At 38.5% G+C, this 116,472-nt stretch overlaps 2 protein-coding genes across 6 annotated transcripts; both read left to right on the plus strand.

Annotated features, from left to right (window-relative positions):
• Positions 1 to 26,156: 26,156 nt before the first annotated feature.
• Positions 26,157 to 65,728, plus strand: LOC116765001 (desmocollin-1-like). Its single transcript, XM_032654042.1, is given in 12 exon segments — positions 26,157 to 26,219; positions 29,179 to 29,263; positions 30,810 to 31,012; positions 36,547 to 36,691; positions 38,075 to 38,235; positions 39,583 to 39,775; positions 39,778 to 39,843; positions 40,495 to 40,639; positions 47,530 to 47,572; positions 47,574 to 47,739; positions 48,027 to 48,269; positions 65,448 to 65,728. Coding segments are annotated over 12 exon segments (1,794 nt in total).
• LOC116739155 (desmocollin-2-like) lies at positions 65,471 to 98,274 on the plus strand. 5 transcript variants are annotated; one of them, XM_032603306.1, is made up of 17 exons: positions 65,614 to 66,061; positions 72,513 to 72,597; positions 73,491 to 73,690; positions 74,806 to 74,925; positions 76,198 to 76,353; positions 77,611 to 77,755; positions 78,745 to 78,911; positions 83,056 to 83,190; positions 83,442 to 83,627; positions 85,280 to 85,530; positions 85,659 to 85,801; positions 90,511 to 90,738; positions 93,046 to 93,276; positions 93,655 to 93,779; positions 95,039 to 95,326; positions 95,884 to 95,927; positions 96,012 to 96,150. In XM_032603306.1, the coding sequence occupies exons 1-16, from the start codon at positions 65,993 to 65,995 to the stop codon at positions 95,908 to 95,910; spliced, it is 2,556 nt and encodes an 851-aa protein (XP_032459197.1). In that variant the 5' UTR covers positions 65,614 to 65,992; the 3' UTR covers positions 95,911 to 95,927; positions 96,012 to 96,150. The 5 variants fall into 5 exon arrangements, with proteins under 5 accessions (XP_032459195.1, XP_032459199.1, XP_032459197.1 ...); XM_032603304.1 differs by lacking the exon at positions 95,884 to 95,927 and having other exon boundaries at positions 65,471 to 66,061; positions 96,012 to 98,274; XM_032603308.1 differs by lacking the exon at positions 95,884 to 95,927 and having other exon boundaries at positions 65,524 to 66,061; positions 95,039 to 95,295; positions 96,012 to 98,274.
• The last annotated feature ends 18,198 nt before the right edge of the window (positions 98,275 to 116,472 follow it).

Here is a 116,472-nt window from a genome sequence, read left to right on the forward strand (position 1 = left end):
GCACTGGCTCTGTTTTGTGGGATTTCCCCTGTCTTGCCGTACTTGGGCAGGTATACAGTGTTAAAGACAACAAATGATCCCATCTGCTGTTCATGTCCATGCTTTGTGTGCCAAGTTTTAATAAGGAAGTCTTACCTAGGTAGCCACAATGACCAGCGTGTAGTATTCATACCCCTCTGAGATCACAGACCAAATCTAGTTTCCAATTTGCTAGATTCTACTGGAAGTGAGTTATCTGAGTCAATGAGTTTTAATACTTTGGGTTTATCAAATGAATTGAAGTCAGTTATTTTAGAAGTCAACTCAGTCCATAGTCGTACTGGCTAAGGACAGTGAGAAAATCACAGTGAGGAAAACTTTGAGTGCTTTTCAAAATGCATTACTTACAGAGCCTCACACTTAGAGACAGCTGAAATATAAATGATATATATGTACATTATTGTCCACTGCCCCCCCCAGCAGACACCAGCATGTCTACAGAGACTTTATGAAGACCCTAGAGGTTTTAGGGCTGTGGTTCTATATCCTTCGTGTTTGCCAAAAACCTGCATCTGTAAAACACTCCAGAGTTGATTCAGGTAGTCATGGCCTCCTTTCAAGAAAGTCTGTTGATTTCTATTTGGAGAAAAAGGAGAAATTAAAAACAAAACCAACAAACAAGGACATCTTAGGGGATTTAACTCTTTATTCCTTTCCACTGTGGTCCTGTCTACATAGCAGTTATTACTGCTAGGAGTCATCTATTTTTTTACGTGTTTATTCCCACCTATTCACCCATCATATATATTCCACGAGAGGAGAAACATTCTTTTACTTTGCACTAAATAAACATTGTTGAGTGAATAAAAAACAACTTCAGAGAATATCTTTATCCACCCTACTCTGTATGTATTAAAACACTGAGACCCAGTACATTTAAGTGATTTAAGAATTTTCAAAATTAGCAATGAATGAATCTGGAAAAAAACCTGGGTCTTCTTACATATCTTCTTTTCTGTGTGTTGGTTACTTTCAAAAGGTCACCTACTCAAGTACATTCAGCCGAAGAGTATTAGTTGTCACTGTATCAGGCACCTTATACAGAAAGTGCAGTAACACTGTTCTTGCCTCAAGGAGTTTATTATCTTGCAAGAACAATAAAATATATCTACTGAAACTACTTCCCTCAACGGATTGCTCCTCCAATGTGAATAAAACCACTGAATCTTTGGCAAATCCATCAGTGACACAGCAACCTGGCTCGACACACTTTGGTAAAAAGTCAATTATATTACACAGTGTATAAATACCTTTTACCAAATTCATCTACCTGCATGTCTATCGTGTAAGATATTGTTTCAGGCCCTATGGACACATGGTTAGTCTATGGCTCTTTGCATGGAATTATTGGATGGAACTTCTTGTACATTCTGACACTGTACCATCTTTTGTCACACAATTCATTGCTCTCCTAATGGCCACCTTGAGGAAGCGGTGAGAGGGGGGACTGGAATGAACTGTGACTTAAGTTTTCTTTTCTAGGCCCTTAACTAAGGCCTGAATTTGTCTGTCTAATTATCTGAAGAATATACTTGTTAACACAGGGCAGGCAAAAATTCCACGTTGTCAGCAAAACTTTGATGGTATCAAAATAAATGTCATGTAATCTGAGCTTTTGAAGGTGGGGTTTGAGAAACCAGAAAGAAGTCTTTTCTGATAGGTAAGGGGTGAGATGTTAAGGCCTGGTGGGACTGAGTGAGGGATTCCCTCCCCACCACACAGAGTAATTGCTCAGACCACCACCAGGCTGCCTAAGTCTGGTGCATGAAAGCAAAGGAAGAATTTCCTTTTCCTGGTCAATATTTAGATGAACCATGAAACAAACACCTCTGTTGTGAATCCTGCAGTCTCACACAGATCAAAGATTACAAGAGGAGGTGTTGAATCCACCCAGAAAATTTGCTAAGCTGGTTTGCTGGTTGTTCGGTGGAGACTTTTTTTTTTTTTTGCTAATTCATTTCCCTGTTTTTATTTTTTTAACATCTTTATTAGAGTATAATTGCTTTACAATGATGTCAGTTTCTGCTTTATAACAAAGTGAATCGGTTATACATAAACATATGTCCCCATATCTCTTCCCTCTTGCATCTCCCTCCCTCCCACCCTCCGTATCCCACCCCTCTAGGTGGTCACAAAACACCAAGCTGATCTCCCTGTGCTATGCAACTGCTTCCCACTAGCTATCTATTTTACATTTGGTAGTGTATATATGTCCATGCCACTCTCTCACTTCGCCCCACCTTACCCTTCCCCCTCTCCGTGTCCTCAAGTCCATTCTCTACGTCTGCGTCTTCATTCCTGTCCTGCCCCTAGGTTCATCAGGAATGTCCTGATGTACTGCCTGCACCTAGGTTTTTGGTTTTTTTATTTAGATTCCATATATATGTGTTAGGATACGGTATTTGTTTTTCCCTTTCTGACTTACTTCACTCTGTATGACAGACTCTAGGTCCATCCACCTCACTACGAATAACTCAATTTCATTTCTATTTATGGCTGAGCAATATCCCATTGTATACATGTATCACATCTTCTTTATCCATTCATCTGTTGATGGACACTTAGGATGCCTCCATGTCCTGGCTATTGTAAATAGTGCTACAGTGAATATTGTGGTACATGACTCTCTTTGAATTATGGTTTTTCAGGATATATGCCCAGTAGTGTCATTGCTAGATCATATGGTACTTCTTTTGTTTGTTTGTTTGTTTTGTTTTAGAATCATGGAATTTATTTTTCTCAAACAGGCCTGTAAAGAGAAAGTGAAGACAAAGGGTTTTGTTGCTCTGAAAAGCAAGTGAATTGATGCCACTTATAAAGTGATAGAGTTACAAAATGAAGTTAATGAGGTCAAAGATGGTGAATTTATACACACAGGCACTGTAATGAGTATTATAACCTGGATGATAGACCCAGTTTCTTAAAACAAACATTCTAACAAATGCAGTTTTCTATAACAAACGTAGTAAATTCAGTTTCTCACAGCAAACATGAAAAATAGGCTTTGTAATAATCCTGTTTGAGGTTAAGTATTATATTCTTTTAGGATATTTCCACTTAAAAAGCAAATTATCACAGCAAACAGACCTGTCAGAAACTCAATTTCAGGGAGGTAGTTCTTTTTTAGTTTTTAAGGAACCTCCATACTGTTCTCCATAGTGGCTGTATCAATTTACATTCCCACCCACAAGGCAAGAGGGTTCCCTTTTCTCCACAACCTCTCCAAAATTTACTGCTTGTAGATTTTTTTATGATGGTCATTCTGACCAGAGTGAGGTGATACCTCATTGTAGTTTTGATTTGCATTTCTCCAATGATTAGTGATGTTGAGCATCCTTTGTTGGCAATCTGTATATCTTCTTTGGAAAAATGTCTATTAGATCTTCTGCACATTTTTGGATTGGGTTGTTTGTTTTCTTAATACTGACCTGCATGACCTGCTTGTATATTTTGGAGATTAGTCCTTTGCCAGTTGCTTGATTGCAAATATTTTCTCCCATTCTGAGGGTTGTCTTTCATCTTTTTTATGGTTTCCTTTGCTGTGCAAAAGCTTTTAAGTTTCATTACATCCTATTTGTTTATTTTTGTTTTTATTTCCATTTCTCTAGGATGTGGAACAAAAAGGATCTTGCTGTGATTTATGTCAAAGAGTGTTCTTCCTATGTTTTCCTCTGAGAGTATTATAGTGTCTGGCCTTACATTTAGGTCTTTAATCCATTTTGAGTTTATTTTTGTGTATGGTGTTAGGGAGTGTTCTAATTTCATTCTTTTATATGTAGCTGTCTAGTTTTCCCAGCACCACTTATTGAAGAGGCTGTCTTTTCTCCATTGTATATTCTTGCCTCCTTTACCAAAGATAAGGTAACCATATGCACGTGGGTTTATCTCTGAGCTTTCTGTCCTGTTCCATTGATCTATATTTCTGTTTTTGTTCCAGTACCATACTGTCTTGATTGCTGTAGCTTTGTAGTATGGTCTGAAAACAGGGAGCCTGATTCCTCCAACTCTGTTTTTCTTTCTCAAGATTGCTTTAGCTATTCGGAGTTTTTTGTGTTTCCATACAAATTGTGAAATTTTTTGTCCTAGTTCTGTGAAAAATGCCATTGGTAGTTTGATGTGCTGTAGGATTCTGTTTGCTAGTATTTTGCTGAGGATTTTTGCATCTATGTTCATCAGTGATATTGGCCTGTAGTTTTCTTTCTTTGTGACATCTTTGCCTGGTTTTGGTAGCAGGGTGATGGTGGTCTCACAGAATGTGTTTGGGAGCTTTCCTCCCTCTACTATATTTCAGAAGAGTTTGAGAAAGATAGGTGATATGTCTTCTCTAAATGTTGATAGAATTCGCCAGTGAAGCCATCTGGTCCTGGGCTTTTGTTTGTTGGAAGATTTTTCATCACAGTTTCAATTTCAGTGCTTGTGATTGGTCTGTTTATATATTTGATTTCTTCCTGGTTCAGTCTCGGAAAGTTGTGTTTTTCTAAGAATTTGTCCATTTCTTCCAGGTTGTCCACTTTATTGGCCTGTAGTTGCTTGTAGTAATCTCTCCTGATCCTTTGTATTTCTACAGTGTCCTTTGTTACTTCTCCTTTTCCATTTCTAATTCTGTTGATTTGTCTTCTCCCTTTTTTTCTTGATGAGTCTGGCTAATGGTTTATCAATTTTGTTTATCTTCTCAAAGAACCATATTTTAGTTTTATTGATCTTTGTTATTGTTCCTTCATTTCTTTTTCATTTATTTCTGATCTGATCTTTATGATTTCTTTCCTTCTGCTAACTTTGGGGGTTTTTTGTTCTTCTTTCTCTAATTGCTTTAGGTGTAAGGTTAGGTTGTTTATTTGGCATATTTCTTGTTTCTTGAGGTAAGATTTTATTGCTATAAACTTCCCTCTTAGAACTGCTTTTGCTACATCCCATAGGTTTTGGGTTGTTATGATTTCATTGTCATTTGTTTCTAGGTATATTTTATTTCCTCTTTGATTTCTTCAGTGATCTCTTGGTTATTTAGTAGTGTATTGTTTAGCCTCCATGTGTTTGTATTTTTTAGGTTTTTTCCTGTAATTGATAACTAGTTTCATAGCTATCATATCAGTTGATATGATTTCAATTTTCTTAAATTTACCAAGGCTTGATTTGTGATCCAACATATGATCTATCCTGGAGGAGGATGTTCCATCAGCACTTGAGAAGAATGTGTATTCTGTTGTTTTGGAGTGGAATGTCCTATAAATATGAGTTAAGTCCATCTTCTTTAATGTGTCATTTAAAGCTTGTGTTTCCTTATTTATTTTCATTTTGGATGATCTATCCATTGGTGAAAGTGGGGTGTTAAAGTCCCCTACTATGATTGTGTTACTGTCAATTTCCCCTTTTATGGCTGTTAGTATTTGCCGTATATACTGAGGTGCTCCTGTGTTGGGTGCATAAATATTTACAATTGTTATATCGTCTTCTTGGACTGATCCCTTGATCATTATGTAGTGTCCTTCTTTGTCTCTTGTAATAGTCTTTGTTTTAAAGTCTATTTTGTCTGATATGAGAATTGCTACTCCAGCTTTCTTTTGATTTCCATTTGCATGGAATATCTTTTTCAATCCCCTCACTTTCAGTCTGTATATGTCCGTAGGCCTGAAGTGGGTGTCTTGTAGACAGCATATATATGGGATTTGTTTTTGTATCCATTTAGCCAGTCTATGTCTTTTGATTGGAGCATTTTATCCATTTACACTTAAGGTAATTATCAATATGTATGTTCCTCTTACCACTTTCTTAATTCTTTTGAGTTTGTTTTTGTAGGTCTTTTCCTTGTCTTGTGTTTCCTGCCTAGAGAATTTCCTTTAGCATTTATTGTGAAGCTGGTTTGATGGGGCTGAATTCTCTTAGCTTTTGCTTGTGTGTAAAGTTTTTAATTTCTCCATAGAATCTGAATGAGATCCTTGCTGGGAAAAGTAATCTTCATTGTAGGTTTTTCCCTTTCATCATTTTTAATATGTCCTGCCACTCTCTTCCAGCTTGCAGAGTTTCTGCTGAAAGGTCAGCTGTTAACCTTATGGCGATCCCCGTGTATGTTATTTGTTGCTTTTCCCTTGCTGCTTTTAATATTTTTTTGTTGTATTTAATTTTTGATAGTTTGATTAATATGTGTCTTGGTATGTTTCTTCTTGGATTTATCCTGTATGGGACTCTCTGAGCTTTCTGGACTTGATTGACTATTTCCTTTCTCATGTTAGGGTAGTTTTCAACTATAATTTCTTCAAATATTTTCTCAGACCCTTTCTTTTTCTTCTGGGACCCCTAGAATTTGAATGTTGGTGCATTTAATGTTGTCCTAGAGGTCTCTGAGACTGTCCTCAATTCATTTAATTCTCTTTTCTTTATTCTGCTCTGGGGTAGTAATTTCCACTAATTTATCTTCCAGGTCACTTACCTGATCTTCTGCCTCAGTTATTCTGCTATTGATTCTTTTTTTTTTTAAATCTTTATTAGAGTATAATTGCTTTACAATGGTGTGTTAGTTTCTGCTTTATAACAAAGTAAATCAGCTATACATATACATATATCCACATATCTCCTCCCTCTTTCATCGTCCTCCCACCACCCCTATCCCACCTCTCTAGGTGGTCACAAAGCACCGAGCTGATCGCCCTGTGCTATGCGGCTGCTTCCCAATAGCTATCTATTTTACATTTGGTAGTGTATATATGTCCATGCCACTCTCTTACTTCATCCCAGCTTACCCTTCCCCCTCCCCCTGTCCTCAAGTTCATTCTCTATGTCTGCATCTTTATTCCTGTCCTGCCCCTAGGTTCTTCAGAACCTTTTTTTTTTTTTGGATTCCATATATATGTGTTAGCATACGGTATTTTTTTCTTTCTGACTTACTTCACTCTGTATTAACAGTCTCTAGGCCCATCCATCCACCTCACTACAAATAAGTAAATTTCGTTTCTTTTTATGGCTGAGTAATATTCATTGTATATATGTGCTCTGCTATTGATTCTTTCCAGAGAATTTTTAATTTCATTTATTGTGTTGTTTATCAGTGTTTGTTTGCTCTTTAGTTCTTCTAGGTCCTTGTTAAATGTTTCTTGTATTTTCTCCATTCATTTCTAAGATTTTGGATCATCTTTACTATCATAACTCTGAATTCTTTTTCACGTAGACTGCCTATTTCCTCATCATTTGTTTGGTCTGGTGGGTTGTTACCTTGCTCCTTCATCCACTGCATATTTCTCTGTCTTCTCATTTTGCTTAACTTACTGTGTCTTGGGTCTCCTTTTCGCAGGCTGCAGGTTCGTAGTTCCCATTGTTTTCGGTGTCTGCCCCTAGTGGGTATGGTTGGTTCAGTGGTTTGTGTAGGCGTCCTGGTGGAGGGGACTGGTGCCTGTGTTCTGGTGGATGAGGCTGCATCTTGTCTTTCTGGTGGGCATCCAGTGGTGTGTTTTTGGGGTGTCTGTGAACTTATCATGATTTTATGTAGCTTCTCTGCTAATGGGTGGGGGTGTGTTCCTGTCTTGCTAGTTGTTTGGCATGGGGCATCCAGCACTGGAGCTTGCTGGCCGTTGGGTGCAGCTGGGTCTTAGTGTTGAGATGGAGATCTCTGGGAGAGCTTTTGCCAATTGATATTACGTGAGGCCACGATGTGTCTGGTGGTCCAACGTCCTGAACTCGACTCTCCCACCTCAGAGGCTCAGGCCTGACACCAGGCTGGAGCACCAAGACCCTGGCAGCCACACAGGTCAGAAGAAAAGGGAGCGAATAAGAAACATAAAAAATAAATAAATAGTAAAATTAAAAAAATTTTTTAAAGTAATAATAAAAAAAAGAGCAACCAAACCAATAAACACATCCACCAATGATAACAAGTGCTAAAAACTATACTAAGATAAACATAAAAATCAGAAACAAGTCAATCTCAGACAGCAAACCCCGAGTCCACTATTGCTCCCAAAGTCCACAGCCTCAATTTTGGGTTGATTCGTTGTCTATTCAGGTATTCCACAGATGCAGCATACCTCAACTTGATTGTGGGGATTTAACACATTTCTCCCGAGGCTGCACAGAGGAAATTCCCTTTCTCTTCTTTGTTCGCACAGCTCCGGGGGTTCAGCTTTGGTTTTGGCCCCGCCTCTGCGTGTAGGTTGCCCTCAGGCATCTGTTGCTGCCCAGAGAGGAAGGGGTTAAAGCAGCAGCCAATTAGGGCGCTCTGGCTCACTCATGCTGGGGCGGGGGGTGGGGGGCGGTGTGCTGTGGCGGGGAGGGAGGGAGACGGTAGTTATAACTGGAATGTGCAGCAAGTCTTCAGTGGCAGAGTCTGGCATGACATTGCAACAGCCTAAGGCACACCGTGTGTTCTCCCAGGGAAGTTGTCCCTGGATCACGGGACCCTGGCAGTGGCAGGCTGCACAGGCTCCGGCGGGGTTGTGGATAGAGACCTGTGCTTGCACACAGGATTCTTGGTGGCTGCAACAGCAGCGTTAGAGTTTCATGCCCATCTCTGGGGTCCAAGCTGATAGCCATGACTTGCGCCAGTCTCAGGAACTCATTTAGGCGGTGCTCTGCCTTCTGTGGGCAGACAGGGAAAGAATCCCCTCTCCTCACGCACCCCAAAACAATGGTCTCTTGCCTCTTTGGCAGCTCCAGACTTTTTCCCAGACTCCCTCCCGGCTAGCCGTGGCGCACTAGTCCCCCTTCAGGCTGTGTTCACGCCGCCATCCCAGTCCTCTCCCTGGCGCTCCGACCGAAGCCCAAGCCTCAGCTCCCAGCCCCGCCCCCCCCGGCAGGTGAGCAGACAAGTCTCTCGGGCTGGTGAGTGCCGGTCCGCACCGATCCTCTGTGCGGGAATCTCTCTGCTTTGCCCTCCCCACCCCTGTTGCTGCGCTCTCCTCCACGGCTCCGAAGCTTTCCCCCCTCCACCACCCGCAGTCTCCACCCGTGAAGGGGCTTCTAGTGTGTGGAAACCTTTCCTCCTTCACGGCTCCCTCCCACTGGTGCAGGTCCCGTCCCTATTCTTTCGTCTCTGTTTATTCTTTTTTCTTTTGCCCTACCCAGGTACGTGGGGAGTTTCTTGCCTTTTGGGAGGTCTGAGGTCTTCAGCCAGCGTTCAGTAGGTGTTCTGTAGGAGCAGTTCCACGTGCAGATGTATTTGTGGGGAGGAAGGTGATCTCCACTGCCTACTCCTCTGCTATCTTGAAGGTCCCATGGCAGCATCTTTTACAGTAAATTCCAGCCGATAGAGGACAACCACTGTCCGTCTCAAAGATGCCAGTATCCCTGCACCAGTGCATTCCTTATTTCCTTATTTAAGTAATGTCATCTAGGCCTTCTCAAGAACATAATCAGATGGGTTCTACCATCTCACATAATAAATTTATTAAAATATTAAAATATTCACACCTCCCAAACCATCTAACCCCCGAGCTTCAACATTGCCGCTTCATTTACATGTCCAGATTCCGAGGAATATTTTCAGCAGCGCATTAGGAATGACTCCAAGTTTTCTTGCTGACATTAAATCCTTAGTTACAAAGAATGTTCTCATATCAAGTAATTCTTCCTTAACCAGCTTTATATTCTACCCTCTAAAGCCTAACACCAAATCCTACCTGTGTTCTCAGAGTTCCTGGCAGTACAAACAGACAAGCTCTTTCAGTTCCTTTGGTGTATAAACTGTTTCTCTCCAGAGCAGAGATTGTATTTCTCCATGAAGCTTCATGAGACCTGTGATGCTTAATCTTATGTGTCAACTTGGCTAGGCTACGGTGTCAGTCTGACAAACAACAGTCAAGATGTTGTTGTGAAGGTATATTTTAGTTGTAAATTGTCAGTAGACTTTAAGCAAAGCACATTACCCTCCACAATATGGGTGAACCTCATCTGGTCAATTGAAGGCCTTAAGAGCAAAGACAAAATTTCCCTGAAATGGAAGGAATTCTCCTCAAGACTGCAACATAAAAAACCCTGCCTGTTTCTAGACTGTTCTTCTGCAGAATTTGGACTCAAGACAACATGAACCCTTACCTAAATTTGCAGTTTGCTGGCCTGCCCTATAGATTTCAAAATTGGCAGACTCCACAATCACCTGGGCCAATTCCTTAAAATAAATCTGTTTTTCTCTTTCAATCTGCAGACACACACACACACATTATTGGGTACATATTTTTTCTGTTGGTTCTGATTCTCTGAAGAACTCTAACACCAGACCCAACTTTGATTATAGGTATTCAGGCAATGAGAAGAGAATGGGTAGATTTTGAAAGAGAATGCTTGTTCCCAGGAAGGAATATTCAACTTAATGGTTTGTCTTCTAAGGCTACTTCCAATTGTCTTGGCTTGGGTTGTCCCAGAAGCAGAGCCTGAGGTAACATAGAGCCTTGAGTGCATGTTGTTTATTTGGGAAGCAACTCCAGGGAGACAGAATAAAGGGCAGAGGAGAGAAAAATGGGGGAGGGAAGAGCCAATACACGGGTACATTACTTAGTTGGTCACCACCGTAGGTGACTTGCGCTCAGTCCCATGTCAACATCTGAGAAGCCTTATGAAACATCCCCCAGAACTTTCTGGCCAGAGAATGAAAGGGAGAATTACTTATCCACTGGTTTGCATCCCCCATTGTTCAAGATTGTGCTTCGTTTTGTGCATACAGGGGCGCCATGTGTATTTAGTACTCCCATAATGAACCTTGAAGCTTGTCACTCAGAACCACTTGAGGGGTAAAATAATAAACTCAAACATTCTTTTCTCTGACCATAACCAATCTTCTGGAATTCAGTCCTCTCACTTTCTTTTATTTTACCAGCTTTCCAACTCCTAATCTTTGATTCTTACATTTTGTCCCATTCACAGTGCTCTACTGGTTTCAAGTAGGTTCAAATCCTCTCTCCACCACTTGCTAGCTCTCTGACCTTAAACTCTCCAGGCCTCAGTTTTCTTGTCTATAAAATGGGATAATAACAGTGCCAACTTTATATAGTTGTTATGAGCATGGTTTGAGATAATGCACGTAGAGCATTTGACAGTGTCTGATACATAGAAACCAGTCAATAAATGATAGCTGTTATGACTATGATGGTAATTATAATAATGATGCCAGCTCAGGTACTACAGTTCATCACTTCATTTACTCTCTACTTTTGACCCTTGGGTTTCTGTTGGTCCTGACCAATAAACTTCAAACTTGAATTTATGGTCTCTTCATCTCAGTTGAACTGTTCAAGCATAATTACCAAGAAAGGAAGATTAGGGCCCATACCTTATTCATGTTCCCAAGCTTTAGCTAGAGTAACTCTACCATTTTTCTACACAGTGGTTATTACAAAGGCTTACCATTTGCTACTGACTTCCGTTGCTATCTCACTGTTTTTGGAGTGATGTCTTTGCTTATTCTGAGCAGAAATACAAGTCAAGACAAGGAATACCTCAAAACCATTCTCTATGACATCTTTATCCATTCTCTCCTCCTTTCCTTGTATCTCAGAAGACACTGCATCATTATCTAAATCTAAGAATTCAACGTTTGTCCTTGCTTCATTGATCAACAAACCTATTGTTACCTAGACGTGCAGGTCAGCACGTGAGACCCTGCCCCCAAAGAGCTCTGTAACCGACTGACTACCTGGCTTTTGATCTTTGCTCTGCCACTTTCTAGTAGTGTAACGTCTGGGGAGTCATTTGACTCCTGGATGTCTCAGTTTAACCTCAGTTAAAATGGAAAATAATAATACTTATCACATTTGGTGGTTGCGAGGATAAGCTGATGTCTATAAAGTGCTCAGAACAGGACCGAGAACATTATAAGAGTTCTATTGGAAATAGCTGTTGTTCTTCTTGATGTAGTGGATACATCTGTTCAGAGTGTTAATGGGAGGCAAAGCAAAAGGGAGGGATCCCGTCTCCCCGCCTTCTGGCATCCTGAGCTAGGAGATTAGATCCTCTCTCCCAGGGATTTGATATTTGAGCAAGGGAAGCAAAGGCTAAGAAGATATTCCTGGCTGTATCAGGGGCTAACCCTATGAGGGCAGCAATGTCGTATCCTGTCACTGCAGGTGACATCCTAGGTAGAAGCGTCCTGTGACAGGGCCTTCACTGTGTTTTCTTATGGTGAAGTCTCCTTGGCGCCTCCCACTTTTCTGAGCCTGGTTCATCAGCTTTTGTGTTGATTCTGTGATGTATCTCTTATCACTTCATTAAACTCCTTGTCTGTGATGTTAACTCATGTTCATTTCTCTTGTCTGGAGCCAGGAATCCTGACAACTTAGTGACCACTGCTGAATCTTAAAACTCTTCCCTGGGAAAGACATCTTTCCTTTATTCCTACCTGAATGCTCCTCAGATTCACATTTCCTTGATGTTTTGTCCAAATTTTTGACTCTATATGTTCTCTGTTCCCTTTTGTATTTTCTTTTTCTCTCATTCAGTCAGTACACTTCCTCTGATTGAGCTCATCCATTTCAGGGTCTTCGAACTACTTCAGTTTTAATGTAAATGGTTCCTACATCTATCTTTCCACTTAAGCCTTCAGTCCTAAATTCCAAATGCAATTTTTGACTTCCAACTTAGGATATGACCTGGATAGACTGACTATAACATCTTCCACACCTGAATCAGCTCATGTCCCTGTACTCTCTCAGTAAGTAATACATAAGCCAAAACAATGCAACAATCATCTTTGACTCTGCCCTTCCCTCCTGTTCTCTTCTCCTGCTGCTAACTGCTTTATTTGTGATCTCTCTTCATTAGAATGAACAAGTGCAAGCAGTTCTAAACTTGTACCTTTCTAAATGCAAATCTGATATTTGTCCCCTGCTCAACAGTTTCAGACAGTTCTCTGTTTTCCTCATGTCACACAAAGTAATTCTAGTCAAATTATTTCAGTTCAAAACTAATCTACTCAAGGACTGTTTTGGACACCTCACTATGAGGTATGAAGTACCAGAAATGTAAAGACACATACAAATGGTTCCTTACTCTTAGAGAGCCCAAATTCTACTGGGAGAGATAAATGCAATGCATGGGACACATCTAATGTTCCACTTGAGATCTCTCAGCCTCACCCAGATCTGTTTCTCTCCCAGATCTGCATGGTTCCTGGTTGACTTAACACAGACACACACAGAGCCTCTTGCCATTTCCCTTCCATATCGTCATCACACAGGTTTGGAGTGACAGTAAGTCCTGAATAAATTATTGTTCAGAAAATGCCATCTTAATTTTATAGCATTTAAAACACACTGGCATTAATTGTAAGCAAAACCTGAATAAGAACAGCTCCATGTTGTGCATGGAGGGTAATTGGGGGTTTATAACATATTGTTATATTGTTTTTAACAGACTTCTAGCTTAGGAGGCATCATTTTAAAGGAAATTCTCTCAACAAATCCAGCAGCTACTTTATTAGAATGATTACATTAAATAAATATCCTAAGAATATTGTTTGACTCTATTTATTAATGCGATTCCACTTAAGTTAGTAAGCTGAAACTAAAGTTTAATATTTAATATCCTCAGTAAAATAAAGTCAAATGATTTTTATTAAAATGTTCTCTCTCATATAAATGAAGAGGTAAAAAAATGAAAACAAAAGTAGAAACTGCAACCGTGTATCAGGATGCTGCTTGCTGTGAAATGTACTTACTTTTTAGGATCATCTATGAATATTTGATAAAGACATCAAAATGTCTTGACCATTTTACTTGAGTACTAACAATTCAAATAATGCAAGACATTTTTGTCTATATTTATTGGCTTGGTGGTTGATTTTTGAAATCTTTTATTGTTAGACAAATTTATAAAGTGTTATGCACTTTGTATTTACAAGTGTTATGCAGATAATACAGAGAGTTCTCATATATCCTGTACCTAGCTTTCCCTTACAGTAACATCTAACAAAACTATAGAACCATTATCAAAACTAAGAACTTTATCTTGGTACAATAATATTAACTAGATTACAGAATTCATGGGGGTGGTTTCCACCAGTTTCTTTACTAGTGTCCCTTTTCTGTTCCAGGATCCAGTTTAAGAAACAATGTTTCATTTAGTTGTCTTACCACCTGATTCCTCCAATCTGTAACAGTTCCTCAGTCTTCCTTCCTCTTTCATTGCCTTAACATTTTGAGGAATACCTGTCAACTATATTTTAGAATGTTCCTCAATTTAAGTTTATCTGCTACTTTCTCATGATTAGACTGAGGTTCTGCATTTTTTGAAGGATGCCACAGAGGTGATATTCCTTTCTCAGTACATTGTATCAAGAAGCTACATGGGGGCTTTCCTGGTGACGCTGTAGTTGAGAGTCTGCCTGCCGATGCAGGGGACACGGGTTCGAGCCCTGGTCTGGGAATATCCCACATTCCGCGGAGCAACTAAGCCCGTGCACTACAACTACTGAGCCTGCGCGTCTGGAGCCTGTGCTCCGCAACAAAAGAGGCCGCGATAGTGAGAGGCCCGTGCACCACGATGAAGAGTGGCCCCCACTTGCCGCAACTAGAGAAAGCCCTCGCACAGAAATGAAGACCCAACACAGCCATAAATAAATAAATAAAATTTTTTTAAAAAAAGAAGCTACATGGAGCAGATATATATTATTGATGATGTTAATCTTGGTTGTTGTGTGATTAAGGTGGTCTCTGCTAGGATTCTTTATTATAAAGTCATAATTTTTCTTTTTTAAAAAAACTTTCATCCACACGTTTTAGCATCCATGGGTGGATCTTGCCTGTGGCAGTTACTATTGTAATAATTGAAAAGTGATTTTCTATTTCCTTCTTTCCCTCCACATTTATTAATAGGAGTTCATCTGTAAAACAAGAATTGTCTATTTACCCCCATTTATATATTTGTCCAGTTATTTATATCAGTATGGGCTTGTAATATTTATTTTATTCTTTGGGTTGTCGTCCAATAATGTGATTATTTTGTTGCTTGGGCTGTTCTAAGGTTGGCCTTTGGGAGCTCTTTCAGGTTGGCTCCTATGCCGCTTTGACTTGCCACCATCCCATTTTCTTTTCTAAACATTTCCTTACCTTCAGCATCTTGAGATCTGATATCTGACATTGACATCTATGCTCGTCTTGAATTTTTCCTGCCCAGACCTGCAATCAATCAGTTTTCTAGGATTTCTGGATCTTTTCATTAGAAATTTAGAAATCAAGATCTAGGCACTGGGTGTGCTCATTGCTATTGGGTCATCAAGTTTACAGAAAAAAAACCAGAGGCATACAAAAGAGATGAAACTGACAAAGGAAATTCCCATGATAATATTGAAGAGAAGTCTCAGGATATCAACTGTGCTGAAGGCCTAAAACTGCAAGGCCAGCTTGGGGCAGGATGGAGGTATTCAGGAAGAATGCCTGCGAGATACAAATAGAACTGAGCTACTACTTGGTATGTCTGAGCTCATTGGTAGTCATAATAATGTGGAATTGAACATTAATTTAGTCAAAGTTTATGAAAGAAGTTGGCTGGGAGGTAGAGAATTGTGGATGGTGGGGGGGGGGTGTAAGAGGTAAACATATTTTCTATAGCAGAAAGTCAATAAATAATAGTCTAAATTTGGAAAATAATTTCTGTATAAGCACATTATTTAGCAATGTGGTGGCAAATAGCAGAAGAAATAGTTTTAAAAGTTGAATGTAGTTACTTTTAAGGAGTAAGAATTGGGATTTGGGAGGAGAAAGGCAATAAACTATTATATTTTTAGCCAGTATATTTGAATTTACATACTTTCTTGTTATAAATAAAAAATTAAATTTAAAATAGGGAGAGAAACATACCCACAAAAATTACAATGGATAAAGATTTATGGAACTGCCTCTGTTCTAGGTGAAATAAATTTTAAAAGACCCACACCTAGAAATATATTGGCAGAATTTTTCTACTTCAGGAACAAAATGCACCCTAAAAGAGTACAGGCAGAAATGTAAGAATTAGCAGAAAATGAAACAAAATAAGTTTTAGGGAAAATAAACTAAAATGTGACCAAGAATATTATACCCTAACAAATTGTCTGCCTTGTGTGAAATCAATGGAAATTCAATTTCGAATATTTCCAAATTCACAAAACATGTACCTAGGCTGAAAAAAAATTATTTTTATATTTAATCCAGTTGACAGCAAATTTCACAGATTAAACGACTTATTTGCAGAGAAGTGTTTTAACTCAAAGTACACAAGTGTAAGAGGCACACCTACCGTTTAAATTCTGACTAAATGACTAAATGGCTAAATGACTTTACCTATTATGCTAAATGGGAGCATTATTCCAGGAGCTTGGCCATATTTCCTCTCCTTCTTTCTTTTTCTTCTCTTTATCTCTCTCTTTTTCCTGCTTGAAATAAATTTTTTGAACTCTGTAACAGATTTTGGGGCAAGGAATTCCAAACTCAGAATACAAAAGCCTGTTAATTTTTCCTAAAAGGAGGAGAGAAACAATCTAATCATTATATACTTATTTTTTTCCCCCAGGGAAACCACAGCAGCCTGGAAAGGGACAAAATCTGTGTGCTGGACACTGTTGGATTCTGAGGATATGATGATGAACAAGACTGTTGGGGCCCTGCCCTAATGAAGGGCATATTCTAATGGGGAAGATAGACAAAGAGACAAAAAGAAAAATAAGTAAAATACAATGTTAATTTGTAATAACTGCTAAGAAGGAAACAAAGAAGGGTCTGGCAGAGAAAATAATGGGGACCGTGGGATCTGCTTTAAATTAGATGGCCAGGAGAAGTTCTCTGAAAGGAAGATTTAAACTGATTCTTGATAAAGGAGGATGAGCTAGCTGGTGAGGGGGCATTCCACACAGAGAGATGGGGCATGGCCAAGTCAAGACAAGAATGACTACTGAAGTGTGTGGTCTTATGGGGACAAATTAATTTCTCAATACTTAATCCTGTTATTTTTATTCAAAATTTATTTTGTTCCCTCCACGTGGGAGGCATAATTCTAGCCACTGGGAATAAACAGTCCCTGAATAGAAAGAATTTATCATCCAGGGAGGAAAACTTGCCAGTCAACTGGAGATGGCTAATCAGGGTAAAGAGGCTTTATATGAGAAACACACCTAATACCAATTCAGGTGGGGGTAACAGAACCAGGAAAGGTTTGTTACCTTTCCTGGTAACCAACGTCTAAGCAGACACCTGGACATAAGGGGAGTTATATATAACTAACAGGGCATGAAAGCACAGAGGGTGTAATTGTCCTTTTTCATTGGATTGAAAAAGTTGAATAAATGACTTCAACATTGTTATGATTGAATTGTGTTCCCCCCATATTCATATGTTGAGGTCCTGCCCCCCAGTACCTCAGAATGTGACCTTATTTGGAAACAGGGTCATTGCATATGCCATTAGTTAAGATGAGGTTATTATGATGGACCCTAATCTAATATGACTGGTATCCTTATAAAAAGGGGAAATTTGGACACATATAAAGGGAAGATAATGTGAAGAGGCATAGGGAAAAGACAGTCATCTATAAGTCAAGGAGAGAGGACTGGAACAGATCCTTCCATCAGAAAAAAACACCTTGCTGACATCTTGTGAACAATGAAATAGTAGATTTCTGTTGTTTAAGTCATCCAGTTTGTGATATTTTGTTACAGCAGCCCTAGCAAACTAATACAAGCATAAACTAGGAAATACCTACATTATCGTATTAAATGAAAGGAATATACAGAAATGAATATACAGAATGTATATACATTCATTTATAACTTGGCAATGGATCCTAAAAAAACACACACACAAACAAAAATGCTACTCTCTTGGGAGAAAATATTTGCAAAAGATATATCTGATAAAGGACTGTAAGCATTTTTAGGGCATAATTATTCTCCCCTACAAATTTTGTTTTTCTCACATTCTCAAGCAGTGTGATAGACACATAACAGATATTTATTAAAAAATAGGGAACGTATTCTAATTCACACTATCTGAGGACCTGGCAAAATATTGGGCCAATTCCAATCTGAATCCAAACTCTGCGAATTAAGTCAGGGAGTTCCTAAAGTCAGCACTTTCTAGACTCACTTTCCCTAAATTATTCCATGGCAGAAGAATTGTGTTACCAATTGACTGCAGAAGCACCTATGATGCAATAATAATTTGAGCCCAGTGGCTAACTGAGGCTATTTCATAAAGGGTGTATGCTTTAAAGGGTGTAGTTTCTTTTGCTTAATGTTAATCACTCTTAGTCCATTTACATAAAAGAAACCTCGGTTAACACAAATTTAAAGTGTAGATGTGTATTTTTAATGTAGTTTAGTCCAAAAACATTCATGAGTTACTATCTTCCCTTTCTCCATCCCATTACTATTTTATACATTATATGAGTTAAAAGTTCTTATATATTCTATTAATGAAAATAACACCACCAGGGCTTCAGCAAAACAGACCATAATGTGCTTTCCTCTCAGAATAATGGTAAAATGGGACTTCCCTGGCGGTCCAGTGGTTAAACCTCCATGCTTCCACTGCAGGGGGCACGGGTTTGATCCCTGGTTGGGAAACTAATATCCTGCATGTCGCGTGGCCCCCTACCCCCAAAAAAGGTAAAATAGCAAAAGAGTCAGCACAACAGTCTAGGCTAAGTTGAGGTAAACCTGAACTTTTTCACTGTACCTGAGACCTCTGATCTGTCTCAGGAGAAGCACAGCGTGCAGCCATGCACATCTTCAAAGTACAGGCAAACATTCTCAGAAATATTCTAGTTCGAATTTGTATAGGGAAACTTTTATCAAAAGACAAAACAATTTACAAAGTGTTTCTCTATTCAAACAGGAGAACTTGTTTTGTTTGATCATGTAGAGCAGTTTGTTTCCCATTCTCATTTTTCTAATTATCTTCCATATAAAAGAAAGAGCAGCAGTTCATAGCAACCATTGTAGTGACCAGCAATCGAATCCCTCATCTTCACCCTTTGACCGTCGAACAGCAGCAGGACCACTGAGATGACAGTCTGTTTGTTCAATTAAACTTAAGTAAGAACAAATTCTTAGGGGCATTTCATGAAACACTATACAGAAATCTGATCAATAGATATTTATTTTTGTTATATCCAAAACAAGCTGCAGGAACCTTGGGGAATGGGTTTTATTTTTAGTTCAAGAGCAAAGAACTTACAAATGGTTCCTCTGAGTATGTATCACATTTGCTATAGATGACAACACATATTTCAATCTAGCCAACAAATCAATTTATAAACCTCTGGGTGAGTTTATGGTTGTTACTTCAGAAAACATCAGTAGTTTCTCAGGGAAGATTAGCATTTCAATAGACTTACAAGGCAAAAATACTTTTGCACAATCATTAGATTCAATCACGAAGTTTATGAAAGGCTAGAAGCTAAGTGTAACAACCTTCTCAACTCAAGAAGCTCCATTGAAGAAAGAGTTTTAGTTATTAACTTGTTTGGTTTATTCCAAAATGTGCCAAATTTCCTTACAGTTCCAAATATGTGCCAATATATTAAAAGAGCATATACATAATTAAAAAATACAGTTGCTTGGCAGTTGTGAAAACTGCTAGACATCATCACTAGACAAGTAATTCAGATTAAAATTATAATGTTTTACTGATTAAAATAGCAGGATTTTTAATGAAATGATAACGTTTGATCCTGTCTAGTATATTTATTGTGGCATTCATTGTAAGAATGTACACTGGTACTCTGCTTTTGTGATGCAAATTGGCTTTATATACCAAAAGCTATTAAGTCCCATTAAATCATTTGACCTAGAACTTTTACTTGTGGGACTCTGTCTCAAAAAGATACTCCTGAATCTAGAGAAGATGGTCTTTATAACGATGAAAAATTGGCAACAACTTAAATACCCCATATTATGGAGAGAATAAATCAACTGTAAATCATTTATCTAAATAAGTTTAATACAGTTTCTAGCAAATCCATTTAGGGCTTGTCATGACATAAGACAAATATTTGTTTTATATTATTAAGGGGACAATGCATGCTACACAATTATATTTATAGCACAGTATAAAAATGTTAAAAGTTCTATACACAGAAACTAGACTGGAAGATATACCCTGGAAAATTAGCTTTAGATCATAGGTGAAGTTTCCTCTCCTCATTTTCTATCTTAACAAAGTTTAGATAGGGGGTACGTACTCTTACGTTTAAAAATCAACATTTAAAAATACGATTTTAATATGTAATATAAATAATTGACAGTAAAATTTCACCTTCATTTTTTAAAAAACACTTTTTAAACATTTAACTTTGAAGGCCACCAAAGAAGTTAATAATTGGAGGAAATATCAGGAAGTAAATAAAAATCTAAAATATTCATTGTGTTTATTTCACCAGGATTTCAATCCTGATCGTATCATATGAAGTACTTTAACTAATTTTCAAAACCGATAGTAGACTGTAAGCTCCATGAGGGCAGAGATAATGTTTTCTTCAGATTCCAATCAACAGCACCATTAGTAGTGCTTAGAATATAAAAGGTGTTAATGATTGATGCATAATTGACCAGCTTATTGAGGTGACAATAAAGAAAAGGTCAGTTTACTGGGCTTTGTTTAATTTGCTTGTCTAGCCTCCTTTTTCTGTAAGTAGCTGACAGTTGTTTTGGAGCAAGACCTCCTCACGGCTTTTTGCCCACGTGGTCTGGCCATCCCTTGACTTTAGCCTTGTTGGACAAGATTCTCCAGTGAGATTGTGTTTTGCTCCAGCTATTAAAAATGAGACATTGCGCTTCCCTAATGGCGCAGTGGTTGAGAGTCCGCCTGCCGATGCAGGGGACACGGGTTCGTGTCCCGGTCCGGGAAGATCCCACATGCCGTGGAGCGGCTGGGCCTGTGAGCCATGGCTGCTGAGCCTGCGCGACTGGAGCCTGTGCTCCGCAACGGGAGAGGCCACAACAGTGAGAGGCCGGCGTACCGCAAAAAAAAAAAAAAAATGAGACATGCTCTTTCAACTATGCATTACTGAACAGTTGAATGTAATCTTGGAGCTTCTGGTGACCATCTTTGTCTCTGCACTGAGAAAACTGAATGATAATGAAACCAACACAAAGAAAGGCAGAACTAAGAGACAGAGAGAACCAGTATCTTGGTGACATCATTTGATAACTTGGCTTGAGCTATGCCTGAATCTAGGAGATCCCGGGACTTTCCAATTACATGACCTAACAAATCCCTTTATCCTCAACTTGTTTTGTTGTTTCTCTTAAGCCAATTTGAGTTTGGTGTGTGTGCTGAATAGAGTTCTAAATTATACGGATATTTATGCTGACATTTCATAAGTCTGCCAACAATTTTGATAATAATGGGAAGTAGTCATTTTATGTAAAATTGGTCAGTATTCTATGTAAACAGCCTTAAGAAATCATTGCTAGTAATCGTCAATATCTATGAGTTGCTTCTAAATTTTAATAACCTTTTACCCAGATAAAAGTCCATGAGTTCATTGGAATTGAAGGGGTTTTCCCCAAGAATTAAACTCCTGAGACCCAGATGTCTTCTATAGTTGACTTCTTTTTAATTTGTTCATACACTTCTAATCTTCTATTTTAAGACCACACACCCTATTTTACCCCTGTAGTTTCTGTTATCTTCAGCCATGTAAACTTAACCCATAAATGCCTTGTTAGGCTTTATTAATGTATAAAGCATTGCTACCAGTCCAGTCTGTTAGAATAAATTGGATCACCTAACAGATAATAATTTTATGAGTAAGAGGTTATTTTGAGGCCTTGAATTTATTCATAACCAGTAATTTCTGCAAGTTAGCTATGAATAAATATCTTTTATGAAATTTGTCACTGTATTTCTATAAGACACATTCTTTGAAATTTATAGAAAGGCTTATATTCTTGACACCTCTTAAGCTAAAAGCTAAAGAACTACAATGGTCAGGTGGGTCTTTAGACTTAAGTCTTTCACTCACGTCCCCTGAATTGGAAGGCGGATTCTTAACCACTGGACCATCAGGGAAGTCCCTAATTAAAGTGATTTTATTTTCACTTCATTGAGAAATCAAATTCCAATGCAGATTCAAAGTAAATATTTATTGGTGGTTGTACCTTTGGCAATAATATATTACAAGACATCATCTAGTTCTTTTTCCAGAACATTTTATTTCCCAAGCCTTCTTGGCCTCTAATTCCAAAGAAGCAATTATATTATTATTTCCATTTCTACATTCACAGTCAAATAAGCAAAAGTAAATCTTCCATTTTTCCTTTCTCAGCAGCATGGGGATTGAACTGTACCTTTTCTTTTCAGTTAAACATGAGGTAGAAATGTAAGTAACAAGAGCAGGAAGAGTAATTTCAAGTATAAACAGCCATTTTACTTGACTACAGTGACACTCACAAAAGAGGCCAGATGCTCACAGTATTCTAGGATGATTGACTGTAATCAAGAGGTATAGGTTATAACTGCTTCTGAATACATTTCACTGGCCTCAAACAGGCTTATTGCTCAATAAGACAGAATTCTCACATACTCAGTCATCATTTTTAATATATTGATATACATTTATTGTCAAAATAGCATGAGAGAGTGAAAAGAGTAGCATTTTGGTGGCAGTCAGACCTGGGCTCAAACGTTTACTTCTCCATCATCTCTGGATTAATGGGTTACTTACTTTCTCAAGTTTTCATTATCTGAAAGGAGCCCTGGGATGTTTGGGAGGATTCAGTGAAATGTCTGTCATGGTTTCTGATTCTTAACAGTGGCTCATTAAATAGGAATTTTATTATTTATTTGTTTATTCATTCATTCATTTATTCATTGGCCACATCACGTGGCTTGTGGGGATCTTAGTTACCCGACCAGGGATTGAACTCACATCCTTGGCAGTGAAAGTGTGGAGCCCTAACCACTGGACCGCCAGGGAATTCCCTAAATATGAATTTTAGTTCCCTTTCTATAACCCAAATTAAACAATTACCATTTGAAAATATCTACCCTCCTTTCCTAAGTTCCATCACTGCTGTTGTGTGAGACTGATATTGAACTCATTGAGTTGTGATAGGAGAAATGATTCTAAAGTCTCCATTGCAAGGGTCATTAGTGTTTACAAAACTTAGCTCGATGGAATAATGTACTTTTACACTAGGATATCCTGCATGTAATGTACAAGTAATTTGGATGAATGGAGTGATTTTAAAAAGAGTTGGTCTTAGATTGTAGGTGTTCTTGAATAAAGATATTCAAGAAAAAAATCTCCTCATGAGTAATAAAAAGAATGCAGTAAGAAAAGAATTAATATTTATATTTCAATAGTATTTTTCACAGAAATAGAACAAACAATCCTAAAATTTGTATGGAACCACAAAAGGCCCAGAATAGCCAAAGCAGTCTTGAGAAAGAACAAAGCTGGAAGCATCATGGTTTCTGCTTTCAAACTCTATTACAAAGCTAGAGTAATTAAAATAGCATGGTATTGCACTCGGGTGATGGTTGCAGGAGCAGAAGCAGAGTGGAGCAGCAGAAGCAGAGCTGAGGACCCGCATGTCTGGTCAGCTGAGCCTGGATGCAAAGGATGCAAAGGAAGAGTCCAGTGATGCAATGAGTAAGGCCTGGCAGCTGGAGCAGTGCAGGCCTGTGTGCCTGTGGAGCTACAGGCTGAGGGGGTGCATCCTCAGCCCCTCCTGCCAGGTTTGGAGAGGCCAGAGGCCCGGGTGCACAGGGGCAGACAGAAGCTCCCCAGGCCTTGGGGTTTCCTTAGTGGACTGCTGGGAGGGTGTGCCAAGGGTGGAAAATGTCGGCCAAGGGGCACTACCTCCTCAATGAGGACAAGGAGGGCCCTGACCAGGATGCAGTCTATGAGAAGTACCTCCTAATATCATTTTTTTTAAAAAAAATTCTGGCATAAAAACAGACACATAGATCAATGGAACAGAATAAACAGCCCAGAAATAAACCTACACATATATGGTCAGTTAATTTATGACAAAGGAGCCAAAGATATACAATGGGGAAAGGAGAGTTTCTTTAATAAATGGTGCTAGAAAAACTGGAGAGCCAAATACAAAAAAATGAGACAGGACCACAGTCTTCATACACAAAAACTCAAAATGAGTAAGACTTGAAACCATAAAGTCCTAAAAGAAAATGTAGGTGGTAAGCTCCTTGAAATAAATCTTGGCCTTGATTTTTTGAATCTAATCCAAAAGCAAAAACAACAAAAGCAAATACAAGCAAGCGGGACTATATAAATTAAAAAGCTTCTGCATAGCAAAGGAAACTATCAACAAAATGAAAAGGCAGACTACTGAATGGGAGAAAACAGTTGCAAGTCATATACCTGATAAGGGGCTAATATCCAAAACATATAAAGAATTCATACAACTCAATAGCAGAAAAGCAAACAATCCAATTTAAAAATGGACAGAAGATCTGAATAGACATTTCTCCAAAGAAGATGTGCAGATGGTCAGTAGGTACATGAAAAGATGCTCAATATCACTAATCAACAGGGAAATGCAAATCAAAACCACAATGAGATATCACCTCACACCTGTTAGAGTGGCTACCATCAAAAAGACAAGAAATAACGAATGTTGGTGAGGATGTGGAGAAAAGGAACACTTGTGCACTGTTGGTGGGAATGTAAATTGGTACAACCACTATGGAAAACCGTATGGAGCTTCCTCAAAAAAGTAAAAATAGAACTACCATATCCAGCCATTCCACTTATGGGTATTTATCCAAGGAAAATGAAAACACTAATTTGAAAAGATATATGCACCTCTGTGTTCATTGCAGCATTATTTACAATAACCAAGATATGGAATCAACCTAAGTGCCCATCAATGAACTAATGAATGAAGAAACTATGGTATATATATGCAATGGAATATTATTCAGCTATAAAAATAGTGAAATCTTGCCATGTGCAACAACCTGAACAGACCTGGAGGCCATTATTCTAAACGAAATAAGTAGGTCAGAGAAAGACAAATACCCATGATCTCACTCATACATGGAATCTGAGAAAAAATAAATAAATAAAAAGCCAAGCTCAAAGATACAGAGAATAGATTGGTGGTTTAAAAGAAGAAACAGGGGATGGGAAATGGTGGGAGAAATGGGTGAACTGGGTTTTTCCATTTTTAGTTTAAGTAAACTGAATTTTAAAAATTTTAAGGACTGCAATAAGAAAATTATATCCCAGCTATTTTTTTTTTTTTTTTTTTTTTTTTGCGGTACGCGGGCCTCTCACTGTTGTGGCCTCTTTTTTTTCGCAGCTCACGGGCCCAGCCGCTCCGCGGCATGTGGGATGTTCCCGGACCGGGGCACAAACCCGTGTCCCCGGCATCGGCAGGCGGACTCTCAACCACTGCGCCATCAGGGAAGCCCCTAGATATTTCTTTATTCACTTACTTGTATAACTTCAATATGCACTGTAGGAAATTCCTGTGACATCTAGAAAATCAAACCACAGCATGCAGACAATAGTAAGGAGTAGACACAACACATCTGTGAAGTTGCTGCTGTGGACCACAGCGCCAGACCTCGGGCAGAACTGCAGTGCTAGGTGTGACAGACTACACCAAAATGCTTAGATGGGGAGATAACTTCTGATAGATGTGACTGCAGGCTGTGTATTCCTGATTTGCCGATGGCAGCTGAGGAGGCATCACTTCTTTGAGTGGAGTTTGTGCACACACAATCTATGTTTGTACCCAGGGCCAAGACAGGTTAACAAGGCCAAGAAGGAGGGGAGGACATGGGAGTGGGTAATAGCCAGGGAGGACTTCAGAGCATTAACATGGGGGGAAAGGGAGGAAGGCTGAGGATTGAGGGTGCTCCCTGTTGCTTCTGCCTATGTGTCAAGTGGCAGTAGAAATTTTGAAAGCTGTGAGGAAGAGCTAGTGGTACCCCACCCTCCCCACTTCTAGGAAAACCTCTTTCCATTCCGGGGTAATTGAATTGAAGGAGGAGGACTGACCTGAGAATAGGAGGAAAGCAATTGTTCTGGGGCTCCTCCTTCTGTCATTTTTACCACTTGCCTCCTGACTTCTCCAAATCAAGCTCATCCACGTCAAGGTGCCAGCTGTCGGGAATCTGCTGAAGCCACCCTGTGCATCCCAAGCTTCCCTGTTATCCAGCCACCACCCATGACCATTGGGACTGCTTCTGATGGCTGGGGCCTCCACTGCCCCAGGGAGCATCTTCTCTAAGCAGCTCCTTTTCTCTTTTCTGGTGAGTAACAAGCAAAGGATTAGGGAGTTCAAGCATGTTATTGTGCGTTTCCCTCCTTTAGTCTGGGCTTGAAAGAGAGTAGGGTGGTAGTGGAAGGCAGCGAAGGCAGACTGGGAGAACAAAAACAGATCTGAGAAAAATTCAAGGAAGAGTTGAGAGACTTGTGACCTGGGATGGCAGGTGTTCGGTTTGCTCTTCAAGTTTCCACTGCCAACCTGTTAGTTTTTCAAGGGAATCCCCTGTTCAGTCTTGCTGTGGTGTTTTTCTAAGGAGTGATGGAATGAATTCACTCCTCAGCCATTTGACCCAGGAGGTTCTGAGGTTTGCTTTTGCTACTAGTAAATAAGCTGTACTTATTTAACATACTTAGTTCCACTGAGCTGCTAGAAGAGGAAAAGGATTCTGGGTGGAGAGGGGAAATATCCAGGACTTTCTTAATTTTACCCAGGAAGGGCTAAAAGAAGGGCAGAGCTCTTAGTTCAAGCAAGGTGTTTAACTTGAAAAAAAATAATAAAGAAAAATGTGAGAGTGTTGAAAAAATACAGAAACTTGGCTTCCACTTAGGTTTTTAATAACTTTGTAACTGTGTACTTCATTCCCTGGTATTAAGAATGAAAACATTGGGACTTCCCTGGTGGCGCAGTGGTTAAGAATCCGCCTGCCGATGCAGGGGACATGGGTTCAAGCCCTGGTCCAGGATGATCCCACGTGCTGCGGAGCAACCAAGCCCGTGCACCACAACTACTGAGCCTGTGCTCTAGAGCCCACAAGCCACAACTACTGAATCCTGTGTGCCTAGAGCCTGTGGTCTGCTACAAGAGAAGCCACCTCAATGAGAAGCCTGCACACCACAACAAAGAGTAGCCCCTGCTAGCCACAACTAGAGAAAGCCCACGTGCAGCAACGAAGACCCAATGCAGCCAAAAATAAGTAAATTTATAATAAAAACAAGTAATCATTATTTTTTTAAAAAAAGGGATAAAAATATTATAAGTCAAGAAATAAGACTCATTTTTTATTTTATTTATTTATTTTTTTGCGGTACACGGGCCTCTCACTGTTGTGGCCTCTCCCATTGCAGAGCACAGGCTCAGTGGCCATGGCTCACGGGCCTAGCTGCTCCACGGCATGTGGGATCTTCCTGGACCAGGACACGAACCCGCGTCCCCTGCATCAGCAGGCAGACTCTCAACAACTGCGCCACCAGGGAAGCCCAAGACTCATTTTTTAAAAAGTGGTTATTTAAAGTGGAATACAAATGCAACTTTAAATTCCAGTTTTTAGTATTATCTGCCTAAGTTATTGTAAAATTACAGACTGTTTAAATAGGCTGACACCATATAGCCAATAAACGTGGGTTGAGTTAGAAAAGAAATATACACCCATAATATGGCTGATGGTTTTCTTTCCTTCTCCCAAATAGTGGGTCCCATAACTCTAGAAATATGTCCTCAGAGAAAAATTGGTTATAAAATTGACCTATCTGTTCTAGCTCTATTTTTTAAATTGCATCTTAATTAGTATCTGTATTGGTCAAGACTGGTTTTTTTCTTAATCTTTTCTTTTTTAATTTATTTATTTTATTTATTTATTTTTGGTTGCATTGGGTCTTCGTTGCTGCACGCCGGCTTTCCCTAGTTGTGGCAAGTGGGGGCTAGTCTTTGCTGCGGGGCGCAGACTTCTCATTGCAGTGGCTTCTCTTGTTGCGGACACAGGCTCTAGGCACGTGGGTTTCAGTAGTTGTGGCACGCGGGCTCAGTAGTTGTGGCTCTCGGGTTCTAGAGCACAGGCTCAGTAGTTGTGGCACACAAGCTTAGTTGCTCCGCAGCATGTGGGATCTTCCCGGACCAGAGCTCGAACCCGTGTCCCCTGCATTGGCAGGCGTATTCTTAACCACTGCGCCACCAAGGAAGCCCTGTCCTAGCTCTGTTTTATATTTAAATAATAACGAAACTGTCATTTGGAAAAACAGTAGAAGAAGCAAATAAACAGAAAATGCCAAGAAAAATAAGTAAAATAGGTTTTGAACTTACATTCACTTTTAAACTGATAGCTTTTCTCTTATTTTTCAGATAGTCTCTGTCTTCTTTCCTTGAGTTAGGTATATAGCTCTTTAAAGCAATATTTGTGTCTTGAATTTAATTAAAAATCTTTACCCTGGGGCTTCCCTGGTGGCACAGTGGTTGAGAGTCCGCCTGCCGATGCATGGGACACGGGTTCGTGCCGCGGTTCGCGGCTGGGCCCGTGAGCCATGGCCGCTGAGCCTGCGCATCTAGAGCCTGTGCTCCACAGCGGGAGAGATCACAACAGTGAGAGGCCCGCGTACAGTAAAAAAAAAAAAAAAAAATCTTTACCCAGTTGAAGTCTACTCTCTAAATTTTGAAATGTATTTCTTTTTAGACTAGTTTTGTGGATTATATCATTTAGACTTTGAAGTTTATGCAAAGACAGTCCAAGGAGTAATTTGAGATCAGTGAATATTTATGGACGTTGGTCTTCAGGCGGTTAAAAATATCCTCGAATATTTTCTCGATTTAACTACAGGTCAAATTGCTTGGAGCTGTGAAAATGATGATTTGTGTACAAATATGTGATTATTGTATTCCAGAGTTTAGTACTTTCTTCATGCTAAGAAATCAGAATGACATTTACAAATGGTCTTAGAGATGATAAACTCTATATTAGAGTCAATGGTTTGTAACACATTTTCTTGAAAGGATGCAATAGAATTCTGGTTCTAAGATCTCTATTCATTTTAATTTTTTCATTGATACTAAATGACTGTTGTGTCCCTAAAGCCACTTTCTTTGCTGTTCCCTTTTAAAATTTATACAAAAAGTATTGAGGGATTGGAAGATTAATTTGTTTCTGAATTGACAATACTTTTATCAATAAGACAAAACTGTAATGCAAAAGTTTGTGATCAAATGTAATTCCTGATTTTTTTCCTTCTTTTGAGGTTTTAATATTATTTTGCAGTGCTTGTCAGAATATTTCTCTTCAAGTTCCTTCTCATCTTCAGGCTGAAGCACTTGTAGGCAAAGGTGAGAAACCATGTTACGAATTTCGTAGTTTTAACTACTACATTTAGCTTCCAGCTGCTCTTGTAAAGTTTGGGATAAAAGCCATATGGTAGCTACTTGCATTAAAACTCGACATGAAATGAAAGATAAACTACTTGTTTTTTGGTAGTGGTTAGAAACAAAGTACCAAGTTAGCTGTACACTTTTCTTGCCAGAAAAATTAGCAAACATCAGAGGACTAAATTATCTTAGTTTAGTACAAACAAAAAGAGGCACCAAAACCAGAATCATGTTTTAGTTTCCTATGACTGATCTGCTTCCAACATTCTTTAATTGATTACATATAAAACAGATGTGTCAAAGTTGAAATGTCCCAAAATAAAATTTATGCTTGAGTTTGATTACAATGACCAAGTACCCATCAAGAATTTATGTGATCTATTTCACAGAATAGCTTCAGAAAGTCAAAAAAAAATTTAAGTAGTCTTACTATCACAGCCATACCTGAGGCATGGGTTGGTTGTCCTGAGTCCAGGGGTAACATTCCTTTCATCAGTGTTTTTCATTAGCCTTAAGTTTACATCGAGAAAAACACACCTTGTATACAGAAGTGGTATACTTCTATATACTTTGCCCAGTGCTTTGAGGTTTTGAATTAATCCCTTATATCTTTTTTCTTTTTTTTTTTTTTAATTATTATTTTTGGCTGTGTTGGGTCTTTGTTTCTGTGTGAGGGCTTTCTCCAGCTGTGGCGAGCAGGGGCCACTCTTCATCGTGGTGTGCGGGCCTCTCACTGTCGCGGCCTCTCGTTACGGAGCACAGGCTCCAGACGCGCAGGCTCAGTAGTTGTGGCTCACGGGCCCAGTTGACATGTGGGCATGTCAACTGGGCATGTGGGATCCTCCCAGACCAGGGCTCAAACCCGTGTCCCCTGCATTGGCAGACAGACTCTCAACCACTGCGCCACCAGGGAAGCCCCTCCTTATATCTTTTAAAAGCACTTAAATGGTACACAGTCTATACTCTAAAGACACATAGTAAATATGGTAAATATATTAAATATGAATCAGTAAAGGAAATATTTTGATACAACCACTAAGCATTATTAAGCTTGGGGTTTATTAAGCCTCCAAAAGGTTTTATGGAATTAGTACTTGCAGTATTACTGAGAAATATTACTTAAGTATAGACCAGTTTTCTTATTTTTTGCAAGATAGTTTTAACTATCACAGATTATTGCAAACAAGTTCAAAATCTGACATCATACAGTTTACTACATATAATAGAAAACAACACATTTGTACATATACACGAGTTAAAGTGGAAACAATAAATCCAGTGACATTAAAAATATTTAAATGATGAAAGCAGTGGAAACGGTGACTCCATCAATTTAATTACTTAATTTTTATGGCCTCTAAGTTTTAGAATAGTAATTATTCCACACATTCCAAGCGTAACCTCCCCCTTTTTGCTTCTCATGCACTAACTGGAGGTTGTCATTCCTGTAAAACTTGTTCTATTCTTGTTTCACTTTACAAATTACAGTGAAATTTCTTCCCTGCAGTGAATCTGAAGGAGTGTCTCCAGTCGGCAAGCCTATTTCAGTCAAGTGATCCTGACTTCAGAATTCTAGAAGATGGCTCCACTTACACAACACATAACCTCATTTTGTCTTCTGAAAAGAAGAGTTTTTCCATTTTGCTTTCAGACACTCAGAGACAGGAACAGAAGGAGATAGAAATTATACTGGAAGCAGGAGGAAGGAAGGTATATTAGGCAAGACTTAAGCACAACAATCTTCTCACAAGAGCCCTTCATCTCATCTATTTCCTTCTGTGCTAAAATTATTGCTCTTGGATGCTCACTTGTTTGTCTATTCCACTTATAATTAACATACATAAAGACTAGACGGTTTTAAGGAATAATAGGGCTATTTACAACTGGTGTAAAAATGAACAACGCAGTAGCCAGGGAGCAAAGTCAGAATATCAGATGTTTTCAGGTGTGGCAATAAGAATGACCTACCTGCAGAACAAGGCGAGGTGGGTCAGTGAAGATTGATTCTGGCTGGAGATGTGGTGCTCCACCCTGAGTGGCTTTCTCCCAAGTAACTATGGATTTGAGTCTCTCTTTAAAGAGGAGATGAGACCATCTACAGTTTATTCCCATCTCAATAGAACATTCTATGAGGTCCCTTTCTTCAGAGAATGCAGTAGGGCCAGTCCACCAGATTGGTTTGAATGTTCTGACTCTAAGCTCGTCTTCTTGCAGTGAGTGGTGGTAACCAGAGAGTGGGAAGGGAGAAGGTTACTGGAATTCACGTAAATCTCATTTTAAGCAAACTCTGCACAATGAATCTGGTCTTATGAGATGATTTATTAATAAGGGATTCGATTTATAAGAGACTTTCCCAGCTAAATTTGTTTTGATTACAAGAAGTCTTCATCAAATTTAGAATATGCTTACATATTACATGTACTTTACATTTGTTATACATTTAGAATAAGGCTTACAAAATATTATTTTATGTCCAAATTGTAAAGAGTCTCCATATCACATAAAATAAAATATGCTGGAACACACGCTGACCTATGTGTCTTTATATAGGTATACAAATGCTTTGCACAGTAGCTAGTATTTTAACAAATTTTCATCGTCCCGCTTCTAGTGGAATAAAATCAATTCTTTAATATTTGTTAGTGGATTATCTCTTTTTAGGCAGGTCAATATTTCTCAAGATAGCATCTTTCACCAAAACCCTATAAAGTTCTGGTTGGTTAAGTGACAAGTGATTAAATCAGGAAATAGGTGAAACTGGTTCTTACTCCGTGTGTGTGTGTGTGTGTGTGTGTGTGTGTGTGTCCTATTAATAAAAAACAGAACTTATGAAAAACAGAAATTGGGCATTATCCATGATATTGTTATATACAATCGTTACTTATTTTCTTCACGTTACTATGTATGTGAAAATCATAGTATCTAGAATGATAAGCAATGCTATATTTCTTCACTTTAAACATTTTGACCTTTTTATCAAAAAGCCAAATAAATAATTGATAAATATGTATATTTACATACACGCGCATGTAAATATATAAGTTCTCTGCTGCTTTTATAGCTTCTTCATAGGAAGAAAAGCTCTAACACTAGCAGTCATTCTTGTGGAGAAATAAAAAGCTGCCTACTCTGTACGTTGTGATGTACACTTCATTTCTTATTCTGCTGATAACATACTGTTTATGGATTTCTGAGGTCTTTAGCTGCTTCTCACTGGTCAATCTGCTGTCTCTTTTGGCTTCTTATTAAGATCATTGCAAGAGGGAAGGGAAAGAGAATAGTTTATAATTTAGATAAGTTACTGGGAATTCCCTGGCGGTCCAGTGGTTAGGACTCTGCACTTTCGCTGCTGAGGGGATATATATGGTCAGAGAACTAAGATCCCAAGAGCCATATGGTGTGGCCTAAAATAAAATAAAATAAAATAAAACAAAATTAAAAAGTTACTTCACTATTTTTTGACATCTTTTAAAGGACAAAGGAATAAAATAGTTTGGAATTTTTGCCCAAAGTTGGTCTTTTGAGTAATTTTCCTTCAGAATTACTTGTGTTTCTCTAGTTTCCATTAACATGCTTAAGATTGAATTGACATTAATAAGAAACACCAACTGCAAATCAACAAAATTCATAAAGTATAACAACCAGATGTAAACATGGTGCAAGTTGTAAAATCTCTTGAGACAATGTGGAATAGAAGCCTTCTCTGTCAACGTAGAGGTTAAAATTAAAATAGTACGTCTTTGCTTTTCTATCAAATCAGTTTCATATACTGTTTTTTACTGGAAAGCTTATTTCTCTGGAAATTAGTGGATCTTCAGTATCTGCCACTTTTGCTTTTAGTCTTGGACAAGTCACAGCTTCAAAAATCTGTTTTCTTCTTTGTGTTATGGGCTGCTAATTGTTGTCTTATCTACCTCAGAGCTGTTGTGATCATTAAATGCCATAATGCTGGCAAAATCACCATATAAACAGTAAAGCTCTCTAAAAATATTCTAATGGCAGAGATCAAATAATGCACATATTCCAGAATTTTGTCCTCAAGACTGGGGCTTTTGATGGGATTTTCCAATTCTTTGCTTTTATCTAACCTATTTGAATGTTAAGTGTTAATAAATTATTGTTGTTCGAAATAATTAGATTTCCTTGATTATTGGGAACAGGGTCTAATTCAATACATATCATTACTGTGCTCTCATTTGCTCTATTGCCCCATGTTGTATTGTTTAATTTTGACGGGTAAAGATTTTTCTGGATGAGTCACACCATTATTGCAGTTGAAGGAATTTGTTTTAAACCATTCAATGCATCTAGTCTTTTAGGGATTTATATAAGGCCTTTTTGCAAGTTTTTTAAAGAAGAGTTGTATAAGAAGTGACTTTTCTTCAATAATTCAATAATAATAAGTTATTTTATGAAAGAAAGCAGCTACAAACACTCTTCCTCTTTGAATGTTGAGGAGAGTCTGTACCTTTTATAAGTTTATAGGGAAAAAATCAGCTCAATCTGGTCCCTTCTTACCTATCCAGCCAGAGCCTTACTATCTTGTAACATATGATTTCTTTTCCAGATACACAAGTCTATCCATTGTCTTTAAATTCATGTTGCTAGTTACATTCTGTACACACTCAGCTTTGGTATCACTGCTCTCTCCCTTCCTCTGCCCCGTCTACACTCAATACCCCTCTCTACAAGGGTAAATTCAAGCCCCAACTTCTGTTGACAACTGTTTACACATTCCCAAAGATGAGAGCAATTACAGAGATAAAGGCAAATTATAGGGCAAAAGGGCTAAAAGAGATGAGGTTCTTCAAGCTACAGAAGAATTCAAGGGAGAAATATCACAATAGTAGACACAAGAAATTTAAATAATACTCTTCTAACTTAGCTAAAAATATGACTAATTCTACTATAGTATTCTATTTATAGATATTGTAACAATATTTAAATATATTATTATTGCTTTTCATATAGAATAATGGGAGCTAGACTGCAAAACCATTAGTTGTACTGAGCTTTCTGAAACTGCTGCTTTAGTGACTAATTATGAAAATATTTATAATTAGTTCCTTTATCATATGAATATTAGTGGATTCTCCTAGGGATCCAGGCTGTGGTTTAAAGTTCGGCTGCATTTCTAGTTTAAATCATCTTTACAATAATTATTTGAATTTTTATTTATTTTGGAGATGCTCAGCACATTAATAGTAAAATATCAAACTAGTACCCGAAATAGTACCAGAAACAAAATCACTACATCTGGAAATCAGTGGAATGTGGAATAAATAATGATATTTATTTGTAGTTGAGCATCAGGACCTATTTTAAACTACAAGTGATTATACAGCGAGAAGTAGATGATCATTTCCATTGAAGAGAAAAGCTAGCAAAAATTAGTGTAAATTACAGCAGGATGGACTTGGGTTAGATAGGGAGATGTTTTAATACCAACGTGATGAAGTAGAAGAATTCATTACAAGTGGTCCCATAGAATATTTACAACAGTTTTTACAGTTCTCAATAAGATGAGTTCTCAATAAGATGAAAAATGAGTTCTCAATAAGATGAGTCCCTTTTGGTTTATTTTTCCTAAGAAAAAAAAGATGGATGGAATTGAACGCCACAAGCTATTTATTGGTGAATTACCCAATGTAAGGCACTGTGTTAGGTGCTTCAGTCACACAAATATCCTAAGTCTCAGGCTTCACCCCTGAGGACAGTTGGAAACTAATAGGGACATAAAACAATTACATAGTTTTCTCTAGCCAAAACTCTCAAAATGACAGCAGTTAAAGAAAGAAAAAATTACATCAAATATGAGGGGAGAGGGAGAGATTGATAGGAAGGCTGAATAGTGTGGTGGTAGTGGTGATGGTGGTGGTGGTGAAGTGGTGACAATACACCCCTGTATCCCTGAGTGCAGAATTTATTAAGATACAGGGATCAGACTGACAGAAATCAAAGTGTAAGTTTTATTACTGAAAAAGCCCAGCTGGAGGTTGTTTGGGGAAAAGTGAAAAAGGGAACAGAGAGAACATGAATGGTTATTTCAAAACCTTCTGTCCTAGAGATTGGAGTGGAAATTTCTTCCCCTCCAGGTTAGCATGTGAAGATGAAATGTTTCCTTTCCACACAACAGTGAGGATTTTGTGTTACTCTGGTAGATGATAGGAAGATCACTGAAAAGTCTGATTAGCTAATATCATGATTAAAATTGTGCTTTGTGGAAATGAATCTGACTCCTGAGGGCTACATGGTTTGGAGAAGGTCAGTTAGGACAACTGTAGGAAAGTTGGTAGGACATGTGTGTAGGATACAATATGAAAGTTGATAGGATACATTTGGAGTCACATGAGGATAATGGCATTGAGAATAGAAAAGAGAAGTGAATGACAGAGACACAGAAATGCTGTAATCTCTAGAACCTGGCAACTGACTAATATAAGGCTAAAGAGGGGGAGGAATTAGATACCTGAGACTTTAATCCTGGTTCATTTTAGAAAATGGTTAAGGTAGGGAAATCAGGAAGGCTAGTTGTGGTGAAGAACTGAGTTAACACAGACTTCACTTTGGGCAGGTTTAGTTGTTCCTGTCAGTGAAGAAAATCTGTTTAACTCAACCATTTACCAGAAAACTTCAGAAATATTTTGATGGTATTTAAAGAAAAAGGGCATTAAATCCTCACATTTGGGACCAAGATATATCATTTTGAGATAGAGTTTGGAATATATATATATATATATATATATATATATATATGATTTTATTAGCATTTTTACTACACAAGAAATACATGTTACTGATAGAAAAATGAGAAAATACAGGTAGAGAAAAGAACACAATCGAGTCACCCAGAAATAGTTGATATTTATATGTGTATATAAATCTAACAATAACTGGAATCATATTTTGTATAAACTTTAGAAAAAAATACTTGTTATTAGCATGACTAGGGGAAGTCTACATGCATTCTAACAAGCAGAACTGCATGCTGTTAATTCAGGGAACAGCGTAGCCTCCTTCAGCTAGACTGCATGGTACTTGGTGAGAGAATAATGAGAAAGGATTGAAGCCATAGGGCAGGCATAGTCTGCTGCTGTGTTGTCTCTCTGTTGCATAAGTTCTTAGTTACATAGGCCTTTGCCAATGCTTTTTTAAAATAGTACATATTTCCCCAACCGCTAGGTTTAATTTTGCGCCTAATTTGTTATTCAAAAATTAGCTGATGGTGTTTGTCTACCTTTCAGATCTACGCCTATGCAACTACTGTGGACGGTTATGCACCTGAGTACACACTCCCCTTACTATTCAAAGTTGAAGATGATAACGATAATGCCTCATATTTTGAAGACAAAGTGACTGTCTTTAGTGTGCCTGAGAATTGCCAAACCGGTAAGTTCACATCTTAGGAAAAACATGAGAATTTTGCTTCAGTTGAATTCTTCATTAATGTTTTAGGCACAGTTACGCAAAACATTTTTAAATGCTTGGCTTTCATGGATATTCTACGTAAAACTTTGTAGCCTTATAAGATCATAGGCTCTTCAAAGGCAAACCTTTTTGTGCTCATTTTCTAGGCACATGTAGAAAGCAGCTAACTGATACACAAAGTTACTAGCTTTGTTAGATTAATCCACAATGACAGACAAAGGCTGTTTATATTTTCTATTTTGATCATGTACATTTGTGTCCCAGATGTATTTATAAAGCAATAGAGCATTTGAATCTTTATAAAGTCGCAATACATTTTCAAGGACCCAGAAATAGATTATGGTATGGAAATGCTGATCTGGCTTATAACAACGTATGCATTTCTTTTTTTTTTTTTTTTTTTGCGGTACGCGGGCCTCTTACTGCTGTGGCCTCTCCCACTGCAGAGCACAGGCTCCGGACGCGCAGGCTCAGCGGCCATGGCTCACGGGCCCAGCCGCTCCGCGGCATGTAGGATCTTCTTGGACCGGGACACGAACCCGCGTCCCCTGCATCAGCAGGTGGACTCTCAACCACTGCGCCACCAGGGAAGCCCTGCATTTCTTTACTTAGCTTATTTCCCAAACAAATTGAAAAAATTTTAAACTGGTTTGATGCTCTCACCAGCCAAGATTGTGGCCTCATCAAACCAAAGGGCATAGCAAGTCTAGTTCATTCTCAAAAATCGCAAGATATGTTCTTAGTTTCTATGTGCATATTTAATATTATTTTGTGTGCATATTTAATATTATTTTCCCACAGTAAATGGTTTGCTAAAGTAATATTGCCAATAATCTGATTTCTGAGCCATAAAGCTTGTCCAACTGATATTCAGACTGTTGCATAATGTTTGTCTTGTATGTATTAACAATTCAGCACATTTATTAAAATATAAAAGCATAAAACCTTTGTTATCATATGCAAAGCTGTGCTTTTCCTTTAACACTATCAAGTGGGGTATTAAAGAAACAAGATATACAGAGGAGGTCCGATCAAAAAATGGCCCATGAACTGGATTGAGAGGAAGAATTTGAGAACCTCTGCTACCATTGGTGGGGTAGATGTTCTCACATACGCAGAACACAAATTATGTTATCCACAGTAGCCAGCTAATTGAAGTTTCCAGGTTAGGGGAACTTGGAGTTGTGGGAGAGCATTTAGATACTTCTCCACTTATCTGTAAAATCAGTCAACTTGTGGGTTTTTTGGGAGAATATGCCACAGCAATGCCTTGATTTTATTTTTGTTTGTAATTCAATTATATCGCTATTTTAAGTTGTTGACAGTATTGGATTTATTTAACAGGAACTTCAGTGGGAAAAGTGACTGCCATAGACCTCGATGAACCTGATACTCTACATACTTGTCTGAAATATAAAATCTTACAGCAAATTCCAGACAATCCAAAGCATTTCTCCGTACATCCAGACATCATCACCACAACTACACCTTTACTGGATAGAGAAGTAATGAATTGCTTAATTAATTTCTCAGTCACTAAACTATGTGTAAACTGATCATGAACTCCCAAAGAAGTTACAGTAAGTATTTTCTTAGAAGTGATATGCATAAATTTTGCGTTCCTTATAAAATTTTTAGAAACTGTCCTTTAATTATAATATTACTTATTTTTCCTTTCTCTTTTTAAATTTCTTTAAAAAATATTTTTGGACTTTTTTCTAGATTTCTTTCTTTCTTTTTTTGTTATTTTGATAGATTTTAGTCTCTAATCATTTATTGTTTGGAGATTCTTTCTAGTTACTCAGTTCATGAACTAACAAATCCGTATATAACATACTTTGAAAAGGTGCTGCTAGATAATATAATTATATCTTTTGACTCAGATACTCAGAGTAACTGCTCCATTATAGCCAGATCTCATGTCCTAGTAGTCTTATCACCGAACCAAGCTCAGGCCCGCTCTCCCGCTGGCAGTAAAGCCAATCTACTGACACCAGGTTGTAGTGAAGGAAAGTGCAGCTTTATTGTAAAGGTGCCAATACAAGGAGAACAGGTGGCTTGTGCTCAAAAATTCCAAACTCCCCTAAGGATTTTAGCAAACCATTTGTAAAGGCAAGGTGAGGGAGGGGCATCCCAGAGTATGTGATCAGCTCCTGCACAATTCTCTGATTGGTTGATGGTGAGGTAACAGGGTGGTGTCATAGGGGTTAACATTATCAGTCCTTAGGCCTGTGGGCTATGAGCTCATGGTCATCAAGTAGTTAACATTTTCCATTTGGTGGGGGCTTTTCACATCTTTAAAACAACTCAGGAAGTGTGCATCAGATACTATTATCTAGGTACTACAGAAAGGAGCTAAAGCAGAGTGTATGGGGGAGAAGTCTGCCCTGGGAAGGCCCCATAGGGGTCCTGCTTGGTTACAGTGTATCTAATTATTTTATATACTTAGCTTAGAGGGACTTTTGCTAATTTAGTTATCACTGTTATCCCATTTGATAATAATAAAATAATGAGAAATAGTCCATTTGAATTTATTTAAACACTTATTCTGTATTTCTATTAGTATTTAAACTTGTAATAATAAAAAAAATTGAAAGCAGGACCTTTCCAAAGGAAAGTGAGAAGAAAAATTTGTTGAATCTTAAAAATCAACAGTTTTGCATTTGATAGTGTTTGTCACTATAGGAAGCTAATTATTCGTCGTTAATACATTAGCAACAACTTTTGGTAACATTTTATACATAAAAATGATTTTCCCTTTTGTGCTAAAACTTGGAATCATAGTTATGTCTTCTATATATATGTATATATAGAGAGAGAGAGAGACTCATTTTGGTATGTTTATCGAACAGTCATTGAACTATGAAGTACATCACCAAATGGTTTTGCAAATTGGTGTACTTAACGAAGCACAATTCTCTAAAGCAGCAAACTCATAAACTCCTACTATGTGCATTACAACTGTCACTGTTAAAGTTAAAGACCATGATGAGGGCCCCGAATGCCAACCACCAGTAAAAGTTATTAAGAGTAAAGATGGCCTCCCGTGGGCACAACACTCCTTGGATACGAAGCAATGGATCCGGACAGCAGCACTGCTGAGGGCTTAAGGTAATGTATTTTCAAAATTTCCTTCTTTTTAATTGTGATGATAATTGATTTCAAATTTGGGAACATTCTATGTATTATTAGGATGACAGATTTTGAGATTATGTCCACTCTTTGGTTTGAGTATTTACATTTGATTTCTAAAAACTAGGTATAAGAAGGTAAGCCATAAAAAGAAACGAAATTGAGCTATTTGTAATGAGGTGGATAGACCTACAGTCTGTCATACAGAATGAAGTAAGTCAGAAAGAGAAAGACAAATAGCGTATGCTAACACATATATATGGAATTTAAGAAAAAGAAAAATGTCATGAAGAACCTAGGGGTAAGACAGGAATAAAGACACAGACCTACTAGAGAATGGACTTGAGGATACTGGGAGGGGGAATGGTGAGCTGTGACAAAGCGAGAGAGAGGCATGGACATATATACACTACCAAACGTAAGGTAGATAGCTAGTGGGAAGCAGCTGCATAGCACAGGGATATCAGCTGGGTGCTTTGTGACCGCCTGGAGAGGTGGGATAGGGAGGGTGGAAGGGAGGAAGATGCAAGAGGGAAGAGATATGGGAACATATGTATAATGGATTCACTTTGTTATAAAGCAGAAACTAACACACCATTGTAAAGCAATTATACCCCAATAAAGATGTAAAAATAAAACAAACAGAGATGAAGATAACTGGTTTGAAATTAATGAATACACTGGTGACTTGAAAACTGTAAAAGTTCTAGATAGAAAATCAACATTTGTAAAAGACAACCAACGCAATGTTTCCGTGATTGCAATGGATGCAGGTGAGTGCAATTTTCTAGAAATAAAATATAAATATAGGACATATTTTAGGAAATCTTGGAGCTAAATTTAAATTTGTTTGTTTCCGGATCAAAATTTAATGCAAAAATGTTTGCATTATGATTGAGTAATTGCTTGGAAAACACCCAATTTAGGTCCCAGTGCATCACTAATGCAAAACTAGGAGGTGGTGAATGGCCCAAGTCCCAGTTTCGAGGTCCATATTATTTGACTTCTTCCATGGACATAGTGGCATCATCAAGGATCCCTATTTTTCTCAGGAGTACAGATTTAGATTATTCTGATTTGAACTTGCTGGAGGGATTCAGCCCACCTTCAACAGTTGGGTTCAGATAGATTTGTTCTGAGTCTCTCTTACTGGGGAATAAAACATTTATCCTATTTCCTAAATAAATGGTCAAACAATGATTTTTAATGTCTTTTGCTGAGGTTTGCAATCATTCTCCAAGGTTAATTCTAGAACCTGTTTTGTGAAGAAATGTCCTTCAAACGTCCTAATGTAGAGATCTCAAAACTCTTTTGAATATATCCTCCAAGCAGTAAATCATTTTTGAATATGAACCTTTGCAGTGTAAGCCCTGTCAGTTGGCTTCTCTTTTTGTAATGCAAGTGCCTGACTTAAGCTTTGATTGATATCTCAAATAAACACATTGCTAACCACAGAACTAGATCAAGAGCCAGGCTGACCCCTACCCCATCTCCCCAGGCTCCTTTGTTTTAGAGATCTTGGTTGATTTCAGTAACTCACCATTTGGGCTGCTGGTTTTATCTCTTCCTGTGCTTTAAATTCCTGCTCTTGTGTTTTAAATTAAGAGTGAGCCTGTGAAACCCAAGGCCCCAGCCTCCACCTCAATAAAAGAAGAATCCCAGGTGTCACTCCCCTTGCCCCACCCCGTCCATTCCCCACAAATTTACAATTGCTCTGTGGCCCCAAGTGTGCCACGTAATTTCCAGGCCTTGTAAGTAATAAACTTTTTTTTTTTTCAATGTTTCCTGTGGCCCCAAGTGTGCCACGTAATTTCCAGGACTTGTAAGTAATAAACTTTTTTTTTTTTCAATGTTTCCTGATCATTATTACTTAGGGCATCTTGCAATCATAAGAGGAACCATAAGGGCCAGTTCAGCTACAACCTTCGTTGTTGATAGGCTGAGACCAGTCCATAACCACTCCCATATATTTACTAGCGTGTTTATTTATATATACATACTACTATGCTAATGTATATATCATAAAAATAGATATTAAAAGAAGACGATAAAAAATATAAATAGAAGTTACAATATGGCATTCCACCACACCAATTACACACTCACTCATTTGGGGTAAATTTCCATTGATGATAAAGGTGAATGAACTTGGGCTTTTATGACAGAGCCTATGTTTTTGACTATCTGCTTAATCCGAGATGGTTTCCATTATTTTTATGGTTAGCATATTTTTATACACTAGATGTTCAAAACAAACGAGTTGGAACGGCAATGTTGTGGTCTTTTTCTATAGAATCACTGAATTTCTTTAGAAGGAATGGGCGAGTGTATGAACAAACACATATCAAATCTCACGGAAATAAACAAAAGTTGCAAGTAAGTCATGAAATGTTTCATGTTTATTCATTTTGCCCCTTGATATTTTGATAATAAGATAAAGACAGATGTTTTCTCATATATTATACCCATACTTTTTTCTATAGCTTTACACTAAAAGCCACATCTATGAAAAAAATAGATTCTCTGTTGAGAGACAAAGGTTAAACTAATGAAGATACTGCTGCTTATGATTTATAGAGGAAGGGCAAGCCAGTTCATCTACATGTGTCCCATTCAGGTTTTTTCCTTACTTCCTCTCTCAGCCTTGGTCTCTTCCTGTTACCCTGGGATGGAAATGGTCTGTTGCACATCATAATTAGTGAGATGGCCAAGCAGTTTGAAAGAACTATGCCCATAAGCCAAAAATATTTAGGTTTCAAAACCTGAAAGAAAACCTCAATTTGAATATTATTATTTAATCGTGTGCATATGATCTTCCTTTCCTCTTGATACCTCTCACACAATCTTTGAATGTAATTCTTTCAGTATAAGTAGGAAAAAAAATCTACTAAAGAATGGGAAAAACATTAACTGAGAAATATAGTTAACATTGCCACTCCTTTATAATCCTGGTGATTTGCTGCTTCTGTATAAGCAAAAGTGAAATCTGAATGTTTAAGGAACACAATTATGATGTCAAACAAGGATTTATATTTACTCACTTATTCCACAAATGTTGATTGTCTTTTAAGTTCCAAGTACTAGGCCATGAAAATTAGGATTCATAAGACAAGGTCAAATTTTCACACAATATCAGTTGAGGGATTATTATGTTCTCATCACAGATACCCTGGTATGAAAATTTTCCCCATCAAAGAATGTATACATATCATGAGAAGTGGAAATCAGTTAAAGAGTTGCCCACCCAGATTAAAGGGTAAAGGGAGGAAACTTCACAGAAATGCAGAAGCTAGGTGATAAAAAATGAAGTACTTTTTGGAGAGAAGGAAAATATGGAAAACAGAGATACAAGAAATTAACTTGGTCTTTTGGAGACAAAAGAATGTCTTTAGATACAGTGATCATAGCACAAAGAAATGAAATGTCAAATCTAAACTTTGTGAGTCTATGTCTCAGCCCCATGGATAACCTGGATGTGCTCAAGAAGTAAAGATAAGGGTGCTATAAATGTTAATGGAAGACCGTATGGTGTCATAAAGGATTTTGTTTATTTGAACTTTAATCCATTTAATATATGCTTCCAAGGGCCAAATATATAAGTAAGTACTTATATTTCCAAATGAATGTTTAGTTTTGATGCTCATAAATATTTTATAATGATGATCTAGGTATTCCAGCTTTCTTAGAATCCAGTTGATTTCCTTGTATTTTTTGTGTCAATTTTTTTGTCAGTCAGGTTGGTTTCCCTGCTTTCACTCTAGAAAGCACCGTTTTATACACCCTCCACCTAGAATTAGACTGCCCCTCCTGTTTGAAATTCAGGTACCTTTGCTTCTTCAAATGAATGGCAGTGACATCTTCTATGGTAGCTCTCACTAGTCTTTGTTCAGTTTTCACGCGGGCGTTCTCTAGTTGGCAGTGAGTGGGAGCTACTCTTTACTGTGGTGCACGAGCTTCTCATTGCGGTGGCTTCTTTTGTTGCGGAGCACGGGCTCTAGGTGTGCGGGCTTCAATAGTTGCGGCATGCAGGCTCAGTAGTTGTGGCACACAGGCTTAGCTGCTCCGCCCCATGTGGGATCCTCCCAGACCAGGGCTCGAACCCATGTCCCCTGCACTGGCAGGCAGACTCTTAACCACTGCACCACCAGAGAAGTCCCTGTTCAGTTCTTCTATGAACACATTTTACGCCCTCCTTCCCTGGGAATAATATCGTAATTATCACAGGTGATGTGTCTTCTCTACAAAGGGGTGCTCTCATTGTTTCTCATGTACGTTCTTTTCCTCTAGCTAGACTCTGAACTCATTTTCATACAAGGACGCTTATCATTGCTAAATATCTTTTCTACCAAGCATCTGGCAGAGATCTTGGCATGTTTGCTTCGTGTACGTACTGATATTTGTCATTCCTCTGTTGTTTGAGAGCCCTGTGAATCTCTAGGTCCAGGTTGTGAATTTCACTACCAAGAGCTTTGCAAGTTCAGGTGCATAATAGGCACCTGGAACAATTAGATTTAATGTATTATAGAAACTTGAGTTCAAAAGTTTACAAATGCTTTGTTATATTTGGCTGTAAGAAGAATTTTGTTAAAATAAATATTTCAGGGTTGTCATGTGGAAGAGGTAAACATTTTGTATATATTCCAAAATAACCATGAAAAAATTGGAAATGATTAGGAGGTGTATTATAGCTTGATAAGAAAGAACCTGAAAACTTTCTAGTGGTTAATTAAAGAGTTCTGTACATGGAGTGGGCTGATTCATAACAGTGAACTTCCGGTTCCTGGAAACTTAAATAATGGGGAACGCTTGCATTTCAGAGTCCCTATTGTTGACATGTAAGTTTAGATCTTAGTTAACCCAAGATGTACTTTCTAGCTCCAAGATTATGACATTCCTTACTCACCGATACTTGGCATTTTCTTATGTGCTTAATTTAAAATAAGATTTAGAAGTAGACAAACATACACACTCAATTACCTTTTCACAATCTTCAACTATTATCAGTAACTACTTATTTTTTGCTCTATTTCCCAGAAGTAAGGAAAAAAATTTGCAATCAGTCTTTTATGGTTTTAGAAGGCATCTAGGACTTTGTTTTCAGCTGCGGCTTTGACTACTATCCATTATAACAATTTCAAGTTTTCCTCTTTTTAACAACATGCTTAAAACAGACTGTGATGGAAAATAATCATTTATGTGATGAATGTTGGTTGATTTTTTTTTTTTTTTGCTGCACTGCGGCATGCAGAATCTTAGTTCCCCAACCAGGGATCAAACCCGCGTCCCCTGCATTGGAAGCACGGACCCTTATTAACCACTGGACCTCCAGGGAAGTCCCCCTATTTCTTTATTAGATTTTTTTAAAGTGTGATTTCTATTGTTCCTTAAAGAGAAATAGTTCTCTGCTTAAATTTTGAAAAGTAAAATCAGAGTACACATGTTGACTCACAGGTAGTATCTGTAACTATTTTTTTTTAATTAAAAAAATAAAAGCTTCTTTTTTCCCATTATTCACTTCTCTGTTAGGGTTTGAAGTTGTTACTTGTATTCAAATTTATGTACAAATTTATGGCAGTCCCAAATGTTTATATGCTATTGCAGATTTTTAAAATAAAAGTTGTATCTCTATTTTTTAATAAATTTATTTTTTTTTGGCTGCATTAGGTCTTCGTTGCTGTGTGAGGGCTTTCTCTAGTTGCGGCAAGTGGGGGCTACCATTGCGGTGGCTTCTCTTGCTGCAGAGCACGGGCTCCAGGCATGCGAGCTTCAGTAGTTGTGACACGTGGGCTCAGTAGTTGTGGCACCCAGGCTTAGTCTTTCCATGGCATGTAAGATCTTCCCAGACCAGGGCTTGAACCTGTGTCCCTTGAATTGGCAGGTGGATTCTTAATCACTGCACCACCAGGGAAGCCCGCTGTATCTCTCTTTAATTTCTAGATATTGTAAAACTTGTTCAGATAAAATAGGTATATACTGCAGTTACCTTATGTAAGTGATTAATTTAAAAGTCACTGAATAAATTAATTTTTTAGTTATTCAACAGAAAAAGTTTCACTGAAATACACTATCCAATATGGCTTAATTGTTATTTCAACCTAAAAAGAAAAAACAGATTACATTTACGCATGATTTATGGTAGTCTTTATGATAAATTCAATATTTATGCACCAAAATTTAGACTAGCATTCAAAGCAAAAAAAGTGAGAAATTTCATCAGTTATTTTTCTGTTTATTTCAATTTTGAAAGCTTACCATCTATAGCAGTTTGTAATTTTATTACAAATTATAAAATTTGAATATGTTCTTTAAACTTCATTATCTCTTAAACACCAGTAATGGGCGTTATGTTAATTAAAAATATTTATTTAGACTTATGTGTGAAACATTAGGCCAATAATAGTGGAGAGCTGGAGATGAGTAACAGTTCTTATTCTCTTTTTTTAAATAAATTTATTTTATTTGTTTATTTTTGGCTGTGTTGGCTCTTTGCTGCTGCGCACGGGCTTTCTCTGGTTGTGGCGAGCTGGGGCTACTCTTCGTTGCCGTGCGTGGGCTTCTCATTGCAGTGGCTTCTCTTGTTGCAGACCATGGGCTCTAGGCACGTGGGCTTCAGTAGTTGTGGCTCATGGACTCAGTAGTTGTGACTCATGGGCTCTAGAGCTCAGGCTCAGTAGTTGTGGCGCATGGGCTTAGTTGCTCTGCGACTTGTGAGGTCTTCCCAGACCAGGGCTCGAATCCGTGTCCCCTGAATCGGCAGCCGGATTCTTAACCACTGTGCCACCAGGGAAGCCCAACAGTTCTTATTCTTAAAAGCAAATTGATTAAATGGGGGGGGGGGGTGCAACTTTTTTACAGTTTATTCAATTAATTTTTTTACAAAGTCTAAAAATAGTAAGTGCATTATATTCAATGTGTTAGCATTAAGTTTTAAGTTAGCCAAGAAATACTGTGCCCAGATCACTAGGCACTCAAGATGAATACAACTTAGCCCTTAGGATGAACATGTTCACAGTTCAGTGTGTGAGCCAAAGATGAACCAAGGGTTCTGAGAAATTGAAGGAGAATGTGGCTACCATTGTCTGTAGAAGTCACAGCAGGTTTCATGCGGAGGTGATATTTGAATGGATTCTTAAAGGATAATACGGTTTTGTCAGGCAGAGAAAAGAAACGTATTCCCAGCAGTGGCAATAGAATGTGCCAAAGCTGCATGCAGGAAGGAGCACACCTACTGAGTTTGATGATCAGTTTTACAAAGTTTGAACAAAGAGTAGATGAAGAAAAAGCTCAGGAGAGGAAGTCAAGAAAGTGACTATGACCAAATGTAAAGTGTTTGTATTTGAAGCATGAATGTATGTTCTTCCTAAAGAAAGATGTAAGAAATCAATTTTCTTCTTAACTGGTTATTCCTTAGTGACATTAGTTATAATCTCATACCTTTTAGTTTTAAAAAGCACCTCAAGATACCATCTGATACAGCTACCAATCTCCAAGGAAGAGTAATGTCACTATTTTGTACTGGTAGCAATGCTATTTGTGGTTCGGAAAGTGTATGAAATTCCAGTTCAGACAACTAGTAGAAAGCAGATGTCAACTGTACATCATAGAGATTGTTGAAAATAGACTTTAAGTGAAGAAATATCCTATTTTTTGTTTTTCTTATATAACAGATCTTGCACTGGAACATTAGTAGTTCTTTTGGAAGATGATAATTGATCACTCACCACAAATTGGAAAAGAAGTGACAATTTGTTGGCATGATAAGGATTTTGCTGTTCTCAAACCCGTAGATCAAGATGGACCTGATAATGGGTCACCTTTTCAATTCATTCTCAATAATTCTGCCAGCAAACTTTGGACAATAGAGACATTAACGGATGGTATGTAGTTATGTTAAACCTTCTAATCAATAGGAACTTAAGATGGTGGTCTAGATTTTCACCTTAGTTCATTGTAATAAATAAATATTACTTGTTTTTTAAAGCAATGAATAATATACTTACGTTTAGACTCTTGTTCTGAATACCTTTAAGAAAACATACAAATCGATTTTAATATAATATTTGAATAATATATTAAATATAGAATAATATAGGTAAGCATAGAGCAATGTCAGTTAATTTTCCTGGCTTTTCAAGAAATCAAAATCTGTCTTTTTTTCACATAGGTAAAACTGCCATTCTTCATGAACTGCAAAATCTTGATTATAACTATTATTCTGTGCCTCTCCAAATAAAAGATAGACTTGGCGTTTCTGCAGAACACATGTTATCAGTGAGAGTATGTGACTGTACAATTCCATCTGAATGTAGAATGGCTACTAAAGTTCTGAGAGATGCAGGGCAATCAAATGCAATACCTGGAAGATGGGCTATTCTTGCCATGGTGTTGGGTTCTGCATTGTTGTCATGTAAGTATAATTATCTAGAATGTGTTAGCTGAAATGTTATCTAATATTTTTAAAAACATATGGCAGTTCTTTACATCAATGACATTTATAGCCTTTGATAAATGTGTCCTTTTAAAAATCTTGCGTGGGGCTTCCCTGGTGGTGCAGTGGTTGAGAGTCCGCCTGCCGATGCAGGGGACACGGGCTCGTGCCCCGGTCCGGGAGGATCCCACATGCCACGGAGCGGCTGGGCCTGTGAGCCATGGCCACTGAGCCGGCGCGTCTGCAGCCTGTGCTCCGCAACGGGAGAGGCCACAACAGTGAGAGGCCCACGTATCACAAAAAAATAAAAAATAAAAACCACACTTGATCTCAAATCCTTGCCACTACCGATAAAATAATAACCACTTTCAAATATATAGATAGAATAATTGTGTAAGAAATGTTATGTGCAAAGTATATTTATAATATGCATTTCATGTGGATAGATCAAATTATTTTAAAATCTTTACTTAAAAGTATTTTGATTGATAGGAATAAAATGCCCTTTATAAAATCAATCTATGGAGTTAGACGTTGTTTATTTACTAACTTTAGAGAAAAAAACAATTAAAAATAAGTGTGACCTTCCTCCATATTTGGTCTGAGGATACATAAGATTTCAAATTTTTAAAAATTTAGTTGTCAGAGTGCAACAATGAATACCTGTAATTGTGGAGTGTTTTTATTTGTCCATGTTTAAGGACCATTAAATGCTATAACATGGAATTATTATTAAAAGGAAATTTCAAGGCTTCCTTTGAGATACCTGAATTTTTACCTAGAATTCATACCAAAAATTCACATAGAATTATTTTCTGCCAGGTGTAGTTCAAGAAAATCTAAAAGGAAGCCTCTAATCCAAGGTGGAAATGAAAGAATTTTCTTGTTTTGACTTTGTCTCTCTTAAAATATGTAGAAAGCTTAGGAATTAAGAGTGGATGACGGGCTTCCCTGGTGGCGCAGTGGTTGAGAGTCCGCCTGCCAGTGCAGGGGACACGGGTTCGTGCCCCGGTCCGGGAAGATCCCACATGCCGCAGAGCGGCTGGGCCCGTGAGCCATGGCCGCTGAGCCTGAACGTCGGGAGCCTGTGCTCGGCGGCGGGAGAGGCCACAACAGTGAGAGGCCCACGTACAGAAAAAAAAAAAAAAAAAAAAGAGTGGATGACATTTATATGGTTCATTTACATAAAATTTAAAATCCAACTTCACAAAGACCTTTCGTCCATAGTAGGCGTTCTGTAAGAGAGCTAGGTTACTATTCTACATCCACCATATTTCTCACCTCTTTGAGATCCATAATGAAATTCTAAATCAGTGGTTCTTGAAGTATGATTCCTGGACCAGAAGCATCAGCATCACGTGGGAATGTGCCAGAAAGGCTAATTCTTGGGTCTCTTCTCAGATCCACTGAGTAAAAAACTCTGTGGGGGAGGCCTTGCAGGTGTTCCTAGTGTACAAGTTCACCTCTGTACTAGGTCTTTGCTACTCAGTGCTGTTCATAACACCTGACAGCAGGTGAAGAAAGTGGATTCAGGCCCCATCCCAGACCTAGCGAATCAGAATCTGCTTTTCAACAAGCTGTCCCAGGAGATCCCTTTGTACATGAAATTTGATAAGCACTGTATAGATGATCCCTTGGTTAGAACCTGCAAAAACTAATAGATGAACAACACAATTAGCCAATTAGAGTGAGTACACTGGTAGTCTCAGGCAGCAGGTCTACGGCTGCCAAATGGTAAGGAAATTTGTCCCGTCTCACCTGATGACCCCAATTCAAGGCCACATCTCTTCTGTCCACCCACACAGCAGAATCTCCCACCCTACTCTGTGTTCTTCTGTACTGAATAACTGTAACTGACTCTCTGTATACTTTGTACCTTATGGTTGCATATGTTGGAGGGTATACAGTGGCACATAGGGTAACCAAATTTAGGTGCATGGCATACTCACTGCCACTTTACTTAGTGAATATATTTTGCCAACCCATAATTGAGGGGAAAAAAATCACATTTTGACATTATTTTTGGTCCGGGTCTATCCAACAAATTTACTAAATTATGTTTAAAAACCAACCTGAATAACCTGGATGGTTTAAGCAACGCACTCGCAGTATCCTGAGATCATTTTGGCAGATAGATGACTTGACGTATTCTTTTCTTACTGAGCCAGTTCATCACCATGTACGTTTTTAAGCTTTTATTTTTCTGGGTGTAGCTGACTTTGAATATCATAGGTGTGGCTAGGAAGCTGTCAGAACCAGTTGTGTTTTACTGAGTAACCATATTCTGTCACGATTATTTCTTTTCATTTCAGACTGGGAAATCAGGCAGAAGGAAATGAAGGCAAATTTTCAGAGTTATTTTAATCTTAATATTTTAATCTAATATTTATGTGTCATTAACATTAAATAGATAACAAATAATTATTAAAATTAAATATGAATTTGGTATTTATATTTTAATATTAAATACACTTGAAGTTAAATATCAAGGGGACACTTGCCACTGACAAACACATGTCCCTTGATATTTTGTGACAGTTGTGACAGAGACTTCTGGTTGTTTACCAACTATCCCCTAACCTAACTATTTCTTAGAGATGGACCTTGATTTCATTCAGAATGGCTATGAGCCTCACTAAGAGACCAGTATTTCCCAATCCCTTGAACTAAGTGTGACGTGTCCTAGATTGTGGTCAATGAGAAGCAAGTGAATTGCTGTGTATGAAATTTCTGAGTAGGTGTTTTAAAGGAGCTGATTCAGCTGGAAGATGTTTTTAGGTTTTTTTGTTTGTTTTAGTTTTGTTTTATTTTGTTTTTTGCATCCCTCAATTGAATTTCATGACTTCTAGAACACAGATGTGATGGCTGGTGCTCAAGCAGCCATATTATGATGCTTCAGATTGGAAACCATGAGCCATTAGTTGAGAATGGTGGAGCATCAAGATAGAAGGAGCCTAAATCACTTGTGACTTTGTGGAGCCTCCAAACCTGCCCTGGTCTTCCTGCCTCTGGACCTGTCCACTTGAGTGACTAAACCTTTCTGTGTTTAAGCAATGAAATTTTAGATTTTCTGTTAAATGTAGCTAGTCTAATCTGATATAGGGAGATAACAGAGACTGGATGGAAATAATTGTTTTACTTAAGTCATGATTCAATCAACTTAATCTGCCTTGGGAACTCATTTTTTTTTTGGCTAAGATTTCAAAAATGGTTGTTCTTGAAGATACCTCTGTGTTCTCGAAACAGTCTCAAGGCAAAATGAAGTATTAATTATTTAATGGAAGTCAAAAAGGTGTACCTTTTCTTCACTTGAAAATACTCTTTTCTGTTCTCCCTGAAGTCAGAAGCCTGACTTTGTCAGAAGGCATGCATCTAGGAGTGAGGCAGTTTGGACTTTGCTATTAACCTGTTGTATGATCTTTAACAAGTCATTGAAGCTCATTTACTTCAATCCCCTCAACTATAAAAAGGATTTTATTTGTTGGTTTTATAAGCCAAACTGACGTTCTTCAATGCAGCGATTATGTTTCAGTCATCACTGTGCTCTCCCTTACACCTGTGCTTGACAAGAGTTTTTGTTTGTTTGTTTGTTTTGTGTGTGTCAATAGTATATATATATATATATATATATACACATGGCATTTAGTATTTAATTGGTGCATTAAATTAAAAACTTCAATGAAAACATCTTCCCTAATTTTAAAATACACCTTTTAAGATTTAGCATACTATTTCCACTGCTTCAGTCTCTGTCCCTATAAATTGTGTGATCAAATGGATGTGTTCCCTTAAGTCTGAGGGATTCAATGTTTGGTTGCATTCTAATAGCTTGAGGCATGGTCTCATTTTTCAGTTAATATATAGGTAAATAAAAGCAAATACAATTTATTTTCCTATTAATTAATCCAACAAATTACATCCCAGTCTAAAATATTTCTTATGCCAATTCAACTAGACTTCAAAATGAGTAAAGGTGATTTTAACAAACACAGGAAGTTGAGGAGGTTTCAGCAGGTGACAAAGAAGACAATTTTATGGTTTTGCTGTATGACAAATGGTGATTCCACACGCCTATTAACTTAGTTGGAATTCTGCTCTTCCACATTAGAGGCTATATAAAAAGGTATTTTAAAAATGATCTCAGGATTTGTATTAGACTACTTGGTAACAGAAATAAAGTGGCTTATTTATTTATTTAGACATCATGAACCACCTGATCCTGCCTGCTCAGGGCACATTGTCGCCCAGTAGCCAAAGCCAGAACCCTGGGCATCACCCTTGACTCTTCCCCCTCTGCCCTCCCTCATCTAACATCCCACATAGAACTACAACCAGTTCGCTCTACCTCTTAATTATCTCTTAATGTAATCAATTTCTTGTAAAGAATCAATTTCTTATAAAGTGGTTTAAATAGGCAAAAGTTCATTTTCACTAATGTAAAACAAGCTCAGAGTCTTGGACTTACAGGGGCTTCTTTATTTTTTTTTATTTTTTATTTTTTTCGGTACGTGGGTCTTTCACTGCTGTGGCGTCTCCCGTTGCGGAGCACAGGCTCTGAATGCACAGGCTCAGTGGCCATGGCTCACAGGCCCAGCCACTCCGCGGCATGTGGGATCCTCCCGGACCGGGACACGAACCCATGTCCCCTGCATCGCCAGGCGGACTCTCAACCACTGCACCACCAGGGAAGCCCTACAGGGGCTTCTTAATATCATCAATGTCCCAGAAGCCTTCACTTTTTCTGCTCAACCATCCTTTGTACAAATTGCTTCACAATCACAAGATGGCTCATGCAACTCCAGCTATCACGTCTGAGTCTGAGGCAGAAAAAAAGAGGAAGGAGGAAGACGTTCTTTTTAGGGAGCATTTCCAGAAGCTCCCTCCAACAACTCCTGCCTACATACCCTTGGGAGAACTTAGTCACTTGTCCATCCCTAGCTGCAAGAGAGAGTGAGAAATGTGGTTTATCAGCTGAACAAAATCAGGGCACTGTAACTAAGGAAGACGTTTAATAATGATAGGAGGTAATCTGGGGGCAAATATGCAGGAGAAATATTGTTTCTTATTCTTAACCACTGTTTCCTGCCCCAGGTCAGTACAGTAAGATTCTTAGCAAAATATTTATTCCTTATATAATGATTTGCAGGGCAGGAATAGAGATGCAGACATAGAGACATAGAGAACAGACATGTGGATGGGGTCGGGGAGGTGTAGAAGGGGAGGGTGGGATGAATTGGGAGATTAGGATTGACATATATACACTACCATGTGTAAAATAAATAGCCAGTGGGAACCTGCTGTATCGCACAGGGAGTCAGCTCAGTGCTCTGTGATGACATAGATGGGTGGGATGGGGGTGGGAGGGAAGAGATATATGTGTACATATAGCTGATTCACTTAGCTGTACAGCAGAAACTAACACAACATTCTAAAGCAACTATACTCCAATAAAAAAAGTTGTTAGTGGACTATGTAGTAGTTTGAGTGGCTCACACTCTTTCACATGCCAAGTTTTACAAAATACTGCAGAGTTAAAGCTTATTTTTAAAGTGCCATAAATAAAACCTCAGTTTTTTTCAGAGATTTAAACCTGATTACTTCCTTAAACCATATGTGGCCTGCAAATTTTGGGGGGTTTTGGGGGAGGAGAGGAGAAGCTTTTACAGTTGAAAAAATTGTGAATAAACTGCTATATTAAAAATCAGGATATTTCACCCCAAATGCAAATTTGTGACTTTGCTTGAAAAATTGGCAGGTCTGGCAACACAGAGTCCATATTCCCAAAGACCACCACTTGCTTGGAAGTGACAAGTGACTTTCACAGGGTCTCTGCCAGTGCCAGAGCCCTAGGAGGCTTTGCCATTTATGTCTCAGATAAGAAGGCTGTCAATTGCCATTTATCATGACACTTGTACTATTGTTTTCTGAAGGTAGATGTAGGAAGGAAAAGAGATGTATTTTTTGTGCTCTTATCTTCACAAAAGCAGAATAATAAAAAGGGCTGCTCTTTTCAACCAACCTAACTTATTTATTTTGATTACTTTCCTGGACCCTGCAGGTGTTAAAGGCTATGACTACTTACACTACATGAATTTTCAATATAAAATGGATTATGTTGCCATTTGGTGTACAATATAATTTGTTTCTTCATTATGTTCATTGTTTTCTCTCCCCTCCCCACATCTGAGTGTAAGCTCCATGAGGGCAGAGATCTTTGTGCTTAAAACAGTGTCTGGAACACGGAGGAAACTCAGTAAATGCTTGTTGAAGACATTTACTGAGCACCTACTATGTGCAAGCATTACAGGATACTATCACAAGTGTTATCTCATTGAAAATATTAGTAACATACTTCCAAGTTTAGGTGTTTATTATTCCTTTTCCCAGTAAGAAAACTGAGGCTGGGAGAGGTTAGCTGACTTAAACAAGATCAGACTGCTAGGTTTTCAAGGATTTAAAGGTAAGGCTGACCAGTGATTACCCCCTGAACATTTCTCCTGAAATGGCCTTCTCAGGTCCATACTACAATGGAAAGTGTTTTTAGCTTATCAATCCTAAAAGAAAAAATACTTCCTATGAATCTGTGTTAAATATTTTACATACATCCTTCTACAATGTAAATTTCAATCTTCAGCTGGTACATTTCTGTGGGAAGGTGGAAGGCACACAGAGTCTTCCTCACATTAGAGCCATTCTCTCCACAGCAGAATCAATGGGTTAAACAGATAGATGGCTTTCATTTGGAGTTGCCCTAACTATCCATATCCTGATAATGATCAAGTTTGCGTCTTCAGATTGGATGTCTCTAGAATTCCACATCCGTATTGCTTACTAATTATTCCAGCCTGACGGCTCACAGAAATCTCAAACTCAGTACCTTCAAAAGCAAATTATTTAACTCCTGCACAAACTAGCGCGTTCTTGCTGTTCCTACCTTTGTTACTAACAATACTGTACACTCTTTGTCCAAACATAAATCAAACCCAGAATTCTGCAATTATTTGAGTATATAAAGAATAGAAGGTTAATGCACTCCAGAGGAGACAGATTTATAAATGAAATAATTACAACACTTTGGTCAGATAACCAATTACAGAGGCAGATATGAAAGCTGCTACATATACAGAAGACTCAAAGTGCTTCCCCTCCATGGGGAAGTAGGGAAGGCTCCCTGAGCAAAGCAGAAGACATTCTAGATGGAGTGGAAGTAAGGCTTCCCAAGCCTAACAAAGCCAAAACAACCAACCAAAAGCAAAACGAAACAAGCAAAAAACAAGATCTACTAAAGTTCCAAACAACACAAATTCAAAACCACTCTTAGGGAGGTTGGATTGGAGGGGTTGTAGAGCTGGAAGACCAGTGAAGATGGTCCAGATGAGAGATGAGGGATTAAACACAGCAATGAAGCTGGAGACTGATGTGATGTGAAGGTGAGAGGGTGTCTAGGATGACTCCCTGGTTTCTTTCTTGAGTAAGTGCAAGGATCATGAAACCATTAACCACATGAGGAGAGAAGCAAAGCAGTTTTGTTCTGGAAAGATAATGGCTTCAGTTTGGGATATTCTGAACTTGAGGTGTTTTTTTTTTTTTTAAACACATGTGCTTTCTTATTTTATTCTTTCTGACAGAGTTTTTGTGGGTTTTTTTACATCTTTATTGGAGTATAATTGCTTTACAATGGTGTGTTAGTTTCTGCTTTATAACAAAGTGAATCAGTTATACATACACATATGTTCCCATATCTCTTCCCTCTTGTGTCTCCCTCCCTCCCACCCTCCCTATCCCACCCCTCCAGGTGGTCACAAAGCACCCAGCTGATTTCCCTGTGCTATGCGGCTGCTTCCCACTAGCTATCTACCTTACGTTTGGTAGTGTATATATGCCCATGCCTCTCTCTCGCTTTGTCACAGCTTACCCTTCCCCCTCCCCATATCCTCAAGTCCATTCTCTAGTAGGTCTGTGTCTTTATTCCTGTCTTACCCCTTGGTGCTTCAAAACATTTTTTTCCTTAAATTCCATATATATGTGTTAGCATACGGTATTTGTCTTTCTCTTTCTGACTTACTTCACTCTGTATGACAGACTGTAGGTCTATCCACCTCATTACAAATAGCTCAATTTTGTTTCTTTTTATGGCTGAGTAATATTCCATTGTATATATGTGCCACATCTTCTTTATCCATTCATCTGATGATGGGCACTTAGGTTGTTTCCATCTCCGGGCTATTGTAAATAGAGCTGCAATGAACATTTTGGTACATGACTCTTTTTGAATTATGGTTTTCTCAGGGTATATGCCCAGTAGTGGGATTGCTGGGTCATATGGTAGTTCTATTTGTAGTTTTTAAGGAACCTCCATACTGTTCTCCATAGTGGCTGAACCAATTCACATTCCCACCAGCAGTGCAAGAGTATTCCCTTTTCTCCACACCCTCTCCAGCATTTATTGTTTCTAGATTTTTTGATGATGGCCATTCTGACCGGTGTGAGATGAAATCTCATTGTAGTTTTGATTTGCATTTCTCTAATGATTAATGATGTTGAGCATCCTTTCATGTGCTTGTTGACAGTCTGTATATCTTCTTTGGAGAAATGTCTATTTAGGTCTTCTGCCCATTTTTGGATTTGGTTGTTTGTTTTTCTGTTATTGAGCTGCATGAGCTGCTTATAAATTTTGGAGATTGATCCTTTGTCAGTTGCTTCATTTGCAAATATTTTCTCCCATTCTGAGGGTTGTCTTTTGGTCTTGTTTATGGCAGAACACTGTATGACACAAATCGCAGCAAGATCCTTTTTGACCCACCTCCTAGAGAAATGGAAATAAAAACAAAAATAAACAAATGGGACCTAATGAAACTTCAAAGCTTTTGCACAGCAAAGAAAGCCATGAACTTGAGGTATTTATGGGAGTTCCAGGACGGTACTTCTGGTTCCAAATCTGGAAAGAACGAACACACTTGATGCCCGCCACCTCCTCTTCCCACTCTGTTACTTAATAGCTGTGTAATCCATCCCCAAATACTGGAAGTTCATTTAGTGCAGGGAACACTTTTTCTTTGGCTTCCTATCTAAGTAACTAGTGGTATAAATACTTTTATCCGCATGAATATTCAAAGCATCTTTTCTTTTCTCTGCTCTGTGAGAACTGGCTAGACATCCCCCTTACACCTCTTTCCTTCTCTCCCTCTTAATCCCCCACTCTACTGAGTGAAATAAAATGAACATGAGAAAAGATGTGAATTATATCTGGATAAATTTGTTATTAAGAAAAGAAAGAAAAGAAATGAAAGAGAAGGAGAGCTCAGAGAATGAGGAGATGGTTTATTTTATTTATGTGGCGATGGTTGTTGCTGTTGAGGAGTAGAAAGTGAGAAGTAGGAAAAAGGTACCTTTAAATTTTTGGGAAACAGCAGCAAACTGTATAAAGGGCACTCAGAATGTTAGCCATGGGAAGAAAGCATTTTTAAGAAGGTTACTAGGTATTAAGAATACCCCCTGAAAAGGCTAGCATCGGGGAGAAGGCAATTTCCACTTTACCCTCTTGAGTTCTTGTGCCAGACTAATAACAAAATTGACACATGGGGCTTCCCTGGTGGCGCAGTGGTTGAGGGTCCGCCTGCCGATGCAGGGGACGCGGGTTCGTGCCCCGGTCCGGGAGGATCCCACATGCCGCGGAGCGGCTGGGCCCGTGAGCCATGGCCGCTAAGCCTGCGCGTCCGGAGCCTGTGCTCCGCAACGGGAGAGGCCACAACAGTGAGAGGCCCGCGTACTGCAAAAAAAAAAAAAAAAAAAAAAAAAAATGACAGATTAACAGGAGAAAGAGAAACATATTGTAATTTGTATACACAGAAGTGTCATAGAAATGGACCTAAGCAGTGGCCAAAGCAGGCAGCTTTTATACTTTTTAGGCAAAGAAACAATAAATTTGTGAGGAATTGACAGGACAAAGAAACTTCGGTTTTGGGTGTTAATGAGTAAAGAATCTAAACAGAATTTGGGCTTGGGGTGGTAAATTAAAGAAGTAACAAGGTTGGTTTATACAGGATCTCAGCCCGAATTCCCTGTCTCTGGAGATAGGGGTGTCCTTCTACCTCCAGATGCAGGAGGGCACCTTTCACAGGAGAGTTATTTCCTGCTTTCAGGGAGACAGAAAGGAGGGTTAGAGTGTCCCTCTCGCATTGGCCATTTCTTCAATAACTTTAACTCAAAATGATCACTACGCCATGGTGGCATATTTGGGGATGGCCTGCCCTGAGCCTCAACACTGGAAAAGGTTTGAAGCACTTGAACAGGTTTTCTTTATTTTGGACTGTGTTTCCTAGAAAGCCCACTCTGCTGGGACTGGGCCCGGGGCTGGCGTAGGCTAAGAACACTAACATGGTAGCTGGCCAGGTAAATGTTTGGGGAATGACTGGATTTGTTTTTGTTTTCAGTTTTATTGACAAAACTGGTGTGCATAAAGTGTACAATGTGATGATTTAATATCTGTATATTTTATGACATGATTATTAGAATTAAGTTAATTAACACATCCGCCAACTCATATACTTAAGAAGGCTTGCACCCTTTGACCAGATTTCCTTATTTCCCTACCTCCCAGACCCCCTGGTAACCACATTTTAATCTTCATCAAGATATCTATATAGATCTATAGCTCTATGTATCTATCATCTATCTATCTATCTATCTATCTATCTCTATGTCTATATTTTTTAGCTGGCTTCCCAAAATCGAATAGATGAAAAAATTACCCACATTTAAATAAATTACTATTACTATTACTTTCCTTGCTATTATTTTCTCTGGAGTGAGTTACATAGAATTGTCTCTATGAACTGCAATTACATTTCCATGCCTGTAATTAAAAATCAATGTTGTAATTAGGAATTTGTTTTGTTTATATACACTTGGGGAAGATAGAGATGGATTAAATGATGACATAGGAGAGAAGGAACAGAACTGCTAGAGCAATGTTCTCAAGGAGGTGGGAGGAGACGGGAATTAATGCCCAAGTGTACAAGCTGACCTTAGCCATGAACAGAGGCAGTTCTTCTACAGTATAGAAGAAAAGCCCATATATAATATACATGGCACAGATGCAGACAGGTGGGTAGGTGTGGGGAAGCTTGTAGTATTCCTTGATATTTTGTATGTGAAATTGAAAGCTATTTTGTATGTGAAATTGAAAGCTAAATCAGTAAAGGAAACTAAGGTTAAAGGAGGGTGTTTGGGAGGTTTGAGCAGAAAAAAGGAGATATGAAAATATTGCCAACGAGAAAAGGGAAGTGAATGGACTAGGCAAATAGAGTGAGACTGCTGGGCCTAGTTAAGATACTGATCACGGGACTTCCCTGGTGGCGCAGTGGTTGAGAGTCCGCCTGCCGATGCAGGGGACACGGGTTCGTGCCCCGGTCCGGGAAGATCCCACATGCCGCGGAGTGGCTGGGCCCGTGAGCCATGGCCGCTAAGCCTGAGCGTCCGGAGCCTGTGCTCCGCGGCGGGAGAGGCCACAGCAGTGAGAAGCTCGGTACTGAAAAAACAAAACAAAACAAAACAAACAAAAAAAGATACTGATCATGACCTTAACGTGGAACTCCTGAACTTGGATATGAGTTTCATCTGCAGCCACATTCACCTGTGAGTGTGTAGCAGTTGGGAGGGTGGAGAGTTAGATTTAATCAGGGAGTCACTTTGACAAGGAAGCATCAGCTTCCTAATTTTTGTCAGTCCAACAGGTGTAAAGGATATTTTATGATTTTAAAATGCACTTCTCTGGTTTCTTAAAATATGCGTTGTAGGCTTTGGGATTCCTTTATTGTAAAATGCCTGGTCACACCCTTTGCCCATTTTTTTCTATTGTGGCTCCTGTCATGTGTAAGAATTCTTTGCACATTCTAGATATTATTCCCTTGTCTGTTTTAGTCATAACTAATGTATTCTCCCAATCTATCACCTATTATCTTTATTCATGGTGTCCTTGGTTGAATAGAAAGCCTGAATTTTAATGTAATCAAATGTATCTTTTAAAATTTTCTTTATGGTATATGCTTTTTGGGTGTTATTTTAAAAATCTTTCTCTACCCCTGGGTCATATAGATGTTCTATATTGTCTTCCATTAACTTATATCTTTGTCACCACAGGAAGTTTATCCCATCTGGAGTCCACTCTGTACATGATGTTAAGTAGGGAATCAGTTCTGTTTTTCTCCAATAAAGAATCAGTTTTCCTAACGACACCACTAAATAATTTCTTCTTTTTTCAGTGGTGTGTGCTGTCCACACTTTTATCATACATTAAGTTCCTATTTCTGCACTGGTCTCTTTCTGAATTTTAAAACTCTTTAGCCTATTTGTCTGTTCTTGTGCAAAAACCATACTAGAAATTCTTGGTAGGCCCAGCTCACATTTTAACAAATATACTAATACATGTCCATTATGTTTGAGACCAGATTAGGAACACTCACCCTGCTAAATTTGACTCAAGACATCATTTTAGTAGGCCTATAAACATTAAAATTAGAAAAACAAAGAATTACTTACCAAAAAAACCTCCCAGGAGTCATTCATTCATTTATTCATTTACTCACTCTTTCAACAATTATTTATTAGGTATCTACGATGTGCCAGGATTCATGCTGGTTAGTGCCAGGGATACAGGGAGAACCAAAAAAGGTCAAGTGCAGTCATGAAAATGTATGGTCTTTGGTGAAAAACAAATATTAATCAAATTTAACATTGTAATTGTGACAAGTGCTCTAAAGAACAGGCAGTTGGTTTTTTTGGGTTGTTTTTTTGCAGTACACGGGCCTCTCACTGTTGTGGCCTCTCCCGTTGCGGAGCACAGGCTCCAGACACACAGGCTCAGCGGCCATGGCTCATGGGCCTAGCCGCTTCGCGGCATGTGGGATCTTCCCGGACTGGTGCACGAACCCGTGTCCCCTGCATGGGCAGGTGGACTCTCAACCACTGCGCCACCAGGGAAGCCCTAGGCAGTTTTTTAATGAGGAAGATTTGACCTGATCAGAGAGGGATTTGACCTGGTGGGAGAGAAAATAAAAGTTGCTATTTATTGGATGGGCTAGGCCAGAGACAGAAGATAGTTCCAGGTAAGGGAAGCATATACAAAACACCCATGGTAGAAGGAGCCTCTCGAGTACAGATCTGAAAAAGTGCAAATGTGTCTGTGTGTGGCAATATTTAGAAGTCAGGTCGAGCAGAGGAATCCAGGCGAGGAGAATGCACAGACCCAGCCAGCAAGGGAAGAAGAAAACAGGAAAAACAGGAGACATGACTGTCAAAGAAGCCAAGAGCAAATATGTTCTAAGTGAAGTGATCTCACAAAACAGTGAGTTTCCTGTCCCTAGGTCCGTTTCAGAATTTAACACATGAATTTTAGTCGGTGATGTTTCATCCTTATAGAACACTCTTTATATATCATTTTGCACTTAGCTTGAGATTAGTCTTTTCTTTCACAAAAGAGTCCGCATGAGGTGAATAGCAGGTGGAGAGTACTTGTTCAGCCCAATTGTACTTCCTTAGGCGTTTCCTTCCAGCACATGCCCTTTCTGTGTTGCTCACCACAGCATTCCCAGGGCTGAGAAAATGCCTGAGACATAGTTGATACTGAATAAATACTTGTCAAACTAGTTAGTTAGTAAAGCAAATAATTGAAAATTCTGTGGTTTTAAGGATATATTTGCTCACAGCACTCCAGAGTGGCACATGTCAATGGCATTCTATTAAAGGCGAGAGTAGACACGGTCATGTTCAACACAACTGCCTCAGAATTCATTCATTGGCTTTTTTTTTTTTTTTTTTTTTTTTTTTTTATAAATTTATTTATTTATTTTTGGGTGTGTTGGGTCTTCGTATCTGTGAGAGGGCTTTCTGTAGTTGCGGTGAGCCAGGACCATTCTTCATCGCGGTGCGCGGGCTTCTCACTGTTGTGGCCTCTCCCGTTGCGGAGCACAGGCTCCGGACGCGCAGGCTCAGCAGCCATGGCTCACGGGCCCAGCCGCTCCGCGGCATGTGGGATCTTCCCAGACCAGGGCTCGAACTCATGTCCCCTGCGTTGGCAGGCAGACTCTCAACCACTGCGCCACCAGGGAAGCCCCATTGGCTTGTTTTTTAATTGAGGGTCTTTTAAGTGAAAGTACTTCGATAAGAACGGACTGATTGTTTATTTCACACTCTACCCCTTATTTATTTCAAAAATATATTTTGAAAGGTAATGGAAGTTGAATTTGATTAGTACACTTTTATTGAGGACAATTTTGAAGAGAACTTCAAAGAAATATGGCAGCATTAAAAAATAAATATTTTATTTATTGAACAAGGCAGCACTTAAAAAGCTTTTCTCCCATCATATAAGAATTCTGATGGTCCTTGCCCTAAGAAGCTCACAGTGTAAAATGAGAAATAGAAAAAGTGAACAGAATTTCTATTCAGTATGTTAACTGCAATACTAGGAATGCATGCCAAGAGGGCTATGGGCATACAGGGTAGACATTCAATAAATGTTTGTTAAATGTTGAAAACAAATTGGTCCCAATTTTCAGTAAGTACAAAACCAGCGCGAGCTGCGGCATCTCATTTTGGTATTGCATAGTTAATCCTTCTGAATCAGATGAGGTCTGGGGGTTGTGTTGGGGGGACAGAGCCTGAAGGGTTTGGAAGTCGTGAGTGAATTAACACTGGGGTTCAGCCCTAGACCAGTACCTGAGCAAAGAGGAAGAACAGGAACTAGGGAACTGTCATAAGCATGAAGCCTGGTGGGCGATGAGTGGGTTGTAAAGGTATGGTAGCAGTGGGCAGAAGAGGGATACCCATATTAACCAACATTCATGGAGCTCTTAGAATATGCTAGGTTTTATTCTGCATCATTTAATCTTGTAACAACTCTGAGAGGTAAATAGTCTAATTGTGCTCATTTTATTATGGTTATCTGATGTTTTCCTCTTCACTTTCACCTGTAAAGTAACTAGACAATGTTCTTCAACCTCATTTTTCCCCCCTTAGGTCTGTTTCCTTTGCTTTGAGGTTCCATTCTGTGTCATTGGCCACGCCAAGATAGAGGCACCCTAAAGATCACGTGTCCACATGGACCCTTCTCCCCAGGCTTCAACAGTGGAATCACGCAGCTCAAAGAGAGCTGTCCCTGTGTACATATCAGTAAGTGGTATTTTTTTGTTGCCATTAATATGTTCAGTTTCCGGTTTCTGAAATTAAAAACTGTGAAGCTAGGTTGCAGAGATGTGCCCCAAGTGCCTTGCTGTTTGTTTAGTTTTTTAAGGACAACTCTGGTTCTGACTTTCTACTTGGAAAGGAACACCTATTTCCAGCCAACTTCTCAAAAATAAGCCACAAGGAGTCTAAGTAGTTTAATTTTAGATGTGGAAGGTGCCATAGACAGCATCTAGTATTACTTTAATTATCTTACTTAACAAACAGGCGTGCTGAGCACTAAGGTTACATGAGTGGCCCAAGACACAAAGGAACTTGGTCCTGACTTTTGGTCCGGTGCACTCTTTACTATAGCAGAATGGAAAACCAGTTCAAGTCAGCAAAATCATCTTCACAGCCAAAAGACATACTTAAAAATTTCATCTTCCCATATTTCATTGTCTCTTCAAATTTATACCTGTTGTTTCAAAATTGTAGTATAGAAGAATCTATTTCAGAAGCCATATAGTCTAATATAAATCGATTAAATTAATTGGGCCCCTTGTTTAGAGTTTATAATTCATTTCTTTGTTTAAAGAATCACAATGAAACAAACAAATCACCATCTTAGTAGCCTCAATCAGTTACGTAATGTGAAAGATGAAAATAAATATCTAAGGCGAATTCTTTTCAAATTGCTCTTCTCCCCTTTTCTGGAATGTGGAAAAATATGAGCTACCCTTAGGCATTAAAGGTTGAGGGGTAGGCAAGAGTTTGGAAATGTCCTATTGTCAAGGGCTATGATGACAGCCTGAGTAGATTTCTTAAACCTGAAACTAGCTTGCTTCTCTTCCTCTGGAAAGCTTCACGCTAGAGATCATGATATCTTCATTAATAGGATGAGGTGTGTTTATGAAAGCATTGCTGGGAAAAACATGATGGTTAAAAAATTATGGAAACAGAACGATGTCAACCATAGTCTCATGCTGATGACCCAGGCTTATTTTACAAGCAAAGGTTCAATGATAAATTTTATACACATGGAGACAACAGAACAGCTCATTATTTGTCATTCAGTAATAAAATAGAGCATGGGACTAATACATAGAATGTAACGCGGGTACTGTTTGACAATACTTTTGAATTTAAGTATATGGTCAATATTATAATAATTTTGGCTCTGTGTATAATGGTATTAGGACTGTACATGTTTTCAAGAGCTGAAATGTATCACGGCTGGCTTTTCAAACAAGTTTTCTCCACACATCCCTGTGGAGACAAACCAATTGAAATGGAACAGACAGGTTTCTCCTTTGTGGTCAGAATTCCCTGGTTTAAGCCATAATTGAAAAGAGGTGCAGGAGGATGATTCAGAATGCCCTGTCATTGCTTTCTGAAGAGCTGCAAGCATACCTCTTTTATACTTTAATCTTCCAGGTTAAGTACTCCTATAATTCATCTAGTTTAAGTATACTTCAAACCAAAACATACATTTTATCCTATTCTTTTTCTTTTCTTACCACGAACTCTGGTTTTTATGGTGGAAAGGGAAGAGAGAAATCTCAGACGTCCAGGAGTCCAATTTAGGAGGTAAGTTACAAGAAGGTCAGTGGTTGGCTTTAACTGTGACAAAGGAGGGTCTTGGATGAAATCAGTAGGCCCACATTTAACCAACGTCTACAAGATGTATTTTCAGTAGTAACTCACCCTTGATGCCTGGATTCCCTTATTTTAATTGATTAATTATTGTAATTTCCTTGTATCATTGCTATACTGGCCAGGACATTTCTGTTAAAAAAAAAAAAGACCAACAACAACCAAACAAGACCCCAAGAAAGGTGTGCCACAGATGAAACCTCTGTCTGAATTGCACTTGGATGTCTGCAGTAAATTAACTCCAGCAAAGAGTGTATAAAACAGTCTACCTGGGGTCAACCCTCTAATAGACGGGTCTTAGTTAGCTGTGACACAAAACGCGACCTCTCCAGCTCCCAGGCGGCCTTTGCGGGTCTGAAACTGGCCGCTGCGCACGGGGCGGAGTCGGGGCCGGGAGCGCGCCCCCTCCTGCGGCAGGACGCGCTCGGAGACCGAGTCTCGTTACAGTCAGGACTTCTGCTGGGCACGGTCAGCTGTTAATCCTCAAGGCGGATACCGGGGCGGTGGGGAGATGGGGCATATGGGTGGTGTCCGTCGGTGAGAAACACCTAGCACAGAAAAAGGGTGGCGCCGAGAGGGAGTTCCCACCTGTTGGCGTTCTTCCAGAAATAAAGACTTGAGAAAATACCAAGGAGGGGCCGATCGGTGTGTTTCGGACGCGCCTGGAACCCCACCCTCGGTCAGAGGAAAAGCTCCTGGGGTGAGACGCAGGAGCTTCAGAAAAACCAAGAAGAAAAGCAGCTCCCTCCGCGCGCCACGTCCTCTGCCTCGCACTCCTGCGCGGCCGGCCCAGCCTGCGCCTGGCCCGCGGCCCTTCGCCTGGCTGCGCCTTCCCACCCCGGCCTTCCGGTGCCTCAGCCGGCGACCTGCCTCCGAGTCCTCCCATGGCGGTAGCGCGACCCACAGGCTCCGCGAGCGGAGCCCTTTGCTGGCAACTCCTGCTGACCCTCGCGGTGAGTGGCTGCCCGGCCCCCGGTCCCGAGTGGGCGCACGGACCCATGGGGGAGGGAGGGGAAACTTTGGGAGCGGGGGTTGGTGGTGGCGGCGGCCCCTGCGGGCTGTTCTTGGGCCTGGGGCTGGCTGAAAAAAGTGCCGTAGGCTGGGGGAGGGGGGAGGGCAGACAGAGGAGAGCGAGCTGGGCGCAGCGATCCCGCAGGGGAGGAGAAGAGTGTCTCCGGTAGATGTCATCAGCGCAGGCAGATGAGCGGCCGCAAACGCCCGTCCCAAACCGTGGCCTCTGGATACAAGCCGGCGAGCGCTGCGCGCCCCGCGCTGCTCCTCTGCGCCTCGCGCTCCTCCCCGGGCGGGGCAGTCCGTTCGACCTCAGTGCCGGGCTCCGGCCGCAGACGAGGGGAGCCGCTGGGGATCGAAATCGCAGGTCCTTGGGTGAAAGGACTAGGCGCCTTTTGATCTTAGTGTGTGAGTGAAGGGGGGGATGGAAGAGCTGGGGCTGGGGCGGTCTCCACCCTCTGCGCCTAAAGATAGTAGATGGGCCGGCCCTAGGTGGTCCTTGGTACGGTTTCCATTGTTTGTCAGCACGTGAGATTTCATCCCCCTTGAACTTCGGGGAAGTGGCTTTCCCGATTTCTCGCCTCGGAGGCATACAGATTCTCCCCGCTCCTCCATCCCCCGCCAAGCCCTCCAGCTCTAGTTTCCTTCCCGCTTTAAAGAACCCAATAGCAAAGACCCCAAAGCTGGGAGGGAAAAAGGAGGTGGCCTTATTCGGAAGGGATAGCCCCCCTCCCTGGCAGGAAAGACCGAGGTCTCTTTGGGGGACCTCAAGGCATGGGAATCCAGTGCGGGGAGAGCAGCCCCTGGGAGACTGTGGGATCAGAGGTTCCCCAGTCAGGGCTTCCTGGGTCCCCTGGAAGGACAAAATTTACATAGACCAAGTACAGAGGTCAAAGCGCGTAGTGTCCTTTCACGTTGAGCCGCAGGCGTTAGGGCTCCAGTCCCTAACCCTGAAGGACAAGGGGACGAACCTGGAGAACAGACAGAGGGAGGATTCCTTCTGGGAGGGGTGCAACTGGCGGCGGGAAATATCCGTGTAATTTCCCTTACTCTACCGCTCTCGTTTTACAACGAAGTCCTGAAATTTTTAACGAATGAAATTGTAGTTGTTACTGTTATTAGAATGCCTTTCCCATGGAACTCCAGGGACTTCAAACCCTTAACTAAAATTCCCGGGGCACATTAATAACATACACAGGGCCGGGTGCACAGCAAGTAATAGTTCACAGCTGAGGAAATCAAGAGGGGAGTAAATAACGGTCGTAAGATATGTCTTTGATGACAAAAGGAACGGATTTTGCTTAGATTCTTAATAAAGTTGACACTTTTTTTTTTGTGACACTTCTTTTTAAACATTGCCCTTGAAGGAAAAGGCATGATTAGGCACGGGTACTAAAAGGCGCAGGCCATAAATAGCTTTGATCTTATATACTGACACACACAACTTTCTGTGTGTTCTCGCTTCCTTTTTAGAAGAAAGCACATATAAGGGAATAATAATAAAGTTGAATAATAAAGTTGAATAATCCTCATTCTTTGGCCTTCCTTAGCTTCAAAGCTGGATAGGCCAGAAGTGGGGTGGCTGTGGCTACCCCCCTCATCCTACTGCATTCTGGCTGGAAGGCTTGGTGGGTCTTAAGCTGTTCTGATGCTCGTGTGCATGTCTGTGCAGAGTCCTGCTAGCCTCAGATGCTTGTTGTGGTTGTGAGCCTCATGTGTGATAGACGTGTTAAAGAAAAGTAGGAACATTACTAAATAAAAATGGCTTGGGGGACACCCCTTACATTTCCCTTCCATCACCCTTCTGTGAATCAGCTTCTCCCAACTTCCTCATCTTGCCTCACCTCACACATTGAGTAACCACTTGAATGCTGCCTCTACCTAAACACCTAATGAAGTTTCTGTCTCTCTAAGGTCATCAGGGATCTCCACTGCTAAATCGAAATCATTCCTTATACAATTCCATCTTGTGGTTGGAGCTCTTCTAAATCAGGAAGTCCAGCATGAACATGGACCTGAAAAACCATGAAGTAATAAAAATGTCCTATAAAATATTTCAGCCTTACTCATAGTAAGGAAAGATGAGTTTAAAACTACATTGGTTGTAAAGCAATTATACTCTAATAAAGATGTTAAAGGAAAAAAGAAAAAAATGGTCTATATCAGAAAAAAATCTTTAGAAAAACAAACAAATAATTTAAAAATGGTATTACAAAAAAAAAGAAAGAAATACATTGAAATGTCATTTCTCATTTGGCAAACATCCAAAAGTTTGACAACAGGCTCTGTAGGCAAGAATGTGGAGAAATAGAAACTCATAAATGGCTAGTGAGTGTTAACAAAAAGTTACAACGCCTATGGTCTATATACAATTGTAACAAATGTAAATAGAAACTTTTACTTCTTCCTTTCCAATTTATATGCATCTACTCTCTTTCTGTCTATTCATATACCAAATACTGCATTGTTTTAATTATTGAGATTTCATAAGACCTTTCAGTATCTGCTAAAGCTAATATCCTTTCATTGCTTTTCTTTTTCATAATGTTTCTATCTTTGTTTATTTTTCCTTATTACATTTTATATCTGCTTGTCTAGTTCCAGAAAAAATATTGATGGGATTTTTTTTTTTTTTTTTTTGCGGTACGCGGGCCTCTCACTGTTGTGGCCTCTCCCGTTGCGGAGCACAGGCTCCGGACGTGCAGGCTCAGGGGCCATGGCTCACGGGCCCAGCCGCTCCGCAGCATGTGGGATCTTCCTGGACCGGGGCACAAACCCGTGTCCCCTGTGTTGGCAGGCGGACTCTTAACCACTGTGCCACCTGGGAAGCCCAATGGGATTTTTATTGGGATCATAAACTTTATAATTTAACTTAGTGTAAATTGATATACTTACGTTGTTGATTTTTTACTATCCAAAATAATAATATATATTTCTTTTGTTCAAGTCTGCTTTTGTGTCCTTCAGAAATAGTTTCAGGTTTTTCTCAAACTTTACATGTTTCTTGTTAAGTTTACTTTTTGGTATTCTAACTTTTTATCACTTTTGAAAATGATTTCTTCTTTTCCATTATATTGTTTAACAGATTTTGTTTATGTGTAGGATGACTAATGATTTCTGTATTTTAATAGCTGTTTCTGCTCCCTTATGAAATTTTCTTATTGTTTTGTGGTTAATTTCCTTGGGTTTTCCAGATAAATAGTCATATCAAATGCAAATAGTGGTTTTTTTTAACCTCTTTCAATTCATATGCCATCTAATATCATTCTCTTGCCTAATATACTTTAATGTAATGTTAGCTGTAGATGATGACCCTTGGGAAGTCTATCTTGTTTCTGAGTTTAGTGAGGCCACTGCTAATGCTTTTCCATCGATGATGTCATTATAATATAAAATAAAATTCTATTGAAGTAGCACTTATCAATTCTTATTGGGGGCACTTTTTAAAAAAAATTTAAGAATGGTTATTGACTTGGTCAAATGGTTTTCAGCACCTATGGTGCTGATCACATGCCAAGGCTTCTTTAAACTAATTAGCGGCCTGTGTTTCCTAGAGCAAATGAGTGATGTGAATGTGGATCACAAATCCATGTGAGGACCAGTTTACTTCTAGCTTAGTCTTACAATGAAGGTTTCACATTTGGAGATCCAGATTAATGTGGACAGATCTTCTCCTAGATCTTAGCCAGGTCTGTGCTTTGATTTCACTCCCCTCTCTTGAGGCCAAAAAGCCAGAATCTAATCTTTTCAGATTAGAAGTTGTTTCTGGTTACTACTGTGTTCCAGCTTTATCCTCAGTTTTTGCCTAGCTGGATGGTTTTAGGATGGTTTAAAAACATGTATCCATCATTTTTAGTTTTGACCTGGGGGTTGGACTGAATGCCCTAAGTCCCATTATTGGAAATGAAAATTGTTCCCCTAATTCATTTGTCACACTGGTCAGAGTTAACCTTATTCAAATAGAAAGCTGCTTATGTAATTTATCTGCTTAAAACAAATCTTTGGTTTCTTATTATCTTTAGGAAGAAAAATATATATGTGTACTTTGTTAAGGCTGTTCAGGACCTGTCCCACACCTACTTCTGTGAATCCATTTTAAACTCCTGTCCCTCTTGTGCTATATGCATCAACCATCGCAAATTGCATTTTCAAGTCTGTGTCATCTCTGGGCCTTTGCATATGCAGTTCCTATGTTTGCAGCATACAAGCTCTGCCTCCCTGTGACATGGCTAACTTGTTGCCCCTCTTCACCTGGCTCTTAGAGGAGGCTAGTTCCTAGCGCTCTCCCAAAGCATCCTGTACTTCCCTGTCATAGCTTTTATCCTCCATTATTGAAATTACAAATAAGTCTTATCCTTGAATTGAACGTTTCATGAGAATCCCTTTTACTGCGCTGTGTCTAGTACATATTAGAACATTCAGTAAGTATTTGTTGAATGCATGAATGACTGGGTGTCCAGGATACTGTTATCTGAGATATTGTCTTAATTCGGCCACTTCTCACCTTTTCCATCGTTTTTACCTTAGTCCAAGTCACCACCTCTCCTCTCAGATAGATTCCTCCCAGTGGGTCTCCTTGCTTCCACTCTGTCTTCCCCATAGTCTGTTCTCACATGGCCACCGGAATGAGTCTGTGTAAATGCTCACCACGTGACACCACTCCACAGTGTCTAAAACCTACTGTGCTTCTCTTTGCCCTCAGAATAAAATCTGCACTCCTTACTGTGGCCTTTTAGACCCTACATGATATGCCTATGATTGTCTCTTCAATATCATGTCCTCTCACTCTTCCCTCACTGTGTTTACTGCTACACCCTTCTTTTTGTTCCTTCAACGCACCAGGTGAAGTCCCCACCCAGGGCCTTTGGCCTGGCTTTTCACTCCACCTGGAAGACTCTTCCCCAGTTAGTGAACTGGTTTGCATCCTGCTTTCACTCAAGTTTCTGGTCTTTATCACCTTCTCTTCCTGTTTTATTTTTCTCGTAACACTTACTCTTGGCATTGTGTGACCTTTGTGCATTTGTGTATTTACTTCTTGTCTTTTAGTGTAAAATAATCTCTGAGGTCAAGTTCTCTTTGTTCACCGTAGTAACCTTTGAACACTTCCTGGCACCTAGGCAGAAAGAAGAAATGTTGGTTGAATGAATCAGTGGGTGTATGCCTTCTGTCACCTTGAGCTGGACTCTTCACATGTCTGATTCTACTCCTATTCTCTCTGGGCTATGCAACCAATGAAGATTCTTTTCATCTTTTTATTTCTAATTCAAGTACAGTCTCTTTGTCATGTCCATCTCTGAGTTCCAAATGAAATGTAATCTCTGCCATGCTTGGTCCTTCATACATAATTAAATTAGATACTTAAAGGGTCTTTAGTGTATTTTGGAAATAAAAATTTTCATCCAAATTTTGATGATTTTAATTTATGTTTATAGACTTTTAAATAACAGTGTAGGGACTTCCCTGGCGGTCCAGCGGTTAAGACTCTGAGCTTCCACTGCAGGGAGTATGGGTTCGATCCCTGGTGGGGGAAGTAAGATCCTGCAGGCCGCGCGGTATGGCCCAAAAAAATAAAAGTTTAAATAACAGTGTAAATGCTGGTTGGCTGTTTTGCTTTTCATCAAAAACCTTTGCAAAAAACTGTGAAACTTTCAGAAGCATCCATTATAAAGTTTCAGAGAGAACAGAATTTATTTTCAGTGTGCTCAAATATATATTGTATTGGAATTGGTTCAGCATAAATCACTAAATCATTTAAATTTTTTAAGTGAAATATTTTTAACACTGACCTTAATTCTCATTATTGAGAACTTCAAAATAAGTTCATATTTCAAAGTCATGTGCTTATATGCGTGGGGTCATATGTAAATACTTTTTAAGTCACTCCATGGCAATGAGTCAGTGCTTCTCTTTAAAAGCATTGGAATTTTCTTTAGGATATTTTTGATTTGGTAACAAAACTCATAGACAGTTGACAGTTAATTGAAACAACTTGCTGGCTCATTAAATTTGTTTTTGTTTCTCTTTCCTTTTACATACCTGTGCTGCCTTCCTAATAATTTCCAGTGCTTTCCCACAAAAGGGTGTCATTGGTTTCTCAGTATATCCACTAAGTTAGTGAAATTATTATTGACTTCATTTTACAGACTAGGAAACAAAGCCCAAGAGGATAAGCAATTCTCTGAGTTTACATGCTTTGTGAGGGAGGGATCCATGGCTCTTAGTCTGTTGTTTTTATTCTTGTCTTCTATGCAGTTTTTTTCTGAATTCTTAATCCAGTGTATGCTTTTTATTTTATTTTGCTAATTATATAAACAGATTTATAATTATACAAATTTGTGTAAACTATGTACACATGAAAAGGCTCTTTTTAATGTATAATACTGATTTTTTTAGATCTTAACATTTGCCTGTGATGCCTGCAAAACAGTGACACTACATGTTCCCTCCAAACTAGATGCTGTAAAATATATTGGTAGAGGTAAGAAAGTGCCAAAATATGTACTAAATCCTAATTCGGTATATGATCTTGTAAAATTAGTGTAATCTTTAGGAGGATAACTCTATTGGAACTAATAGTTAAAACTAATATAGTACATTCCAATACTTTTTAAAAAATATATATGGTGTCAATCCAATGAACGGAATATTGTACTTTATTGAAAAACATGATTATATAAAGTAGTTAAAATTGTTTAGTTTGAGTAATTACTAATATTTACATTAGACGAAGGATATGGTATATGTTATAACACGTCTATGAAATTGAGAAATAGTATTGAAACTATTTCTTGAGTTTAAAGGTGTTGTTTTTGGATTTTTATCCTAAAATATTTTGGCATCTTACAACATTTACTTCCACATATTTTGTTTTCCATTATTTTTTTCATATAACTCAAATGTATACCAAAAGATCAGACCAATGAAGACACAGAATACGATGACTATTTAACAACAGATGCAAAGAGTTCAGTAATAATTTAATGTAAAAACTGCCAGTTTTAATCTCTAGATTCTGTTTAACTTATTTTAAGTGTTCTCATGTATTGCTCTGTGGCTAGTTTCAGTTAATAAAGAAAAACTTTTTTGGTGTGAGTTTAATATTCAGACTGTAGAGTTCACATGCTTTGATTTCAGAACAAATGTCTCTTCTTTAAAAGGCTGTGAAGTAGGTATCAGAAGTGACGGATACGTTTAGTTAAGCACAACTGAATTAACCGTATAGTTTCATATATCCTTTTAAAAATGCAAAACTTACAAGTGTCAGTGTAATTAAAGTTTTTGACTGCCCCACCTCAAATGCATAGCTTACTGTTAAAGCTGTATATTGCTTTGTTTTACCTTACAAATGATTGCTCTGTACATTTTCTACAGTTAACCTGAAGGAGTGCTTTAAATCTGCAAATCTAATTCATTCAAGTGATCCTGATTTCCAAATTTTAGAAGATGGTTCAGTCTATACAACAAATGCCATTCTTTTGTCCTCAGCGAAGAGATCTTTTACCGTATTACTTTCCAACACAGAGACCCAAGAAGAGAAGAAAATACTTGTCCTTTTAGAGCAACAAACAGAGGTATACCAAAGTATAAAAATGAAGTATGACGAACTGTTTTCTTCAGGTGGAACTAACATGACCAGGGAAGATGTGAATCAAAAAAGATATGGGATAATTTAGCTTGAAGAAGAATAAAAGTCATGACTCAAGTTAACATTTTTGAAATGGAAAAGGGTTGTTCAACCTATGTTATCACAGGTTATAATTTCTTTTTATTTGGGACTTAAAAGGAGAAATTGGGATATGGGACAGCATGAGAGCTTGAGATTAGACACAGAGAAGCATTTCTTGATCTTCACTGTGGAATAGGTTTCCAAAACAAGAAACATTATTGTTTAAGATATTTGTATATAACTTGGACTTTGTAGCTTTTAATTATTCAAGAACTCATATGGCATGTTAATGACTTAGGATGGTGTCCTACTCTGGGCAGCAGTATAGGGTCATGCCATGGTTAATTACTCTGAGATACATGAGGCATCCAGAGATAGGTCTCATGTATCTTAGCATAATTTTTAGTCTTAGAAAATGGAGGACTATCTTAGGTTAAGGTTTGGACTTCACACATACTTATGACTTTTTGACATCCAAGATCAAAATGACTTCATTCAACCACTGGCCATTACTCATGACAGCTGTTTGAGAGTTGTCACCATGTTTCTCTCCTCGTTCTGACACAGATCTCTCTGTTGGTCCCCTGGCTCTTCCTAGTTGCCGGTGAGTGGAAGACGCTTATGCTAAATTTAGAAGGGCACCTGTCTACTTACATTCTTTGCATATTTCTCCTCCCATGTTTTTGCATGGCAGTGTGGCAACAGTACAGTTTTGTTTTTTTTTTTTCAGTTTTGCTTCTAGGCTTCCAATTTCATCTCTCTCTCTTCCATGTTCCCACCAAGTTATTTTCTCAAGAGGATTGCTGTGATAACAGTTAGGGCAGGGATGTCTTGGTTATTTTTTTTCTAGTATTGACATTTCGTTTGGTTTTCAAGCACTACCATGGTCTTACGCCTCCCCATCTAATCCTCATGAGAGGAGAAAGATGTATTAGAGTTTTAAAGTTTGAAAATAATGTAGTTGTTGGCTTTTAAATAAATAATATTTATTATTAATATTTTTTTGTCTTCTAAATTGAGGTACTGAGGAAAAGGCGTTCTCAAGAAAAAGTTCTAATACGTGCCAAGAGAAGATGGGCTCCTATTCCTTGTTCAGTGTCTGAGAATTCCTTGGGTCCTTTCCCACTTTTTCTTCAACAGGTATAATTTACTTTCCTTCCACTGTGAGAGTCTATGGTTTCCATCTTTGTAAAAAATTTAGACAATGAGTATGCAGTTATTTAAAAAGTATGTGTGTATGAATGTATGGGTGAGTATGTCTATCATATGTTTCAATATATGGTATAAATGCATCTCTGTATACCTACGTATAGTTTTTTTTTGCAGTTTTAATCATGCAAAAGCCATTTATAAAACTGTAAAACCCATATAGCACTGTCAAACACATGCTTCCTTAATGAATTTTCATATCATCAAGGGTATCTCAGAGCCTGGGCATAGTCTAGAAAATCCCAAAACGCCTTCCGTAACAAAGGATGAAATTGTTGATAACAGGTCAAATGCCATGAAGGGGAAAGACACGTACACCTTTCCATGGTTTCTTCCCAGGTCCACTGCTTAAATCATACTGGATCCACATTTTCTCTCCCCTGTTTCATTTTTAGTGGAAACCCCAGCAAATCTTCTTTCCTTCCTCCCTTATCAGTGGTCACTACCATTCAGTCTAGCTCTTAGGTTTCTTTTCCCCCAGTTCTTGAAATGGTGAGAGAGAATCCTTGTTTATATCCCATCAACAAATTCAATGCAGCTGAGAAAAGAGCATTTTAAAGTTGAGAAAGAAATTGTTAGAAAATAATTGTTAGTCATCCTAATAGATAAGGATCCTACTAAGAGGGTGAAAACAATTTGGAAAAAAATTTTTTTTGAATCAAATACCAAAGTAGCACACTTGCCAGGATATTACGTCATTTCCATTTTCATCCTCCCATTTAGCCCCTATAATAGAGAAGATGCTGAGAAATAACAAAAACTAATTAAGGAAACCACTTTCCAAATGTTTGCCTGCCGACAGTATACTTTAAACTCAGTGTCTCAAATATTATGTTATATATAATAAAACTTGAGGTGTAAAACTTTGACAGAAGGATAACTTTTCATGCTCAGAATACTTTGTTATCTAAGACAGGGAAAGTCCAAAATGCTTGATCCATGTAGTTACATGTAGCCTTTAAAGTACTTCTTAGTTATTCCGGAAAGCTAAGATGCTATTGCATTATTTTCCTCATGCCTTGCTCTTGAATTTCACAATTATTAGGCTTCCTTATTCTATTGCTGCTTTTTATTCAGACATAATAATAAATTAAAGAGGGCAATTACTTATTGTAGAATGTCAGTATGATTGCATAAGTATATAAATGAAAGTTTTGCTGAAATACAAATTTGTCTTTTATGTATATGATGTCTACTTTCTAGATTCAATCTGATACAGCACAAAACTACACTATTTACTATTCCATAAGTGGGCCTGGAGTTGACAAAGAACCTCTAAATTTATTTTATGTAGAGAGAGATACTGGAAACCTGTTTTGTACTCGTCCTGTAGATCGTGAAAAGTATCCATCTTTTGAGGTAAGTCTAAAGTTTACATATTGTATTAGTAAAATTAAACGTGGCTATTTCGTCTGCCTTCCTCAGTTCGTTTACTCTTGACTGTTTTCTGACTTTTGGCATCCGTGCTCTGGGTATATCTGATAGTACAGACCTGACTGGCAGCAAAAAGAATTTTATAGAATAAATAGCCTTCGATTCTATTAGATTGTTCTGCGAATTACAGTTTACTATTTTTCTTTTCAAAAGAAAAAAAGAGTACCACTTTGAACAGTAGTTATTTATTTGGCAGAAAAGATCTGTGAACCTCTTATGGTACTGAGAGTGATACCATAGGAGGTAAGTCAAGTTCAGAAGTTAAGCCTTGGTACCTTTGCAATGAGAGAAAGTTAACTTGTGGTAAGCAAGTAAGGAGTGTGGACAGTGCTTAACTAGGATAACTAGGTCTTTTCATCATCTGGGCAACCTCCTGTGGTGGGATGAGCGTTAATATATAAGAATTTAACCTAATGTTGTGTTGATTTTCCAACAGGAGCTGGTCATTTTGCTTAACTTAGTTTTAATTATTTTATGTCTATTTTGGATGATGTAATTACTTAGCTTTAGAATTACTACAACATGACCTTCTAAGTACCTGTGATGGTCTGTTCTTTCTATGATAGCTGTTATGAGAAAAATTGGAATTGAAATTCATATTATAAAATCAAAAGAATAAATCACATTCTAGACCCAATGTATAACCACTCATTTGGTCCATTTCTGACTCCCCTTTTTTAAATTAAAAAATTCTTATGAAGAAAGTTATCTAAATACAATCATCAATATGCCTAAAATTCTAATTAGAAAATAAAATAATATCTCAGTTAACTGCACCTGGGGAATTTGGAATCCTAAGAATTCAAAGTTATAAAAGATCCAGAAAATTGTATTTAAAATTCATGCACCTGAAACTTTCAAACAAAGCAAAATAGTTCTCAAGACACTTTCGGGAAAATAATAATAAAAACCCTTACACTCATGAACAACAATACAGCAATGGTGAGGTAACCAAATTTAGCTATGTTATTATATTAGATAAATTTAAACACAAGATGCTATAGTGCACCATGAAATTAACCATCTCTTCTGGCATTAAGGTTATGTTCACATCCAAAAACAGTAACAAATGGTGAAATCCACACTGTGATGCTGAACAGTCTCCAAATGAAAGCCAAAGCGAAAGCAAGTTTGAACCATATTTTTTTTGCTTTTTTTTTTTCAATTTTACTCTCTTCACAGCTAGTTGCCTTTGCAACAACTAAGGATGGATATACTCCAGAATCTCCACTGCCCCTACTAATCAGAATCGAGGATGAGAATGATAACTTCCCAATTTTTACAGAAACAACTTACATTTTTAATGTTTCTGAAAACAGCAGAGTTGGTGAGTACCTACCGTGGCAATATACGGCAACTTAATGTTTAAATTTACTAGCTGAGTTTCACTCTGGCCCCTGGGAGGTGGCACATCCTGCTGCCAAGAACAAGGGACTTGCCAGACAGGTGGCTGTAGGTGGCATTTTACTCTGCCTTTTGCTAGCTGTCTGACATGACCCTGGGCAAGTTTCCTAATCTTGACAAGCCTCGGTTTCCTCATCTGTAAAATGGGATATTAATACACAAGGTTGTTTTGAAGGTTAAATGAAGCACAATATACCTTGAGGGCTAAGCACAGTGCCTGAAAAATAGGAGTGACTCAATGTTACTTTGCCTTCCTGTGTGAGGTAAAATAAATACTTTTAAGAGACCATATTTTCTAAATATTCTAAGAATATTTTTAGAATATTCTTTTCTGAAAAAGAATAAGTCTTTGAGCAATGGATGTCTTGGCCTTGAAGAGAGCTGGCTGATGTTCTATAGTGATTAAATGATAGTATTCTGAGTATTATCATAAAGGTCATGGAGAATAATATATTTTCTCAATCTTCTGAAAATTGACCATTTCAGCTAGGAGTCGGAATGCAGATTTTGAGTCTTCCATTAGAAAGATCTAACTAAACCAAGAATTTTCAGAGCAAACTGACCCATCTGATCAATTTAAGTGTAGGCTTACAAATAGAAAAAGGTTGAAGAATAATTGGAATTCTTTAGTCTAGGAATACAAAGGCCATGGAGGGATATTATCAACATTTATAAATTTATACAATAAATACAGTAAATACAAATATGGTCACCAAATTCCAAAATGTTGGAACGCTGGGATATTTAAAAGTAAGTGCTATTTTATATAGAAGTCTGAAAATGTATAAAACCTATTACTATTATCAATTATGTGGTTCAAAACTTTTTTGTGGTAGATGGAGAGGAGTCAAATAAAGGGAAAGTTGAAACTGTAAAAGTTTTTGAAATTAAAGAGGATTTTTCTATATGTAGGTACTACCGTGGGACAGGTTTGTGCAACTGACGAAGATGAGCCTGACACACTGCACACGCGTCTAATGTACTCCATCATCGAGCAGTTACCAGCATCACGCACCCTCTTTTTTATGCAGCCAGCTACAGGTGTGATCACCACAACATCATCTCAGCTAGACAGAGAGGTAACATAAATATTAACAAATAAAGCCTGATTATCACATGGCTACTTAGCAGTACCTGCATATCTCTGTATACCACCTGCAGATGTGCTTTTGAAAAGCATGTTGTGAATCTGATTTAACAAAAATTATTTTGGGTAGGTTGATGGAGGTCATTGACCTTGCAGTGCTCTGATTTTGAACCACTAATTCATTCTCTCCTGAATTGTATGTTTTATAAAATCAAATTTCCTAATATAAACATATTTATAGTTGTAAAAAACAAGAAATGTCATATATGAAAAGTAAAACTTTCAGAATTTTCTTATCTACAGATAACGATGCTTCTTTTTCTATCTGTGTCATTTCTTCATCAACAATCTCATCTATACTCTTTCCCCTTACATAGATTAAATGAAAAGTTTATCTGTCTCTGATCTCTGGTTTAACATTTTCAGTTGACTGCTAGAAATCCTTATTTGAACATTTCACAGGTACCGAAGATTCAGTACATCTAGAAATGAATTCTTCTTTCCTTCTAAACATGCTCTCCTTCCCATGTTCTCTAGTTAAAATGCCATTAGTACCTTCTTTTCCTTTACACATTTTTTCTAATGTCACCTTGGATTCATGTTCTCAAAATTGTATTTGATGTCTCCTCTTGTAGATCAAATTACTTTCCAAAGCATTTGATATTGACTCCAAAGTGATCGTAACATTCACATTCTGTCCATTTCTACTGCAACTACCCCAGTTTAGTAATTGTTCATTTTGTTATTAAACTATTACCTCCTCCACCAAACCTTTATTCTGGCCTACTTCCTACGTTTATAATCCTTAATATTAAAATATAGTAATATGTGTTTGTCACGTTTTTCTTTGATTCCTAAAACTCATAGCGATTCATTTCCTCTCCGTCTCGCATGGATTAGAGAAGTGGTCTGCAACTTTTCTGGTCTCAGGACCCCTTTACAGTCTTAAATATTATTGGAAATTCCAAAGATCTTTTGTTTATGTGGCTTATATTTATCACTATTTAATCTGTAAGTGTTTAAAACTATAAAAGTTTAAACTATGTATTTATTTACCCAATTAAAATAATATATTACATGTTAATGTAAATAATATTTTTATAAGAAATGATTACATTTCTAAAACAATAAGTAATTTAGTGAGAAGAGTGGCATTATTATGCATTTTCTAAATCTCTTCAATACCTGACTTAGTATAAGACCAATGGATTCTCACATCTCCTGCATTCAGTCTGTTATATAGTTTTAGTCGAAGTATGCAAAGAAAATCCAACATGATATGAAGTTAGAAAAGAGTATGTTAACAGTAATTTCAGATCATTGTGGAGAGTCTTCTTTGATACACCAAATCTTGACAAGTGGTAGTGTCATAAATGTGTTTTGCAATGTGCACTCTGAAGAAGCCTTGTCCATGAACTTTTTTACCTTGTTACATCAAAATACATTGGTCTTTCTTCTGCTATGAGTGCATAGTTTACCATGTGTGATTTTGTAACATCGTGCATTAGTCATATAGGAAATATTGACTCACTGAGTTATGTAGATCCTCCAAATATTGACACATCTAATTAAGCAATATTGGAAAAAATCACCTCCTCATCTCCATTAATATCACGATGGTTCATAAAAGTTTTCCAGAATCCTCATTTTGGCTTGAAAACTCCAATTGACCATTGACAACAAATAGCTGTTTTCCTTGAAATGACATATTCACCTTACCTATGACAAAATGTCTTCCAAATATACCAGTCTGAATAACCATAGGTATCTTTCATGTAAAAATGCTATTCTATGAAAAAAAACCCCGATAGCTAGTTCAGCTTATAAATCAATCACACAAGTACTTTTCCATGAAAAGAACATCATACTATGTTATGCAGAAGTGCTTTATATATACCTCCCATTTCTTTAGATAGACTATGGGTTGAAATCTAATAAAATTTATTAAAATTAATCATTTTTACTGCATTTACAAGGACATTCCTAGGTAAATTTTTAATTTTAATTCAATTTTATAATTTATAATTTATTTTTACCATGAGTACGTGCCAGTGAAGTATGCAATTTCATTTGCAATGCCAATTCATTCAATTGCTGTCACAGCTGTACAAATTATACAGATTCTTCATGGAATTTATGTGCTCAGAAAGAGCAGATTATAGACCAAATTCTCTTTTATCATCAAGCCTTGAATAGATCCTTCTGATAAATCAGTTGAAAACATTTGACTAATGAAGGAGTCTTGGAGTGCTTTTACCCAAGAGAGCTCTGGACTCACTTTCTGATCCCAGGTTTCCAATTTTTTTTATTGTTGGCCTTCAGCCCTTTAAGCTCTTTAAACATCAGAATTTTTCTTCCATCTGAAGATATCACAAGTTAATATTTAGGTCCCAAACTTGATTCCTTTCTTTGTTTTATCAGCCAGTTGATCATTCCCAATAAATCATAGTTTATTACAAACAGAATACATATTCCCTCCCATAAGTAATACTAGTATGAGCTTTTAAAATTTTTTTAATGAAATAAGGCCATGAAGTTTTAACTCTCATGTGACTGATTATGAGAGAAGAGTAAATTGGGAAAAATTGGGTTTGTAAAAAGCATAGTGATCGAGAGAAATATTAGTTTTATTTTAGGTAATACATGAGGGCTAGAAAGTTTAAGAGGTCTAAAGGGAAGAAGGTGGCTTTTTTAAAATAATTAATTAATTAATTTTATTTTTGGCTGCTTTGGGTCTTCATAGCTGCACGAGGGCTTTCTCTAGTTGCGGTAAGTGGGAGCTACTCCGTTGCGGTGCGCGGGCTTCTCATTGCAGTGGCTTCTTTCGTTGCGGAGCATGGGCTCTAGGCACGTGGGCTTCAGTAGTTGTGGCACGCAGGCTCAGTAGTTGTGGCTCGCGGGCTCTAGAGCGCAGGCTCAGTAGCTGTGGCGCACGGGCTTAGTTGCTCCGCGGCATGTGAGATCTTCCCGGACAAGGGCTCGAACCCGTGTCCCTTGCATTGGCAGGTGGATTCTTAACCACTGTGCCATCAGGGAAGCCCAAAGAAGGTAGCTTTTTAAGAGAAGGGTGAATATTCTAGGTGGACAGTTAGGATAGTTTTTTACATATAATTTAGTCTTATGAAAAGAGGTGAATTATAAAGGAAGGTGGTGTTAGAATTTTATAGAAGAGGAAAGCTAGGGAAAAATACGTTTCCAACTGCCCAAGAGTACATTTGTTATTTTTGAACTTGGAAGTAGAACCCAAGCCTCCTAATGTTCAGTCCAGAGACATTATTATTAGTGTTGTTGTTAATCCTTCCATATCTCAACACTTGTGACAAATGAAACCATTATTAGGAGATACACTTTTTTTTTTTTTTTGCGGTACGCAGGCCTCTCACTGTTGTGACCTCTCCCGCCGCGGAGCACAGGCTCCGGACGCGCAGGCTTAGCGGCCATGGCTCACGGGCCCAGCCGCTCCGCGGCGTGTGAGATCTTCCCGGACTGGGGCACGAACCCGTGTCCCCTGCATCGGCAGGCGGACTCTCAACCACTGCGCCACCAGGGAAGCCCGGAGATACACAATTTTTAAAACCAGTGATGAGCCTTCTGTAATCTCTGAAGAACGGAAAACCCTTAAGAACCAGAATCTATTTTCCATGAAGAAGAAAAAATTACATAGCTCCAGAACTTTGTTTTCATGCTAATTTAATGATCTTTTAGTAAATGTAAAGTAAATATTTAAAATCCACCTTTTTTTACAGGAGGATACCTTTATTGCTTCATTACGAGACTGGTATAGTGTAACTGTTGTGTATTTTTGAATATAAGAATGTATTTTGCATAGGAGATAAAGATTTTGATTAATTACTAGGCAATTTAAAATGTACTATGACTATATCTTCTCTTTCTGTTAAGTAATGCTAAAACCAGTTACTTCCATGAGTAGCATTTTCAATTTGAGAAACTACTCTATTTTTGTAAATTAATTGAAAATTACTAGTGTGAGGAAATTGTTCTTCTGCCAGTACATGAAAACTATGAAATCTAATAGTGTACCTCTTAAATTTTGAATGCAAGGGAAATTATAGAGTGTATATTAAGATTTCATTTACAATGTTGCTTTCACTCAGTAATTAATACTTACTTTTCAGGTAACTGATAAATACCAATTGAAAATAAAAGTACAAGACATGGATGGTCAATATTTTGGTTTGCAGACAACTGCAACTTGCATCATTAATATTGGAGATGTGAATGACAACTTGCCAACATTCAACCGTTTATCTGTAAGTGTGTGATATTAATAAAAGAAAAATGTACAATGTAGTGTTAGTTGCTACATATGTGCACCTCCACCCACGCCCCATGATTTCAAATGAAGTATTCCCAGCCACGTGTCAGTAGTTTGGACTTGGGGTTTAAAGTCATGTTAACACAGTACTTTAGAAATTAGAAGAACTGGGCTGACTTTACCTGGTCTTTTATTTTTGTGAGACTTACTAATTAAACTTTTTTTTGTTGTTTTTTATTGTTTTAGTATGAGATATCAGTGGAGGAAAATACAATTGATGTGGAAATCTTACGTGTTGCCGTTACGGATAAGGATTTAATTAATACTGCTAATTGGAGAGCTAATTATACCATTTTAAAGGGCAATAAAAATGGAAATTTTAAAATTGTAACAGATCCCAAAACCAATGAAGGAGTTCTGTATGTGGTTAAGGTAAGAATAACTTAGGAAATTAGTTATTTGTAGCTTATAATGTCACAGATTAGCATACTAGAGTTTAATGAAAAGAAAGGAATTATGGTAAATGTAGGAATAAAATAGATATTTAGGTAAATGTAAACACTATGTTTTTCATATATATAGTGGGATGAATATACAAATTTTGGAGAACATTTTTTTTATAAAGGCATGCTAGTTTAAAATGATTATATATGCATGTTCAATTAATACGATATAGTACCCACTTTGTAACCAGTATCTCTTAACAATTAAAAAACTAGCACAGCTTTGACACCAGTGGGACACTGCCAAACTTTCCTAGTCCATTCTATCTATAGCTGTGTCCAGGAGCCTCTACTTAATTACTGAATTTCCCGGATGATGAGTTATTCCTCGTCAGACCCATAGGGAAGCTGTTTATAGATCTGTTCATCTGTATCCAGTGTACATTACATTCTTAGCTTCCTGGTTCAAAATGGGAATCCTCACCCATTTGAAGATGTAAATACTTCTAAAACCTCTTTCTAATGATATTCTACAGTTATCTCAGAAGACATCACTGCGAATTCAGGAGGCAGAGTTAACCCATAAAGTGATCTGAGCTCTGGCTTTGGACAAAACCATGGGCCTATTTCTTCTGCCTCTAACTAAAACATGATTCTATCCTGGGTCTCTGTAGCTTCCCTCCTGTACATATTCACAAGGAGAATGGATCAAACATGATGAATTCTTTTTTTCTTACAATGATGAAAATTAGCTGCAGTTTGTGGGTTAATTTCTGTTTCAAAACAGCAAAGGGATTGTCCCTTAAATCTTATCTCTTTCTTCAGATATCAGGCAAAATAAAATGAAAACCTTCCATTAAACTTGGTACTACCCATGTTTTAGAGAGTAACTAGGATAAAAGAGATTAAAAAGGAAAGTGTAAAGCCCATAAGCTTTCTATTTTCTTGTCTCTTATCTTTTTTTTTTTTTTTTTTTTTGCGGTACGCGGGCCTCTCACTGTTGTGGCCTCTCCCGTTGCGGAGCACAGGCTCCGGACGCGCAGGCTCAGCGGCCATGGCTCACGGGCCCAGCCGCTCCGCGGCATGTGGGATCTTCCCGGACCGGGGCACGAACCCGTGTCCCCTGCCTCCGCAGGCGGACTCTCAACCACTGCGCCACCAGGGAAGCCCCTCTTGTCTCTTATCTTGAATACAGTTCATAAAATTTGACCCACATTTTCTACCCCAAACCAAGTAGGAATAATTGTACTCATCTCAGAAGGGTAGGAAAAGTGGTTCCAAAATTAATGGACTAGTAAATTACTGTTGATTAGGGTATGGAGTCCCTAAAGTAATATTTCAAATAATATTTCATTAAATACTATCTGAAATCGCCATCGGGACCTATAATATTACTTGTGTTAAATTTGCAGTTGAGGAATTTTTTTTTTTTTTTTTTTTTTGCTGGTTCCACCCAAATGCTCAATCAGTTGAAGGATTTCCCTCCTTCCACCACCATCATATTTGTGGGTATATGTTTAATATTTTCATGACTGTTCCCGACACAGCACTTACATATTTCCACAGCTAACTAGTTACACACTAGTTCACATTGCCAAGTACTATTTCTTGATCTGATTTCCAACACGCTTGCTTTTGTAGCCACTGAATTATGAAGAAAAACAAGAGATGACCCTACAAATCAGTGTAGTTAATGAAGCTCCAAATTTTGCTAGTTCGAGATCAACCGGGAGCATGGCGACAGTCACTGTTAATGTACAAAATCAGGATGAAGGCCCTGAGTGTCGCCCTGCAGTGCAAATTGTTCATATTAAAGAAAATGCACCAGTGAGCACAAAGGTCATTGGATATAAAGCACATGACCCGGAAACAAATAGTAGCAGTGGCATAAGGTACTTGTAATTCTATTTTAGTTGATTTCAAATTTACCATGTTTTTAAAATGTATAACTTATTTTGATACCAGTATTGTAATTTGGCTTATGATCCATTTTGCTATTTTAATTCATCGTTACTTACAGTTATGAGAAATTAAGTGATCCAGAAGGATGGGTCAGTGTTGATGAAAACTCAGGATCAATCACAATTTTAAGAAGCCTGGATAGAGAGGCAAAGACCATCAGAAATGGTATATATAATATTACAATCCTTGCCTCAGACAAAGGTAAGAACTTTGTGTTTAAGCCAGCTGTATACACCCCCAACTACAGACATCCTCAGTTTTTAAACAACATACATTTTTAAGTCAGCTGCATACATTCTCAAAATTTATTTCACCCCAGATGACAAATAGAGCAATTGAGAGGTTTGCTATAATTTATTAACTCATGTCTGCTTTCTAACAGTACCCTCAGTTTTGTATGTAATTATGGTATAAAATAATTTAGTCATAGAAAATACTTGAGACTATAATTTATTAAAATTAAATAATCATTAAAAATTGAGAAAATTACTTTAGAAAAATTAGCTTCAATTTATTTAGTCATATCTCTTAAAATATTCACTTTGACAGGAAAATTTATTACAGAGAGAACATACTTACTGCCTCATAGGTCAGTACTCAAAAAGTTATATCTTTCTACAGGAAACTTGGGGTTAGTATTCTGATATTATAAAATTAGAAAAATTCTCTGAATCCACAAAATCACATAAAATGGAAAATCATTTTCTATGAGCCCTGTAAAATTGGAATGTGAGCACAATGATTAGGAATGAGATCCTTTTACTGCATAAAATATAATTTTACCGTAATATACATTTGAACTTTTTGCCTCTGTAAAATAAATATGTTAACTACAGTAAACTATTATACTATAGCTTGCAAAATTAGAATTTAGAAGTGATTTTGGAAGATGTTTTAGATATTTCAACTTTTTCTATATTAAAGAGAAATGGCTCATATCCATTGATTGAATTGGTAAAGTTGTAATCATTGTTAATTTAACTTCAACCAATTAAAGACTGCCCTTTAAGGCCTCAACTTCCTTTGTCCCTTTGTCAAAACATGCTTTTTGGTCAAAGCAAGTGAAAAGAAGAGAAATAATATGAAAATCAAATCCATTATTTTTACATTTTTAATTGCACTTGGCAAATCGTTTTTATCAATGAGATAAAAATTACTGTCTGGAATGAGAGATTTTGGATGTAATTTTATTCTACATTTTCCTCTGTTGAACAAATGTTTTTATGGCATTTAGAAGAGAGGCACGGTTAATCATCATTGTGGTCGAGAATAAATGTGTAACAGGGCCTTTTCCATTAATTTCTTTTGAAGCTGGTAGGGGATAAATAACTGCACATCTTTTTATTTTCTGAACTGAGATCATACTAAAGTATGCTTTTTATTTGTTTTTGTCTTTTACCTTTTTAAAAATCTATCCTGGCTCATTCCCTCTGAGCCCTCCCAGCTGCTGCTTCCGTACGAGAAATGTTCTCTCCTGTGAGCACTGACCTCAGAGCCTGTGCTCACTCCCTCTCCTACTGTCCTACAGCGCTTGTTTCCTCTTTTTAAAACTCTCCCTCAAGGATTCTATGTCTCAACTTTTCCACACATTTCTCTCTTATCTACATGCATTCTAGCTTTACTTCCTTCTCCTCTTCTAAACAGAGCTCTTTCTTAAGCTTTAAGTTCCATTTCTCTTCTCTTCTCAATCTAACCTCAGTTGGCAGATTCGCCCAGGTGTTTCCTCTGTATAGCTGAGTTTTAGGTTTCTACTTTTGTTGTAAGATTCTGACTTTGGGGAGGAGGAGTGTGCTTTCAAACTTTTAAAAAACATTTATCAGAAGAGTGCCATGCACATAAATCATGGACCCATAGGTGACTCACCTTCCAAGACTTCATTTTAGGAATTGATATTTACCCGTATAGAATTATATTAATATTAGAAGGTGAGCATTGCATGCATACGTTCCAGTGAATAAAAGAATATTATTTATTAACAGATGAAAAGCAGAGCTGTGAAACACTGAGTTAGATGTCTAAAATCTTTGGTTGAAATATTGTCCACTACTCATCACAATGTGCAAAAACAATGGAGTTTATTGAACAACTCTAAGTATTTCATGGAAGGGAAATTCAAGCATTTAGCACCGTGGTAGCACAGCAAACACTGTAGAGGTCAATTTTTTTAAATTAATTAATTTATTTTTGGCTGCGTTGGGCCTCCGTTGCTGCGCGCGGGCTTTCTCTAGTTGCGGCGGGTGGGGGCTACTCTTTGTTGTGGTGCGCGGGCTTCTCATTGCAGTGGCTTGTCTTTGTTGCAGAGAGCGGGCTCTAGGCGCGCGGGCTCTAGGGCACAGGCTCAGTAGTTGTGGCGCACAGGCTTAGTTGCTGCGCAGCATGTGGGATCTTCCCAGACCAGGGATCGAACCCGTGTTCCCTGCGTTGGCAGGTGGATTCTTAACCACTGTGCCACCAGGGAAGTCCCGAGGTCAATTTTTAAAGACTTTATAATTAACCAGATTTAATCAGTAAGACATGTGTTTTCAACTCCATGTGTGGCCTCAAATGGAAAGAAATGGTCAAGACATCTTGCAATCCCAATTTTCAGAGAGAGCAAGAAAATACCACATGGCATAAGAACGCGAGAATTTGAGAGACGAGATTATTGTGTCCTAATAGAAAAGTTTCTCAGATGGATAAAATACATGTATACATGTCTCCCTGCTTCCTTTGTGTCTCTGTCTTTTCTTTAAAAGTTGTCCAGGGCTTCCCTGGTGGTGCAGTGCTTGAGAGTCCGCCTGCCGATGCAGGGGACATGGGCTCATGCCCCGGTCTGGGAAGATCCCACATGCCGCGGAGCGGTTAGGCCCGTGAGCCATGGCCACTGAGCCTGCGCGTCCGGAGCCTGTGCTCCTCAACGGGAGAGGCCATAACAGTGAGAAGCCCGCGTACCGCAAAATAAATAAATAAATAAAAGTTATCCAAAGTGAGAGATAGTTGCATTGTTTCTTGTATCTCATTTCTTCTCTCCTAGTTCCCTTTTCTTCCTGCTGAACTATATCCTTTACTAGTTCCTTCAATGGTGCATTGTGGGTGATAAACCCTGTCAGTTTTATTGTTCTGAAAAATATTTTAATATTGTTCTCATGCTTGATTTGATCATTTGACTTGGTTTAGAATTTTGAGTTAACCCCTTCTTTCCCTCAGTACCCTGCAAGTGGTACTCCATCATCTTTTTTTTTTTTTTTTTTCTCCATCATCTTTTGGCATTACTTGTTGCTCATGCATATTCTACTGTCTGTTTAATTATTGTCTCTTTATAGGTAATACATCCAGATAACTTTTATAGTTCCCTAGGTTGTGTTCTATATATAGTTTTAATTCAGTCTTATGCTGAGAATTTATTTTTATTTACCCAGCACTACAGTCAGAATATATTTTAGAAGATCCATTTTTTTTCTTTAATTCTGCGATATTCTCAGCAAGTATTTCTTTGAGTATTACTTCCCTACCGTTCTATTTATCCTTTTTTTCTAGAGTCCCTGTTAGATGAATGTTTATTTCTACTGGAATTTCAGTGTCATTTTCATGCTTATTTAAACAGTTAACCTTCTTTATGCTTTTGAAGATAGCAAATATACGTGTTTCGAAGATATCTTGCATAGAGTGAATTAATCTTCTGATTGTTGATTTTGTTGGTTTTCCTTTAAGCATTAATCTTGCTCATTCAGGCATTTTAATCTGCAAGCTTACATTAAATGGGAGGTATTGGTTTGCCTCTGCTTTTGACTCTTTTCTTTCTTCCATTTTACCTCATAGTGGTCTTGTAGTTGCTTCCACCATATTCTTTTCTGTGGCCCACATTTCAGAACCCCTTCTTAACTTGGTGGGCTATGGCTCCTGTCCCATGATGACCCTGGGAATATCACAGGTTCTTTTGCTGGGTGGAGGCTGTGACTGCACGCCAGTGCCTGGTCTTCCTGCTTTCCTACGTGGGCTGCTTCGTATAAGGCATAGCCCCAGATCGCGGGTGGCACAGGTTTTTGTCATCCTCTTCTCCACCCCTGATGTTCAAGGCCTTCTTATTAAACGGAAAGAATAAATGATTTAGAGACACAAGTCCTGGATTTATGTTCAACTCCAGACTTCACAACCGTGTTACTAATTTGTGGCCGGGACCCATGACCACTTCATTTTTGAATCTCCAGATTTTCCACTGCAGTGCCCTGTACAAAGTAGCTATTCAGTAAGCTTTTATTGAATATGTAGATAGATGAATTCCTTAGGCTACACCTCAGGGTGATTATTCTGATTTGAAAGTGTTTTTCCACTTCTGGAGTCTTGCATGCTTTGAACATTTCCGTGTACTAGTTTTGTTCTAATCTCCCAAATACATGCCTTCTGTCTTTCACTTTTCCTGCCCCCAAATCTTAAGTGTTTTCTAAATGCATATTAAACTCCAAGCTCCCTACGTTGGCTTTCAAGGACCCTTGGTTCTTCTTTCCAGCGTTAGCTCCCACCAGTGTGCCTTCCCCTTCATTATGTCCAGAACATAGGTGTGTGTATGTGCTTTCCCACCTCCTTAAATCTCTTTGTGCTTTTAAATATACCAGAAATATCCTTGTTGGTCCCCTCTTCCTTCCTCTTTTTAAAAATCTGTCAAAGCTCACCTCCATAAAAGTTCCCATGTCTGTTGCAGCTCTTTAGTGAATGAATGACAAATCTAAACAGCAGTTATTTTCTGTACAACCCATTTGAAATTGATAATGTCTTTCTCTTAACTTACCTTAAGGACATAGCCTGGGACTGTGCTTGTCACTCTCATTTATATGGTACAAGTGCCTAATAAGTAATAAATTTTTTGCCATGTGTAATGTCCCAGTGAAAACTCAAAACATTAAAAAATTGTATTTTCATATCCAATTTTCTAGGTAAGAGAACATGTACTGGGACACTAGGGATTATACTTAAAGACGTGAATGATAACGGCCCATTCATACCTCAAAAGACAGTGATAATCTGTAAAACTGTCATGTCATCGGCGGAGATTGTGGCCGTAGATCCCGATGAACCCATACACGGCCCACCCTTTGACTTCAGTTTGGAAGGTGTTTCTGATTCAGGAGTACTTAGAATGTGGAGACTGACAAAAATTAATGGTATGTGTTTTTAAACATTACTTTGTCCTTCTCAGCATCAGGATATCTAAAATATTTTTTTCTTGTTGGAGTAGAAGAATAATTCACTGAATGGTAACCGCCAACAAAAGAACATGAGTTTCTCAGTGTTGATGTGGTGGGAAGTGCCGGTCTCTGATCAGTCCTGTGCCGGGTTTCCCTTTGGTGTTGGGTGAATTCTCATTCGCACTCCACCCCCCACCCGAAACTAGGTCTGATGTAACCACTTCCTGACTTGTGTACCTCCCACCTACACAGAGTCTTCATATGACAGTGGTCTCCTAAGTCATAAGGGAATCCCCATCCCTTGCAGGTATGCTACCCAGGAAGCAGACTCTGAGACAGTCTTTCCAGGCTGAATGTTTATCAAGGAGTTTCCTTGGCATTAATATGTGTGAAAGGAAGGGAAGCAGGATTTAGCAAAAAGAGAAATCAAGCTGTAGCTCAGGCCAAAGGACAGCCTCGGCTGACTCACGGGGAGTCTGAACTAAATGGCCCTTCAGAATGGCCATTCTGTTCTGTGCTTTTACATTGCTTCATCAGTGGGTTGGGCTGCCCGCAGGGATGTGACCTTTGGCAGGAAGGCACAGTCACTGATGGTGCTGATAGCCTCCCAAGCAGCTGGGACAATACATCCCTGATTACAGGGGATCTGGGTATGCATCACAGTGTCCACCATAGGATCCCTTCTTTCTGCACTGCATTGACTTCTGACCATTTCTTGTCTACTGTTTTCTATGTGGGATTCTTCCCCCACTTGGTACCAGTCTGTACTTCTGACTTTACCCATGTTAGAATCTATGGTGACAAGAATGGCAAAGACAAAGGGAACCTCTCTTTGTCCCACCATTGCCTCATTCTCTACGTCAGCTCTTAACTTTCCAGCACATTCTGCGTCTCCTGACCGCACTACAGTACCTGTGCATCACGATGTCATGTCACTCCAGCTTTCACGACTCAAGATCCACTGTAAGCTGAGTGGGGGGGTGCCCTTGAAAGGTTTTCATTCCCATGCTTTCAATGAGTATTCCTTGACTTCCTATTATGACAAGTTGCCCTGTGAACTGACATTTTCAGTGGTTGTAACAGCATTCTAACGTGTGCGTGCTTGAGAACTAACCTTATATTTAGATGTCCTTTCTACTTATTTGGTGCCATAATATTTCTTTTTACATAATGTTAAAGGAGGTGGTAATTTTAAAAAATATTCCTACTTAGTACAATGAAACGTCGTCAGGATTATGTTGGTCAAAACTTTGTTAGTTTAAAGTTTTACTGGGCTGTGAAAGAGCCCAAAAGCCTGGGAAGTGCCAAGTTAAGAAGAACGTATCCTAAAGAGGCTTTAGGTCTCGACATGCTATTTATTCTTCTTGGGCATCAATTTACTCGTGTGTGTAAAATGGGATTATTGGGGGAAGTAAACAAGATAGTCAATGCAATAGACCATGGCATGTTTTGAATCATAAATTGTGGTTTTGTTAGTCTTATTATGATTTCTTACACATACATAGACTCACTGGGTTAACCATAATTTCTCTTAAAATTGACTTGATTCAGTGATTTTTTTTTTTTTACCCAAATATCCAAGTTTATATTTAGAGCTTCAAATTATGAAATAATGAAAATGTCACACTGAGCCAGTTAAGTGGGGAGGATTATTCTTGGCCATGGGCATGTGTCATCTACATGTAGGGTAGTATATTTTTGGCGTTCCCAAGACTAGGATTTTGACCTGGATATTTTCTACTGTTGACCTAAGAAAACATACATCGAAACCAAAAAAAATACAGTTGGTCCCAGTGTCTTGTAGGACCATGAGAAGAAGTTCCAGCAGCATGACTCATGCCTTGAAAATATGTTCAAGGTTTGGCACAATGTATAGAAAACAAAATAAGGGGAAACATCCAGAATTTTAGTCTATGAAATTCTCTGATGAATCATGCATAAAAGAAAATATACACTGACTGGTATTTTAAAAATTTAAAAATTTTAAAGATGTGATAAAAATCAGACTCTAAACAAGTCTGTTATTTGTGATAGGAAGGATTTGTTTATCCACAGATAAAATATATTATTACAAAAGCCAAATGAAAGACCTTTCTAAAAAGAGGCAGTGTAGACAAACTTTTATATGATTAGAAAGACTTCGTCCATTCACGCTTACAATCGTGTAGCACTTGTGCCATTCCCATCAGGAATATCCAGTTGTAGGGAAATATGAATATTCTGTCACTAGTTACTTATTTATGCTCATGACATTCTATAATGCTTGGTTTTATTTCCTTTCAGATACAGCAGCACGTCTTTCCTATCTGAATGACCCCCAGTTTGGAGAGTATATAGTACCTGTCAGAGTTGCAGATAGGCTTGGCCAATCACTTGTCACTCAGTTAAAGGTGATATTATGTGACTGTGTTACCCAAAGTGACTGCAACATTCGCTCACCTCTGATTGGCGGAAGACCGATACTTGGAAAGTGGGCCATCCTTGCAATGTTGCTGGGCATAGCATTGCTTTTTTGTAAGTCCTTTCATGAATTCAAATGATAGCTTTTAAAATAACTTTCAGGACACATTCTTAGGATCAGCACTGTTATCTATGGCTGCTCATTTGTATATAGCTACATTTCTATTTAACACACACATATTTAATTTATTTATTGAAAGTGCATTTAGGTATCATTTTAGTGCTATCCTAATTAACATAGACATAAAATTCAACACAAATACAGCACTTAGCATTGTTTGCGGCATATCTGGTTAGGGCAGACTTTTCTACTGGATGCTACTTTGACACAAGCAATACTGTTTATGTTTTCTGGAAAGTTGTTTTCATATTTGTCATCATAAATTCGTAACATTGTTTTACGATAAACTGAACATCTCTCTCATCCTCCAGGTGTCCTATTTACCTTAGTCTGTGGGGCTACTGGGGCAGCCAAAAAGCCAAAAGTATTTCCCGATGATTTAGCCCAGCAGAACCTCATTGTATCAAACACTGAAGCTCCCGGCGATGACAAAGTGGTAAATTGTTTGTCCTTTCAAAATACATACAGACGATAAATTGGCCTAACCAACAATAATGACCTTTTCTGGGCAAAGTTCTTTTCAAATCAGGTAACTTACAATATATAAAATGTCATCAGTCCCAGGGGACAGATAAAATGACATTGATCCTATGGTGATATATGGCATTTCAATTCGGCCATATAGTGTCACTTAATAGTAAAAATCCTTCGGCATGTCATTATTATTCTCTATTTCAAGGGTGTCATGGCTTCAACTTTAGACCCAGTCTTTTTTATATGTTGAAGCTGCTGGTTGTGTGTAAACATGTTTCATTTAGTTATTCACAGATCATCAGCATGTAGTTTTAATTTATTTTCTGGCAACAGCAATAAAATGACTACAGGCTTTGATCATCGTGGGAAGAACTTTAATGGAGGCTTTCGGGCTCTGATAGGTTAGAACGGAGCCTGAAGTCAAATATATGAAGCAGTAATGCTAACAGGTGATTACACTGCTTCTGCTTTGTTTTCCAGCCTAATATGTGGTTGAGGAACAAGTAAATTCCCTACAAAAAGCATAATTGGTGATTAGAGCAGGAAGGATTTAGAAAACAAAAGGATGTTGACATCTAGGAAGGTATTTGAAAAAATAAAACTTAGAGTTTCCTACAGAAACGTAACATGGAAAATTAGTGGCCAGAGCTTTGGTGTTCTTATTTTCTCTGCTGATTTATTTGTATTGAATTAGATCACACGGATTTAGTATTGCTGCTAAGATTTTTACAGCAACTTTTATTTCTACTGATTTTGTTTCAGTTGAAGGGAACTCAGACACTAAATAAAAATACTGATTATTATTTCTGTTTCTGTTCTAGTCAGGTGAAGGAATCAAGGGTCAATCCATGTGAGACAATAGTGTACAATCCTGATCTTGAGATGTGAGATGCTGGAAGGATTTCACAAATGAAGTTGTACAGTAGTCTAAGAAGTTTTTGAAGAAGGAGTATACATCAAGCTTTCTGACTTGTCTCAAGGCTCAGACCGCTTGGCATCTATAGCTTGCTTCTTGTATTGGACGCTACGTGAAGTACTGGGGTTACGGTAGTTAGGTACTTGGGATTGCCAGGACAGATGAGGTTCCTGCCCTCCAGGATGAAAAGTCCTGGAGGGCAGGACTTATAGCATGAAAAGTCACAGCATTATCTGCATGATTTGCTCTTTTTCTCATTTTTTGTTCTCCTCCGTATTTCCCCAATGCCAACTGTTTTGTTTCAGTATTCCACCAACGGCTTCACAACCTATACTATGGGAGGCTCCACTCAGGGAATTTGCAGCACCCTGGGATCCGGAGTGAAAAACGGAGGGCAGGAGACCATTGAAATGGTGAAAGGAGGGCAGACCGTTGAGTCCTGCCAGGAGGCCGGGCATCATCACACCCTGGGATCGTGTAAGGGAGGTGGACAGCACACCCTGGATTCCTGCAGAGGAGGACAAGTAGAGGCAGACAACTGCAGACACGCGTACTCCGATTGGTACACCTACACTCAGCCCCGCCTTGGTGAAGTGGGTTTCCCTAAGTGACCTAGAAATCTATTTTGCTTCCTTTTCAACTTTCGAAATGATTACAGTTTAGTGGCCTGATCTTTATTTTCAATTAATGATTAACCTACTAATAAGAAATTTGATTTTTCTTAATTTTGATTTAGTTATGATCAGATGTTAAGTGGATATTGACTTTTCCTCATATTTTGTTTGCTTTTTAATTGCTTCTGAAATCATAGGATATTCAAATTCTTTTTCTCATGACTTTGTGTTGCCATTTCTCTGATGCCATTGTCATCAGACAAGTCATGTCTTAAAGGCCAAAAGTGGGGTCCAAGGCAATTCCAGCCTGCACAGCCACTATGCCTATCTGGAAAGCTCTGAGCCCACATGCATTCAGGTTCAGTGTAAGGGATGCATTTCACATTAGTCATAATCTTGAAAGAGAAAGCAGTGATTACTTAAAACGAACACTTGTATACTTGCTGCCACATGTGTGACTTTTAGAAACATGCTATGTAGTGAATTGATGGTATGATTGATGATATAGACCAATCATGGGTGTTTTTTATATGTAGGAATCCATTAGAGGACACACTGATTAAAAATTAAACAATGAAAGGTAAATCAAAGCAATTACTTTTATGCTAGTAAGTTTCGGTGTTTAAAATAGTAATAAAATATGCTGTGTTTTTCCTCTTGGCAGAAGGTCCAGCTGTGTAATCAGGATAACAGTCATACGCATGCACAAGACTACGTCCGGACGTATAACTATGAAGGAAAAGGATCGGCGGCTGGTTCTGTGGGTTGTTGCAGTGAACGACAAGAAGAAGATGGGCTTGAATTTTTGGATCATTTGGAACCCAAATTTAGGACACTAGCAGAAGCATGCATGAAGAGATGAGTGTGTTCTATTTAGTCTACAAAAGCCAGTGGCTTTAGTTGTCTCTTTTAAATTATTATTACAAGCCAGGATTTTTTTAAAAATAGAAGATGCTGTTTTGGGGGCTTTTCCCCTTTATTTTGTTGAGATCTCTTTAGCCAAATGTGCTTTTACAGAGGGATGCTGTGAACAACTACACAAATTTCCTGATATTTCCATCGTTTTTAAATACTTGTCTTCCACCTAAGGACACCTGCAGATAGACAAGTTGAGACAGTCTGCATTATTGTTTACATTTGGGTATAGTGACAGCAGCCAATTTATAGTGCAATAATATGTAATTAACTCAAGTCTATATCATAGACTACTTGGAGTGTAACCGAATGGAAAATTGAAGAGGTCTTGCTCTAACATTATCTTCAGTTACCTAAATTAATTGTTTGTGTGGTGCTTGAAGACTGCTGTTCTCCTAAACATTCTAAAGTGTATACACTGCATTCTTGCTATTGTTTTAGTCTTGTAACATGACCTTGCTTCATAATGCAAAGGGAGATTCCCAACTAAGCGTTGACTGTTATTATAATTCCACTTTGGTGGACTTTAGTTTTTGTGCTGTATTCTCTGAAATCCGGCACTGAATCTACATTTCCTCTGTTACCCACCTTCTCCGCAAAATTTAAATTAAAAAAATGCTGAAGAATGTATTTTTTACTCCTGCAAGGTTTTGGTCTTTGGTCCCCGCCACTCCCCACCACCCCTTCTGTCTGCCTCTCACCCTCTCTCTTCCCTCTTTCCCCCTCTCCCTCTCTTTTTCCCTCTATCTCTCTCTTTCTCTTCTTTTTTGTTCTTAAAATTCCGATTTGGGTTGGAGAATCTAAGTATGTTTAAAAGCCGCCTCTTTTTTCCTCGCTTATAAAGTGACTTATTCTGTGTTTCTGTTTTATGTAAGCACCTGTATTCTTGGCTTTTCTTAAAATCAATGTAATGTCGATTTTTTTGTTTCAACTATTTTGGTGATTGCTTCATTATCTCAACAAAGACCCTTTACTTTTGCCATTCAACTGTAGAAGTATGTCATGCTTTTATTTGATGCAACACTCTATGTTAACAAAAGGAATAGTGTAATTAAAATTAGTTTAGTATAAAATAGTATATTTACAGTTCATTATTGCAAGGATACAGTTTATAAATGCATAATAGTGATGTTTTTTGCAATAAGCTTTGCAATACAGGGATTGTGAAATCTCTAGGAATAACTTTTATAGCTTTGTAGATGAGGTGGCTAGTTATAGCTATGTGTTTGTAAAGTTTTTTTTTTTTAATATTTTGAGATTACAGTTTTTTAACAAATGTCGAACTGGTTCAAACTATTTAAATTTTGAAATAATAAGACAAAATTAAACTTAATAGCCAACCAAATTCCAGGCTACATTTCACAGCTGATTTCAGTCAATGAATTTTCTATCCGTACTAACCATATGGACATTTTTAAAGTATTTCTGATATTTAGGATTGTTAATAATATGCCTATTTTGAATTCACAGGATTGGCTTATAACAATTATTTTTAAAAATTAACACTGGGTAATTTATTCAATAATCATTTTATCTTTTCAATAGTTTCATCACTACTCAGTCAAAAATACTATTTCTCAAAGTTATTTTTAATAAATTATATATAAAATTCTTGTATATTACTAGTTATGATAAAGTAAATCAAGTAGTTTTTAAAAATCAGGGTGTTTGTTAATCATGTGTCTGATGTGAGCTTATGGGATTGTATTTTCCTTACTTAGAGAAGTGAGTCTCTTTTTTAGAATCCTGTTCTACATTTTTTAGAATTTTAGAGTTTGATTTGGAGAGGAAATTGGTCCGTTGTTACATTTATCTAATTTTACTATTCTAAAGACTGTGATGCTATGGGATGTTGGTTAAGTTGCACAATTTCTCTGTGTCTGGTTTTCTTCATCTAAAATGGGGAATAATAATAGAACTCCTTTCCTAGGGTTCTATTAGGGTGGCTGTAAGACGTTTGAATAAAAAATGGTTTTTAAACATGAAAGTCAGAGTGGTCCACCTAAAAGGCACTCCTAATAAAACCAAATAATTTTAAATAAGTCACATATACAACCCATTTCATATTAACAGAAATCAATTAAGAAAACAGGATAATGAAAAGGTTGGGTTTTGGGGGGGGTTGTTTTTGTTTTTCATTTTTGAATGTTTGTCAATTGAGCATATGTTTCTCCATAATGATCATCTGATGACTGGGTCTTATATTTCCAGTGGTTCAGAACGTACATTGCAAAGATTGCTGAAGTATCTGCAAAGGATTGCTTTGTTTGAAATACTGTGAAACTACTCTATTCAAATTGGCTGGAAAGAGGAACATCCGCTTCTTAAAAAGGGCACTAATTCTAAAGCTCTTTGAAAATTACTTGTGCTAAGATTCCTCCTGTCAAGCCCATCCTTAGCTGCTCTGCTAGCTTGTTCTGCTAAAGAATGGTTTGCCTCCGAGGCAAGCAGTTGCTTGCCTGGGAGTTTAAGACTCTTGGCAGTCACCATGGTAATCTAAATGCAAAAACTCAAAAACTCCAGAGAGACTACCTTGGTGCAAACTCCCAGCGCTACCCTTATTAGCTGTGGGTTTTGAGAAGTCACTCAGGCTTTGAGTCTAGTTTCCTCACTTGTATGACACCTATTGAGGGGGTTGGAGGAGTCTACTTCATAGTTTTGTTGTCAGTTAAATGAGTTAATTCATGAAAAGACTTGGTACTGGGTTAAGCCCTCAATATATGTGTCAGCTGCTGCTATTATCATAGGGGCAGAGGATGCCATAGCTGGGAATAATCATAGCTCCTGTATCCACTTCTCTACAGCTGACAACTTGCCATCATGTTCCCGTTCATTTTCCCCAGAAGCTCGATCAGTGTTTTTTTACCTGTGATGGTCTTTGGGAACTTCATGGCTAATAATAGTTTCCAGGTCTCTGATTCTTGGTAGTCAGGAAGCTACATCATATCCATAGCCCACAAATCAGTGTGTGATCAGTCTTAAGACTTAAATGAAAAGCAGATAAAATTCCTAATAAGCCATACATTGCCTCAGGAAGCAAAAAGGAGGCAAAAATCATAGAGATTTCCCCTACAAAACGTTGCTTCAACAGAGGAAGCCAACAGGGATCTGCCGTTAGTTCAGTGCAATCTGCTTTTGCGATCTCTGTATAATCATTTTCTGCTTTATTGGATTCCCTGTTTTAAGACAGGGCTTTATCTTCGTTCCTTTTCTTTCTTTTTCTTTTTTTTAAGTGCAAAATCTGACTTTGACCACAAGCTTTCCCTTTAGTCTCTACCTCCAGCCTTTTCCTGGGCTCAAGATTGAAATCTCGACCCCAGATTTTGCCCTGGTCGACCCCTTAGGCAGTAACGTCCTGAGGACAAAATGCTTTTCCTTCTATGTACCTAGAACCATCCTTTTTTTTACCTCCTTGAATAATGAAGCTGTAAGAGGTTACATGATATCTGTGTAGAGCTACAGCTCTTATCCAGTTCTTCTTTAAGACCTCTATTATCCTATTATTTACTTTTAGGTCAAGACCTCTGTTAGGCTAGTACTTTTAACTCATTATGCATAAAGACAAACAGCATGTTGCCCCATCCAATCAGGCCTTCCTGAGTTTCCTGTATAAATAGTGTCCTCCTTCTTATTACTTAGGCTTGAAGCTGAGAAGCCTTAGCTTCTCTTTCTTGTCTGCATAGCACATCCTATTCGTTGCCCCAAATTGCCAAATTTTCTGAGAATTTTAAGCACAATTTCATTCATTCATTTTTTTGCGTACAGTCATTTAATGCGCTCCCATTTACAGCCATGTAAGGCCTTCCTAATACAGACTGTTTGTGCTCATATGAGAAGGAACAAGCTGAATCAGCGACTCTTGCACAGGACAAGGCATGGTGTAGTTGTCCCTTACATCCCTACAGGAAACCTGCGCAGATCTAAGAGGTTAGAACTGTGGAATTTCTGCTAGTTGCCTGTTTGCTTTTATTTATGTTAGGATACAGGAAGGAGGATGGAGCAAAATGCTGGTTCTTTCACAGTAGACAAATAGTAGGGTGACCTTGCTGAAATATTTGCTTGCACTATTTTTTAGAGTGTGGTTCACCGATCATCTACCTCAGAATCACCCATTGTGTTTGTTAAAATAAAGATCCCTTTGGGACTTCTCTGGTGGTCCAGAGGTTAAGGCTTCGTGCTCCCACTGCAGGGGGTGCAGGTTTGATCCCTGGTCAGGGAAATAAGATCCCACAGGCAAAGTGGCCAAAAAAAAATCCCTTGAATCAGAATCACAGGGATGACAGGTTATTGGGAAGAAGTATGGAAGGCCACACTTTTTAATAAGTTTGCTAGGTCACTTTTACACCCTTTAAAGTTTGATAACCATGAATAGGGATTAGTATCTGGATTTAGGTGATTATTTGGAAGTTTATGAAACTGAAGTATCTAAAGTTTGCTTCTTCATATCAGATACATTACACAAAATGCTAGAAATGTACCAAAGAGTTGAAACACACTAGTTTGTAAAATTCCACAATTTCAGTTGATTAACCATTTCAGAATGAACTCTGCTCCGTGATTCCTGCCAACCACATGGAAGGGAAGTGGAGGCATGGTCTTAAGGTAGAATCGTGGGATGAAGACAATCAGTAAACACTAAAAAAAATGAGCTCATTTTGCCACATAAATGCTGCTAACCAATAACATGCATGCAAATTATGTTGCATCTCTTCCCAAAACAAGCCAGGTTGTCAAACCTCCAGAGACAAATGGGGCAAGGAGGGTCAGCACCAGGTGCAAGAGGTGACTGTCCATGAAGTGGCAGATACTTGGCAGTGCTATGCTGTCATGTGGAAGCCGTGTCAGGCAGGGTGACAGGCAGTGCTCACTGGGTAACCATGGCTAGGAGCTTCAGAGGGTTTTATGAAACAGGGAAGGGACGTGGTGGAAGAGTCAAGACTTGCAGCTTAAGGAGTGTTCCCATGGGAAGTGGGCCAATTGGAAATTTTCTAAGAACCAAGGACATGAGGTGAACCTACAGGGAATGAGATGTTCTGAAAGCCATCGTTGAAAGGAGAGGGGCGGGGTCAACCTACAGAATTCTGATGCAAAATTACCAGTAAATCAGGTAAAAGGAATTTATCCTGAAAAGGTAGGATAATGGTGCAAAGATTCCACACACATGCAAGGATGTTTATCTCAGTAGTATGAAATATGTGGATAATTGGAAATAAGCTAAACGTCCCATGATAGGAAAGTAAATGATTTATAATACATTACTGTGATACAAGTTACCGTAAATGAGGATAACGGATGTAGTGACCATGGGCACTGACTTTGTAAAAGTCTGAAAGACATGAATCCAAATTGCAACTTTGTTATCACTAACTGAGGAACCTTGGTAAGTCATGGGAGCATCAGATTTGTTACATATAAAATGGGGACAAAATAGGAATAAATGACGTAATACATGTAAAGATCCTATCTTTTTAAAAAATTTATTTATTTGTTTTTGGTTGCCTCGGGTCTTAGTTGCAGCACGCGGGGTCTTCATTGAGGCATGCGGGATCTTTTCATTGCTGTGTGGACTCTTCGTTGTGGCACGTGGGCTTCTCTCTAGTTGTGGCATGCGGGCTTAGTTGCCCCGCGGCATGTGGAATCTTAGTTCCCGGACCAGGGCTCGAACCCGTGTCCCTTGCGTTGGAAGGCGGATTCTTTACCACTGGACCACGAGGGACGTCCCAAGGATCCTATCTTAGTGCTTGACTCATCAATGAATTAATAAAGTTAACTATTGCTACTATTGTTATGATGATAATGGAATATCATGCAATTATTTTATTTGGAAGGCTATTTAATTAAGACAAAATACAGTATTAATGAAAAAGTAGGACAATTCTCTAGTATAATTCCAAATTCATATAAATGTAAGATTCTATGTAATATACTAAAATATTGAGTGGTAATCTGCAGATGAAAATATTTCTTTATTGTGTTTTTGTGTTTCCATTTTACAATGAGCATTTATTATAAAATCGGGGGAAAATAATAAATGAAATAACAAGAAAAGTTCATAGGTTTTAGATTTTTGGAGATTTATAGACCTGTGAGAAAAAAACCTTTAAATCTTAGCCTTACAACATCAAGGCTACAAGGAACATGTTACATTCACAGTAAATGACTGAATTGAAGCAAAAACAGTATTTTATCATCTCATAAGAATTGAGTGCACTCGTGTTTTTCGTCTAAAAATTTTGCATTAGCACACAAATTTTATCATCAGTAAATTTTCATGTGCTGGCTAGACCAAGAAAAAGTAATCAATTTACTAGACGTACCAAATGAAATATTTCAAACAGTATTTGCATGAGTGCAAGGGTGAACCAAATAAATTGTTCATTTTGTAGCAAGCCTAGCTTTCCCTCTTCCTCCTGCCATTGACACAAAGTTAATCTCTGCACAAAGAAGACCTACGGTGAGGACTTCCCTGGTGGCACAGTGGTTAAGAATCTGCCTGCCAATGCGGGAGACGCCGGTTCGAGCCCTGGTCCACGAAGATTCCACATGCTGTGGAGCATCTAAGCCAGTGTGCCACAACTACTGAGCCTGCGCTCTAGAGTCCACGAGCCACAGCTATTGAAGCCCGCGTGCCTAGAACCCAAGCTTTGCAACAAAAGAAGCCATCACAAGGAGAAGTCTGTGTTCCGCGACAAAGAGTAGCCCCCGCTCGCCACAACTAGAGAAAATCCACGCGCAGCAGCGAAGACCCAACACAGCCAAAAATAAATAAATAAAATAAAATTTAAAAAGACTGCTGAGTCTTCATTACATTTTAAACATTGTAACATTGTGGTCTAGTCTGGAGTCTGTACTTTTTATATATATATAAATTTATTTCTGGCTGCGTTGGGTCTTCGTTGCTGGGAGCGGGCTTTTCTCTGGTTGCAGCCAACGGGGGCTACTCTTTGTTGCAGTGTGTGGGTTTCTCATTGCTGTGGCTTCTCTCCTTGCGGAGCACGGGCTCTAAGCACGCAGGTTTCAGTTGTTGTGGCGCGTGGGCTCAGTAGTTGTGGCTCGCGGGTTCCAGAGTGCAGGCTCAGTAGCTGTGGTGCACTGGCTTAGTTGCTCCAGGGCATGTGGGATCTTCCACGACCAGGGATTGAACCCGTGTTCCCTGCATTGGCAGGCAGATTCTTAACCACTAAGCCACCAGGGAAGTCCCTGGAATCTGTACTTTCTTTTTTTAATTGAAAAATAGGAGTCATTTTCTAATTATTTTAATGTCTCCTTTATGCAAAATTTTCATATAAACATCAGTAATTTAAATTCTTCCTTTTTGCATAATGCATATAGAAATCTTAGAGAATAAATATCATTTAAAAACTTCTAATTAATAAAATTATTTCTAAAACTCTTTATATGGTTCATTGATTGTTCACAGTAAAAGAATTTGGATAGTTTCCTAGAACAGGATTTAACTTGCAGACACAGTTTTGTTTTTTATGGTTGTAATTGGGTGCTGTTTCTTCCAACAATAATAATAATTTAAAACCTGCCAATACATCTTAGGTTTAAGCAGGAAAGAAAAAAACAACATTATGGGTTTCAACCATTTTTGGTTTTAACAGATTAATTTATCTCCATAAAGATTTTTTAAGAGAGGGTATATGGGTCCAAAATTCCGAATTTTTATCTCAACATTCTAAAAACTCATCTGCATCTTTAGGACAATCACATAACTCCTTCTTTGGGTGTATGTTTTTTCAATAAAATGAGGAGTTAAACCAGGTTAAATATCTAGTCACTTTGTTATAATTTTCTATGATTCCATGTTAATCAAATATAAGTGAAGTGGTAATTCAGTCTTAGTATATCATTGATTTCCAAACGTCCTCCAAGTCAAAGAGATTGTATTGCAGTGTCTGTGGTGTGTGGGGATGTATGTCAAGGACAGGGCAAGGGTAGTTGGATTAGTTTGATGTTAGCTCCATGCCGACATGAAGCTGGTAAGCAGCCCCGATAAAATGTCTTTAACAGATAAATGCACACGTCTATCCCAGAACTCTTCTGATGCTTTGATTTATATAGTTTGTCTGGATATGTGCCTGAAACTCAATTACTTAGGGAAGTTCCCTTTTTCTTTTTTTTGGCTGAGTTTCTTTAGGAAATCTTCCAATAACATCTTTGGCAATTTTCGGTCTCTTGTAAAACCCTACCACTTTTTCATTGTTTCATTGATCTCATCATTTCCTTCCTTTCTCAACTTCAATTTATTCATTGCTTTAATCTATTCCACTATAACTTTAACTTCTTTTCCCTTCTCTTCTTTGTAATTACTCAGCAAAACCCTATCACTGGATTTGCCAGCTTTTTCATGAATTTTACATGAACCCTGGAACATGGCTCAAGAAAAAACATTTAACCATGTTGTCGGTGCTGACCCACAATTCTGCCCTGTTACCTAAGTTCAGGGTTTTTCAAACAGTGAGATACAGCCAATTGGTTGAAACACAGCCAATTAATTCGAGGGATGGCCACCTGCATTATTAATAAATTAGAAGGCAATGAACAGAAATGGTCAGTGTGTGTTACACATGGGAACAGTAAGTGTTATTCATGAAATTTAAGTTCCAGATTACATGTATGAGCTATGTACCAGTTCACAGCATATTTCTTACTATGAATTAGAGTTAACAATTCAAAAGACTGGTCTAGTCAATTTCCTGTTTTACACCTACTCTCTGCTTAAGTCTCTAGACTACCTTCCTTGCTTAACATAACTTTGCAACTGATTTTAATGACAAAATAGAAACAGAACTCTCTCATCTTTCCACCACCAACTCTACCAGACTACCAACAGCTATACCATGTACTTTGACCTCCATCCTTTATAATGGATGACTTGCTCTGCTCCTATTTAAGGCAACCTCTCCATTAATACACTGGTTCCCATGACCTTTTCCTTCCTCAAGATCTTTGTTCATGAAATTAACCTCTCCTACATCGTCCATAATCTGCTCTTGCCTGGATCATCTCCAATAATAAACAGAAATGCTTAGTAGAAATAATAGTTAACATGGATATAGTAGTTTTCTTGTGCCATATTGTAAAAACTTTACATATGTTAATTCTTTTTATGCTCATTCAAGTTAAGAACTATTATTATTCCCACTTTATAGATGAGAAAACTGAGACACAGAAATGTTAAATGACTAGCTCAGGGTAGTGGTACTAGGATATGATAGAATCAGTATTTGACTAGGCAATCTGACTCCAGACTCTATGCCTTTAGCCACCCTGCAATTTGCTTCTGTCATGTGCATAAAACTTGTTTACCTCAAGTTGTCCTTCAGCGTTTGCCTCATTTTCTCCGTCCCTTTTCATAGAAAAACCTACGTAACAGAGACCCAAATGATGCTGTTGCAGAAGGCTTTGAGTCCCATAGGACAACCCTTCAACACCCAATTTTAGCATAGCTGAGGCTGACAGCTCCACACACCTGCCAGTGTCCACCTGGAGCACCTGCTTCATCATCTCTCAGTCTTGTGTGTAGATGGAGCCCAGAAAGTCAGAGGAGTGACTGCTCCTCAGGGCCCACCCTCACCGTAAAGGGAAGAGAAGTCAGTGGACATGTGCTCCAGATTCCTGTTTGTTAAGGTGACCCTCCAACGGTTCCTTGCCTTTTGGTGTCCATGATTTTGAGTGATCTCCTCCTCTGGAATGAGGGCTGGGCCTCATTGACTAGAAGGCAGGGCAGGGCTTCTATTGACTAGAAGAAAGTCTATTGACTAGGCTTGCTTCTAGTCAACAGAACATGGCAAAGGTAATGGGATGAGACTTCACCCACATAGCGTATGATTATGCTATATAACATCCCATTTTAGTGGACCGGGGAAAGAGCTTCTTCTTGCTGACTTGCAATAAGCAGCCGTATTAAGCAAGCCTATGTGACAAAGAACTGGCGTGACCTCTAGAAACTGCTGGTGGCTTGTAGGACTTAATGCTGCCCACCATCCATCCAACAGCCACAAAATCAGGCCATTTGTTACACAGCCATAAGGAACCCTGCCAAGAATCAGCATGAACTTGAAAGTGGATCCTTCCCCACCTGAGCCTCTGGATGAAAATGCAGCCCAGCCGACACCTCGGTTGCAGCCTGGTGAGACTAAAGCAGAGCACCCAGCTAAGCCATGTCCAAATATTTGACACACAGAAACTATGGATAATACATGTGTGTTGTTTTAAGCCTCTAAGTTTGTGGTAGCTTAGAATTGTCTGGTCACGTACTCTCTTTCCAGAATACAACTCTGAAGTGCAGTAGACCTCATTTCTCAGAGTGTGACAAATGGGACTGAGCCCACAGCATTAATCAAGTCAATAACACAACTTTTAGTGACTTTTATATTTTCCCAGTCTCTGATTCTGCCTCCAGGATTATCTCCCAGTAGACTGTCTTCTCTCACATCTGTGTTTCAGGCTTTGTTTTCAGGTGGACCAAAGTGTGACAGGTGCAAGGAAGCGAAGATCTGAGAGTCGCTTTTGTCTCTGTTTCCTCATCACCTCGCCTAGTCCATGTGCGCCTCTGCAATCGTACCTTCGTCACCTCTACTCCAAGGAAACTCACTTTCCTGTCATCACCAATGGCTTAGTCATGTCCAATCCAATGACTTGTTTTTAGCCTTAATCTTACCTGACTTTTCAAAAGCTTATGTCACAGTTAATTACTTCCTTCTTGGTGACAAACTGTCTTCCCTTGGCTTATGGAACACCATGTTCACAGATCATTCCATTCCTCCTTAGTCTCTGGCCACTCCTCCTTAGTCTAGGAGAAGCTGTTTCCTTTTTCCTTCCTGACTCTTGGAGTAACTAAGGGATCTATCTTCACTCATTCCCTAGATTTTCTTTCACTCTCAAAGTTTTAAATAATACATCTTAGCTTGGGTATGTAATAGATATCTCAAACTTTACATGTCCAAATAAAACCCTTCATGTCTTAAGCCAAACCAGTTCCTCTCCCAATTTCCTTCCTTCATTCAGTCATTGTGTTCACACTGCTGCTTAGTACAAAGCCCTTGGTAGGCACCCCTGAATCTTCTCTTTCTCTCACATCCCATCTCCAATCTATCAACCAGTCCTATGAGGTTTAACTTCAAGTTATACCACAAATCCAAACTCCATCACTAGTTGCGTCACTGCCTTTCATAGGTCAAACCATCATCACCTTCAGCCTGAACTGCTACATCTGCCAGTGTTGTCCTCTATAATCTCTTTTCTTGCAGCAGCCATAAGTGATTAATAAAATATATACATCAGATCATGCCTTCCTCCCCCACCACCACCCAAAAGCCTTTCTATGCCTTTTTATGAACAGATGAAATTAAAATAAAACCTAAACTCATTAACGGGGCCAATGAGTTTTTTTAAATCTCTGTTGCTTCTTTTTATTGCTTTATATGCTAGTAGCCTTCACTCCACTCCAACACTTGTTGGCTTCTCTCTGTTCTCTGAACAGACAAGCTTGTTCTTGATTTCCAGGGCTTTTATACTTGGTATTCTCTCAGGCTGGGATGCTTTCCCTCCAGATAATTTGTCTCCTCTATCATTCAGATCTCCAAGTTCACACCTCAGTACATCTTTCCAGATGACCCCTATAAAATACCCATTTCTCAGGATATTTAAACTAGCTTGGGTGTCAGGACTGTTTGGTCTTCCTAAAAGAGGTGTGGCAGAAAACTTGTGGTTTCAGGAAGTATGCCTTCACCACTGTCAATTATATGTGTCTTGAGAACATTTTTATTGTCCCAGTTGAGAGTGTGGAATGGAAAGATGAAAAAGTAGGTAAAGCATGAGCTAAAGGAAGAGATTTTTAAAAACCAAAATGAAAAACAAGACCCATAACATCTAGGTAGAGATGAACAGAGGTATCTCAAAGGGAAGCATGATTTTGTTTCAAGACTGGCATTAGTCCCTGAGTAATAAGATATTGTGTTTCAATACTTAGTATGAAGGCAATGGAAACACCAATCTCTGTCCTGTGTTTACTGTGTCATGATGCTAAAAGTCTTACATGATAGCTTTGGTTATCTAAGTGGAAAGAACACCAAAACAATACCTGATTTTTTTTCCTTTTTGCCAATAGCTGTGGACATCAAAGTAAATCGTGAGAATTGTGTCAATTGTAAGCAGAGGGAAGTCTTAATAATATAGACAGTTTATCTGGAAACCATTTAAAAGACCCAGACCCAAGAGTTACAATAAATATTCTTGCACTTGAGATAGGAAAGTGGAACCATTAGAATCTTTCTAGCCATTAATATTTCACCAAGGATAGGAAACATCTAGACCTAAATGGGTGTGTGGAAGAAATACTTCCTTGATATATATTTCTCCTGTAATTTACTGAAATCTAGGGAAAGACTTTGAAAGTAAGAATAAACGAATACAGGTAACAACAGTCCAGGTAATAAACGAACTGGAAACCACAGTACATTTCATCATGCCCACCATGAAAGGACTTGATGAAGTACACAAAAGCAGACCTAAGCCTTTCTTGTAGAGTATTGATTAAATAGATTATATAAATGCTACAAAGAGGGCTAAAAAATGGGAAAAGGAGATTTACATCTAAATCAAAATGAAACATTAAAAAAAATTTAAGAATCTGCATCTTAGAAAAACCCAAAGGCCTGAATTCTTCCAAGGTCAATTTCATCATTTCCTGGGTTTTGTATCTGTCATATTTCAGAGTGAGTAAAGAACTTCCACATTCCTAGTGGTGCTTGTGCTACTGGTTAAACAACCACATTTTGAGAACTGCTCATCTAGAGCAAGAATCTCATTTCTGATCTGTACAGTAGAATACTCTGGGAAGCTTTTAAATAAAACACTTAAGAGAGCCCCTCCTTCGGAGAATCCGATGTAATTGATCTGAGGGGGGGCCTGAACGTTGGTGTTTATTAAAAGCTCCCCAGGAGATATCAATACGCAGTGAGTTACGAACTACTGCTCCTGGTGGTGATATTCCTAAATTTGCAGTCAGTCATGGACCCACTGCAGCCTTCCCAAACTTTTTTTTGTTTTGTTTTGTTTTGTTGCGGTACGCGGGCCTCTCACTGTGTGGCCTCTCCCGTTGCAGAGCACAGGCTCCTGATGCGCAGGCCCAGCGGCCATGGCTCACGGGCCCAGCCACTCCGCGGCATGTGGGATCTTCCCGGACCGGGGCACGAACCTGTGTCCCCTGCATCGGCAGGCGGACTCTCAACGACTGCGCCACCAGGGAAGCCCCCTTCCCAAACTTTTGAGTCAATTACAGAACTGGGACATTCTCCTCCATAACTATAAATTTTATCTTGGCATCCAAAGAGAAATTTAAAAAATGTTTTGTGGTCCAAAAGCTTAGACAATAACATTTTCTAGAAGATACCCTTGCCTCCAACTTCCTACTTGTAAATCCAACCTGTGAAACACAAGATTTTAACAGCTCCTGTGACTCTGGAACCACTTTTGTAGTGAACATTAGCCAATATAAAGATGAAAAGGAAGAGGAGGAAGAGGAAGGAGGAGGACTTGAATTACGTTTTCAACAAATAAAATTCTATTTAAAGTGTACAAAATTTGAATTTATATTTAAATAATTTGTATATTTATTACACATAAATAATTTAATTTTAAAAATATGTAGTAAATATTGTCACAAAACAGTAATGAGGAGACAGACGATGCAATTGTACTTAACATGGCCAATGAGCACTTGCAAATTTGCTCAACATCATTAGTCATCAGGGGAAAGCAAATTCAAAACATAAGATATCACTTCATCAGTGAAATGCAAATGAAAACCACAATGAGACACCCATAGTGGTAAAATTATAAGACTGACAAAAATGTGTTGGCAAGGGGGATTCCCTGGTGGCGCGGTGGTTGAGGGTCAGCCTGCCGACGCAGGGGACACGGGTTCGTGCCCCGGTCCGGGAGGATCCCACATGCCGCGGAGCGGCTGGGCCCGTGAGCCATGGGCGCTGAGCCTGCGCGTCCGGAGCCTGTGCTCCGCAGCGGGAGAGGCCACAACAGTGAGAGGCTCGTGTACCGCAAACAAACAAAAAATGTGTTGGCAAGGATGTAGAACAACTGGAACTCATATATATTGATATATGCTGGTGGGGAATTGGTCAGGCAGTTTGAATGAAAGAGAAGTATAGTCTTATCCTATGCCCTATGTCCTAGTTATTCTACTACTAGGGATATATGGGGGAGAAATGAAACTCTATGCGCACAAGAAGACTTGCACATGTTCGTAGCAGCTTTATTCATAACAGCTAAAATGTGGAAACAACACAAAAGAGAAGAATTAAACACACAGTGGTGTACAGACAATGCAATAGTACTCAGTAATAAAAGGGACAAGGTACTGATACACTCAACAACAATGTTGAATGAAAGACATCGGACACAAAAGCATACATTCTGGGTGGCTGTCAGCCTCTAAGATGGTGTCCAATGATCTTGGCCTTTTGGTGTTTGTGCCCTTGTGTAATCGCCATCCCTTGACTTTGGAGTGCTTCTAGTGACTTACTTCTAGCTAACAGAATTAGGCAGAGGTGACAGAATCTCACTTCTGATGTTGTGTTACAAGAAGACTGTGGCTTCCATTCTGGGCACCTTATCTTTCTGGTTTGTTCTGAGGGAAGCCAGGTACCCATGGTGTGGGCTGCCCTAGAGAGGCCCATGTGGCAAGGAACTGATGTCTCAGCCAACATTTATCAAGGAAAGCCTGCCGAAAGTCATGTACAGGAACTTAAACACAGATCCAGTGGAACCTTGATATGACTGTAGCCTCAGCTACACATCTTGACTGCAACCTGAGCTAGAGACAGCCAGCTAAGACTGGATTCCACAGAAACTGTGAGATAACAAGTCCTAGCTGTTTTAACCCACTAAGCTGTGGAATAATGCAAAAGTGATGTCCAATAGATAAAAAGTGATGCAGTAATAGATAACTAAGTTAGTGTGCAATTCCATTTATGTGAAATTCTAAGGAAGCCAAAACTACTCCTTAGTGTCAGAAAGCAGAACAGTGGTTGCCTCAGGGTGGGGGTATTGACTAGGGTGAAGGAAATGTTCTCTATCTTGATTTGAATGAAGGTAACACTATGTATATATATAGATAAATAATTGGGTTGGCCAAAACGTTCGTTCGGGTTTTTCATAAGATGAAAAGCCCTAACGAACGTTTTGGCCAACCATATATATATTTATGTATATATTTGTCAAAACTTATTGAAGGAAAAAAAAGCTTATTGAAGAGTATGCTTAAGGTCTATGAAATTTACTCTATGTAATCCAGATGTAAAAGGAAAAATCTTTTCTAAAATTTTACATTTTTACAAGATGGAGAGGCCAGAGATTTAAAAATTACCTACCCCAGGGCAATTATGTCAAACAAGTTAACAGGCAGTTTAAAAATTCAGTTAGAATCTCTAGACAGATGGGGTTAGAGTACCCAGGTCAGGCTGACTTGGATCCCTGTTACATTTGGAGGGGAAGGGGAGGAAAAAGCTAGAGGGCCTTGGACAAACTTGGGAAAAATAAAAAAACCTGGCATATTCCTTGCCAAATGCCATGATAGAGTATGCCCTTCTCCTTTGAACAGATGAGTCTGGAAAACTATTGCTGAGAGAGCCCAATAGAGCAAGGCTCAGGCCACCTATTCTCAGGGAATACTTTGTATACTATGATAAATGAATGTGGCAGAAAATAAGATGCCTTTATGTTACATTATGTCATGAGAACATGTGTGTCCTTATCACTTTTCAGTATCTCTCTGAAGAGAGGAAACCTTATTCTCGGTGTGCCAAATGAGAAAGGAAAAGTTGATAGTGGATGACATTGGTGTCAATTATCTTGGGACTATTACAGAAAGGCAGGTCACCATAAGGGGAAAGATGTCATAGTTACATCCACAGCGCTTGTCCATTCCAATTTCGTTTTGTCCACCCTTCCTAGGATAAGACAAATGGGGAGAGGCAGTGGGCTCCAGTCTTTGCTTGGACCTTTGGAACAGTACGGCAGTTGAGATCAGATAACTCATCATTAGATGGTTGAGAAGCTGTTCCAGATAATATCTGATCACTACTTAACATTGTTTTGTGTTTTTTTCTTTCCTTTTCTTTAAATTATTTTTTATACAGCAGGTTCTTATTAGTCATCAATTTTATACACATCAGTGTATGCATGTCAATCCCAATCACTCAATTCATCACACCACCACCCCACTCTCCCATCGCTTTCCCCCCTTGGTGTCCATACGTTTGTTCTCTACATGTGTGTCTCAATTTCTGCCCTGCAAACCAGTTCATCTGTACCATTTTTCTAGGTTCCACATATGTGTGTTAATATACGATATTTGTTTTTCTCTTTCTGACTTACTTCACTCTGCATGACAGTCTCTAAATCCATCCACGTCTCAACAAATGACCCAATTTCGTTCCTTTTTATGGCTGAGTAATATTCCATTCTATATATGTACCACATCTTCTTTATCCATTCGTCTGTCGATGGGCATTTAGATTGCTTCCAAGACCTGGCTATTGAAAATAGTGCTACAATGAACATTGGGGAGCATGTGTCTTTTGGAGTTATGTTTTCTCTGACTATATGCCCAGTAGTGGGATTTCAGGATCATATGGTAATTTTATTTTTAGTTTTTTAAGGAACCTCCATACTGTTCTCCATAGTGGCTATATCAAGTAACATTCCCACCAACAGTGCAAGAGGGTTCCCTTTTCTCCAGACCCTCTCCAGCATTTGTTGCTTGTAGATTTTCTGATGATGCCCATTCTAACTGGTATGAGGTGATACCTCACTGTAGTTTTGATTTGCATTTCTCTAATAATTAGTGATGGTGAGCAGCTTTTCACATGCTTCTTGGCCATCTGTATGTCTTCTTTGGAGAAATGTCTATTTAGGTCTTCTGCCCATTTTTGGATTGGGTTGTTTGTTTTTTTAATATTGAGCTGCATGAGCTGTCTGTATATTTTGGAGAATAATCCTTTGTCCGTTGATTCGTTTGCAAATATTTCCTCCCATTCTGAGGGTTGTCTTCTTGTCTTGTTTATGATTTCCTTTGCTGTGCAAAAGCTCTGAAGTTTCATTAGGTCCCATTTGTTTATTTTTGTTTTGATTTCCATTACTCTAGGAGGTGGATCAAAAAAGATCTTGCTGTGATTTATGTCAAAGAGTGTTCTTCCTATGTTTTCCTCTAAGAGTTTTATAGTGTCCAGACTTACATTTAGGTCTTTTACATGTAGCTGTCCAGTTTTCTCAGCACCATTTATTGAAGAGACTGTCTTTTCTCTATTGTATATCCTTGCCTCCTTTGTCATAGATTAGTTGACCATAGGTACGTGGGTTTATCTTTGGGCTTTCTATCTTGTTCCATTGACCTATGTTTCTCTTTTTGTGCCAGTACCACATTGTCTTGATTACTGTAGCTTTGTAGTATAGTCTGAAGTCAGGGAGTCTGATTCCTCCAGCTCCGTTTTTATCCCACAAGACTGCTTTGGCTATTCGGAGTCTTTTGTGTCTCCATACAAATTTGAAGATGTTTTGTTCTACTTCCATAAAAAATGTCATTGGCAATTTGATAGGGATTGCATTGAATCTGTAGATTGCTTTGGGTAGTATAGTCATTTTCACAATATTGATTCTTCCAATCCAAAAACATGGTATATCTCTCCATCTGTTGGTATCATCTTTAATTTCTTTCATCAGTGTCTTATAGTTTTCTGCATACAGGTCTTTTGTCTCCCTAGGTAAGTTTATTCCTAAGTATTTTATTCTTTTTGTTGCAGTGGTAAATGGGAGTGTTTCCTTAATTTCTCTTTCAGATTTTTCATCATTAGTGTATAGGAATGCCAGAGATTTCTGTGCATTAATTTTGTATCCTGCAGCTTTACCAAATTCATTGATTAGCTGTAGTAGTTTTCTGGTAGCATCTTGAGGATTCTCTATGTATACTATCATGTCATCTGCAAACAGTGACAGTTTTACTTCTTCTTTTCCAGTTTGGATTCCTTTTATTTCTTTTTCTTCTCTGATTGCTGTGGTTAGGACTTCCAAAACTATGTTGAATAAGAGTGGTGAGAGTGGACATCCTTGTCTCATTCCTGATCCTAGAGGAAATGCTTTCAGTTTTTCACCATTGAGAATGATGTTTGCTGAAGGTTTGTCGTATATGACCTTTATTATGTTGAGGTAGGTTCCCTCTATGCCCACTTTCTGGAGAGTTTTTATCATAAATGGGTGTTGAATTTTGTCAAAAGCTTTTTCTGCATTTATTCAGATGATCATATGGTTTTTATTCTTCAATTTGTTAATATGGTGTATCACATTGATTGATTTGCATATATTGAAGAATCCTTGCAACCCTGGGATAAATCTCACTTGATCATGGTGTATGATCCTTTTAATGTGTTGTTGGATTCTGTTTGCTAGTATTTTGTTGAGGATTTTTGCATCTATATTCATCAGAGATTTGGTCTGTAATTTTCTTTTTTTGTAGTATCTTTGTCTGGTTTTTGTATCAGGGTGATGGTGGCCTCATAGAATGAGCTTGGGAGTAATCCTTCCTCCACAATTTTTTGGAAGAGTTTGAGAAGGATAGGTGTTAGCTCTCTCTAAATGTTTGATAGAATTCACCTGTGAAGCCATCTGGTCCTGGACTTTTGATTGTTGGAAGATTTTTAATCACAGTTTCAATTTCATTACATGTGATTGTTCTGTTCATATTTTCTGTTTATTCCTGGTTCAGTCTTGGAAGGTTCTACCTTTCTAAGATATGTCCATTCCTTCCAGGTTGTCCATTTCATTGGCATAGAGTTGCTTGTAGTAGTCTCTTAGGATGCTTTGTATTTCTGCGGTGTCTGTTGTAACTTCTCTTTTTTCATTTCTAATTTTAATGATTTGAGTCCTCTCCCTCTTTTTCTTGATGAGTCTGACTAATGGTTTATCAATTTTGTTTATCTTCTCAAAGAACCAGCTTTTAGTTTTATTGATCTTTGCTATTGTTTTGTTTCTATTTCATTTATTTCTGCCCTGATCTTCATTATTTCTTTCCTTCTGCTAACTCTGGGCTTTGTTTGTTCTTCTTTCTCTAGTTCTTTTAGGTGTAAGGTTCGATTGTTTATTTGAGATTTTTCTTGTGTGTTGAGGTAGGGTTGTATAGCTATAAACTGCCCTCTTAGAACTGCTTTTGTTGCATCCCATAGGTTTTGGATCGTCGTGTTTTTATTGTCATTTGTCTCTAGGTATGTTTTGATTTCCTCTTTGATTTCTTCAGTGATTGATCTCTTGGTTATTTAGTAACGTATTGTTTAGCCTCCATGTCTTTGTGTTTTTTACGGTTTTTTCCCCTGTAATTGATTTCTAATCTCATAGCATTGTGGTCAGAAAAGAAGCTTGATGTGATTCCAATTTTCTTAAATTTATTGAGGCTTGATTTGTGACCCACGATGTGATCTATCCCAGGGAATATTCCGTGCACACTTGAGAAGAAAGTGTAATCTGCTGTTTCTGGATGGAATGTCCTATAAATATCAGTTAAATCTATCTCGTCTATTGTGTCATTTAAAGCTTCTGCATCCTTATTTATTTTCATTTTGGATGATCTGTCCATTGGTGTGAGGTGTTAAAGAAGATTTCCTGTTTTATAGCTGTTAGCAGATGCCCTATGTATTGAGGTGTGCCTATATTGGGTGCATATATATTTATAATTGTTATATCTTCTTCTTGGATTGATCCCTTGATCATTATGTAGTGTCCTTCCTTGTCTCTTGTAACATTCTTTATTTTAAAGTCTATTTTATCTGATATCAGTTTTGCTACTCCAGCTTTCTTCTGATTTCCATTTGCATGGAATATCTTTTTTCCATCCCCTCACTTTCAGTCTGTATGTGCCCCTAGGTCTGAAGTTGGTCTCTTGTAGACAGCATATATATGGGTCTTGTTTTTGTATCCACTCAGCAAGCCTGTGTCTTTTGGTTGGAGCATTTAATCCATTTACATTTAAGGTAATTATCAATATGTATGTTCCTATGAACATTTTCTTAATTGTTTTGGGTTTGTTTTTTTAGGTCATTTTCTTCTCTTGTGTTTCCCACTAAGAGAAGTTCCTTTAGCATTTGTTGTAAAGCTGTTTTGGTGGTGCTGAATTCTCTTAGCTTTTGCTTGTCTGT

Source organism: Phocoena sinus, chromosome 14 (genome assembly GCF_008692025.1).
Source record: "Phocoena sinus isolate mPhoSin1 chromosome 14, mPhoSin1.pri, whole genome shotgun sequence".
Taxonomy (NCBI): Eukaryota; Metazoa; Chordata; class Mammalia; order Artiodactyla; family Phocoenidae; genus Phocoena; species Phocoena sinus.

Bases quoted from the DNA above. Each gene is read 5' to 3' on its own strand.
- LOC116739155 (XM_032603304.1), top strand. From the start codon at position 65,993: ATGGCGGTAGCGCGACCCACAGGCTCCGCGAGCGGAGCCCTTTGCTGG. The intron at 85,531-85,658 runs GTACTTGTAATT...CGTTACTTACAG, and splicing joins AATAGTAGCAGTGGCATAAG to TTATGAGAAATTAAGTGATC. The intron at 93,277-93,654 runs GTAAGTCCTTTC...CTCATCCTCCAG, and splicing joins GGGCATAGCATTGCTTTTTT to GTGTCCTATTTACCTTAGTC.